The sequence below is a fragment of the Eschrichtius robustus genome, chromosome 14 (assembly GCF_028021215.1).
Source record: "Eschrichtius robustus isolate mEscRob2 chromosome 14, mEscRob2.pri, whole genome shotgun sequence".
NCBI classification, from domain to species: domain Eukaryota; kingdom Metazoa; phylum Chordata; class Mammalia; order Artiodactyla; family Eschrichtiidae; genus Eschrichtius; species Eschrichtius robustus.
Genome location: NC_090837.1, coordinates 67558842 through 67703020, shown reverse-complemented (window position 1 = coordinate 67703020; position 144179 = coordinate 67558842).

Sequence of the window (144179 nt, the reverse complement as noted above, 5' to 3'; positions counted from 1 at the left end):
GACTGTGGTTTGATTCTGAAACCCTGCGGTCTGGGAACATGATTGAGGTTTGGTTCTGGAACCCTGTTCCCTGGGAACATGACTGAGGTTTGAGTCTGGACACCTGTGTCCTGGGACCATGACTGAGGTTTGAATGTGGAACCCTGTGGCCTGGCAACATGACTGAGGCTTGATGGTGGAACGTGTGTCCTGGCAACAGGACTGAGGTTTGATGGTGAAACCCTGTAACCTAGGAACATGACATCGGTTTGGATTCTGCTTCCGAGTTGCCTGGGAACATGAAATCGGTTTGATTCTGGAAACCGGAGGCCTGGGAATATGACTGAGCTTTGATGGTGGTTCCCTATGGCCTTGAAACATTACTGAGGTTTGATTCTGGAACCCTGTGGACTGGGAACATGACTGAAGTTTTATTCTGGAACCCTGTAGCCTGGGAACATACCTGAGGATTGATTCTGGAACCCTGTGACCTGGGAACATGACATCGGTTTTATTCTGGAACCCTGTGGCATGGAAACATGACTGAGGTTTGATTGTGGAAACCTCTGGCCTGGGAACATGACTGTGGTTTGATTCTGAAACCCTGCGGTCTGGGAACATGATTGAGGTTTGGTTCTGGAACCCTGTTCCCTGGGAACATGACTGAGGTTTGATTCTGGACACCTGTGTCCTGGGAACATGACTGAGGTTTGAATGTGGAACTCTGTGTCCTGGGAACATGACTGAGGTTGGATTCTGGAAACATGTGTACTGGGAATATGACTGAGGTTTGATTCTATACACCTATGGCCTGGGAAAATGACTGAGGTTTCATTGTGGAAATATGTGGCCTGGGATTATGAGTGAGGTTTGACGGTGGAACACTCTGGCCTGGCAAAATGACTGAGGCTTGATTCTTGAACCCTGTGGCCTGGGAACTTGACAGAGGTTTGATGGCAGAAACCTGTGGACTGGCAACATGACTGAGGTTTGATGGTGGAACCCTGTGCACTGGGAACATGACTGAGGCCTGATACTGGAACCCCGTGGCCTGGAAACATGATATTGGTTGGATTCTGGAACCCTGTTTCCTGGAACATGACTGAGGTTTGATGGTTGAACCCTGTGTCCTGGCAAGATGACTTAGGTTTGATTGTGGAACACTCTGGCCTGGGAACATGACTGAGGCTTGATGGTGGAACAGTGGCCTGGAAACTGGACTGAGGTTTGATTGTGGAACCCTTTGGCCTGGGAATATGACTGAGGTTTATTTGTGGAACCCTGTGGGCTGGGAATATGAGTGAGGCTTGATTCTGGAACCCTGTGGCCTGGTAACATGCCTGGGGTTTTAGTTTTGAAACTTGTGTCCAGTGAACATGACTGAGGTTTGATTCTGGAACCCTGTGTTCTGGGAACATGACTGAGGTTTGATTCTGGAACCATGTGGCTTGGGAATATGACGGAGGTTTGAATCTGGAAACCATTGGCCTGGGAACTGACTGATGTTAGATTGTGGAATCCAGTGGCCTGGGAACATGACATCGGTTTGGATTCTGGTACCCTGTTGCCTGGGAACATGTAGTCGGTTTGATTCTGGAAACCTGTGGTCTGGGAATATGACTGAGGTTTGATGGTGGTACCCTATGGCCTGGTAACATGACTGAGGTTTGATTCTGGATCCCTGTGGTCTGGGAACATGACTGAGGCGTGATTCTGGAAACCTGTGGCCTGGGAACATGAGAACGGTTTGATTCTGGAATCCTGTGGCCTGGGAACATGGCTGAGGTTTGATGGTGGAAACCTGTGGCCTGGCAACATGACTGAGGTTTGTTTCTGGAATCCTGTTCCCTGGGAACATGACTGAGGTTTGATTCTGGAAATCTGTGGCCTGGGAACTTGACTGAGGTTTGATGGCAGAAACCTGTGGACTGGCAACATGACTGAGGTTTGATTGTGGAACCCTGTGCCCTGGAAATATGACTGAGGCCTGGTACTGGAAAACCATGCCCTGGGATTTTGACATTGTTTTGATTCTGGAACCCTGTGTCCTGGGAACCAGATTGAGGTTTGATGGAGGAACCCTGTTGCCTAGGAACATGACTGAGGTTTGAAGGTGGTACACTGTGGCCTGGCAACATGACTGAGGCTTGATTCTGGAACCCTGTGGCCTGGGAACTTGAATGTGGATTGATCGCAGAAACCTGTGGACTGGCAACATGACTGAGCTTTGATGGTGGAACCCTGTGTACTGGGAACATGACTGAGGCCTGACACTGGAACCCCATGGCCTGGGAACATGACATTGGTTTGATTCTGGAAACCTGCTTCCTGGGAACATGACTGAGGTTTGATGGTTGAACCCTGTGTCCTGGCAACATGACTGAGGTTTAATTGCGGAACCCTCAGGCTTGGGAACATGAGTGAGGCTTGATGGTGGAACCCTGTGGCCTGGCAACAGGACTGAGGTTTGATAGTGGAACCCTGTGCCCAAGAACATGACATCGGTTTGGATTCTGGTTCCCTGTTGCCTGGGAACATGAAATCGGTATGATTCTGGAAACCAGAGGGCTGGGAATATGACTGAGCTTTGATGGTGGTGCCCTATGTCCTTGCAACATGACTGAGGTTTGATTCTGGATCCCTGTGGCCTGGCAACATGACTGAGGCTTCGTTCTGGTCCCCTGTGGACTGGGAACATGACGGAGGTTTTATTCTGGAACCCTGTAGCCTGGGAACATAGCTGAGGATTGATTCTGGAACCCTGTGACCTGGGAACATGACATCGGTTGGATTCTGGAACCCTGTGGCATGGAAACATGACTGAGGTTTGATTGTGGAACCCTCTGGCCTGGGAACATGACTGTGGTTTGATTCTGAAATCCTGTGGACTGGGAACATGACTGAGGTTTGGTTCTGGAACCCTGTTCCCTGGGAACATGACTGAGGTTTGATTCTGGACACCTGTGTCCTGGGAACATGACTGAGGTTTGAATGTGGAACCCTGTGGCCTGGGAATATGACTGAGGTTTAATTGTGGAACCCTGTGGGCTGGGAATATGAGTGAGGCTTGATTTTGGAACCCTGTGGCCTGGTAACATGACTGGGGTTTTATTTTTGAAACCTGTGTCCAGGGAACATGACTGAGGTTTTATTCTGGAACCCTGTGTTCTGGGAACATGACTGAAGTTTGATTCTGGAACCATGTGGCCTGAGAATATGACTGAGGTTTGAATCTGGAAACCATAGGCCTGGGAACATGACTGATGTTTGATAGTGGAATCCAGTGGCCTGGGAACATGACATCGGTTTGGATTCTGGTACCCTGTTGCCTGGGAACATGTAGTCGATTTGATTCTGGAAACCTGTGGTCTGGGAATATGACTGAGGTTTGATGGTGGTACCCTATGGCCTGGTAACATGACTAAGGTTTGATTCCTGATCCCTGTGCCCTGGGAACCTGACTGAGGCTTGGTTCTGGAACCCTGTGGACTGGGAACATGACATCAGTGGATTCTGGAAACCTGTGGCCTGGGAATATGAGAACGGTTTGATTCTGGAAACCTGTGGCCTGGGACCATGGCTGAGGTTTGATGGTGGAATCCTGTGGACTGGCAACATGACTGAGGTTTGATTGTGGAACCCTGTGCCCTGGAAATATGACTGAGTCTTGGTACTGGAAAACCATGCCCTGGGATTTTGACATTGTTTTGATTCTGGAACCCTTTGTCCTGGGAACCAGATTGAGGTTTGATGGAGGAACCCTGTTGCCTAGGAACATGACTGAGGTTTGATGGTGGTACCCTGTGGCCTGGCAACATGACTGAGGCTTGATTCTGGAACCCTGTGGCCTGGGAACTTGAATGTGGATTGATCGCAGAAACCTGTGGACTGGCAACATGACTGAGCTTTGATGGTGGAACCCTGTGTACTGGGAACATGACTGAGGCCTGACACTGGAACCCCATGGCCTGGGAACATGACATTGGTTTGATTCTGGAAACCTGCTTCCTGGGAACATGACTGAGGTTTGATGGTTGAACCCTGTGGCCTGGCAACATGACTGAGGTTTAATTGCGGAACCCTCAGGCTTGGGAACATGAGTGAGGCTTGATGGTGGAACCCTGTGGCCTGGCAACAGGACTGAGGTTTGATAGTGGAACCCTGTGCCCAAGAACATGACATCGGTTTGGATTCTGGTTCCCTGTTGCCTGGGAACATGAAATCGGTATGATTCTGGAAACCGGAGGGCTGGGAATATGACTGAGCTTTGATGGTGGTGCCCTATGGCCTTGCAACATGACTGAGGTTTGATTCTGGATCCCTGTGGCCTGGCAACATGACTGAGGCTTCGTTCTGGTCCCCTGTGGACTGGGAACATGACGGAGGTTTTATTCTGGAACCCTGTAGCCTGGGAACATAGCTGAGGATTGATTCTGGAAAACTGTGACCTGGGAACATGGCATCGGTTGGATTCTGGAACCCTGTGGCATGGAAACATGACTGAGGTTTGATTGTGGAACCCTCTGGCCTGGGAACATGACTGTGGTTTGATTCTGAAATCCTGTGGACTGGGAACATGACTGAGGTTTGGTTCTGGAACCCTGTTCCTTGGGAACATGACTGAGGTTTGAATGTGGAACCCTGTGGCCTGGGAATATGACTGAGGTTTAATTGTGGAACCCTGTGGGCTGGGAATATGAGTGAGGGTTGATTTTGGAACCCTGTGGCCTGGTAACATGACTGGGGTTTTATTTTTGAAACCTGTGTCCAGGGAACATGACTGAGGTTTTATTCTGGAACCCTGTGTTCTGGGAACATGTCTGAAGTTTGATTCTGGAACCATGTGGCCTGGGAATATGACTGAGGTTTGAATCTGGAAACCATTGCCCTGGGAACATGACTGATGTTTGATAGTGGAATACAGTGGCCTGGGAACATGACATCGGTTTGGATTCTGGTACCCTGTTGCCTGGAAACATGTAGTCGATTTGATTCTGGAAACCTGTGGTCTGGGAATATGACTGAGGTTTGATGGTGGTACCCTATGGCCTGGTAACATGACTAAGGTTTGATTCCTGATCCCTGTGCCCTGGGAACCTGACTGAGGCTTGGTTCTGGAACCCTGTGGACTGGGAACATGACATCAGTGGATTCTGGAAACCTGTGGCCTGGGAATATGAGAACGGTTTGATTCTGGAATCCTGTGGCCTGGGAACATGGCTGAGGTTTGATGGTGGAAACCTGTGGCCTGGCAACATGACTGAGGTTTGTTTCTGGAATCCTGTTCCCTGGGAACATGACTGAGGTTTGATTCTGGAAATCTGTGGCCTGGGAACTTGACTGAGGTTTGATGGCAGAAACCTGTGGACTGGCAACATGACTGAGGCTTGATTGTGGAACCCTGTGCCCTGGAAATATGACTGAGTCTTGGTACTGGAAAACCATGCCCTGGGATTTTGACATTGGTTTGATTCTGGATCCCTGTGTCCTGGGAACCAGATTGAGGTTTGATTGAGGAACCCTGTTGCCTGGGAACATGACTGAGGTTTCATGGTGGTACCCTGTGGTCTGGCAACATGACTGAGGCTTGATTCTGGAACCCTGTGGCCTGAGAACTTGAATGTGGTTTGATCGCAGAAACCTGTGGACTGGCAACATGACTGAGCTTTGATGGTGGAACCCTGTGTACTGGGAACATGACTGAGGCCTGATACTGGAACCCCGTGGCCTGGGAACATGACGTTGGTTTGATTCTGGAACCCTGCTTCCTGGGAACATGACTGAGGTTTGATGGTTGAACCCTGTGGCCTGGCAACAAGACTGAGGCTTGATGGTGGAACCCTGTGGCCTGGCAACAGGACTGAGGTTTGATGGTGAAACCCTGTGACCTAGAAACATGACATCGGTTTGGATTCTGCTTCCGAGTTGCCTGGGAACATGAAATCGGTTTGATTCTGGAAACCGGAGGCCTGGGAATATGACTGAGCTTTGATGGTGGTACCCTATGGCCTTGCAACATGACTGAGGTTTGATTCTGGATCCCTGTGGCCTGGGAACATGACTGAGGCTTCGTTCTGGAACCCTGTGGACTGGGAACATGACTGAAGTTTTATTCTGGAACCCTGTAGCCTGTGAACATACCTGAGGATTGATTCTGGAACCCTGTGTCCTGGGAACATGACATCGGTTGGATTCTGGAACCCTGTGGCATGCAAACATGACTGAGGTTTGATTGTGGAACCCTCTGGCCTGGGAACATGACTGTGGTTTGATTCTGAAACCCTGCGGTCTGGGAATATGATTGAGGTTTGGTTCTGGAAACCTGTTCCCTGGGAACATGACTGAGGTTTGATTCTGGACACCTGTGTCCTGGGAACATGACTGAGGTTTGAATGTGGAACCCTGTGGACTGGGAACATGACTGAGGTTGGATTCTGGAAACATGTGTCCTGGGAATATGACTGAGGTTTGATTCTGGACACCTATGGCCTGGGAAAATGACTGAGGTTACATTGTGGAAATATGTGGCCTGGGATTATGAGTGAGGTTTGACGGTGGAACACTCTGGCCTGGCAAAATGACTGAGGCTTGATTCTTGAACCCTGTGGCCTGGGAACTTGACAGAGGTTTGATGGCAGAAACCTGTGGACTGGCAACATGACTGAGGTTTGATGGTGGAACCCTGTGCACTGGGAACATGACTGAGGCCTGATACTGGAAGCCCGTGGCCTGGGAACATGACATTGGTTGGATTCTGGAAACCTGCTTCCTGGGAACATGACTGAGGTTTGATGGTTGAACCCTGTGGCCTGGCAACATGACTGAGGTTTAATTGCGGAACCCTCAGGCTTGGGAACATGAGTGAGGCTTGATGGTGGAACCCTGTGGCCTGGCAACAGGACTGAGGTTTGATAGTGGAACCCTGTGCCCAAGAACATGACATCGGTTTGGATTCTGGTTCCCTGTTGCCTGGGAACATGAAATCGGTATGATTCTGGAAACCGGAGGGCTGGGAATATGACTGAGCTTTGATGGTGGTGCCCTATGGCCTTGCAACATGACTGAGGTTTGATTCTGGATCCGTGTGGCCTGGCAACATGACTGAGGCTTCGTTCTGGTCCCCTGTGGACTGGGAACATGACGGAGGTTTTATTCTGGAACCCTGTAGCCTGGGAACATAGCTGAGAATTGATTCTGGAAAATTGTGACCTGGGAACATGACATCGGTTGGATTCTGGAACCCTGTGGCATGGAAACATGACTGAGGTTTGATTGTGGAACCCTCTGGCCTGGGAACATGACTGTGGTTTGATTCTGAAATCCTGTGGACTGGGAACATGACTGAGGTTTGGTTCTGGAACCCTGTTCCCTGGGAACATGGCTGTGGTTTGATTCTGGAACCCTGTGTTCTGGGAACATGACTGAGGTTTGATTCTGGAACCATGTGGCCTGGGAATATGACTGAGGTTTGAATCTGGAAACCATTGGCCTGGGAACTGACTGATGTTAGATTGTGGAATCCAGTGGCCTGGGAACATGACATCGGTTTGGATTCTGGTACCCTGTTGCCTGGGAACATGTAGTCGGTTTGATTCTGGAAACCTGTGGTCTGGGAATATGACTGAGGTTTGATGGTGGTACCCTATGGCCTGGTAACATGACTGAGGTTTGATTCTGGATCCCTGTGGTCTGGGAACATGACTGAGGCGTGATTCTGGAAACCTGTGGCCTGGGAACATGACATCTCTTTAGATTGTGGAATACTGTGCCCTGGGAACCTGACTGAGGCTTGGTTCTGGAACCCTGTGGACTGGGAACATGACATCAGTGGATTCTGGAAACCTGTGGCCTGGGAACATGAGAACGGTTTGATTCTGGAATCCTGTGGCCTGGGAACATGGCTGAGGTTTGATGGTGGAAACCTGTGGCCTGGCAACATGACTGAGGTTTGTTTCTGGAATCCTGTTCCCTGGGAACATGACTGAGGTTTGATTCTGGAAAAATGTGGCCTGAGAACTTACTGAGGTTTGATGGCAGAAACCTGTGGACTGGCAACATGTCTGAGGTTTGATTGTGGAACCCTGTGCCCTGGAAATATGACTGAGTCTTGGTACTGGAAAACCATGCCCTGGGATTTTGACATTGATTTGATTCTGGAACCCTGTGTCCTGGGAACCAGATTGAGGTTTGATGGAGGAACCCTGTTGCCTAGGAACATGACTGAGGTTTGATGGTGGTACCCTGTGGCCTGGCAACATGACTGAGGCTTGATTCTGGAACCCTGTGGCCTGGGAACTTGAATGTGGATTGATCGCAGAAACCTGTGGACTGGCAACATGACTGAGCTTTGATGGTGGAACCCTGTGTACTGGGAACATGACTGAGGCCTGACACTGGAACCCCATGGCCTGGGAACATGACATTGGTTTGATTCTGGAAACCTGCTTCCTGGGAACATGACTGAGGTTTGATGGTTGAACCCTGTGTCCTGGCAACATGACTGAGGTTTAATTGCGGAACCCTCAGGCTTGGGAACATGAGTGAGGCTTGATGGTGGAACCCTTTGGCCTGGCAACAGGACTGAGGTTTGATAGTGGAACCCTGTGCCCAAGAACATGACATCGGTTTGGATTCTGTTTCCCTGTTGCCTGAGAACATGAAATTGGTATGATTCTGGAAACCTGTGGTCTGGGAATATGACTGAGCTTTGATGGTGGTGCCCTATGGCCTTGCAACATGACTGAGGTTTGATTCTGGATCCCTGTGGCCTGGCAACATGACTGAGGCTTCGTTCTGGTCCCCTGTGGACTGGGAACATGACGGAGGTTTTAGTCTGGAACCCTGTAGCCTGGGAAAATACCTGAGGATTGATTCTGGAAAACTGTGACCTGGGAACATGACATCGGTTGGATTCTGGAACCCTGTGGCATGGAAACATGACTGAGGTTTGATTGTGGAACCCTCTGGCCTGGGAACATGACTGTGGTTTGATTCTGAAATCCTGTGGACTGGGAACATGACTGAGGTTTGGTTCTGGAACCCTGTTCCTTGGGAACATGACTGAGGTTTGATTCTGGACACCTGTGTCCTGGAAACATGACTGAGGTTTGAATGTGGAACCCTGTGGCCTGGGAATATGACTGAGGTTTAATTGTGGAACCCTGTGGGCTGGGAATATGAGTGAGGCTTGATTTTGGAAACCTGTGGCCTGGTAACATGACTGGGGTTTTATTTTTGAAACCTGTGTCCAGGGAACATGACTGAGGTTTTATTCTGGAACCCTGTGTTCTGGGAACATGACTGAAGTTTGATTCTGGAACCATGTGGCCTGGGAATATGACTGAGGTTTGAATCTGGAAACCATTGGCCTGGGAACATGACTGATGTTTGATAGTGGAATCCAGTGGCCTGGGAACATGACATCGGTTTGGATTCTGGTACCCTGTTGCCTGGAAACATGTAGTCGATTTGATTCTGGAAACCTGTGGTCTGGGAATATGACTGAGGTTTGATGGTGGTACCCTATGGCCTGGTAACATGACTAAGTTTTGATTCCTGATCCCTGTGCCCTGGGAACCTGACTGAGGCTTGGTTCTGGAATCCTGTGGCCTGGGACCATGGCTGAGGTTTGATGGTGGAAACCTGTGGCCTGGCAACATGACTGAGGTTTGTTTCTGGAATCCTGTTCCCTGGGAACATGACTGAGGTTTGATTCTGGAAATCTGTGGCCTGGGAACTTGACTGAGGTTTGATGGCAGAAACCTGTGGACTGGCAACATGACTGAGGCTTGATTGTGGAACCCTGTGCCCTGGAAATATGACTGAGTCTTGGTACTGGAAAACCATGCCCTGCGATTTTGACATTGGTTTGATTCTGGATCCCTGTGTCCTGGGAACCAGATTGAGGTTTGATGGAGGAACCCTGTTGCCTGGGAACATGACTGAGGTTTCATGGTGGTACCCTGTGGTCTGGCAACATGACTGAGGCTTGATTCTGGAACCCTGTGGCCTGGGAACTTGAATGTGGTTTGATCGCAGAAACCTGTGGACTGGCAACATGACTGAGCTTTGATGGTGGAACCCTGTGTACTGGGAACATGACTGAGGCCTGATACTGGAACCCCGTGGCCTGGGAACATGACGTTGGTTTGATTCTGGAACCCTGCTTCCTGGGAACATGACTGAGGTTTGATGGTTGAACCCTGTGGCCTGGCAACAAGACTGAGGCTTGATGGTGGAACCCTGTGGCCTGGCAACAGGACTGAGGTTTGATGGTGAAACCCTGTGACCTAGAAACATGACATCGGTTTGGATTCTGCTTCCGAGTTGCCTGGGAACATGAAATCGGTTTGATTCTGGAAACCGGAGGCCTGGGAATATGACTGAGCTTTGATGGTGGTACCCTATGTCCTTGCAACATGACTGAGGTTTGATTCTGGATCCCTGTGGCCTGGGAACATGACTGAGGCTTCGTTCTGGAACCCTGTGGACTGGGAACATGACTGAAGTTTTATTCTGGAACCCTGTAGCCTGTGAACATACCTGAGGATTGATTCTGGAACCCTGTGTCCTGGGAACATGACATCGGTTGGATTCTGGAACCCTGTGGCATGCAAACATGACTGAGGTTTGATTGTGGAACCCTCTGGCCTGGGAACATGACTGTGGTTTGATTCTGAAACCCTGCGGTCTGGGAACATGATTGAGGTTTGGTTCTGGAACCCTGTTCCCTGGGAACATGACTGAGGTTTGATTCTGGACACCTGTGTCCTGGGAACATGACTGAGGTTTGAATGTGGAACCCTGTGGACTGGGAACATGACTGAGGTTGGATTCTGGAAACATGTGTCCTGGGAATATGACTGAGGTTTGATTCTGGACACCTATGGCCTGGGAAAATGACTGAGGTTACATTGTGGAAATATGTGGCCTGGGATTATGAGTGAGGTTTGACGGTGGAACACTCTGGCCTGGCAAAATGACTGAGGCTTGATTCTTGAACCCTGTGGCCTGGGAACTTGACAGAGGTTTGATGGCAGAAACCTGTGGACTGGCAACATGACTGAGGTTTGATGGTGGAACCCTGTGCACTGGGAACATGACTGAGGCCTGATACTGGAAGCCCGTGGCCTGGGAACATGACATTGGTTGGATTCTGGAAACCTGCTTCCTGGGAACATGACTGAGGTTTGATGGTTGAACCCTGTGGCCTGGCAACATGACTGAGGTTTAATTGCGGAACCCTCAGGCTTGGGAACATGAGTGAGGCTTGATGGTGGAACCCTGTGGCCTGGCAACAGGACTGAGGTTTGATAGTGGAACCCTGTGCCCAAGAACATGACATCGGTTTGGATTCTGGTTCCCTGTTGCCTGGGAACATGAAATCGGTATGATTCTGGAAACCGGAGGGCTGGGAATATGACTGAGCTTTGATGGTGGTGCCCTATGGCCTTGCAACATGACTGAGGTTTGATTCTGGATCCCTGTGGCCTGGCAACATGACTGAGGCTTCGTTCTGGTCCCCTGTGGACTGGGAACATGACGGAGGTTTTATTCTGGAACCCTGTAGCCTGGGAACATACCTGAGGATTGATTCTGGAAAACTGTGACCTGGGAACATGACATCGGTTGGATTCTGGAACCCTGTGGCATGGAAACATGACTGAGGTTTGATTGTGGAACCCTCTGGCCTGGGAACATGACTGTGGTTTGATTCTGAAATCCTGTGGACTGGGAACATGACTGAGGTTTGGTTCTGGAACCCTGTTCCCTGGGAACATGACTGAGGTTTGATTCTGGACACCTGTGTCCTGGAAACATGACTGAGGTTTGAATGTGGAACCCTGTGGCCTGGGAATATGACTGAGGTTTAATTGTGGAACCCTGTGGGCTGGGAATATGAGTGAGGCTTGATTTTGGAACCCTGTGGCCTGGTAACATGACTGGGGTTTTATTTTTGAAACCTGTGTCCAGGGAACATGACTGAGGTTTTATTCTGGAACCCTGTGTTCTGGGAACATGACTGAGGTTTGATTCTGGAACCATGTGGCCTGGGAATATGACTGAGGTTTGAATCTGGAAACCATAGGCCTGGGAACATGACTGATGTTTGATAGTGGAATCCAGTGGCCTGGGAACATGACATCGGTTTGGATTCTGGTACCCTGTTGCCTGGGAACATGTAGTCGATTTGATTCTGGAAACCTGTGGTCTGGGAATATGACTGAGGTTTGATGGTGGTACCCTATGGCCTGGTAACATGACTAAGTTTTGATTCCTGATCCCTGTGCCCTGGGAACCTGACTGAGGCTTGGTTCTGGAACCCTGTGGACTGGGAACATGACATCAGTGGATTCTGGAAACCTGTGGCCTGGGAATATGAGAACGGTTTGATTCTGGAATCCTGTGGCCTGGGAACATGGCTGAGGTTTGATGGTGGAAACCTGTGGTCTGGGAATATGACTGAGCTTTGATGGTGGAACCCTGTGCACTGGGAACATGACTGAGGCCTGATACTGGAACCCCGTGGCCTGGAAACATGACATTGGTTGGATTCTGGAACCCTGTTTCCTGGAACATGACTGAGGTTTGATGGTTGAACCCTGTGTCCTGGCAAGATGACTTAGGTTTGATTGTGGAACACTCTGGCCTGGGAACATGACTGAGGCTTGATGGTGGAACCGTGGCCTGGAAACTGGACTGAGGTTTGATTGTGGAACCCTTTGGCCTGGGAATATGACTGAGGTTTATTTGTGGAACCCTGTGGGCTGGGAATATGAGTGAGGCTTGATTCTGGAACCCTGTGGCCTGGTAACATGACTGGGGTTTTATTTTTGAAACTTGTGTCCAGTGAACATGACTGAGGTTTGATTCTGGAACCCTGTGTTCTGGGAACATGACTGAGGTTTGATTCTGGAACCATGTGGCCTGGGAATATGACGGAGGTTTGAATCTGGAAACCATTGGCCTGGGAACTGACTGATGTTAGATTGTGGAATCCAGTGGCCTGGGAACATGACATCGGTTTGGATTCTGGTACCCTGTTGCCTGGGAATATGTAGTCGGTTTGATTCTGGAAACCTGTGGTCTGGGAATATGACTGAGGTTTGATGGTGGTACCCTATGGCCTGGTAACATGACTGAGGTTTGATTCTGGATCCCTGTGGTCTGGGAACATGACTGAGGCGTGATTCTGGAAACTTGTGGCCTGGGAACATGACATCTCTTTAGATTGTGGAATACTGTGCCCTGGGAACCTGACTGAGGCTTGGTTCTGGAACCCTGTGGACTGGGAACATGACATCAGTGGATTCTGGAAACCTGTGGCCTGGGAACATGAGAACGGTTTGATTCTGGAATCCTGTGGCCTGGGAACATGGCTGAGGTTTGATGGTGGAAACCTGTGGCCTGGCAACATGACTGAGGTTTGTTTCTGGAATCCTGTTCCCTGGGAACATGACTGAGGTTTGATTCTGGAAATCTGTGGCCTGGGAACTTGACTGAGGTTTGATGGCAGAAACCTGTGGACTGGCAACATGACTGAGGCTTGATTGTGGAACCCTGTGCCCTGGAAATATGACTGAGTCTTGGTACTGGAAAACCATGCCCTGCGATTTTGACATTGGTTTGATTCTGGATCCCTGTGTCCTGGGAACCAGATTGAGGTTTGATGGAGGAACCCTGTTGCCTGGGAACATGACTGAGGTTTCATGGTGGTACCCTGTGGTCTGGCAACATGACTGAGGCTTGATTCTGGAACCCTGTGGCCTGGGAACTTGAATGTGGTTTGATCGCAGAAACCTGTGGACTGGCAACATGACTGAGCTTTGATGGTGGAACCCTGTGTACTGGGAACATGACTGAGGCCTGATACTGGAACCCCGTGGCCTGGGAACATGACGTTGGTTTGATTCTGGAACCCTGCTTCCTGGGAACATGACTGAGGTTTGATGGTTGAACCCTGTGGCCTGGCAACAAGACTGAGGCTTGATGGTGGAACCCTGTGGCCTGGCAACAGGACTGAGGTTTGATGGTGAAACCCTGTGACCTAGAAACATGACATCGGTTTGGATTCTGCTTCCGAGTTGCCTGGGAACATGAAATCGGTTTGATTCTGGAAACCGGAGGCCTGGGAATATGACTGAGCTTTGATGGTGGTACCCTATGGCCTTGCAACATGACTGAGGTTTGATTCTGGATCCCTGTGGCCTGGGAACATGACTGAGGCTTCGTTCTGGAACCCTGTGGACTGGGAACATGACTGAAGTTTTATTCTGGAACCCTGTAGCCTGTGAACATACCTGAGGATTGATTCTGGAACCCTGTGTCCTGGGAACATGACATCGGTTGGATTCTGGAACCCTGTGGCATGCAAACATGACTGAGGTTTGATTGTGGAACCCTCTGGCCTGGGAACATGACTGTGGTTTGATTCTGAAACCCTGCGGTCTGGGAACATGATTGAGGTTTGGTTCTGGAACCCTGTTCCCTGGGAACATGACTGAGGTTTGATTCTGGACACCTGTGTCCTGGGAACATGACTGAGGTTTGAATGTGGAACCCTGTGGACTGGGAACATGACTGAGGTTGGATTCTGGAAACATGTGTCCTGGGAATATGACTGAGGTTTGATTCTGGACACCTATGGCCTGGGAAAATGACTGAGGTTACATTGTGGAAATATGTGGCCTGGGATTATGAGTGAGGTTTGACGGTGGAACACTCTGGCCTGGCAAAATGACTGAGGCTTGATTCTTGAACCCTGTGGCCTGGGAACTTGACAGAGGTTTGATGGCAGAAACCTGTGGACTGGCAACATGACTGAGGTTTGATGGTGGAACCCTGTGCACTGGGAACATGACTGAGGCCTGATACTGGAAGCCCGTGGCCTGGGAACATGACATTGGTTGGATTCTGGAAACCTGCTTCCTGGGAACATGACTGAGGTTTGATGGTTGAACCCTGTGGCCTGGCAACATGACTGAGGTTTAATTGCGGAACCCTCAGGCTTGGGAACATGAGTGAGGCTTGATGGTGGAACCCTGTGGCCTGGCAACAGGACTGAGGTTTGATAGTGGAACCCTGTGCCCAAGAACATGACATCGGTTTGGATTCTGGTTCCCTGTTGCCTGGGAACATGAAATCGGTATGATTCTGGAAACCGGAGGGCTGGGAATATGACTGAGCTTTGATGGTGGTGCCCTATGGCCTTGCAACATGACTGAGGTTTGATTCTGGATCCGTGTGGCCTGGCAACATGACTGAGGCTTCGTTCTGGTCCCCTGTGGACTGGGAACATGACGGAGGTTTTATTCTGGAACCCTGTAGCCTGGGAACATACCTGAGGATTGATTCTGGAAAACTGTGACCTGGGAACATGACATCGGTTGGATTCTGGAACCCTGTGGCATGGAAACATGACTGAGGTTTGATTGTGGAACCCTCTGGCCTGGGAACATGACTGTGGTTTGATTCTGAAATCCTGTGGACTGGGAACATGACTGAGGTTTGGTTCTGGAACCCTGTTCCCTGGGAACATGACTGAGGTTTGATTCTGGACACCTGTGTCCTGGAAACATGACTGAGGTTTGAATGTGGAACCCTGTGGCCTGGGAATATGACTGAGGTTTAATTGTGGAACCCTGTGGGCTGGGAATATGAGTGAGGCTTGATTTTGGAACCCTGTGGCCTGGTAACATGACTGGGGTTTTATTTTTGAAACCTGTGTCCAGGGAACATGACTGAGGTTTTATTCTGGAACCCTGTGTTCTGGGAACATGACTGAGGTTTGATTCTGGAACCATGTGGCCTGGGAATATGACTGAGGTTTGAATCTGGAAACCATAGGCCTGGGAACATGACTGATGTTTGATAGTGGAATCCAGTGGCCTGGGAACATGACATCGGTTTGGATTCTGGTACCCTGTTGCCTGGGAACATGTAGTCGATTTGATTCTGGAAACCTGTGGTCTGGGAATATGACTGAGGTTTGATGGTGGTACCCTATGGCCTGGTAACATGACTAAGTTTTGATTCCTGATCCCTGTGCCCTGGGAACCTGACTGAGGCTTGGTTCTGGAACCCTGTGGACTGGGAACATGACATCAGTGGATTCTGGAAACCTGTGGCCTGGGAATATGAGAACGGTTTGATTCTGGAATCCTGTGGCCTGGGAACATGGCTGAGGTTTGATGGTGGAAACCTGTGGTCTGGGAATATGACTGAGCTTTGATGGTGGAACCCTGTGCACTGGGAACATGACTGAGGCCTGATACTGGAACCCCGTGGCCTGGAAACATGACATTGGTTGGATTCTGGAACCCTGTTTCCTGGAACATGACTGAGGTTTGATGGTTGAACCCTGTGTCCTGGCAAGATGACTTAGGTTTGATTGTGGAACACTGTGGCCTGGGAACATGACTGAGGCTTGATGGTGGAACCGTGGCCTGGAAACTGGACTGAGGTTTGATTGTGGAACCCTTTGGCCTGGGAATATGACTGAGGTTTATTTGTGGAACCCTGTGGGCTGGGAATATGAGTGAGGCTTGATTCTGGAACCCTGTGGCCTGGTAACATGACTGGGGTTTTATTTTTGAAACTTGTGTCCAGTGAACATGACTGAGGTTTGATTCTGGAACCCTGTGTTCTGGGAACATGACTGAGGTTTGATTCTGGAACCATGTGGCCTGGGAATATGACGGAGGTTTGAATCTGGAAACCATTGGCCTGGGAACTGACTGATGTTAGATTGTGGAATCCAGTGGCCTGGGAACATGACATCGGTTTGGATTCTGGTACCCTGTTGCCTGGGAACATGTAGTCGGTTTGATTCTGGAAACCTGTGGTCTGGGAATATGACTGAGGTTTGATGGTGGTACCCTATGGCCTGGTAACATGACTGAGGTTTGATTCTGGATCCCTGTGGTCTGGGAACATGACTGAGGCGTGATTCTGGAAACTTGTGGCCTGGGAACATGACATCTCTTTAGATTGTGGAATACTGTGCCCTGGGAACCTGACTGAGGCTTGGTTCTGGAACCCTGTGGACTGGGAACATGACATCAGTGGATTCTGGAAACCTGTGGCCTGGGAACATGAGAACGGTTTGATTCTGGAATCCTGTGGCCTGGGAACATGGCTGAGGTTTGATGGTGGAAACCTGTGGCCTGGCAACATGACTGAGGTTTGTTTCTGGAATCCTGTTCCCTGGGAACATGACTGAGGTTTGATTCTGGAAATCTGTGGCCTGGGAACTTGACTGAGGTTTGATGGCAGAAACCTGTGGACTGGCAACATGACTGAGGCTTGATTGTGGAACCCTGTGCCCTGGAAATATGACTGAGTCTTGGTACTGGAAAACCATGCCCTGGGATTTTGACATTGGTTTGATTCTGGATCCCTGTGTCCTGGGAACCAGATTGAGGTTTGATTGAGGAACCCTGTTGCCTGGGAACATGACTGAGGTTTCATGGTGGTACCCTGTGGTCTGGCAACATGACTGAGGCTTGATTCTGGAACCCTGTGGCCTGGGAACTTGAATGTGGTTTGATCGCAGAAACCTGTGGACTGGCAACATGACTGAGCTTTGATGGTGGAACCCTGTGTACTGGGAACATGACTGAGGCCTGATACTGGAACCCCGTGGCCTGGGAACATGACGTTGGTTTGATTCTGGAACCCTGCTTCCTGGGAACATGACTGAGGTTTGATGGTTGAACCCTGTGGCCTGGCAACAAGACTGAGGCTTGATGGTGGAACCCTGTGGCCTGGCAACAGGACTGAGGTTTGATGGTGAAACCCTGTGACCTAGAAACATGACATCGGTTTGGATTCTGCTTCCGAGTTGCCTGGGAACATGAAATCGGTTTGATTCTGGAAACCGGAGGCCTGGGAATATGACTGAGCTTTGATGGTGGTACCCTATGGCCTTGCAACATGACTGAGGTTTGATTCTGGATCCCTGTGGCCTGGGAACATGACTGAGGCTTCGTTCTGGAACCCTGTGGACTGGGAACATGACTGAAGTTTTATTCTGGAACCCTGTAGCCTGTGAACATACCTGAGGATTGATTCTGGAACCCTGTGTCCTGGGAACATGACATCGGTTGGATTCTGGAACCCTGTGGCATGCAAACATGACTGAGGTTTGATTGTGGAACCCTCTGGCCTGGGAACATGACTGTGGTTTGATTCTGAAACCCTGCGGTCTGGGAACATGATTGAGGTTTGGTTCTGGAACCCTGTTCCCTGGGAACATGACTGAGGTTTGATTCTGGACACCTGTGTCCTGGGAACATGACTGAGGTTTGAATGTGGAACCCTGTGGACTGGGAACATGACTGAGGTTGGATTCTGGAAACATGTGTCCTGGGAATATGACTGAGGTTTGATTCTGGACACCTATGGCCTGGGAAAATGACTGAGGTTACATTGTGGAAATATGTGGCCTGGGATTATGAGTGAGGTTTGACGGTGGAACACTCTGGCCTGGCAAAATGACTGAGGCTTGATTCTTGAACCCTGTGGCCTGGGAACTTGACAGAGGTTTGATGGCAGAAACCTGTGGACTGGCAACATGACTGAGGTTTGATGGTGGAACCCTGTGCACTGGGAACATGACTGAGGCCTGATACTGGAAGCCCGTGGCCTGGGAACATGACATTGGTTGGATTCTGGAAACCTGCTTCCTGGGAACATGACTGAGGTTTGATGGTTGAACCCTGTGGCCTGGCAACATGACTGAGGTTTAATTGCGGAACCCTCAGGCTTGGGAACATGAGTGAGGCTTGATGGTGGAACCCTGTGGCCTGGCAACAGGACTGAGGTTTGATAGTGGAACCCTGTGCCCAAGAACATGACATCGGTTTGGATTCTGGTTCCCTGTTGCCTGGGAACATGAAATCGGTATGATTCTGGAAACCGGAGGGCTGGGAATATGACTGAGCTTTGATGGTGGTGCCCTATGGCCTTGCAACATGACTGAGGTTTGATTCTGGATCCGTGTGGCCTGGCAACATGACTGAGGCTTCGTTCTGGTCCCCTGTGGACTGGGAACATGACGGAGGTTTTATTCTGGAACCCTGTAGCCTGGGAACATACCTGAGGATTGATTCTGGAAAACTGTGACCTGGGAACATGACATCGGTTGGATTCTGGAACCCTGTGGCATGGAAACATGACTGAGGTTTGATTGTGGAACCCTCTGGCCTGGGAACATGACTGTGGTTTGATTCTGAAATCCTGTGGACTGGGAACATGACTGAGGTTTGGTTCTGGAACCCTGTTCCCTGGGAACATGACTGAGGTTTGATTCTGGACACCTGTGTCCTGGAAACATGACTGAGGTTTGAATGTGGAACCCTGTGGCCTGGGAATATGACTGAGGTTTAATTGTGGAACCCTGTGGGCTGGGAATATGAGTGAGGCTTCATTTTGGAACCCTGTGGCCTGGTAACATGACTGGGGTTTTATTTTTGAAACCTGTGTCCAGGGAACATGACTGAGGTTTTATTCTGGAACCCTGTGTTCTGGGAACATGACTGAGGTTTGATTCTGGAACCATGTGGCCTGGGAATATGACTGAGGTTTGAATCTGGAAACCATAGGCCTGGGAACATGACTGATGTTTGATAGTGGAATCCAGTGGCCTGGGAACATGACATCGGTTTGGATTCTGGTACCCTGTTGCCTGGGAACATGTAGTCGATTTGATTCTGGAAACCTGTGGTCTGGGAATATGACTGAGGTTTGATGGTGGTACCCTATGGCCTGGTAACATGACTAAGTTTTGATTCCTGATCCCTGTGCCCTGGGAACCTGACTGAGGCTTGGTTCTGGAACCCTGTGGACTGGGAACATGACATCAGTGGATTCTGGAAACCTGTGGCCTGGGAATATGAGAACGGTTTGATTCTGGAATCCTGTGGCCTGGGAACATGGCTGAGGTTTGATGGTGGAAACCTGTGGTCTGGGAATATGACTGAGCTTTGATGGTGGAACCCTGTGCACTGGGAACATGACTGAGGCCTGATACTGGAACCCCGTGGCCTGGAAACATGGCATTGGTTGGATTCTGGAACCCTGTTTCCTGGAACATGACTGAGGTTTGATGGTTGAACCCTGTGTCCTGGCAAGATGACTTAGGTTTGATTGTGGAACACTCTGGCCTGGGAACATGACTGAGGCTTGATGGTGGAACCGTGGCCTGGAAACTGGACTGAGGTTTGATTGTGGAACCCTTTGGCCTGGGAATATGACTGAGGTTTATTTGTGGAACCCTGTGGGCTGGGAATATGAGTGAGGCTTGATTCTGGAACCCTGTGGCCTGGTAACATGACTGGGGTTTTATTTTTGAAACTTGTGTCCAGTGAACATGACTGAGGTTTGATTCTGGAACCCTGTGTTCTGGGAACATGACTGAGGTTTGATTCTGGAACCATGTGGCCTGGGAATATGACGGAGGTTTGAATCTGGAAACCATTGGCCTGGAAACTGACTGATGTTAGATTGTGGAATCCAGTGGCCTGGGAACATGACATCGGTTTGGATTCTGGTACCCTGTTGCCTGGGAACATGTAGTCGGTTTGATTCTGGAAACCTGTGGTCTGGGAATATGACTGAGGTTTGATGGTGGTACCCTATGGCCTGGTAACATGACTGAGGTTTGATTCTGGATCCCTGTGGTCTGGGAAAATGACTGAGGCGTGATTCTGGAAACTTGTGGCCTGGGAACATGACATCTCTTTAGATTGTGGAATACTGTGCCCTGGGAACCTGACTGAGGCTTGGTTCTGGAACCCTGTGGACTGGGAACATGACATCAGTGGATTCTGGAAACCTGTGGCCTGGGAACATGAGAACGGTTTGATTCTGGAATCCTGTGGCCTGGGAACATGGCTGAGGTTTGATGGTGGAAACCTGTGGCCTGGCAACATGACTGAGGTTTGTTTCTGGAATCCTGTTCCCTGGGAACATGACTGAGGTTTGATTCTGGAAATCTGTGGCCTGGGAACTTGACTGAGGTTTGATGGCAGAAACCTGTGGACTGGCAACATGACTGAGGCTTGATTGTGGAACCCTGTGCCCTGGAAATATGACTGAGTCTTGGTACTGGAAAACCATGCCCTGGGATTTTGACATTGGTTTGATTCTGGATCCCTGTGTCCTGGGAACCAGATTGAGGTTTGATTGAGGAACCCTGTTGCCTGGGAACATGACTGAGGTTTAATGGTGGTACCCTGTGGTCTGGCAACATGACTGAGGCTTGATTCTGGAACCCTGTGGCCTGGGAACTTGAATGTGGTTTGATCGCAGAAACCTGTGGACTGGCAACATGACTGAGCTTTGATGGTGGAACCCTGTGTACTGGGAACATGACTGAGGCCTGATACTGGAACCCCGTGGCCTGGGAACATGACGTTGGTTTGATTCTGGAACCCTGCTTCCTGGGAACATGACTGAGGTTTGATGGTTGAACCCTGTGGCCTGGCAACAAGACTGAGGCTTGATGGTGGAACCCTGTGGCCTGGCAACAGGACTGAGGTTTGATGGTGAAACCCTGTGACCTAGAAACATGACATCGGTTTGGATTCTGCTTCCGAGTTGCCTGGGAACATGAAATCGGTTTGATTCTGGAAACCGGAGGCCTGGGAATATGACTGAGCTTTGATGGTGGTACCCTATGGCCTTGCAACATGACTGAGGTTTGATTCTGGATCCCTGTGGCCTGGGAACATGACTGAGGCTTCGTTCTGGAACCCTGTGGACTGGGAACATGACTGAAGTTTTATTCTGGAACCCTGTAGCCTGTGAACATACCTGAGGATTGATTCTGGAACCCTGTGTCCTGGGAACATGACATCGGTTGGATTCTGGAACCCTGTGGCATGCAAACATGACTGAGGTTTGATTGTGGAACCCTCTGGCCTGGGAACATGACTGTGGTTTGATTCTGAAACCCTGCGGTCTGGGAACATGATTGAGGTTTGGTTCTGGAACCCTGTTCCCTGGGAACATGACTGAGGTTTGATTCTGGACACCTGTGTCCTGGGAACATGACTGAGGTTTGAATGTGGAACCCTGTGGACTGGGAACATGACTGAGGTTGGATTCTGGAAACATGTGTCCTGGGAATATGACTGAGGTTTGATTCTGGACACCTATGGCCTGGGAAAATGACTGAGGTTACATTGTGGAAATATGTGGCCTGGGATTATGAGTGAGGTTTGACGGTGGAACACTCTGGCCTGGCAAAATGACTGAGGCTTGATTCTTGAACCCTGTGGCCTGGGAACTTGACAGAGGTTTGATGGCAGAAACCTGTGGACTGGCAACATGACTGAGGTTTGATGGTGGAACCCTGTGCACTGGGAACATGACTGAGGCCTGATACTGGAAGCCCGTGGCCTGGGAACATGACATTGGTTGGATTCTGGAAACCTGCTTCCTGGGAACATGACTGAGGTTTGATGGTTGAACCCTGTGGCCTGGCAACATGACTGAGGTTTAATTGCGGAACCCTCAGGCTTGGGAACATGAGTGAGGCTTGATGGTGGAACCCTGTGGCCTGGCAACAGGACTGAGGTTTGATAGTGGAACCCTGTGCCCAAGAACATGACATCGGTTTGGATTCTGGTTCCCTGTTGCCTGGGAACATGAAATCGGTATGATTCTGGAAACCGGAGGGCTGGGAATATGACTGAGCTTTGATGGTGGTGCCCTATGGCCTTGCAACATGACTGAGGTTTGATTCTGGATCCGTGTGGCCTGGCAACATGACTGAGGCTTCGTTCTGGTCCCCTGTGGACTGGGAACATGACGGAGGTTTTATTCTGGAACCCTGTAGCCTGGGAACATACCTGAGGATTGATTCTGGAAAACTGTGACCTGGGAACATGACATCGGTTGGATTCTGGAACCCTGTGGCATGGAAACATGACTGAGGTTTGATTGTGGAACCCTCTGGCCTGGGAACATGACTGTGGTTTGATTCTGAAATCCTGTGGACTGGGAACATGACTGAGGTTTGGTTCTGGAACCCTGTTCCCTGGGAACATGACTGAGGTTTGATTCTGGACACCTGTGTCCTGGAAACATGACTGAGGTTTGAATGTGGAACCCTGTGGCCTGGGAATATGACTGAGGTTTAATTGTGGAACCCTGTGGGCTGGGAATATGAGTGAGGCTTGATTTTGGAACCCTGTGGCCTGGTAACATGACTGGGGTTTTATTTTTGAAACCTGTGTCCAGGGAACATGACTGAGGTTTTATTCTGGAACCCTGTGTTCTGGGAACATGACTGAGGTTTGATTCTGGAACCATGTGGCCTGGGAATATGACTGAGGTTTGAATCTGGAAACCATAGGCCTGGGAACATGACTGATGTTTGATAGTGGAATCCAGTGGCCTGGGAACATGACATCGGTTTGGATTCTGGTACCCTGTTGCCTGGGAACATGTAGTCGGTTTGATTCTGGAAACCTGTGGTCTGGGAATATGACTGAGGTTTGATGGTGGTACCCTATGGCCTGGTAACATGACTGAGGTTTGATTCTGGATCCCTGTGGTCTGGGAACATGACTGAGGCGTGATTCTGGAAACTTGTGGCCTGGGAACATGACATCTCTTTAGATTGTGGAATACTGTGCCCTGGGAACCTGACTGAGGCTTGGTTCTGGAACCCTGTGGACTGGGAACATGACATCAGTGGATTCTGGAAACCTGTGGCCTGGGAACATGAGAACGGTTTGATTCTGGAATCCTGTGGCCTGGGAACATGGCTGAGGTTTGATGGTGGAAACCTGTGGCCTGGCAACATGACTGAGGTTTGTTTCTGGAATCCTGTTCCCTGGGAACATGACTGAGGTTTGATTCTGGAAATCTGTGGCCTGGGAACTTGACTGAGGTTTGATGGCAGAAACCTGTGGACTGGCAACATGACTGAGGCTTGATTGTGGAACCCTGTGCCCTGGAAATATGACTGAGTCTTGGTACTGGAAAACCATGCCCTGGGATTTTGACATTGGTTTGATTCTGGATCCCTGTGTCCTGGGAACCAGATTGAGGTTTGATTGAGGAACCCTGTTGCCTGGGAACATGACTGAGGTTTAATGGTGGTACCCTGTGGTCTGGCAACATGACTGAGGCTTGATTCTGGAACCCTGTGGCCTGGGAACTTGAATGTGGTTTGATCGCAGAAACCTGTGGACTGGCAACATGACTGAGCTTTGATGGTGGAACCCTGTGTACTGGGAACATGACTGAGGCCTGATACTGGAACCCCGTGGCCTGGGAACATGACGTTGGTTTGATTCTGGAACCCTGCTTCCTGGGAACATGACTGAGGTTTGATGGTTGAACCCTGTGGCCTGGCAACAAGACTGAGGCTTGATGGTGGAACCCTGTGGCCTGGCAACAGGACTGAGGTTTGATGGTGAAACCCTGTGACCTAGAAACATGACATCGGTTTGGATTCTGCTTCCGAGTTGCCTGGGAACATGAAATCGGTTTGATTCTGGAAACCGGAGGCCTGGGAATATGACTGAGCTTTGATGGTGGTACCCTATGGCCTTGCAACATGACTGAGGTTTGATTCTGGATCCCTGTGGCCTGGGAACATGACTGAGGCTTCGTTCTGGAACCCTGTGGACTGGGAACATGACTGAAGTTTTATTCTGGAACCCTGTAGCCTGTGAACATACCTGAGGATTGATTCTGGAACCCTGTGTCCTGGGAACATGACATCGGTTGGATTCTGGAACCCTGTGGCATGCAAACATGACTGAGGTTTGATTGTGGAACCCTCTGGCCTGGGAACATGACTGTGGTTTGATTCTGAAACCCTGCGGTCTGGGAACATGATTGAGGTTTGGTTCTGGAACCCTGTTCCCTGGGAACATGACTGAGGTTTGATTCTGGACACCTGTGTCCTGGGAACATGACTGAGGTTTGAATGTGGAACCCTGTGGACTGGGAACATGACTGAGGTTGGATTCTGGAAACATGTGTCCTGGGAATATGACTGAGGTTTGATTCTGGACACCTATGGCCTGGGAAAATGACTGAGGTTACATTGTGGAAATATGTGGCCTGGGATTATGAGTGAGGTTTGACGGTGGAACACTCTGGCCTGGCAAAATGACTGAGGCTTGATTCTTGAACCCTGTGGCCTGGGAACTTGACAGAGGTTTGATGGCAGAAACCTGTGGACTGGCAACATGACTGAGGTTTGATGGTGGAACCCTGTGCACTGGGAACATGACTGAGGCCTGATACTGGAAGCCCGTGGCCTGGGAACATGACATTGGTTGGATTCTGGAAACCTGCTTCCTGGGAACATGACTGAGGTTTGATGGTTGAACCCTGTGGCCTGGCAACATGACTGAGGTTTAATTGCGGAACCCTCAGGCTTGGGAACATGAGTGAGGCTTGATGGTGGAACCCTGTGGCCTGGCAACAGGACTGAGGTTTGATAGTGGAACCCTGTGCCCAAGAACATGACATCGGTTTGGATTCTGGTTCCCTGTTGCCTGGGAACATGAAATCGGTATGATTCTGGAAACCGGAGGGCTGGGAATATGACTGAGCTTTGATGGTGGTGCCCTATGGCCTTGCAACATGACTGAGGTTTGATTCTGGATCCGTGTGGCCTGGCAACATGACTGAGGCTTCGTTCTGGTCCCCTGTGGACTGGGAACATGACGGAGGTTTTATTCTGGAACCCTGTAGCCTGGGAACATACCTGAGGATTGATTCTGGAAAACTGTGACCTGGGAACATGACATCGGTTGGATTCTGGAACCCTGTGGCATGGAAACATGACTGAGGTTTGATTGTGGAACCCTCTGGCCTGGGAACATGACTGTGGTTTGATTCTGAAATCCTGTGGACTGGGAACATGACTGAGGTTTGGTTCTGGAACCCTGTTCCCTGGGAACATGACTGAGGTTTGATTCTGGACACCTGTGTCCTGGAAACATGACTGAGGTTTGAATGTGGAACCCTGTGGCCTGGGAATATGACTGAGGTTTAATTGTGGAACCCTGTGGGCTGGGAATATGAGTGAGGCTTGATTTTGGAACCCTGTGGCCTGGTAACATGACTGGGGTTTTATTTTTGAAACCTGTGTCCAGGGAACATGACTGAGGTTTTATTCTGGAACCCTGTGTTCTGGGAACATGACTGAGGTTTGATTCTGGAACCATGTGGCCTGGGAATATGACTGAGGTTTGAATCTGGAAACCATAGGCCTGGGAACATGACTGATGTTTGATAGTGGAATCCAGTGGCCTGGGAACATGACATCGGTTTGGATTCTGGTACCCTGTTGCCTGGGAACATGTAGTCGATTTGATTCTGGAAACCTGTGGTCTGGGAATATGACTGAGGTTTGATGGTGGTACCCTATGGCCTGGTAACATGACTAAGTTTTGATTCCTGATCCCTGTGCCCTGGGAACCTGACTGAGGCTTGGTTCTGGAACCCTGTGGACTGGGAACATGACATCAGTGGATTCTGGAAACCTGTGGCCTGGGAATATGAGAACGGTTTGATTCTGGAATCCTGTGGCCTGGGAACATGGCTGAGGTTTGATGGTGGAAACCTGTGGTCTGGGAATATGACTGAGCTTTGATGGTGGAACCCTGTGCACTGGGAACATGACTGAGGCCTGATACTGGAACCCCGTGGCCTGGAAACATGACATTGGTTGGATTCTGGAACCCTGTTTCCTGGAACATGACTGAGGTTTGATGGTTGAACCCTGTGTCCTGGCAAGATGACTTAGGTTTGATTGTGGAACACTGTGGCCTGGGAACATGACTGAGGCTTGATGGTGGAACCGTGGCCTGGAAACTGGACTGAGGTTTGATTGTGGAACCCTTTGGCCTGGGAATATGACTGAGGTTTATTTGTGGAACCCTGTGGGCTGGGAATATGAGTGAGGCTTGATTCTGGAACCCTGTGGCCTGGTAACATGACTGGGGTTTTATTTTTGAAACTTGTGTCCAGTGAACATAACTGAGGTTTGATTCTGGAACCCTGTGTTCTGGGAACATGACTGAGGTTTGATTCTGGAACCATGTGGCCTGGGAATATGACGGAGGTTTGAATCTGGAAACCATTGGCCTGGGAACTGACTGATGTTAGATTGTGGAATCCAGTGGCCTGGGAACATGACATCGGTTTGGATTCTGGTACCCTGTTGCCTGGGAACATGTAGTCGGTTTGATTCTGGAAACCTGTGGTCTGGGAATATGACTGAGGTTTGATGGTGGTACCCTATGGCCTGGTAACATGACTGAGGTTTGATTCTGGATCCCTGTGGTCTGGGAACATGACTGAGGCGTGATTCTGGAAACTTGTGGCCTGGGAACATGACATCTCTTTAGATTGTGGAATACTGTGCCCTGGGAACCTGACTGAGGCTTGGTTCTGGAACCCTGTGGACTGGGAACATGACATCAGTGGATTCTGGAAACCTGTGGCCTGGGAACATGAGAACGGTTTGATTCTGGAATCCTGTGGCCTGGGAACATGGCTGAGGTTTGATGGTGGAAACCTGTGGCCTGGCAACATGACTGAGGTTTGTTTCTGGAATCCTGTTCCCTGGGAACATGACTGAGGTTTGATTCTGGAAATCTGTGGCCTGGGAACTTGACTGAGGTTTGATGGCAGAAACCTGTGGACTGGCAACATGACTGAGGCTTGATTGTGGAACCCTGTGCCCTGGAAATATGACTGAGTCTTGGTACTGGAAAACCATGCCCTGCGATTTTGACATTGGTTTGATTCTGGATCCCTGTGTCCTGGGAACCAGATTGAGGTTTGATTGAGGAACCCTGTTGCCTGGGAACATGACTGAGGTTTCATGGTGGTACCCTGTGGTCTGGCAACATGACTGAGGCTTGATTCTGGAACCCTGTGGCCTGGGAACTTGAATGTGGTTTGATCGCAGAAACCTGTGGACTGGCAACATGACTGAGCTTTGATGGTGGAACCCTGTGTACTGGGAACATGACTGAGGCCTGATACTGGAACCCCGTGGCCTGGGAACATGACGTTGGTTTGATTCTGGAACCCTGCTTCCTGGGAACATGACTGAGGTTTGATGGTTGAACCCTGTGGCCTGGCAACAAGACTGAGGCTTGATGGTGGAACCCTGTGGCCTGGCAACAGGACTGAGGTTTGATGGTGAAACCCTGTGACCTAGAAACATGACATCGGTTTGGATTCTGCTTCCGAGTTGCCTGGGAACATGAAATCGGTTTGATTCTGGAAACCGGAGGCCTGGGAATATGACTGAGCTTTGATGGTGGTACCCTATGGCCTTGCAACATGACTGAGGTTTGATTCTGGATCCCTGTGGCCTGGGAACATGACTGAGGCTTCGTTCTGGAACCCTGTGGACTGGGAACATGACTGAAGTTTTATTCTGGAACCCTGTAGCCTGTGAACATACCTGAGGATTGATTCTGGAACCCTGTGTCCTGGGAACATGACATCGGTTGGATTCTGGAACCCTGTGGCATGCAAACATGACTGAGGTTTGATTGTGGAACCCTCTGGCCTGGGAACATGACTGTGGTTTGATTCTGAAACCCTGCGGTCTGGGAACATGATTGAGGTTTGGTTCTGGAACCCTGTTCCCTGGGAACATGACTGAGGTTTGATTCTGGACACCTGTGTCCTGGGAACATGACTGAGGTTTGAATGTGGAACCCTGTGGACTGGGAACATGACTGAGGTTGGATTCTGGAAACATGTGTCCTGGGAATATGACTGAGGTTTGATTCTGGACACCTATGGCCTGGGAAAATGACTGAGGTTACATTGTGGAAATATGTGGCCTGGGATTATGAGTGAGGTTTGACGGTGGAACACTCTGGCCTGGCAAAATGACTGAGGCTTGATTCTTGAACCCTGTGGCCTGGGAACTTGACAGAGGTTTGATGGCAGAAACCTGTGGACTGGCAACATGACTGAGGTTTGATGGTGGAACCCTGTGCACTGGGAACATGACTGAGGCCTGATACTGGAAGCCCGTGGCCTGGGAACATGACATTGGTTGGATTCTGGAAACCTGCTTCCTGGGAACATGACTGAGGTTTGATGGTTGAACCCTGTGGCCTGGCAACATGACTGAGGTTTAATTGCGGAACCCTCAGGCTTGGGAACATGAGTGAGGCTTGATGGTGGAACCCTGTGGCCTGGCAACAGGACTGAGGTTTGATAGTGGAACCCTGTGCCCAAGAACATGACATCGGTTTGGATTCTGGTTCCCTGTTGCCTGGGAACATGAAATCGGTATGATTCTGGAAACCAGAGGGCTGGGAATATGACTGAGCTTTGATGGTGGTGCCCTATGGCCTTGCAACATGACTGAGGTTTGATTCTGGATCCGTGTGGCCTGGCAACATGACTGAGGCTTCGTTCTGGTCCCCTGTGGACTGGGAACATGACGGAGGTTTTATTCTGGAACCCTGTAGCCTGGGAACATACCTGAGGATTGATTCTGGAAAACTGTGACCTGGGAACATGACATCGGTTGGATTCTGGAACCCTGTGGCATGGAAACATGACTGAGGTTTGATTGTGGAACCCTCTGGCCTGGGAACATGACTGTGGTTTGATTCTGAAATCCTGTGGACTGGGAACATGACTGAGGTTTGGTTCTGGAACCCTGTTCCCTGGGAACATGACTGAGGTTTGATTCTGGACACCTGTGTCCTGGAAACATGACTGAGGTTTGAATGTGGAACCCTGTGGCCTGGGAATATGACTGAGGTTTAATTGTGGAACCCTGTGGGCTGGGAATATGAGTGAGGCTTGATTTTGGAACCCTGTGGGCTGGTAACATGACTGGGGTTTTATTTTTGAAACCTGTGTCCAGGGAACATGACTGAGGTTTTATTCTGGAACCCTGTGTTCTGGGAACATGACTGAGGTTTGATTCTGGAACCATGTGGCCTGGGAATATGACTGAGGTTTGAATCTGGAAACCATAGGCCTGGGAACATGACTGATGTTTGATAGTGGAATCCAGTGGCCTGGGAACATGACATCGGTTTGGATTCTGGTACCCTGTTGCCTGGGAACATGTAGTCGATTTGATTCTGGAAACCTGTGGTCTGGGAATATGACTGAGGTTTGATGGTGGTACCCTATGGCCTGGTAACATGACTAAGGTTTGATTCCTGATCCCTGTGCCCTGGGAACCTGACTGAGGCTTGGTTCTGGAACCCTGTGGACTGGGAACATGACATCTGTGGATTCTGGAAACCTGTGGCCTGGGAATATGAGAACGGTTTGATTCTGGAATCCTGTGGCCTGGGAACATGGCTGAGGTTTGATGGTGGAAACCTGTGGTCTGGGAATATGACTGAGCTTTGATGGTGGAACCCTGTGCACTGGGAACATGACTGAGGCCTGATACTGGAACCCCGTGGCCTGGAAACATGACATTGGTTGGATTCTGGAACCCTGTTTCCTGGAACATGACTGAGGTTTGATGGTTGAACCCTGTGTCCTGGCAAGATGACTTAGGTTTGATTGTGGAACACTCTGGCCTGGGAACATGACTGAGGCTTGATGGTGGAACCGTGGCCTGGAAACTGGACTGAGGTTTGATTGTGGAACCCTTTGGCCTGGGAATATGACTGAGGTTTATTTGTGGAACCCTGTGGGCTGGGAATATGAGTGAGGCTTGATTCTGGAACCCTGTGGCCTGGTAACATGACTGGGGTTTTATTTTTGAAACTTGTGTCCAGTGAACATGACTGAGGTTTGATTCTGGAACCCTGTGTTCTGGGAACATGACTGAGGTTTGATTCTGGAACCATGTGGCCTGGGAATATGACGGAGGTTTGAATCTGGAAACCATTGGCCTGGGAACTGACTGATGTTAGATTGTGGAATCCAGTGGCCTGGGAACATGACATCGGTTTGGATTCTGGTACCCTGTTGCCTGGGAACATGTAGTCGGTTTGATTCTGGAAACCTGTGGTCTGGGAATATGACTGAGGTTTGATGGTGGTACCCTATGGCCTGGTAACATGACTGAGGTTTGATTCTGGATCCCTGTGGTCTGGGAAAATGACTGAGGCGTGATTCTGGAAACTTGTGGCCTGGGAACATGACATCTCTTTAGATTGTGGAATACTGTGCCCTGGGAACCTGACTGAGGCTTGGTTCTGGAACCCTGTGGACTGGGAACATGACATCAGTGGATTCTGGAAACCTGTGGCCTGGGAACATGAGAACGGTTTGATTCTGGAATCCTGTGGCCTGGGAACATGGCTGAGGTTTGATGGTGGAAACCTGTGGCCTGGCAACATGACTGAGGTTTGTTTCTGGAATCCTGTTCACTGGGAACATGACTGAGGTTTGATTCTGGAAATCTGTGGCCTGGGAACTTGACTGAGGTTTGATGGCAGAAACCTGTGGACTGGCAACATGACTGAGGCTTGATTGTGGAACCCTGTGCCCTGGAAATATGACTGAGTCTTGGTACTGGAAAACCATGCCCTGGGATTTTGACATTGGTTTGATTCTGGATCCCTGTGTCCTGGGAACCAGATTGAGGTTTGATTGAGGAACCCTGTTGCCTGGGAACATGACTGAGGTTTAATGGTGGTACCCTGTGGTCTGGCAACATGACTGAGGCTTGATTCTGGAACCCTGTGGCCTGGGAACTTGAATGTGGTTTGATCGCAGAAACCTGTGGACTGGCAACATGACTGAGCTTTGATGGTGGAACCCTGTGTACTAGGAACATGACTGAGGCCTGATACTGGAACCCCGTGGCCTGGGAACATGACGTTGGTTTGATTCTGGAACCCTGCTTCCTGGGAACATGACTGAGGTTTGATGGTTGAACCCTGTGGCCTGGCAACAAGACTGAGGCTTGATGGTGGAACCCTGTGGCCTGGCAACAGGACTGAGGTTTGATGGTGAAACCCTGTGACCTAGAAACATGACATCGGTTTGGATTCTGCTTCCGAGTTGCCTGGGAACATGAAATCGGTTTGATTCTGGAAACCGGAGGCCTGGGAATATGACTGAGCTTTGATGGTGGTACCCTATGGCCTTGCAACATGACTGAGGTTTGATTCTGGATCCCTGTGGCCTGGGAACATGACTGAGGCTTCGTTCTGGAACCCTGTGGACTGGGAACATGACTGAAGTTTTATTCTGGAACCCTGTAGCCTGTGAACATACCTGAGGATTGATTCTGGAACCCTGTGTCCTGGGAACATGACATCGGTTGGATTCTGGAACCCTGTGGCATGCAAACATGACTGAGGTTTGATTGTGGAACCCTCTGGCCTGGGAACATGACTGTGGTTTGATTCTGAAACCCTGCGGTCTGGGAACATGATTGAGGTTTGGTTCTGGAACCCTGTTCCCTGGGAACATGACTGAGGTTTGATTCTGGACACCTGTGTCCTGGGAACATGACTGAGGTTTGAATGTGGAACCCTGTGGACTGGGAACATGACTGAGGTTGGATTCTGGAAACATGTGTCCTGGGAATATGACTGAGGTTTGATTCTGGACACCTATGGCCTGGGAAAATGACTGAGGTTACATTGTGGAAATATGTGGCCTGGGATTATGAGTGAGGTTTGACGGTGGAACACTCTGGCCTGGCAAAATGACTGAGGCTTGATTCTTGAACCCTGTGGCCTGGGAACTTGACAGAGGTTTGATGGCAGAAACCTGTGGACTGGCAACATGACTGAGGTTTGATGGTGGAACCCTGTGCACTGGGAACATGACTGAGGCCTGATACTGGAACCCCGTGGCCTGGGAACATGACATTGGTTGGATTCTGGAAACCTGCTTCCTGGGAACATGACTGAGGTTTGATGGTTGAACCCTGTGGCCTGGCAACATGACTGAGGTTTAATTGCGGAACCCTCAGGCTTGGGAACATGAGTGAGGCTTGATGGTGGAACCCTGTGGCCTGGCAACAGGACTGAGGTTTGATAGTGGAACCCTGTGCCCAAGAACATGACATCGGTTTGGATTCTGGTTCCCTGTTGCCTGGGAACATGAAATCGGTATGATTCTGGAAACCGGAGGGCTGGGAATATGACTGAGCTTTGATGGTGGTGCCCTATGGCCTTGCAACATGACTGAGGTTTGATTCTGGATCCGTGTGGCCTGGCAACATGACTGAGGCTTCGTTCTGGTCCCCTGTGGACTGGGAACATGACGGAGGTTTTATTCTGGAACCCTGTAGCCTGGGAACATACCTGAGGATTGATTCTGGAAAACTGTGACCTGGGAACATGACATCGGTTGGATTCTGGAACCCTGTGGCATGGAAACATGACTGAGGTTTGATTGTGGAACCCTCTGGCCTGGGAACATGACTGTGGTTTGATTCTGAAATCCTGTGGACTGGGAACATGACTGAGGTTTGGTTCTGGAACCCTGTTCCCTGGGAACATGACTGAGGTTTGATTCTGGACACCTGTGTCCTGGAAACATGACTGAGGTTTGAATGTGGAACCCTGTGGCCTGGGAATATGACTGAGGTTTAATTGTGGAACCCTGTGGGCTGGGAATATGAGTGAGGCTTGATTTTGGAACCCTGTGGCCTGGTAACATGACTGGGGTTTTATTTTTGAAACCTGTGTCCAGGGAACATGACTGAGGTTTTATTCTGGAACCCTGTGTTCTGGGAACATGACTGAGGTTTGATTCTGGAACCATGTGGCCTGGGAATATGACTGAGGTTTGAATCTGGAAACCATAGGCCTGGGAACATGACTGATGTTTGATAGTGGAATCCAGTGGCCTGGGAACATGACATCGGTTTGGATTCTGGTACCCTGTTGCCTGGGAACATGTAGTCGATTTGATTCTGGAAACCTGTGGTCTGGGAATATGACTGAGGTTTGATGGTGGTACCCTATGGCCTGGTAACATGACTAAGTTTTGATTCCTGATCCCTGTGCCCTGGGAACCTGACTGAGGCTTGGTTCTGGAACCCTGTGGACTGGGAACATGACATCAGTGGATTCTGGAAACCTGTGGCGTGGGAATATGAGAACGGTTTGATTCTGGAATCCTGTGGCCTGGGAACATGGCTGAGGTTTGATGGTGGAAACCTGTGGTCTGGGAATATGACTGAGCTTTGATGGTGGAACCCTGTGCACTGGGAACATGACTGAGGCCTGATACTGGAACCCCGTGGCCTGGAAACATGACATTGGTTGGATTCTGGAACCCTGTTTCCTGGAACATGACTGAGGTTTGATGGTTGAACCCTGTGTCCTGGCAAGATGACTTAGGTTTGATTGTGGAACACTCTGGCCTGGGAACATGACTGAGGCTTGATGGTGGAACCGTGGCCTGGAAACTGGACTGAGGTTTGATTGTGGAACCCTTTGGCCTGGGAATATGACTGAGGTTTATTTGTGGAACCCTGTGGGCTGGGAATATGAGTGAGGCTTGATTCTGGAACCCTGTGGCCTGGTAACATGACTGGGGTTTTATTTTTGAAACTTGTGTCCAGTGAACATGACTGAGGTTTGATTCTGGAACCCTGTGTTCTGGGAACATGACTGAGGTTTGATTCTGGAACCATGTGGCCTGGGAATATGACGGAGGTTTGAATCTGGAAACCATTGGCCTGGGAACTGACTGATGTTAGATTGTGGAATCCAGTGGCCTGGGAACATGACATCGGTTTGGATTCTGGTACCCTGTTGCCTGGGAACATGTAGTCGGTTTGATTCTGGAAACCTGTGGTCTGGGAATATGACTGAGGTTTGATGGTGGTACCCTATGGCCTGGTAACATGACTGAGGTTTGATTCTGGATCCCTGTGGTCTGGGAACATGACTGAGGCGTGATTCTGGAAACTTGTGGCCTGGGAACATGACATCTCTTTAGATTGTGGAATACTGTGCCCTGGGAACCTGACTGAGGCTTGGTTCTGGAACCCTGTGGACTGGGAACATGACATCAGTGGATTCTGGAAACCTGTGGCCTGGGAACATGAGAACGGTTTGATTCTGGAATCCTGTGGCCTGGGAACATGGCTGAGGTTTGATGGTGGAAACCTGTGGCCTGGCAACATGACTGAGGTTTGTTTCTGGAATCCTGTTCCCTGGGAACATGACTGAGGTTTGATTCTGGAAATCTGTGGCCTGGGAACTTGACTGAGGTTTGATGGCAGAAACCTGTGGACTGGCAACATGACTGAGGCTTGATGGTTGAACCCTGTGCCCTGGAAATATGACTGAGTCTTGGTACTGGAAAACCATGCCCTGGGATTTTGACATTGGTTTGATTCTGGATCCCTGTGTCCTGGGAACCAGATTGAGGTTTGATTGAGGAACCCTGTTGCCTGGGAACATGACTGAGGTTTCATGGTGGTACCCTGTGGTCTGGCAACATGACTGAGGCTTGATTCTGGAACCCTGTGGCCTGGGAACTTGAATGTGGTTTGATCGCAGAAACCTGTGGACTGGCAACATGACTGAGCTTTGATGGTGGAACCCTGTGTACTGGGAACATGACTGAGGCCTGATACTGGAACCCCGTGGCCTGGGAACATGACGTTGGTTTGATTCTGGAACCCTGCTTCCTGGGAACATGACTGAGGTTTGATGGTTGAACCCTGTGGCCTGGCAACAAGACTGAGGCTTGATGGTGGAACCCTGTGGCCTGGCAACAGGACTGAGGTTTGATGGTGAAACCCTGTGACCTAGAAACATGACATCGGTTTGGATTCTGCTTCCGAGTTGCCTGGGAACATGAAATCGGTTTGATTCTGGAAACCGGAGGCCTGGGAATATGACTGAGCTTTGATGGTGGTACCCTATGGCCTTGCAACATGACTGAGGTTTGATTCTGGATCCCTGTGGCCTGGGAACATGACTGAGGCTTCGTTCTGGAACCCTGTGGACTGGGAACATGACTGAAGTTTTATTCTGGAACCCTGTAGCCTGTGAACATACCTGAGGATTGATTCTGGAACCCTGTGTCCTGGGAACATGACATCGGTTGGATTCTGGAACCCTGTGGCATGCAAACATGACTGAGGTTTGATTGTGGAACCCTCTGGCCTGGGAACATGACTGTGGTTTGATTCTGAAACCCTGCGGTCTGGGAACATGATTGAGGTTTGGTTCTGGAACCCTGTTCCCTGGGAACATGACTGAGGTTTGATTCTGGACACCTGTGTCCTGGGAACATGACTGAGGTTTGAATGTGGAACCCTGTGGACTGGGAACATGACTGAGGTTGGATTCTGGAAACATGTGTCCTGGGAATATGACTGAGGTTTGATTCTGGACACCTATGGCCTGGGAAAATGACTGAGGTTACATTGTGGAAATATGTGGCCTGGGATTATGAGTGAGGTTTGACGGTGGAACACTCTGGCCTGGCAAAATGACTGAGGCTTGATTCTTGAACCCTGTGGCCTGGGAACTTGACAGAGGTTTGATGGCAGAAACCTGTGGACTGGCAACATGACTGAGGTTTGATGGTGGAACCCTGTGCACTGGGAACATGACTGAGGCCTGATACTGGAAGCCCGTGGCCTGGGAACATGACATTGGTTGGATTCTGGAAACCTGCTTCCTGGGAACATGACTGAGGTTTGATGGTTGAACCCTGTGGCCTGGCAACATGACTGAGGTTTAATTGCGGAACCCTCAGGCTTGGGAACATGAGTGAGGCTTGATGGTGGAACCCTGTGGCCTGGCAACAGGACTGAGGTTTGATAGTGGAACCCTGTGCCCAAGAACATGACATCGGTTTGGATTCTGGTTCCCTGTTGCCTGGGAACATGAAATCGGTATGATTCTGGAAACCAGAGGGCTGGGAATATGACTGAGCTTTGATGGTGGTGCCCTATGGCCTTGCAACATGACTGAGGTTTGATTCTGGATCCGTGTGGCCTGGCAACATGACTGAGGCTTCGTTCTGGTCCCCTGTGGACTGGGAACATGACGGAGGTTTTATTCTGGAACCCTGTAGCCTGGGAACATACCTGAGGATTGATTCTGGAAAACTGTGACCTGGGAACATGACATCGGTTGGATTCTGGAACCCTGTGGCATGGAAACATGACTGAGGTTTGACTGTGGAACCCTCTGGCCTGGGAACATGACTGTGGTTTGATTCTGAAATCCTGTGGACTGGAAACATGACTGAGGTTTGGTTCTGGAACCCTGTTCCCTGGGAACATGACTGAGGTTTGATTCTGGACACCTGTGTCCTGGAAACATGACTGAGGTTTGAATGTGGAACCCTGTGGCCTGGGAATATGACTGAGGTTTAATTGTGGAACCCTGTGGGCTGGGAATATGAGTGAGGCTTGATTTTGGAACCCTGTGGCCTGGTAACATGACTGGGGTTTTATTTTTGAAACCTGTGTCCAGGGAACATGACTGAGGTTTTATTCTGGAACCCTGTGTTCTGGGAACATGACTGAGGTTTGATTCTGGAACCATGTGGCCTGGGAATATGACTGAGGTTTGAATCTGGAAACCATAGGCCTGGGAACATGACTGATGTTTGATAGTGGAATCCAGTGGCCTGGGAACATGACATCGGTTTGGATTCTGGTACCCTGTTGCCTGGGAACATGTAGTCGATTTGATTCTGGAAACCTGTGGTCTGGGAATATGACTGAGGTTTGATGGTGGTACCCTATGGCCTGGTAACATGACTAAGTTTTGATTCCTGATCCCTGTGCCCTGGGAACCTGACTGAGGCTTGGTTCTGGAACCCTGTGGACTGGGAACATGACATCAGTGGATTCTGGAAACCTGTGGCGTGGGAATATGAGAACGGTTTGATTCTGGAATCCTGTGGCCTGGGAACATGGCTGAGGTTTGATGGTGGAAACCTGTGGTCTGGGAATATGACTGAGCTTTGATGGTGGAACCCTGTGCACTGGGAACATGACTGAGGCCTGATACTGGAACCCCGTGGCCTGGAAACATGACATTGGTTGGATTCTGGAACCCTGTTTCCTGGAACATGACTGAGGTTTGATGGTTGAACCCTGTGTCCTGGCAAGATGACTTAGGTTTGATTGTGGAACACTCTGGCCTGGGAACATGACTGAGGCTTGATGGTGGAACCGTGGCCTGGAAACTGGACTGAGGTTTGATTGTGGAACCCTTTGGCCTGGGAATATGACTGAGGTTTATTTGTGGAACCCTGTGGGCTGGGAATATGAGTGAGGCTTGATTCTGGAACCCTGTGGCCTGGTAACATGACTGGGGTTTTATTTTTGAAACTTGTGTCCAGTGAACATGACTGAGGTTTGATTCTGGAACCCTGTGTTCTGGGAACATGACTGAGGTTTGATTCTGGAACCATGTGGCCTGGGAATATGACGGAGGTTTGAATCTGGAAACCATTGGCCTGGGAACTGACTGATGTTAGATTGTGGAATCCAGTGGCCTGGGAACATGACATCGGTTTGGATTCTGGTACCCTGTTGCCTGGGAACATGTAGTCGGTTTGATTCTGGAAACCTGTGGTCTGGGAATATGACTGAGGTTTGATGGTGGTACCCTATGGCCTGGTAACATGACTGAGGTTTGATTCTGGATCCCTGTGGTCTGGGAACATGACTGAGGCGTGATTCTGGAAACTTGTGGCCTGGGAACATGACATCTCTTTAGATTGTGGAATACTGTGCCCTGGGAACCTGACTGAGGCTTGGTTCTGGAACCCTGTGGACTGGGAACATGACATCAGTGGATTCTGGAAACCTGTGGCCTGGGAACATGAGAACGGTTTGATTCTGGAATCCTGTGGCCTGGGAACATGGCTGAGGTTTGATGGTGGAAACCTGTGGCCTGGCAACATGACTGAGGTTTGTTTCTGGAATCCTGTTCCCTGGGAACATGACTGAGGTTTGATTCTGGAAATCTGTGGCCTGGGAACTTGACTGAGGTTTGATGGCAGAAACCTGTGGACTGGCAACATGACTGAGGCTTGATTGTGGAACCCTGTGCCCTGGAAATATGACTGAGTCTTGGTACTGGAAAACCATGCCCTGGGATTTTGACATTGGTTTGATTCTGGATCCCTGTGTCCTGGGAACCAGATTGAGGTTTGATTGAGGAACCCTGTTGCCTGGGAACATGACTGAGGTTTCATGGTGGTACCCTGTGGTCTGGCAACATGACTGAGGCTTGATTCTGGAACCCTGTGGCCTGGGAACTTGAATGTGGTTTGATCGCAGAAACCTGTGGACTGGCAACATGACTGAGCTTTGATGGTGGAACCCTGTGTACTGGGAACATGACTGAGGCCTGATACTGGAACCCCGTGGCCTGGGAACATGACGTTGGTTTGATTCTGGAACCCTGCTTCCTGGGAACATGACTGAGGTTTGATGGTTGAACCCTGTGGCCTGGCAACAAGACTGAGGCTTGATGGTGGAACCCTGTGGCCTGGCAACAGGACTGAGGTTTGATGGTGAAACCCTGTGACCTAGAAACATGACATCGGTTTGGATTCTGCTTCCGAGTTGCCTGGGAACATGAAATCGGTTTGATTCTGGAAACTGGAGGCCTGGGAATATGACTGAGCTTTGATGGTGGTACCCTATGGCCTTGCAACATGACTGAGGTTTGATTCTGGATCCCTGTGGCCTGGGAACATGACTGAGGCTTCGTTCTGGAACCCTGTGGACTGGGAACATGACTGAAGTTTTATTCTGGAACCCTGTAGCCTGTGAACATACCTGAGGATTGATTCTGGAACCCTGTGTCCTGGGAACATGACATCCGTTGGATTCTGGAACCCTGTGGCATGCAAACATGACTGAGGTTTGATTGTGGAACCCTCTGGCCTGGGAACATGACTGTGGTTTGATTCTGAAACCCTGCGGTCTGGGAACATGATTGAGGTTTGGTTCTGGAACCCTGTTCCCTGGGAACATGACTGAGGTTTGATTCTGGACACCTGTGTCCTGGGAACATGACTGAGGTTTGAATGTGGAACCCTGTGGACTGGGAACATGACTGAGGTTGGATTCTGGAAACATGTGTCCTGGGAATATGACTGAGGTTTGATTCTGGACACCTATGGCCTGGGAAAATGACTGAGGTTACATTGTGGAAATATGTGGCCTGGGATTATGAGTGAGGTTTGACGGTGGAACACTCTGGCCTGGCAAAATGACTGAGGCTTGATTCTTGAACCCTGTGGCCTGGGAACTTGACAGAGGTTTGATGGCAGAAACCTGTGGACTGGCAACATGACTGAGGTTTGATGGTGGAACCCTGTGCACTGGGAACATGACTGAGGCCTGATACTGGAACCCCGTGGCCTGGGAACATGACATTGGTTGGATTCTGGAAACCTGCTTCCTGGGAACATGACTGAGGTTTGATGGTTGAACCCTGTGGCCTGGCAACATGACTGAGGTTTAATTGCGGAACCCTCAGGCTTGGGAACATGAGTGAGGCTTGATGGTGGAACCCTGTGGCCTGGCAACAGGACTGAGGTTTGATAGTGGAACCCTGTGCCCAAGAACATGACATCGGTTTGGATTCTGGTTCCCTGTTGCCTGGGAACATGAAATCGGTATGATTCTGGAAACCGGAGGGCTGGGAATATGACTGAGCTTTGATGGTGGTGCCCTATGGCCTTGCAACATGACTGAGGTTTGATTCTGGATCCGTGTGGCCTGGCAACATGACTGAGGCTTCGTTCTGGTCCCCTGTGGACTGGGAACATGACGGAGGTTTTATTCTGGAACCCTGTAGCCTGGGAACATACCTGAGGATTGATTCTGGAAAACTGTGACCTGGGAACATGACATCGGTTGGATTCTGGAACCCTGTGGCATGGAAACATGACTGAGGTTTGATTGTGGAACCCTCTGGCCTGGGAACATGACTGTGGTTTGATTCTGAAATCCTGTGGACTGGGAACATGACTGAGGTTTGGTTCTGGAACCCTGTTCCCTGGGAACATGACTGAGGTTTGATTCTGGACACCTGTGTCCTGGAAACATGACTGAGGTTTGAATGTGGAACCCTGTGGCCTGGGAATATGACTGAGGTTTAATTGTGGAACCCTGTGGGCTGGGAATATGAGTGAGGCTTGATTTTGGAACCCTGTGGGCTGGTAACATGACTGGGGTTTTATTTTTGAAACCTGTGTCCAGGGAACATGACTGAGGTTTTATTCTGGAACCCTGTGTTCTGGGAACATGACTGAGGTTTGATTCTGGAACCATGTGGCCTGGGAATAAGACTGAGGTTTGAATCTGGAAACCATAGGCCTGGGAACATGACTGATGTTTGATAGTGGAATCCAGTGGCCTGGGAACATGACATCGGTTTGGATTCTGGTACCCTGTTGCCTGGGAACATGTAGTCGATTTGATTCTGGAAACCTGTGGTCTGGGAATATGACTGAGGTTTGATGGTGGTACCCTATGGCCTGGTAACATGACTAAGGTTTGATTCCTGATCCCTGTGCCCTGGGAACCTGACTGAGGCTTGGTTCTGGAACCCTGTGGACTGGGAACATGACATCAGTGGATTCTGGAAACCTGTGGCCTGGGAATATGAGAACGGTTTGATTCTGGAATCCTGTGGCCTGGGAACATGGCTGAGGTTTGATGGTGGAAACCTGTGGCCTGGCAACATGACTGAGGTTTGTTTCTGGAATCCTGTTCCCTGGGAACATGACTGAGGTTTGATTCTGGAAATCTGTGGCCTGGGAACTTGACTGAGGTTTGATGGCAGAAACCTGTGGACTGGCAACATGACTGAGGCTTGATTGTGGAAGCCTGTGCCCTGGAAATATGACTGAGTCTTGGTACTGGAAAACCATGCCCTGGGATTTTGACATTGGTTTGATTCTGGATCCCTGTGTCCTGGGAACCAGATTGAGGTTTGATTGAGGAACCCTGTTGCCTGGGAACATGACTGAGGTTTCATGGTGGTACCCTGTGGCCTGGCAACATGACTGAGGCTTGATTCTGGAACCCTGTGGCCTGGGAACTTGAATGTGGATTGATCGCAGAAACCTGTGGACTGGCAACATGACTGAGCTTTGATGGTGGAACCCTGTGTACTGGGAACATGACTGAGGCCTGACACTGGAACCCCATGGCCTGGGAACATGACATTGGTTTGATTCTGGAAACCTGCTTCCTGGGAACATGACTGAGGTTTGATGGTTGAACCCTGTGGCCTGGCAACATGACTGAGGTTTAATTGCGGAACCCTCAGGCTTGGGAACATGAGTGAGGCTTGATGGTGGAACCCTGTGGCCTGGCAACAGGACTGAGGTTTGATAGTGGAACCCTGTGCCCAAGAACATGACATCGGTTTGGATTCTGTTTCCCTGTTGCCTGGGAACATGAAATCGGTATGATTCTGGAAACCGGAGGGCTGGGAATATGACTGAGCTTTGATGGTGGTGCCCTATGGCCTTGCAACATGACTGAGGTTTGATTCTGGATCCCTGTGGCCTGGCAACATGACTGAGGCTTCGTTCTGGTCCCCTGTGGACTGGGAACATGACGGAGGTTTTAGTCTGGAACCCTGTAGCCTGGGAACATAGCTGAGGATTGATTCTGGAAAACTGTGACCTGGGAACATGACATCGGTTGGATTCTGGAACCCTGTGGCATGGAAACATGACTGAGGTTTGGTTGTGGAACCCTCTGGCATGGGAACATGACTGTGGTTTGATTCTGAAATCCTGTGGACTGGGAACATGACTGAGGTTTGGTTCTGGAACCCTGTTCCTTGGGAACATGACTGAGGTTTGATTCTGGACACCTGTGTCCTGGAAACATGACTGAGGTTTGAATGTGGAACCCTGTGGCCTGGGAATATGACTGAGGTTTAATTGTGGAACCCTGTGGGCTGGGAATATGAGTGAGGCTTGATTTTGGAACCCTGTGGCCTGGTAACATGACTGGGGTTTTATTTTTGAAACCTGTGTCCAGGGAACATGACTGAGGTTTTATTCTGGAATCCTGTGTTCTGGGAACATGACTGAAGTTTGATTCTGGAACCATGTGGCCTGGGAATATGACTGAGGTTTGAATCTGGAAACCATTGGCCTGGGAACATGACTGATGTTTGATAGTGGAATCCAGTGGCCTGGGAACATGACATCGGTTTGGATTCTGGTACCCTGTTGCCTGGAAACATGTAGTCGATTTAATTCTGGAAACCTGTGGTCTGGGAATATGACTGAGGTTTGATGGTGGTACCCTATGGCCTTGTAACATGACTAAGGTTTGATTCCTGATCCCTGTGCCCTGGGAACCTGACTGAGGCTTGGTTCTGGAACCCTGTGGACTGGGAACATGACATCAGTGGATTCTGGAAACCTGTGGCCTGGGAATATGAGAACGGTTTGATTCTGGAATCCTGTGGCCTGGGACCATGGCTGAGGTTTGATGGTGGAAACCTGTGGCCTGGCAACATGACTGAGGTTTGTTTCTGGAATCCTGTTCCCTGGGAACATGACTGAGGTTTGATTCTGGAAATCTGTGGCCTGGGAACTTGACTGAGGTTTGATGGCAGAAACCTGTGGACTGGCAACATGACTGAGGCTTGATTGTGGAAGCCTGTGCCCTGGAAATATGACTGAGTCTTGGTACTGGAAAACCATGCCCTGGGATTTTGACATTGGTTTGATTCTGGATCCCTGTGTCCTGGGAACCAGATTGAGGTTTGATGGAGGAACCCTGTTGCCTGGGAACATGACTGAGGTTTCATGGTGGTACCCTGTGGTCTGGCAACATGACTGAGGCTTGATTCTGGAACCCTGTGGCCTGGGAACTTGAATGTGGTTTGATCGCAGAAACCTGTGGACTGGCAACATGACTGAGCTTTGATGGTGGAACCCTGTGTACTGGGAACATGACTGAGGCCTGATACTGGAACCCCGTGGCCTGGGAACATGACGTTGGTTTGATTCTGGAACCCTGCTTCCTGGGAACATGACTGAGGTTTGATGGTTGAACCCTGTGGCCTGGCAACAAGACTGAGGCTTGATGGTGGAACCCTGTGGCCTGGCAACAGGACTGAGGTTTGATGGTGAAACCCTGTGACCTAGGAACATGACATCGGTTTGGATTCTGCTTCCGAGTTGCCTGGGAACATGAAATCGGTTTGATTCTGGAAACCGGAGGCCTGGGAATATGACTGAGCTTTGATGGTGGTACCCTATGGCCTTGCAACATGACTGAGGTTTGATTCTGGATCCCTGTGGCCTGGGAACATGACTGAGGCTTCGTTCTGGAACCCTGTGGACTGGGAACATGACTGAAGTTTTATTCTGGAACCCTGTAGCCTGGGAACATACCTGAGGATTGATTCTGGAACCCTGTGTCCTGGGAACATGACATCGGTTGGATTCTGGAACCCTGTGGCATGCAAACATGACTGAGGTTTGATTGTGGAACCCTCTGGCCTGGGAACATGACTGTGGTTTGATTTTGAAACCCTGCGGTCTGGGAACATGATTGAGGTTTGGTTCTGGAACCCTGTTCCCTGGGAACATGACTGAGGTTTGAGTCTGGACAACTGTGTCCTGGGACCATGACTGAGGTTTGAATGTGGAACCCTGTGGCCTGGCAACATGACTGAGGCTTGATGGTGGAACCCTGTGTCCTGGCAACAGGACTGAGGTTTGATGGTGAAACCCTGTGACCTAGGAACATGACATCGGTTTGGATTCTGCTTCCGAGTTGCCTGGGAACATGAAATCGGTTTGATTCTGGAAACCGGAGGCCTGGGAATATGACTGAGCTTTGATGGTGGTTCCCTATGGCCTTGAAACATGACTGAGGTTTGATACTGGAACCCTGTGGACTGGGAACATGACTGAAGTTTTATTCTGGAACCCTGTAGCCTGGGAACATACCTGAGGATTGATTCTGGAACCCTGTGACCTGGGAACATGACATCGGTTGGATTCTGGAACCCTGTGGCATGCAAACATGACTGAGGTTTGATGGTTGAACCCTGTGGCCTGGCAACATGACTGAGGTTTAATTGCGGAACCCTCAGGCTTGGGAACATGAGTGAGGCTTGATGGTGGAACCCTGTGGCCTGGCAACAGGACTGAGGTTTGATAGTGGAACCCTGTGCCCAAGAACATGACATCGGTTTGGATTCTGGTTCCCTGTTGCCTGGGAACATGAAATCGGTATGATTCTGGAAACCGGAGGGCTGGGAATATGACTGAGCTTTGATGGTGGTGCCCTATGGCCTTGCAACATGACTGAGGTTTGATTCTGGATCCCTGTGGCCTGGCAACATGACTGAGGCTTCGTTCTGGTCCCCTGTGGACTGGGAACATGACGGAGGTTTTATTCTGGAACCCTGTAGCCTGGGAACATAGCTGAGGATTGATTCTGGAAAACTGTGACCTGGGAACATGACATCGGTTGGATTCTGGAACCCTGTGGCATGGAAACATGACTGAGGTTTGATTGTGGAACCCTCTGGCCTGGGAACATGACTGTGGTTTGATTCTGGAACCCTGTGTTCTGGGAACATGACTGAGGATTGATTCTGGAACCATGTGGCCTGGGAATATGACTGAGGTTTGAATCTGGAAACCATTGGCCTGGGAACTGACTGATGTTAGATTGTGGAATCCAGTGGCCTGGGAACATGACATCGGTTTGGATTCTGGTACCCTGTGGCCTGGGAACATGTAGTCGGTTTGATTCTGGAAACCTGTGGTCTGGGAATATGACTGAGGTTTGATGGTGGTACCCTATGGCCTGGTAACATGACTGAGGTTTGATTCTGGATCCCTGTCGTCTGGGAACAAGACTGAGGCGTGATTCTGGAAACCTGTGGCCTGGGAACATGAGAACGGTTTGATTCTGGAATCCTGTGGCCTGGGAACATGGCTGAGGTTTGATGGTGGAAACCTGTGGCCTGGCAACATGACTGAGGTTTGTTTCTGGAATCCTGTTCCCTGGGAACATGACTGAGGTTTGATTCTGGAAATCTGTGGCCTGGGAACTTGACTGAGGTTTGATGGCAGAAACCTGTGGACTGGCAACATGACTGAGGTTTGATTGTGGAACCCTGTGCCCTGGAAATATGACTGAGGCCTGGTACTGGAAAACCATGCCCTGGGATTTTGACATTGTTTTGATTCTGGAACCCTGTGTCCTGGGAACCAGATTGAGGTTTGATGGAGGAACCCTGTTGCCTAGGAACATGACTGAGGTTTGAAGGTGGTACCCTGTGGCCTGGCAACATGACTGAGGCTTGATTCTGGAACCCTGTGGCCTGGGAACTTGAATGTGGATTGATCGCAGAAACCTGTGGACTGGCAACATGACTGAGCTTTGATGGTGGAACCCTGTGTACTGGGAGCATGACTGAGGCCTGACACTGGAACCCCATGGCCTGGGAACATGACATTGGTTTGATTCTGGAAACCTGCTTCCTGGGAACATGACTGAGGTTTGATGGTTGAACCCTGTGGCCTGGCAACATGACTGAGGTTTAATTGCGGAACCCTCAGGCTTGGGAACATGAGTGAGGCTTGATGGTGGAACCCTGTGGCCTGGCAACAGGACTGAGGTTTGATAGTGGAACCCTGTGCCCAAGAACATGACATCGGTTTGGATTCTGGTTCCCTGTTGCCTGGGAACATGAAATCGGTATGATTCTGGAAACCGGAGGGCTGGGAATATGACTGAGCTTTGATGGTGGTGCCCTATGGCCTTGCAACATGACTGAGGTTTGATTCTGGATCCCTGTGGACTGGCAACATGACTGAGGCTTCGTTCTGGTCCCCTGTGGACTGGGAACATGACGGAGGTTTTATTCTGGAACCCTGTAGCCTGGGAACATAGCTGAGGATTGATTCTGGAAAACTGTGACCTGGGAACATGACATCGGTTGGATTCTGGAACCCTGTGGCATGGAAACATGACTGAGGTTTGATTGTGGAACCCTCTGGCCTGGGAACATGACTGTGGTTTGATTCTGAAATCCTGTGGACTGGGAACATGACTGAGGTTTGGTTCTGGAACCCTGTTCCTTGGGAACATGACTGAGGTTTGATTCTGGACACCTGTGTCCTGGAAACATGACTGAGGTTTGAATGTGGAACCCTGTGGCCTGGGAATATGACTGAGGTTTAATTGTGGAACCCTGTGGGCTGGGAATATGAGTGAGGCTTGATTTTGGAACCCTGTGGCCTGGTAACATGACTGGGGTTTTATTTTTGAAACCTGTGTCCAGGGAACATGACTGAGGTTTTATTCTGGAACCCTGTGTTCTGGGAACATGACTGAAGTTTGATTCTGGAACCATGTGGCCTGGGAATATGACTGAGGTTTGAATCTGGAAACCATTGGCCTGGGAACATGACTGATGTTTGATAGTGGAATACAGTGGCCTGGGAACATGACATCGGTTTGGATTCTGGTACCCTGTTGCCTGGAAACATGTAGTCGATTTGATTCTGGAAACCTGTGGTCTGGGAATATGACTGAGGTTTGATGGTGGTACCCTATGGCCTGGTAACATGACTAAGGTTTGATTCCTGATCCCTGTGCCCTGGGAACCTGACTGAGGCTTGGTTCTGGAACCCTGTGGACTGGGAACATGACATCAGTGGATTCTGGAAACCTGTGGCCTGGGAATATGAGAACGGTTTGATTCTGGAATCCTGTGGCCTGGGAACATGGCTGAGGTTTGATGGTGGAAACCTGTGGCCTGGCAACATGACTGAGGTTTGTTTCTGGAATCCTGTTCCCTGGGAACATGACTGAGGTTTGATTCTGGAAATCTGTGGCCTGGGAACTTGACTGAGGTTTGATGGCAGAAACCTGTGGACTGGCAACATGACTGAGGCTTGATTGTGGAAGCCTGTGCCCTGGAAATATGACTGAGTCTTGGTACTGGAAAACCATGCCCTGGGATTTTGATATTGGTTTGATTCTGGATCCCTGTGTCCTGGGAACCAGATTGAGGTTTGATGGAGGAACCCTGTTGCCTGGGAACATGACTGAGGTTTCATGGTGGTACCCTGTGGTCTGGCAACATGACTGAGGCTTGATTCTGGAACCCTGTGGCCTGGGAACTTGAATGTGGTTTGATCGCAGAAACCTGTGGACTGGCAACATGACTGAGCTTTGATGGTGGAACCCTGTGTACTGGGAACATGACTGAGGCCTGATACTGGAACCCCGTGGCCTGGGAACCTGACGTTGGTTTGATTCTGGAACCCTGCTTCCTGGGAACATGACTGAGGTTTGATGGTTGAACCCTGTGGCCTGGCAACAAGACTGAGGCTTGATGGTGGAACCCTGTGGCCTGGCAACAGGACTGAGGTTTGATGGTGAAACCCTTTGACCTAGAAACATGACATCGGTTTGGATTCTGCTTCCGAGTTGCCTGGGAACATGAAATCGGTTTGATTCTGGAAACCGGAGGCCTGGGAATATGACTGAGCTTTGATGGTGGTACCCTATGGCCTTGCAACATGACTGAGGTTTGATTCTGGATCCCTGTGGCCTGGGAACATGACTGAGGCTTCGTTCTGGAACCCTGTGGACTGGGAACATGACTGAAGTTTTATTCTGGAACCCTGTAGCCTGTGAACATACCTGAGGATTGATTCTGGAACCCTGTGTCCTGGGAACATGACATCGGTTGGATTCTGGAACCCTGTGGCATGCAAACATGACTGAGGTTTGATTGTGGAACCCTCTGGCCTGGGAACATGACTGTGGTTTGATTCTGAAACCCTGCGGTCTGGGAACATGATTGAGGTTTGGTTCTGGAACCCTGTTCCCTGGGAACATGACTGAGGTTTGATTCTGGACACCTGTGTCCTGGGAACATGACTGAGGTTTGAATGTGGAACCCTGTGGACTGGGAACATGACTGAGGTTGGATTCTGGAAACATGTGTCCTGGGAATATGACTGAGGTTTGATTCTGGACACCTATGGCCTGGGAAAATGACTGAGGTTACATTGTGGAAATATGTGGCCTGGGATTATGAGTGAGGTTTGACGGTGGAACACTCTGGCCTGGCAAAATGACTGAGGCTTGATTCTTGAACCCTGTGGCCTGGGAACTTGACAGAGGTTTGATGGCAGAAACCTGTGGACTGGCAACATGACTGAGGTTTGATGGTGGAACCCTGTGCACTGGGAACATGACTGAGGCCTGATACTGGAAGCCCGTGGCCTGGGAACATGACATTGGTTGGATTCTGGAAACCTGCTTCCTGGGAACATGACTGAGGTTTGATGGTTGAACCCTGTGGCCTGGCAACATGACTGAGGTTTAATTGCGGAACCCTCAGGCTTGGGAACATGAGTGAGGCTTGATGGTGGAACCCTGTGGCCTGGCAACAGGACTGAGGTTTGATAGTGGAACCCTGTGCCCAAGAACATGACATCGGTTTGGATTCTGGTTCCCTGTTGCCTGGGAACATGAAATCGGTATGATTCTGGAAACCGGAGGGCTGGGAATATGACTGAGCTTTGATGGTGGTGCCCTATGGCCTTGCAACATGACTGAGGTTTGATTCTGGATCCCTGTGGCCTGGCAACATGACTGAGGCTTCGTTCTGGTCCCCTGTGGACTGGGAACATGACGGAGGTTTTAGTCTGGAACCCTGTAGCCTGGGAACATAGCTGAGGATTGATTCTGGAAAACTGTGACCTGGGAACATGACATCGGTTGGATTCTGGAACCCTGTGGCATGGAAACATGACTGAGGTTTGATTGTGGAACCCTCTGGCCTGGGAACATGACTGTGGTTTGATTCTGGAACCCTGTGTTCTGGGAACATGACTGAGGTTTGATTCTGGAACCATGTGGCCTGGGAATATGACTGAGGTTTGAATCTGGAAACCATTGGCCTGGGAACTGACTGATGTTAGATTGTGGAATCCAGTGGCCTGGGAACATGACATCGGTTTGGATTCTGCTACCCTGTTGCCTGGGAACATGTAGTCGGTTTGATTCTGGAAACCTGTGGTCTGGGAATATGACTGAGGTTTGATGGTGGTACCCTATGGCCTGGTAACATGACTGAGGTTTGATTCTGGATCCCTGTGGTCTGGGAACATGACTGAGGCGTGATTCTGGAAACCTGTGGCCTGGGAACATGACATCTCTTTAGATTGTGGAATACTGTGCCCTGGGAACCTGACTGAGGCTTGGTTCTGGCACCCTGTGGACTGGGAACATGACATCAGTGGATTCTGGAAACCTGTGGCCTGGGAACATGAGAACGGTTTGATTCTGGAATCCTGTGGCCTGGGAACATGGCTGAGGTTTGATGGTGGAAACCTGTGGCCTGGCAACATGACTGAGGTTTGTTTCTGGAATCCTGTTCCCTGGGAACATGACTGAGGTTTGATTCTGGAAATCTGTGGCCTGGGAACTTACTGAGGTTTGATGGCAGAAACCTGTGGACTGGCAACATGACTGAGGTTTGATTGTGGAACCCTGTGCCCTGGAAATATGACTGAGTCTTGGTACTGGAAAACCATGCCCTGGGATTTTGACATTGTTTTGATTCTGGAACCCTGTGTCCTGGGAACCAGATTGAGGTTTGATGGAGGAACCCTGTTGCCTAGGAACATGACTGAGGTTTGATGGTGGTACCCTGTGGCCTGGCAACATGACTGAGGCTTGATTCTGGAACCCTGTGGCCTGGGAACTTGAATGTGGATTGATCGCAGAAACCTGTGGACTGGCAACATGACTGAGCTTTGATGGTGGAACCCTGTGTACTGGGAACATGACTGAGGCCTGACACTGGAACCCCATGGCCTGGGAACATGACATTGGTTTGATTCTGGAAACCTGCTTCCTGGGAACATGACTGAGGTTTGATGGTTGAACCCTGTGGCCTGGCAACATGACTGAGGTTTAATTGCGGAACCCTCAGGCTTGGGAACATGAGTGAGGCTTGATGGTGGAACCCTGTGGCCTGGCAACAGGACTGAGGTTTGATAGTGGAACCCTGTGCCCAAGAACATGACATCGGTTTGGATTCTGTTTCCCTGTTGCCTGGGAACATGAAATCGGTATGATTCTGGAAACCGGAGGGCTGGGAATATGACTGAGCTTTGATGGTGGTGCCCTATGGCCTTGCAACATGACTGAGGTTTGATTCTGGATCCCTGTGGCCTGGCAACATGACTGAGGCTTCGTTCTGGTCCCCTGTGGACTGGGAACATGACGGAGGTTTTAGTCTGGAACCCTGTAGCCTGGGAACATAGCTGAGGATTGATTCTGGAAAACTGTGACCTGGGAACATGACATCGGTTGGATTCTGGAACCCTGTGGCATGGAAACATGACTGAGGTTTGGTTGTGGAACCCTCTGGCCTGGGAACATGACTGTGGTTTGATTCTGAAATCCTGTGGACTGGGAACATGACTGAGGTTTGGTTCTGGAACCCTGTTCCTTGGGAACATGACTGAGGTTTGATTCTGGACACCTGTGTCCTGGAAACATGACTGAGGTTTGAATGTGGAACCCTGTGGCCTGGGAATATGACTGAGGTTTAATTGTGGAACCCTGTGGGCTGGGAATATGAGTGAGGCTTGATTTTGGAACCCTGTGGCCTGGTAACATGACTGGGGTTTTATTTTTGAAACCTGTGTCCAGGGAACATGACTGAGGTTTTATTCTGGAACCCTGTGTTCTGGGAACATGACTGAAGTTTGATTCTGGAACCATGTGGCCTGGGAATATGACTGAGGTTTGAATCTGGAAACCATTGGCCTGGGAACATGACTGATGTTTGATAGTGGAATCCAGTGGCCTGGGAACATGACATCGGTTTGGATTCTGGTACCCTGTTGCCTGGAAACATGTAGTCGATTTAATTCTGGAAACCTGTGGTCTGGGAATATGACTGAGGTTTGATGGTGGTACCCTATGGCCTGGTAACATGACTAAGGTTTGATTCCTGATCCCTGTGCCCTGGGAACCTGACTGAGGCTTGGTTCTGGAACCCTGTGGACTGGGAACATGACATCAGTGGATTCTGGAAACCTGTGGCCTGGGAATATGAGAACGGTTTGATTCTGGAATCCTGTGGCCTGGGACCATGGCTGAGGTTTGATGGTGGAAACCTGTGGCCTGGCAACATGACTGAGGTTTGTTTCTGGAATCCTGTTCCCTGGGAACATGACTGAGGTTTGATTCTGGAAATCTGTGGCCTGGGAACTTGACTGAGGTTTGATGGCAGAAACCTGTGGACTGGCAACATGACTGAGGCTTGATTGTGGAAGCCTGTGCCCTGGAAATATGACTGAGTCTTGGTACTGGAAAACCATGCCCTGGGATTTTGACATTGGTTTGATTCTGGATCCCTGTGTCCTGGGAACCAGATTGAGGTTTGATGGAGGAACCCTGTTGCCTGGGAACATGACTGAGGTTTCATGGTGGTACCCTGTGGTCTGGCAACATGACTGAGGCTTGATTCTGGAACCCTGTGGCCTGGGAACTTGAATGTGGTTTGATCGCAGAATCCTGTGGACTGGCAACATGACTGAGCTTTGATGGTGGAACCCTGTGTACTGGGAACATGACTGAGGCCTGATACTGGAACCCCGTGGCCTGGGAACATGACGTTGGTTTGATTCTGGAACCCTGCTTCCTGGGAACATGACTGAGGTTTGATGGTTGAACCCTGTGGCCTGGCAACAAGACTGAGGCTTGATGGTGGAACCCTGTGGCCTGGCAACAGGACTGAGGTTTGATGGTGAAACCCTGTGACCTAGGAACATGACATCGGTTTGGATTCTGCTTCCGAGTTGCCTGGGAACATGAAATCGGTTTGATTCTGGAAACCGGAGGCCTGGGAATATGACTGAGCTTTGATGGTGGTTCCCTATGGCCTTGAAACATGACTGAGGTTTGATACTGGAACCCTGTGGACTGGGAACATGACTGAAGTTTTATTCTGGAACCCTGTAGCCTGGGAACATACCTGAGGATTGATTCTGGAACCCTGTGACCTGGGAACATGACATCGGTTGGATTCTGGAACCCTGTGGCATGCAAACATGACTGAGGTTTGATGGTTGAACCCTGTGGCCTGGCAACATGACTGAGGTTTAATTGCGGAACCCTCAGGCTTGGGAACATGAGTGAGGCTTGATGGTGGAACCCTGTGGCCTGGCAACAGGACTGAGGTTTGATAGTGGAACCCTGTGCCCAAGAACATGACATCGGTTTGGATTCTGGTTCCCTGTTGCCTGGGAACATGAAATCGGTATGATTCTGGAAACCGGAGGGCTGGGAATATGACTGAGCTTTGATGGTGGTGCCCTATGGCCTTGCAACATGACTGAGGTTTGATTCTGGATCCCTGTGGCCTGGCAACATGACTGAGGCTTCGTTCTGGTCCCCTGTGGACTGGGAACATGACGGAGGTTTTATTCTGGAACCCTGTAGCCTGGGAACATAGCTGAGGATTGATTCTGGAAAACTGTGACCTGGGAACATGACATCGGTTGGATTCTGGAACCCTGTGGCATGGAAACATGACTGAGGTTTGATTGTGGAACCCTCTGGCCTGGGAACATGACTGTGGTTTGATTCTGGAACCCTGTGTTCTGGGAACATGACTGAGGATTGATTCTGGAACCATGTGGCCTGGGAATATGACTGAGGTTTGAATCTGGAAACCATTGGCCTGGGAACTGACTGATGTTAGATTGTGGAATCCAGTGGCCTGGGAACATGACATCGGTTTGGATTCTGGTACCCTGTTGCCTGGGAACATGTAGTCGGTTTGATTCTGGAAACCTGTGGTCTGGGAATATGACTGAGGTTTGATGGTGGTACCCTATGGCCTGGTAACATGACTGAGGTTTGATTCTGGATCCCTGTGGTCTGGGAACAAGACTGAGGCGTGATTCTGGAAACCTGTGGCCTGGGAACATGAGAACGGTTTGATTCTGGAATCCTGTGGCCTGGGAACATGGCTGAGGTTTGATGGTGGAAACCTGTGGCCTGGCAACATGACTGAGGTTTGTTTCTGGAATCCTGTTCCCTGGGAACATGACTGAGGTTTGATTCTGGAAATCTGTGGCCTGGGAACTTGACTGAGGTTTGATGGCAGAAACCTGTGGACTGGCAACATGACTGAGGTTTGATTGTGGAACCCTGTGCCCTGGAAATATGACTGAGGCCTGGTACTGGAAAACCATGCCCTGGGATTTTGACATTGTTTTGATTCTGGAACCCTGTGTCCTGGGAACCAGATTGAGGTTTGATGGAGGAACCCTGTTGCCTAGGAACATGACTGAGGTTTGAAGGTGGTACCCTGTGGCCTGGCAACATGACTGAGGCTTGATTCTGGAACCCTGTGGCCTGGGAACTTGAATGTGGATTGATCGCAGAAACCTGTGGACTGGCAACATGACTGAGCTTTGATGGTGGAACCCTGTGTACTGGGAGCATGACTGAGGCCTGACACTGGAACCCCATGGCCTGGGAACATGACATTGGTTTGATTCTGGAAACCTGCTTCCTGGGAACATGACTGAGGTTTGATGGTTGAACCCTGTGGCCTGGCAACATGACTGAGGTTTAATTGCGGAACCCTCAGGCTTGGGAACATGAGTGAGGCTTGATGGTGGAACCCTGTGGCCTGGCAACAGGACTGAGGTTTGATAGTGGAACCCTGTGCCCAAGAACATGACATCGGTTTGGATTCTGGTTCCCTGTTGCCTGGGAACATGTAATCGGTATGATTCTGGAAACCGGAGGGCTGGGAATATGACTGAGCTTTGATGGTGGTGCCCTATGGCCTTGCAACATGACTGAGGTTTGATTCTGGATCCCTGTGGCCTGGCAACATGACTGAGGCTTCGTTCTGGTCCCCTGTGGACTGGGAACATGACGGAGGTTTTATTCTGGAACCCAGTAGCCTGGGAACATACCTGAGGATTGATTCTGGAAAACTGTGACCTGGGAACATGACATCGGTTGGATTCTGGAACCCTGTGGCATGGAAACATGACTGAGGTTTGATTGTGGAACCCTCTGGCCTGGGAACATGACTGTGGTTTGATTCTGAAATCCTGTGGACTGGGAACATGACTGAGGTTTGGTTCTGGAACCCTGTTCCTTGGGAACATGACTGAGGTTTGATTCTGGACACCTGTGTCCTGGAAACATGACTGAGGTTTGAATGTGGAACACTGTGGCCTGGGAATATGACTGAGGTTTAATTGTGGAACCCTGTGGGCTGGGAATATGAGTGAGGCTTGATTTTGGAACCCTGTGGCCTGGTAACATGACTGGGGTTTTATTTTTGAAACCTGTGTCCAGGGAACATGACTGAGGTTTTATTCTGGAACCCTGTGTTCTGGGAACATGACTGAAGTTTGATTCTGGAACCATGTGGCCTGGGAATATGACTGAGGTTTGAATCTGGAAACCATTGGCCTGGGAACATGACTGATGTTTGATAGTGGAATCCAGTGGCCTGGGAACATGACATCGGTTTGGATTCTGGTACCCTGTTGCCTGGAAACATGTAGTCGATTTGATTCTGGAAACCTGTGGTCTGGGAATATGACTGAGGTTTGATGGTGGTACCCTATGGCCTGGTAACATGACTAAGGTTTGATTCCTGATCCCTGTGCCCTGGGAACCTGACTGAGGCTTGGTCCTGGAACCCTGTGGACTGGGAACATGACATCAGTGGATTCTGGAAACCTGTGGCCTGGGAATATGAGAACGGTTTGATTCTGGAATCCTGTGGCCTGGGAACATGGCTGAGGTTTGATGGTGGAAACCTGTGGCCTGGCAACATGACTGAGGTTTGTTTCTGGAATCCTGTTCCCTGGGAACATGACTGAGGTTTGATTCTGGAAATCTGTGGCCTGGGAACTTGACTGAGGTTTGATGGCAGAAACCTGTGGACTGGCAACATGACTGAGGCTTGATTGTGGAAGCCTGTGCCCTGGAAATATGACTGAGTCTTGGTACTGGAAAACCATGCCCTGGGATTTTGACATTGGTTTGATTCTGGATCCCTGTGTCCTGGGAACCAGATTGAGGTTTGATTGAGGAACCCTGTTGCCTGGGAACATGACTGAGGTTTCATGGTGGTACCCTGTGGTCTGGCAACATGACTGAGGCTTGATTCTGGAACCCTGTGGCCTGGGAACTTGAATGTGGTTTGATCGCAGAAACCTGTGGACTGGCAACATGACTGAGCTTTGATGGTGGAACCCTGTGTACTGGGAACATGACTGAGGCCTGATACTGGAACCCCGTGGCCTGGGAACCTGACGTTGGTTTGATTCTGGAACCCTGCTTCCTGGGAACATGACTGAGGTTTGATGGTTGAACCCTGTGGCCTGGCAACAAGACTGAGGCTTGATGGTGGAACCCTGTGGCCTGGCAACAGGACTGAGGTTTGATGGTGAAACCCTGTGACCTAGAAACATGACATCGGTTTGGATTCTGCTTCCGAGTTGCCTGGGAACATGAAATCGGTTTGATTCTGGAAACCGGAGGCCTGGGAATATGACTGAGCTTTGATGGTGGTACCCTATGGCCTTGCAACATGACTGAGGTTTGATTCTGGATCCCTGTGGCCTGGGAACATGACTGAGGCTTCGTTCTGGAACCCTGTGGACTGGGAACATGACTGAAGTTTTATTCTGGAACCCTGTAGCCTGTGAACATACCTGAGGATTGATTCTGGAACCCTGTGTCCTGGGAACATGACATCGGTTGGATTCTGGAACCCTGTGGCATGCAAACATGACTGAGGTTTGATTGTGGAACCCTCTGGCCTGGGAACATGACTGTGGTTTGATTCTGAAACCCTGCGGTCTGGGAACATGATTGAGGTTTGGTTCTGGAACCCTGTTCCCTGGGAACATGACTGAGGTTTGATTCTGGACACCTGTGTCCTGGGAACATGACTGAGGTTTGAATGTGGAACCCTGTGGACTGGGAACATGACTGAGGTTGGATTCTGGAAACATGTGTCCTGGGAATATGACTGAGGTTTGATTCTGGACACCTATGGCCTGGGAAAATGACTGAGGTTACATTGTGGAAATATGTGGCCTGGGATTATGAGTGAGGTTTGACGGTGGAACACTCTGGCCTGGCAAAATGACTGAGGATTGATTCTTGAACCCTGTGGCCTGGGAACTTGACAGAGGTTTGATGGCAGAAACCTGTGGACTGGCAACATGACTGAGGTTTGATGGTGGAACCCTGTGCACTGGGAACATGACTGAGGCCTGATACTGGAAGCCCGTGGCCTGGGAACATGACATTGGTTGGATTCTGGAAACCTGCTTCCTGGGAACATGACTGAGGTTTGATGGTTGAACCCTGTGGCCTGGCAACATGACTGAGGTTTAATTGCGGAACCCTCAGGCTTGGGAACATGAGTGAGGCTTGATGGTGGAACCCTGTGGCCTGGCAACAGGACTGAGGTTTGATAGTGGAACCCTGTGCCCAAGAACATGACATCGGTTTGGATTCTGGTTCCCTGTTGCCTGGGAACATGAAATCGGTATGATTCTGGAAACCGGAGGGCTGGGAATATGACTGAGCTTTGATGGTGGTGCCCTATGGCCTTGCAACATGACTGAGGTTTGATTCTGGATCCCTGTGGCCTGGCAACATGACTGAGGCTTCGTTCTGGTCCCCTGTGGACTGGGAACATGACGGAGGTTTTAGTCTGGAACCCTGTAGCCTGGGAACATAGCTGAGGATTGATTCTGGAAAACTGTGACCTGGGAACATGACATCGGTTGGATTCTGGAACCCTGTGGCATGGAAACATGACTGAGGTTTGATTGTGGAACCCTCTGGCCTGGGAACATGACTGTGGTTTGATTCTGGAACCCTGTGTTCTGGGAACATGACTGAGGTTTGATTCTGGAACCATGTGGCCTGGGAATATGACTGAGGTTTGAATCTGGAAACCATTGGCCTGGGAACTGACTGATGTTAGATTGTGGAATCCAGTGGCCTGGGAACATGACATCGGTTTGGATTCTGCTACCCTGTTGCCTGGGAACATGTAGTCGGTTTGATTCTGGAAACCTGTGGTCTGGGAATATGACTGAGGTTTGATGGTGGTACCCTATGGCCTGGTAACATGACTGAGGTTTGATTCTGGATCCCTGTGGTCTGGGAACATGACTGAGGCGTGATTCTGGAAACCTGTGGCCTGGGAACATGACATCTCTTTAGATTGTGGAATACTGTGCCCTGGGAACCTGACTGAGGCTTGGTTCTGGCACCCTGTGGACTGGGAACATGACATCAGTGGATTCTGGAAACCTGTGGCCTGGGAACATGAGAACGGTTTGATTCTGGAATCCTGTGGCCTGGGACCATGGCTGAGGTTTGATGGTGGAAACCTGTGGCCTGGCAACATGACTGAGGTTTGTTTCTGGAATCCTGTTCCCTGGGAACATGACTGAGGTTTGATTCTGGAAATCTGTGGCCTGGGAACTTACTGAGGTTTGATGGCAGAAACCTGTGGACTGGCAACATGACTGAGGTTTGATTGTGGAACCCTGTGCCCTGGAAATATGACTGAGTCTTGGTACTGGAAAACCATGCCCTGGGATTTTGACATTGTTTTGATTCTGGAACCCTGTGTCCTGGGAACCAGATTGAGGTTTGATGGAGGAACCCTGTTGCCTAGGAACATGACTGAGGTTTGATGGTGGTACCCTGTGGCCTGGCAACATGACTGAGGCTTGATTCTGGAACCCTGTGGCCTGGGAACTTGAATGTGGATTGATCGCAGAAACCTGTGGACTGGCAACATGACTGAGCTTTGATGGTGGAACCCTGTGTACTGGGAACATGACTGAGGCCTGACACTGGAACCCCATGGCCTGGGAACATGACATTGGTTTGATTCTGGAAACCTGCTTCCTGGGAACATGACTGAGGTTTGATGGTTGAACCCTGTGGCCTGGCAACATGACTGAGGTTTAATTGCGGAACCCTCAGGCTTGGGAACATGAGTGAGGCTTGATGGTGGAACCCTGTGGCCTGGCAACAGGACTGAGGTTTGATAGTGGAACCCTGTGCCCAAGAACATGACATCGGTTTGGATTCTGTTTCCCTGTTGCCTGGGAACATGAAATCGGTATGATTCTGGAAACCGGAGGGCTGGGAATATGACTGAGCTTTGATGGTGGTGCCCTATGGCCTTGCAACATGACTGAGGTTTGATTCTGGATCCCTGTGGCCTGGCAACATGACTGAGGCTTCGTTCTGGTCCCCTGTGGACTGGGAACATGACGGAGGTTTTAGTCTGGAACCCTGTAGCCTGGGAACATAGCTGAGGATTGATTCTGGAAAACTGTGACCTGGGAACATGACATCGGTTGGATTCTGGAACCCTGTGGCATGGAAACATGACTGAGGTTTGGTTGTGGAACCCTCTGGCCTGGGAACATGACTGTGGTTTGATTCTGAAATCCTGTGGACTGGGAACATGACTGAGGTTTGGTTCTGGAACCCTGTTCCTTGGGAACATGACTGAGGTTTGATTCTGGACACCTGTGTCCTGGAAACATGACTGAGGTTTGAATGTGGAACCCTGTGGCCTGGGAATATGACTGAGGTTTAATTGTGGAACCCTGTGGGCTGGGAATATGAGTGAGGCTTGATTTTGGAACCCTGTGGCCTGGTAACATGACTGGGGTTTTATTTTTGAAACCTGTGTCCAGGGAACATGACTGAGGTTTTATTCTGGAATCCTGTGTTCTGGGAACATGACTGAAGTTTGATTCTGGAACCATGTGGCCTGGGAATATGACTGAGGTTTGAATCTGGAAACCATTGGCCTGGGAACATGACTGATGTTTGATAGTGGAATCCAGTGGCCTGGGAACATGACATCGGTTTGGATTCTGGTACCCTGTTGCCTGGAAACATGTAGTCGATTTAATTCTGGAAACCTGTGGTCTGGGAATATGACTGAGGTTTGATGGTGGTACCCTATGGCCTGGTAACATGACTAAGGTTTGATTCCTGATCCCTGTGCCCTGGGAACCTGACTGAGGCTTGGTTCTGGAACCCTGTGGACTGGGAACATGACATCAGTGGATTCTGGAAACCTGTGGCCTGGGAATATGAGAACGGTTTGATTCTGGAATCCTGTGGCCTGGCACCATGGCTGAGGTTTGATGGTGGAAACCTGTGGCCTGGCAACATGACTGAGGTTTGTTTCTGGAATCCTGTTCCCTGGGAACATGACTGAGGTTTGATTCTGGAAATCTGTGGCCTGGGAACTTGACTGAGGTTTGATGGCAGAAACCTGTGGACTGGCAACATGACTGAGGCTTGATTGTGGAAGCCTGTGCCCTGGAAATATGACTGAGTCTTGGTACTGGAAAACCATGCCCTGGGATTTTGACATTGGTTTGATTCTGGATCCCTGTGTCCTGGGAACCAGATTGAGGTTTGATGGAGGAACCCTGTTGCCTGGGAACATGACTGAGGTTTCATGGTGGTACCCTGTGGTCTGGCAACATGACTGAGGCTTGATTCTGGAACCCTGTGGCCTGGGAACTTGAATGTGGTTTGATCGCAGAAACCTGTGGACTGGCAACATGACTGAGCTTTGATGGTGGAACCCTGTGTACTGGGAACATGACTGAGGCCTGATACTGGAACCCCGTGGCCTGGGAACATGACGTTGGTTTGATTCTGGAACCCTGCTTCCTGGGAACATGACTGAGGTTTGATGGTTGAACCCTGTGGCCTGGCAACAAGACTGAGGCTTGATGGTGGAACCCTGTGGCCTGGCAACAGGACTGAGGTTTGATGGTGAAACCCTGTGACCTAGGAACATGACATCGGTTTGGATTCTGCTTCCGAGTTGCCTGGGAACATGAAATCGGTTTGATTCTGGAAACCGGAGGCCTGGGAATATGACTGAGCTTTGATGGTGGTACCCTATGGCCTTGCAACATGACTGAGGTTTGATTCTGGATCCCTGTGGCCTGGGAACATGACTGAGGCTTCGTTCTGGAACCCTGTGGACTGGGAACATGACTGAAGTTTTATTCTGGAACCCTGTAGCCTGGGAACATACCTGAGGATTGATTCTGGAACCCTGTGTCCTGGGAACATGACATCGGTTGGATTCTGGAACCCTGTGGCATGCAAACATGACTGAGGTTTGATTGTGGAACCCTCTGGCCTGGGAACATGACTGTGGTTTGATTTTGAAACCCTGCGGTCTGGGAACATGATTGAGGTTTGGTTCTGGAACCCTGTTCCCTGGGAACATGACTGAGGTTTGAGTCTGGACAACTGTGTCCTGGGACCATGACTGAGGTTTGAATGTGGAACCCTGTGGCCTGGCAACATGACTGAGGCTTGATGGTGGAACCCTGTGTCCTGGCAACAGGACTGAGGTTTGATGGTGAAACCCTGTGACCTAGGAACATGACATCGGTTTGGATTCTGCTTCCGAGTTGCCTGGGAACATGAAATCGGTTTGATTCTGGAAACCGGAGGCCTGGGAATATGACTGAGCTTTGATGGTGGTTCCCTATGGCCTTGAAACATGACTGAGGTTTGATACTGGAACCCTGTGGACTGGGAACATGACTGAAGTTTTATTCTGGAACCCTGTAGCCTGGGAACATACCTGAGGATTGATTCTGGAACCCTGTGACCTGGGAACATGACATCGGTTGGATTCTGGAACCCTGTGGCATGCAAACATGACTGAGGTTTGATGGTTGAACCCTGTGGCCTGGCAACATGACTGAGGTTTAATTGCGGAACCCTCAGGCTTGGGAACATGAGTGAGGCTTGATGGTGGAACCCTGTGGCCTGGCAACAGGACTGAGGTTTGATAGTGGAACCCTGTGCCCAAGAACATGACATCGGTTTGGATTCTGGTTCCCTGTTGCCTGGGAACATGAAATCGGTATGATTCTGGAAACCGGAGGGCTGGGAATATGACTGAGCTTTGATGGTGGTGCCCTATGGCCTTGCAACATGACTGAGGTTTGATTCTGGATCCCTGTGGCCTGGCAAAATGACTGAGGCTTCGTTCTGGTCCCCTGTGGACTGGGAACATGACGGAGGTTTTATTCTGGAACCCTGTAGCCTGGGAACATAGCTGAGGATTGATTCTGGAAAACTGTGACCTGGGAACATGACATCGGTTGGATTCTGGAACCCTGTGGCATGGAAACATGACTGAGGTTTGATTGTGGAACCCTCTGGCCTGGGAACATGACTGTGGTTTGATTCTGGAACCCTGTGTTCTGGGAACATGACTGAGGATTGATTCTGGAACCATGTGGCCTGGGAATATGACTGAGGTTTGAATCTGGAAACCATTGGCCTGGGAACTGACTGATGTTAGATTGTGGAATCCAGTGGCCTGGGAACATGACATCGGTTTGGATTCTGGTACCCTGTTGCCTGGGAACATGTAGTCGGTTTGATTCTGGAAACCTGTGGTCTGGGAATATGACTGAGGTTTGATGGTGGTACCCTATGGCCTGGTAACATGACTGAGGTTTGATTCTGGATCCCTGTGGTCTGGGAGCAAGACTGAGGCGTGATTCTGGAAACCTGTGGCCTGGGAACATGAGAACGGTTTGATTCTGGAATCCTGTGGCCTGGGAACATGGCTGAGGTTTGATGGTGGAAACCTGTGGCCTGGCAACATGACTGAGGTTTGTTTCTGGAATCCTGTTCCCTGGGAACATGACTGAGGTTTGATTCTGGAAATCTGTGGCCTGGGAACTTGACTGAGGTTTGATGGCAGAAACCTGTGGACTGGCAACATGACTGAGGTTTGATTGTGGAACCCTGTGCCCTGGAAATATGACTGAGGCCTGGTACTGGAAAACCATGCCCTGGGATTTTGACATTGTTTTGATTCTGGAACCCTGTGTCCTGGGAACCAGATTGAGGTTTGATGGAGGAACCCTGTTGCCTAGGAACATGACTGAGGTTTGAAGGTGGTACCCTGTGGCCTGGCAACATGACTGAGGCTTGATTCTGGAACCCTGTGGCCTGGGAACTTGAATGTGGATTGATCGCAGAAACCTGTGGACTGGCAACATGACTGAGCTTTGATGGTGGAACCCTGTGTACTGGGAGCATGACTGAGGCCTGACACTGGAACCCCATGGCCTGGGAACATGACATTGGTTTGATTCTGGAAACCTGCTTCCTGGGAACATGACTGAGGTTTGATGGTTGAACCCTGTGGCCTGGCAACATGACAGAGGTTTAATTGCGGAACCCTCAGGCTTGGGAACATGAGTGAGGCTTGATGGTGGAACCCTGTGGCCTGGCAACAGGACTGAGGTTTGATAGTGGAACCCTGTGCCCAAGAACATGACATCGGTTTGGATTCTGGTTCCCTGTTGCCTGGGAACATGAAATCGGTATGATTCTGGAAACCGGAGGGCTGGGAATATGACTGAGCTTTGATGGTGGTGCCCTATGGCCTTGCAACATGACTGAGGTTTGATTCTGGATCCCTGTGGCCTGGCAACATGACTGAGGCTTCGTTCTGGTCCCCTGTGGACTGGGAACATGACGGAGGTTTTATTCTGGAACCCTGTAGCCTGGGAACATAGCTGAGGATTGATTCTGGAAAACTGTGACCTGGGAACATGACATCGGTTGGATTCTGGAACCCTGTGGCATGGAAACATGACTGAGGTTTGATTGTGGAACCCTCTGGCCTGGGAACATGACTGTGGTTTGATTCTGAAATCCTGTGGACTGGGAACATGACTGAGGTTTGGTTCTGGAACCCTGTTCCTTGGGAACATGACTGAGGTTTGATTCTGGACACCTGTGTCCTGGAAACATGACTGAGGTTTGAATGTGGAACGCTGTGGCCTGGGAATATGACTGAGGTTTAATTGTGGAACCCTGTGGGCTGGGAATATGAGTGAGGCTTGATTTTGGAACCCTGTGGCCTGGTAACATGACTGGGGTTTTATTTTTGAAACCTGTGTCCAGGGAACATGACTGAGGTTTTATTCTGGAACCCTGTGTTCTGGGAACATGACTGAAGTTTGATTCTGGAACCATGTGGCCTGGGAATATGACTGAGGTTTGAATCTGGAAACCATTGGCCTGGGAACATGACTGATGTTTGATAGTGGAATACAGTGGCCTGGGAACATGACATCGGTTTGGATTCTGGTACCCTGTTGCCTGGAAACATGTAGTCGATTTGATTCTGGAAACCTGTGGTCTGGGAATATGACTGAGGTTTGATGGTGGTACCCTATGGCCTGGTAACATGACTAAGGTTTGATTCCTGATCCCTGTGCCCTGGGAACCTGACTGAGGCTTGGTTCTGGAACCCTGTGGACTGGGAACATGACATCAGTGGATTCTGGAAACCTGTGGCCTGGGAATATGAGAACGGTTTGATTCTGGAATCCTGTGGCCTGGGAACATGGCTGAGGTTTGATGGTGGAAACCTGTGGCCTGGCAACATGACTGAGGTTTGTTTCTGGAATCCTGTTCCCTGGGAACATGACTGAGGTTTGATTCTGGAAATCTGTGGCCTGGGAACTTGACTGAGGTTTGATGGCAGAAACCTGTGGACTGGCAACATGACTGAGGCTTGATTGTGGAAGCCTGTGCCCTGGAAATATGACTGAGTCTTGGTACTGGAAAACCATGCCCTGGGATTTTGACATTGGTTTGATTCTGGATCCCTGTGTCCTGGGAACCAGATTGAGGTTTGATTGAGGAACCCTGTTGCCTGGGAACATGACTGAGGTTTCATGGTGGTACCCTGTGGTCTGGCAACATGACTGAGGCTTGATTCTGGAACCCTGTGGCCTGGGAACTTGAATGTGGTTTGATCGCAGAAACCTGTGGACTGGCAACATGACTGAGCTTTGATGGTGGAACCCTGTGTACTGGGAACATGACTGAGGCCTGATACTGGAACCCCGTGGCCTGGGAACCTGACGTTGGTTTGATTCTGGAACCCTGCTTCCTGGGAACATGACTGAGGTTTGATGGTTGAACCCTGTGGCCTGGCAACAAGACTGAGGCTTGATGGTGGAACCCTGTGGCCTGGCAACAGGACTGAGGTTTGATGGTGAAACCCTTTGACCTAGAAACATGACATCGGTTTGGATTCTGCTTCCGAGTTGCCTGGGAACATGAAATCGGTTTGATTCTGGAAACCGGAGGCCTGGGAATATGACTGAGCTTTGATGGTGGTACCCTATGGCCTTGCAACATGACTGAGGTTTGATTCTGGATCCCTGTGGCCTGGGAACATGACTGAGGCTTCGTTCTGGAACCCTGTGGACTGGGAACATGACTGAAGTTTTATTCTGGAACCCTGTAGCCTGTGAACATACCTGAGGATTGATTCTGGAACCCTGTGTCCTGGGAACATGACATCGGTTGGATTCTGGAACCCTGTGGCATGCAAACATGACTGAGGTTTGATTGTGGAACCCTCTGGCCTGGGAACATGACTGTGGTTTGATTCTGAAACCCTGCGGTCTGGGAACATGATTGAGGTTTGGTTCTGGAACCCTGTTCCCTGGGAACATGACTGAGGTTTGATTCTGGACACCTGTGTCCTGGGAACATGACTGAGGTTTGAATGTGGAACCCTGTGGACTGGGAACATGACTGAGGTTGGATTCTGGAAACATGTGTCCTGGGAATATGACTGAGGTTTGATTCTGGACACCTATGGCCTGGGAAAATGACTGAGGTTACATTGTGGAAATATGTGGCCTGGGATTATGAGTGAGGTTTGACGGTGGAACACTCTGGCCTGGCAAAATGACTGAGGCTTGATTCTTGAACCCTGTGGCCTGGGAACTTGACAGAGGTTTGATGGCAGAAACCTGTGGACTGGCAACATGACTGAGGTTTGATGGTGGAACCCTGTGCACTGGGAACATGACTGAGGCCTGATACTGGAAGCCCGTGGCCTGGGAACATGACATTGGTTGGATTCTGGAAACCTGCTTCCTGGGAACATGACTGAGGTTTGATGGTTGAACCCTGTGGCCTGGCAACATGACTGAGGTTTAATTGCGGAACCCTCAGGCTTGGGAACATGAGTGAGGCTTGATGGTGGAACCCTGTGGCCTGGCAACAGGACTGAGGTTTGATAGTGGAACCCTGTGCCCAAGAACATGACATCGGTTTGGATTCTGGTTCCCTGTTGCCTGGGAACATGAAATCGGTATGATTCTGGAAACCGGAGGGCTGGGAATATGACTGAGCTTTGATGGTGGTGCCCTATGGCCTTGCAACATGACTGAGGTTTGATTCTGGATCCCTGTGGCCTGGCAACATGACTGAGGCTTCGTTCTGGTCCCCTGTGGACTGGGAACATGACGGAGGTTTTAGTCTGGAACCCTGTAGCCTGGGAACATAGCTGAGGATTGATTCTGGAAAACTGTGACCTGGGAACATGACATCGGTTGGATTCTGGAACCCTGTGGCATGGAAACATGACTGAGGTTTGATTGTGGAACCCCCTGGCCTGGGAACATGACTGTGGTTTGATTCTGAAACCCTGTGTTCTGGGAACATGACTGAGGTTTGATTCTGGAACCATGTGGCCTGGGAATATGACTGAGGTTTGAATCTGGAAACCATTGGCCTGGGAACTGACTGATGTTAGATTGTGGAATCCAGTGGCCTGGGAACATGACATCGGTTTGGATTCTGCTACCCTGTTGCCTGGGAACATGTAGTCGGTTTGATTCTGGAAACCTGTGGTCTGGGAATATGACTGAGGTTTGATGGTGGTACCCTATGGCCTGGTAACATGACTGAGGTTTGATTCTGGATCCCTGTGGTCTGGGAACATGACTGAGGCGTGATTCTGGAAACCTGTGGCCTGGGAACATGACATCTCTTTAGATTGTGGAATACTGTGCCCTGGGAACCTGACTGAGGCTTGGTTCTGGCACCCTGTGGACTGGGAACATGACATCAGTGGATTCTGGAAACCTGTGGCCTGGGAACATGAGAACGGTTTGATTCTGGAATCCTGTGGCCTGGGAACATGGCTGAGGTTTGATGGTGGAAACCTGTGGCCTGGCAACATGACTGAGGTTTGTTTCTGGAATCCTGTTCCCTGGGAACATGACTGAGGTTTGATTCTGGAAATCTGTGGCCTGGGAACTTACTGAGGTTTGATGGCAGAAACCTGTGGACTGGCAACATGACTGAGGTTTGATTGTGGAACCCTGTGCCCTGGAAATATGACTGAGTCTTGGTACTGGAAAACCATGCCCTGGGATTTTGACATTGTTTTGATTCTGGAACCCTGTGTCCTGGGAACCAGATTGAGGTTTGATGGAGGAACCCTGTTGCCTAGGAACATGACTGAGGTTTGATGGTGGTACCCTGTGGCCTGGCAACATGACTGAGGCTTGATTCTGGAACCCTGTGGCCTGGGAACTTGAATGTGGATTGATCGCAGAAACCTGTGGACTGGCAACATGACTGAGCTTTGATGGTGGAACCCTGTGTACTGGGAACATGACTGAGGCCTGACACTGGAACCCCATGGCCTGGGAACATGACATTGGTTTGATTCTGGAAACCTGCTTCCTGGGAACATGACTGAGGTTTGATGGTTGAACCCTGTGGCCTGGCAACATGACTGAGGTTTAATTGCGGAACCCTCAGGCTTGGGAACATGAGTGAGGCTTGATGGTGGAACCCTGTGGCCTGGCAACAGGACTGAGGTTTGATAGTGGAACCCTGTGCCCAAGAACATGACATCGGTTTGGATTCTGTTTCCCTGTTGCCTGGGAACATGAAATCGGTATGATTCTGGAAACCGGAGGGCTGGGAATATGACTGAGCTTTGATGGTGGTGCCCTATGGCCTTGCAACATGACTGAGGTTTGATTCTGGATCCCTGTGGCCTGGCAACATGACTGAGGCTTCGTTCTGGTCCCCTGTGGACTGGGAACATGACGGAGGTTTTAGTCTGGAACCCTGTAGCCTGGGAACATAGCTGAGGATTGATTCTGGAAAACTGTGACCTGGGAACATGACATCGGTTGGATTCTGGAACCCTGTGGCATGGAAACATGACTGAGGTTTGGTTGTGGAACCCTCTGGCCTGGGAACATGACTGTGGTTTGATTCTGAAATCCTGTGGACTGGGAACATGACTGAGGTTTGGTTCTGGAACCCTGTTCCTTGGGAACATGACTGAGGTTTGATTCTGGACACCTGTGTCCTGGAAACATGACTGAGGTTTGAATGTGGAACCCTGTGGCCTGGGAATATGACTGAGGTTTAATTGTGGAACCCTGTGGGCTGGGAATATGAGTGAGGCTTGATTTTGGAACCCTGTGGCCTGGTAACATGACTGGGGTTTTATTTTTGAAACCTGTGTCCAGGGAACATGACTGAGGTTTTATTCTGGAACCCTGTGTTCTGGGAACATGACTGAAGTTTGATTCTGGAACCATGTGGCCTGGGAATATGACTGAGGTTTGAATCTGGAAACCATTGGCCTGGGAACATGACTGATGTTTGATAGTGGAATCCAGTGGCCTGGGAACATGACATCGGTTTGGATTCTGGTACCCTGTTGCCTGGAAACATGTAGTCGATTTAATTCTGGAAACCTGTGGTCTGGGAATATGACTGAGGTTTGATGGTGGTACCCTATGGCCTGGTAACATGACTAAGGTTTGATTCCTGATCCCTGTGCCCTGGGAACCTGACTGAGGCTTGGTTCTGGAACCCTGTGGACTGGGAACATGACATCAGTGGATTCTGGAAACCTGTGGCCTGGGAATATGAGAACGGTTTGATTCTGGAATCCTGTGGCCTGGGACCATGGCTGAGGTTTGATGGTGGAAACCTGTGGCCTGGCAACATGACTGAGGTTTGTTTCTGGAATCCTGTTCCCTGGGAACATGACTGAGGTTTGATTCTGGAAATCTGTGGCCTGGGAACTTGACTGAGGTTTGATGGCAGAAACCTGTGGACTGGCAACATGACTGAGGCTTGATTGTGGAAGCCTGTGCCCTGGAAATATGACTGAGTCTTGGTACTGGAAAACCATGCCCTGGGATTTTGACATTGGTTTGATTCTGGATCCCTGTGTCCTGGGAACCAGATTGAGGTTTGATGGAGGAACCCTGTTGCCTGGGAACATGACTGAGGTTTCATGGTGGTACCCTGTGGTCTGGCAACATGACTGAGGCTTGATTCTGGAACCCTGTGGCCTGGGAACTTGAATGTGGTTTGATCGCAGAATCCTGTGGACTGGCAACATGACTGAGCTTTGATGGTGGAACCCTGTGTACTGGGAACATGACTGAGGCCTGATACTGGAACCCCGTGGCCTGGGAACATGACGTTGGTTTGATTCTGGAACCCTGCTTCCTGGGAACATGACTGAGGTTTGATGGTTGAACCCTGTGGCCTGGCAACAAGACTGAGGCTTGATGGTGGAACCCTGTGGCCTGGCAACAGGACTGAGGTTTGATGGTGAAACCCTGTGACCTAGGAACATGACATCGGTTTGGATTCTGCTTCCGAGTTGCCTGGGAACATGAAATCGGTTTGATTCTGGAAACCGGAGGCCTGGGAATATGACTGAGCTTTGATGGTGGTTCCCTATGGCCTTGAAACATGACTGAGGTTTGATACTGGAACCCTGTGGACTGGGAACATGACTGAAGTTTTATTCTGGAACCCTGTAGCCTGGGAACATACCTGAGGATTGATTCTGGAACCCTGTGACCTGGGAACATGACATCGGTTGGATTCTGGAACCCTGTGGCATGCAAACATGACTGAGGTTTGATGGTTGAACCCTGTGGCCTGGCAACATGACTGAGGTTTAATTGCGGAACCCTCAGGCTTGGGAACATGAGTGAGGCTTGATGGTGGAACCCTGTGGCCTGGCAACAGGACTGAGGTTTGATAGTGGAACCCTGTGCCCAAGAACATGACATCGGTTTGGATTCTGGTTCCCTGTTGCCTGGGAACATGAAATCGGTATGATTCTGGAAACCGGAGGGCTGGGAATATGACTGAGCTTTGATGGTGGTGCCCTATGGCCTTGCAACATGACTGAGGTTTGATTCTGGATCCCTGTGGCCTGGCAACATGACTGAGGCTTCGTTCTGGTCCCCTGTGGACTGGGAACATGACGGAGGTTTTATTCTGGAACCCTGTAGCCTGGGAACATAGCTGAGGATTGATTCTGGAAAACTGTGACCTGGGAACATGACATCGGTTGGATTCTGGAACCCTGTGGCATGGAAACATGACTGAGGTTTGATTGTGGAACCCTCTGGCCTGGGAACATGACTGTGGTTTGATTCTGGAACCCTGTGTTCTGGGAACATGACTGAGGATTGATTCTGGAACCATGTGGCCTGGGAATATGACTGAGGTTTGAATCTGGAAACCATTGGCCTGGGAACTGACTGATGTTAGATTGTGGAATCCAGTGGCCTGGGAACATGACATCGGTTTGGATTCTGGTACCCTGTTGCCTGGGAACATGTAGTCGGTTTGATTCTGGAAACCTGTGGTCTGGGAATATGACTGAGGTTTGATGGTGGTACCCTATGGCCTGGTAACATGACTGAGGTTTGATTCTGGATCCCTGTGGTCTGGGAACAAGACTGAGGCGTGATTCTGGAAACCTGTGGCCTGGGAACATGAGAACGGTTTGATTCTGGAATCCTGTGGCCTGGGAACATGGCTGAGGTTTGATGGTGGAAACCTGTGGCCTGGCAACATGACTGAGGTTTGTTTCTGGAATCCTGTTCCCTGGGAACATGACTGAGGTTTGATTCTGGAAATCTGTGGCCTGGGAACTTGACTGAGGTTTGATGGCAGAAACCTGTGGACTGGCAACATGACTGAGGTTTGATTGTGGAACCCTGTGCCCTGGAAATATGACTGAGGCCTGGTACTGGAAAACCATGCCCTGGGATTTTGACATTGTTTTGATTCTGGAACCCTGTGTCCTGGGAACCAGATTGAGGTTTGATGGAGGAACCCTGTTGCCTAGGAACATGACTGAGGTTTGAAGGTGGTACCCTGTGGCCTGGCAACATGACTGAGGCTTGATTCTGGAACCCTGTGGCCTGGGAACTTGAATGTGGATTGATCGCAGAAACCTGTGGACTGGCAACATGACTGAGCTTTGATGGTGGAACCCTGTGTACTGGGAGCATGACTGAGGCCTGACACTGGAACCCCATGGCCTGGGAACATGACATTGGTTTGATTCTGGAAACCTGCTTCCTGGGAACATGACTGAGGTTTGATGGTTGAACCCTGTGGCCTGGCAACATGACTGAGGTTTAATTGCGGAACCCTCAGGCTTGGGAACATGAGTGAGGCTTGATGGTGGAACCCTGTGGCCTGGCAACAGGACTGAGGTTTGATAGTGGAACCCTGTGCCCAAGAACATGACATCGGTTTGGATTCTGGTTCCCTGTTGCCTGGGAACATGAAATCGGTATGATTCTGGAAACCGGAGGGCTGGGAATATGACTGAGCTTTGATGGTGGTGCCCTATGGCCTTGCAACATGACTGAGGTTTGATTCTGGATCCCTGTGGCCTGGCAACATGACTGAGGCTTCGTTCTGGTCCCCTGTGGACTGGGAACATGACGGAGGTTTTATTCTGGAACCCAGTAGCCTGGGAACATACCTGAGGATTGATTCTGGAAAACTGTGACCTGGGAACATGACATCGGTTGGATTCTGGAACCCTGTGGCATGGAAACATGACTGAGGTTTGATTGTGGAACCCTCTGGCCTGGGAACATGACTGTGGTTTGATTCTGAAATCCTGTGGACTGGGAACATGACTGAGGTTTGGTTCTGGAAACCTGTTCCTTGGGAACATGACTGAGGTTTGATTCTGGACACCTGTGTCCTGGAAACATGACTGAGGTTTGAATGTGGAACCCTGTGGCCTGGGAATATGACTGAGGTTTAATTGTGGAACCCTGTGGGCTGGGAATATGAGTGAGGCTTGATTTTGGAACCCTGTGGCCTGGTAACATGACTGGGGTTTTATTTTTGAAACCTGTGTCCAGGGAACATGACTGAGGTTTTATTCTGGAACCCTGTGTTCTGGGAACATGACTGAAGTTTGATTCTGGAACCATGTGGCCTGGGAATATGACTGAGGTTTGAATCTGGAAACCATTGGCCTGGGAACATGACTGATGTTTGATAGTGGAATCCAGTGGCCTGGGAACATGACATCGGTTTGGATTCTGGTACCCTGTTGCCTGGAAACATGTAGTCGATTTGATTCTGGAAACCTGTGGTCTGGGAATATGACTGAGGTTTGATGGTGGTACCCTATGGCCTGGTAACATGACTAAGGTTTGATTCCTGATCCCTGTGCCCTGGGAACCTGACTGAGGCTTGGTTCTGGAACCCTGTGGACTGGGAACATGACATCAGTGGATTCTGGAAACCTGTGGCCTGGGAATATGAGAACGGTTTGATTCTGGAATCCTGTGGCCTGGGACCATGGCTGAGGTTTGATGGTGGAAACCTGTGGCCTGGCAACATGACTGAGGTTTGTTTCTGGAATCCTGTTCCCTGGGAACATGACTGAGGTTTGATTCTGGAAATCTGTGGCCTGGGAACTTGACTGAGGTTTGATGGCAGAAACCTGTGGACTGGCAACATGACTGAGGCTTGATTGTGGAAGCCTGTGCCCTGGAAATATGACTGAGTCTTGGTACTGGAAAACCATGCCCTGGGATTTTGACATTGGTTTGATTCTGGATCCCTGTGTCCTGGGAACCAGATTGAGGTTTGATTGAGGAACCCTGTTGCCTGGGAACATGACTGAGGTTTCATGGTGGTACCCTGTGGTCTGGCAACATGACTGAGGCTTGATTCTGGAACCCTGTGGCCTGGGAACTTGAATGTGGTTTGATCGCAGAAACCTGTGGACTGGCAACATGACTGAGCTTTGATGGTGGAACCCTGTGTACTGGGAACATGACTGAGGCCTGATACTGGAACCCCGTGGCCTGGGAACCTGACGTTGGTTTGATTCTGGAACCCTGCTTCCTGGGAACATGACTGAGGTTTGATGGTTGAACCCTGTGGCCTGGCAACAAGACTGAGGCTTGATGGTGGAACCCTGTGGCCTGGCAACAGGACTGAGGTTTGATGGTGAAACCCTGTGACCTAGAAACATGACATCGGTTTGGATTCTGCTTCCGAGTTGCCTGGGAACATGAAATCGGTTTGATTCTGGAAACCGGAGGCCTGGGAATATGACTGAGCTTTGATGGTGGTACCCTATGGCCTTGCAACATGACTGAGGTTTGATTCTGGATCCCTGTGGCCTGGGAACATGACTGAGGCTTCGTTCTGGAACCCTGTGGACTGGGAACATGACTGAAGTTTTATTCTGGAACCCTGTAGCCTGTGAACATACCTGAGGATTGATTCTGGAACCCTGTGTCCTGGGAACATGACATCGGTTGGATTCTGGAACCCTGTGGCATGCAAACATGACTGAGGTTTGATTGTGGAACCCTCTGGCCTGGGAACATGACTGTGGTTTGATTCTGAAACCCTGCGGTCTGGGAACATGATTGAGGTTTGGTTCTGGAACCCTGTTCCCTGGGAACATGACTGAGGTTTGATTCTGGACACCTGTGTCCTGGGAACATGACTGAGGTTTGAATGTGGAACCCTGTGGACTGGGAACATGACTGAGGTTGGATTCTGGAAACATGTGTCCTGGGAATATGACTGAGGTTTGATTCTGGACACCTATGGCCTGGGAAAATGACTGAGGTTACATTGTGGAAATATGTGGCCTGGGATTATGAGTGAGGTTTGACGGTGGAACACTCTGGCCTGGCAAAATGACTGAGGATTGATTCTTGAACCCTGTGGCCTGGGAACTTGACAGAGGTTTGATGGCAGAAACCTGTGGACTGGCAACATGACTGAGGTTTGATGGTGGAACCCTGTGCACTGGGAACATGACTGAGGCCTGATACTGGAAGCCCGTGGCCTGGGAACATGACATTGGTTGGATTCTGGAAACCTGCTTCCTGGGAACATGACTGAGGTTTGATGGTTGAACCCTGTGGCCTGGCAACATGACTGAGGTTTAATTGCGGAACCCTCAGGCTTGGGAACATGAGTGAGGCTTGATGGTGGAACCCTGTGGCCTGGCAACAGGACTGAGGTTTGATAGTGGAACCCTGTGCCCAAGAACATGACATCGGTTTGGATTCTGGTTCCCTGTTGCCTGGGAACATGAAATCGGTATGATTCTGGAAACCGGAGGGCTGGGAATATGACTGAGCTTTGATGGTGGTGCCCTATGGCCTTGCAACATGACTGAGGTTTGATTCTGGATCCCTGTGGCCTGGCAACATGACTGAGGCTTCGTTCTGGTCCCCTGTGGACTGGGAACATGACGGAGGTTTTAGTCTGGAACCCTGTAGCCTGGGAACATAGCTGAGGATTGATTCTGGAAAACTGTGACCTGGGAACATGACATCGGTTGGATTCTGGAACCCTGTGGCATGGAAACATGACTGAGGTTTGATTGTGGAACCCTCTGGCCTGGGAACATGACTGTGGTTTGATTCTGGAACCCTGTGTTCTGGGAACATGACTGAGGTTTGATTCTGGAACCATGTGGCCTGGGAATATGACTGAGGTTTGAATCTGGAAACCATTGGCCTGGGAACTGACTGATGTTAGATTGTGGAATCCAGTGGCCTGGGAACATGACATCGGTTTGGATTCTGCTACCCTGTTGCCTGGGAACATGTAGTCGGTTTGATTCTGGAAACCTGTGGTCTGGGAATATGACTGAGGTTTGATGGTGGTACCCTATGGCCTGGTAACATGACTGAGGTTTGATTCTGGATCCCTGTGGTCTGGGAACATGACTGAGGCGTGATTCTGGAAACCTGTGGCCTGGGAACATGACATCTCTTTAGATTGTGGAATACTGTGCCCTGGGAACCTGACTGAGGCTTGGTTCTGGCACCCTGTGGACTGGGAACATGACATCAGTGGATTCTGGAAACCTGTGGCCTGGGAACATGAGAACGGTTTGATTCTGGAATCCTGTGGCCTGGGAACATGGCTGAGGTTTGATGGTGGAAACCTGTGGCCTGGCAACATGACTGAGGTTTGTTTCTGGAATCCTGTTCCCTGGGAACATGACTGAGGTTTGATTCTGGAAATCTGTGGCCTGGGAACTTGACTGAGGTTTGATGGCAGAAACCTGTGGACTGGCAACATGACTGAGGTTTGATTGTGGAACCCTGTGCCCTGGAAATATGACTGAGGCCTGGTACTGGAAAACCATGCCCTGGGATTTTGACATTGTTTTGATTCTGGAACCCTGTGTCCTGGGAACCAGATTGAGGTTTGATGGAGGAACCCTGTTGCCTAGGAACATGACTGAGGTTTGAAGGTGGTACCCTGTGGCCTGGCAACATGACTGAGGCTTGATTCTGGAACCCTGTGGCCTGGGAACTTGAATGTGGATTGATCGCAGAAACCTGTGGACTGGCAACATGACTGAGCTTTGATGGTGGAACCCTGTGTACTGGGAGCATGACTGAGGCCTGACACTGGAACCCCATGGCCTGGGAACATGACATTGGTTTGATTCTGGAAACCTGCTTCCTGGGAACATGACTGAGGTTTGATGGTTGAACCCTGTGGCCTGGCAACATGACTGAGGTTTAATTGCGGAACCCTCAGGCTTGGGAACATGAGTGAGGCTTGATGGTGGAACCCTGTGGCCTGGCAACAGGACTGAGGTTTGATAGTGGAACCCTGTGCCCAAGAACATGACATCGGTTTGGATTCTGGTTCCCTGTTGCCTGGGAACATGAAATCGGTATGATTCTGGAAACCGGAGGGCTGGGAATATGACTGAGCTTTGATGGTGGTGCCCTATGGCCTTGCAACATGACTGAGGTTTGATTCTGGATCCCTGTGGCCTGGCAACATGACTGAGGCTTCGTTCTGGTCCCCTGTGGACTGGGAACATGACGGAGGTTTTATTCTGGAACCCAGTAGCCTGGGAACATACCTGACGATTGATTCTGGAAAACTGTGACCTGGGAACATGACATCGGTTGGATTCTGGAACCCTGTGGCATGGAAACATGACTGAGGTTTGATTGTGGAACCCTCTGGCCTGGGAACATGACTGTGGTTTGATTCTGAAATCCTGTGGACTGGGAACATGACTGAGGTTTGGTTCTGGAAACCTGTTCCTTGGGAACATGACTGAGGTTTGATTCTGGACACCTGTGTCCTGGAAACATGACTGAGGTTTGAATGTGGAACCCTGTGGCCTGGGAATATGACTGAGGTTTAATTGTGGAACCCTGTGGGCTGGGAATATGAGTGAGGCTTGATTTTGGAACCCTGTGGCCTGGTAACATGACTGGGGTTTTATTTTTGAAACCTGTGTCCAGGGAACATGACTGAGGTTTTATTCTGGAACCCTGTGTTCTGGGAACATGACTGAAGTTTGATTCTGGAACCATGTGGCCTGGGAATATGACTGAGGTTTGAATCTGGAAACCATTGGCCTGGGAACATGACTGATGTTTGATAGTGGAATCCAGTGGCCTGGGAACATGACATCGGTTTGGATTCTGGTACCCTGTTGCCTGGAAACATGTAGTCGATTTGATTCTGGAAACCTGTGGTCTGGGAATATGACTGAGGTTTGATGGTGGTACCCTATGGCCTGGTAACATGACTAAGGTTTGATTCCTGATCCCTGTGCCCTGGGAACCTGACTGAGGCTTGGTTCTGGAACCCTGTGGACTGGGAACATGACATCAGTGGATTCTGGAAACCTGTGGCCTGGGAATATGAGAACGGTTTGATTCTGGAATCCTGTGGCCTGGGAACATGGCTGAGGTTTGATGGTGGAAACCTGTGGCCTGGCAACATGACTGAGGTTTGTTTCTGGAATCCTGTTCCCTGGGAACATGACTGAGGTTTGATTCTGGAAATCTGTGGCCTGGGAACTTGACTGAGGTTTGATGGCAGAAACCTGTGGACTGGCAACATGACTGAGGCTTGATTGTGGAAGCCTGTGCCCTGGAAATATGACTGAGTCTTGGTACTGGAAAACCATGCCCTGGGATTTTGACATTGGTTTGATTCTGGATCCCTGTGTCCTGGGAACCAGATTGAGGTTTGATTGAGGAACCCTGTTGCCTGGGAACATGACTGAGGTTTCATGGTGGTACCCTGTGGTCTGGCAACATGACTGAGGCTTGATTCTGGAACCCTGTGGCCTGGGAACTTGAATGTGGTTTGATCGCAGAAACCTGTGGACTGGCAACATGACTGAGCTTTGATGGTGGAACCCTGTGTACTGGGAACATGACTGAGGCCTGATACTGGAACCCCGTGGCCTGGGAACCTGACGTTGGTTTGATTCTGGAACCCTGCTTCCTGGGAACATGACTGAGGTTTGATGGTTGAACCCTGTGGCCTGGCAACAAGACTGAGGCTTGATGGTGGAACCCTGTGGCCTGGCAACAGGACTGAGGTTTGATGGTGAAACCCTGTGACCTAGAAACATGACATCGGTTTGGATTCTGCTTCCGAGTTGCCTGGGAACATGAAATCGGTTTGATTCTGGAAACCGGAGGCCTGGGAATATGACTGAGCTTTGATGGTGGTACCCTATGGCCTTGCAACATGACTGAGGTTTGATTCTGGATCCCTGTGGCCTGGGAACATGACTGAGGCTTCGTTCTGGAACCCTGTGGACTGGGAACATGACTGAAGTTTTATTCTGGAACCCTGTAGCCTGTGAACATACCTGAGGATTGATTCTGGAACCCTGTGTCCTGGGAACATGACATCGGTTGGATTCTGGAACCCTGTGGCATGCAAACATGACTGAGGTTTGATTGTGGAACCCTCTGGCCTGGGAACATGACTGTGGTTTGATTCTGAAACCCTGCGGTCTGGGAACATGATTGAGGTTTGGTTCTGGAACCCTGTTCCCTGGGAACATGACTGAGGTTTGATTCTGGACACCTGTGTCCTGGGAACATGACTGAGGTTTGAATGTGGAACCCTGTGGACTGGGAACATGACTGAGGTTGGATTCTGGAAACATGTGTCCTGGGAATATGACTGAGGTTTGATTCTGGACACCTATGGCCTGGGAAAATGACTGAGGTTACATTGTGGAAATATGTGGCCTGGGATTATGAGTGAGGTTTGACGGTGGAACACTCTGGCCTGGCAAAATGACTGAGGATTGATTCTTGAACCCTGTGGCCTGGGAACTTGACAGAGGTTTGATGGCAGAAACCTGTGGACTGGCAACATGACTGAGGTTTGATGGTGGAACCCTGTGCACTGGGAACATGACTGAGGCCTGATACTGGAAGCCCGTGGCCTGGGAACATGACATTGGTTGGATTCTGGAAACCTGCTTCCTGGGAACATGACTGAGGTTTGATGGTTGAACCCTGTGGCCTGGCAACATGACTGAGGTTTAATTGCGGAACCCTCAGGCTTGGGAACATGAGTGAGGCTTGATGGTGGAACCCTGTGGCCTGGCAACAGGACTGAGGTTTGATAGTGGAACCCTGTGCCCAAGAACATGACATCGGTTTGGATTCTGGTTCCCTGTTGCCTGGGAACATGAAATCGGTATGATTCTGGAAACCGGAGGGCTGGGAATATGACTGAGCTTTGATGGTGGTGCCCTATGGCCTTGCAACATGACTGAGGTTTGATTCTGGATCCCTGTGGCCTGGCAACATGACTGAGGCTTCGTTCTGGTCCCCTGTGGACTGGGAACATGACGGAGGTTTTAGTCTGGAACCCTGTAGCCTGGGAACATAGCTGAGGATTGATTCTGGAAAACTGTGACCTGGGAACATGACATCGGTTGGATTCTGGAACCCTGTGGCATGGAAACATGACTGAGGTTTGATTGTGGAACCCTCTGGCCTGGGAACATGACTGTGGTTTGATTCTGGAACCCTGTGTTCTGGGAACATGACTGAGGTTTGATTCTGGAACCATGTGGCCTGGGAATATGACTGAGGTTTGAATCTGGAAACCATTGGCCTGGGAACTGACTGATGTTAGATTGTGGAATCCAGTGGCCTGGGAACATGACATCGGTTTGGATTCTGCTACCCTGTTGCCTGGGAACATGTAGTCGGTTTGATTCTGGAAACCTGTGGTCTGGGAATATGACTGAGGTTTGATGGTGGTACCCTATGGCCTGGTAACATGACTGAGGTTTGATTCTGGATCCCTGTGGTCTGGGAACATGACTGAGGCGTGATTCTGGAAACCTGTGGCCTGGGAACATGACATCTCTTTAGATTGTGGAATACTGTGCCCTGGGAACCTGACTGAGGCTTGGTTCTGGCACCCTGTGGACTGGGAACATGACATCAGTGGATTCTGGAAACCTGTGGCCTGGGAACATGAGAACGGTTTGATTCTGGAATCCTGTGGCCTGGGACCATGGCTGAGGTTTGATGGTGGAAACCTGTGGCCTGGCAACATGACTGAGGTTTGTTTCTGGAATCCTGTTCCCTGGGAACATGACTGAGGTTTGATTCTGGAAATCTGTGGCCTGGGAACTTACTGAGGTTTGATGGCAGAAACCTGTGGACTGGCAACATGACTGAGGTTTGATTGTGGAACCCTGTGCCCTGGAAATATGACTGAGTCTTGGTACTGGAAAACCATGCCCTGGGATTTTGACATTGTTTTGATTCTGGAACCCTGTGTCCTGGGAACCAGATTGAGGTTTGATGGAGGAACCCTGTTGCCTAGGAACATGACTGAGGTTTGATGGTGGTACCCTGTGGCCTGGCAACATGACTGAGGCTTGATTCTGGAACCCTGTGGCCTGGGAACTTGAATGTGGATTGATCGCAGAAACCTGTGGACTGGCAACATGACTGAGCTTTGATGGTGGAACCCTGTGTACTGGGAACATGACTGAGGCCTGACACTGGAACCCCATGGCCTGGGAACATGACATTGGTTTGATTCTGGAAACCTGCTTCCTGGGAACATGACTGAGGTTTGATGGTTGAACCCTGTGGCCTGGCAACATGACTGAGGTTTAATTGCGGAACCCTCAGGCTTGGGAACATGAGTGAGGCTTGATGGTGGAACCCTGTGGCCTGGCAACAGGACTGAGGTTTGATAGTGGAACCCTGTGCCCAAGAACATGACATCGGTTTGGATTCTGTTTCCCTGTTGCCTGGGAACATGAAATCGGTATGATTCTGGAAAGCGGAGGGCTGGGAATATGACTGAGCTTTGATGGTGGTGCCCTATGGCCTTGCAACATGACTGAGGTTTGATTCTGGATCCCTGTGGCCTGGCAACATGACTGAGGCTTCGTTCTGGTCCCCTGTGGACTGGGAACATGACGGAGGTTTTAGTCTGGAACCCTGTAGCCTGGGAACATAGCTGAGGATTGATTCTGGAAAACTGTGACCTGGGAACATGACATCGGTTGGATTCTGGAACCCTGTGGCATGGAAACATGACTGAGGTTTGGTTGTGGAACCCTCTGGCCTGGGAACATGACTGTGGTTTGATTCTGAAATCCTGTGGACTGGGAACATGACTGAGGTTTGGTTCTGGAACCCTGTTCCTTGGGAACATGACTGAGGTTTGATTCTGGACACCTGTGTCCTGGAAACATGACTGAGGTTTGAATGTGGAACCCTGTGGCCTGGGAATATGACTGAGGTTTAATTGTGGAACCCTGTGGGCTGGGAATATGAGTGAGGCTTGATTTTGGAACCCTGTGGCCTGGTAACATGACTGGGGTTTTATTTTTGAAACCTGTGTCCAGGGAACATGACTGAGGTTTTATTCTGGAACCCTGTGTTCTGGGAACATGACTGAAGTTTGATTCTGGAACCATGTGGCCTGGGAATATGACTGAGGTTTGAATCTGGAAACCATTGGCCTGGGAACATGACTGATGTTTGATAGTGGAATCCAGTGGCCTGGGAACATGACATCGGTTTGGATTCTGGTACCCTGTTGCCTGGAAACATGTAGTCGATTTGATTCTGGAAACCTGTGGTCTGGGAATATGACTGAGGTTTGATGGTGGTACCCTATGGCCTGGTAACATGACTAAGGTTTGATTCCTGATCCCTGTGCCCTGGGAACCTGACTGAGGCTTGGTTCTGGAACCCTGTGGACTGGGAACATGACATCAGTGGATTCTGGAAACCTGTGGCCTGGGAATATGAGAACGGTTTGATTCTGGAATCCTGTGGCCTGGGAACATGGCTGAGGTTTGATGGTGGAAACCTGTGGCCTGGCAACATGACTGAGGTTTGTTTCTGGAATCCTGTTCCCTGGGAACATGACTGAGGTTTGATTCTGGAAATCTGTGGCCTGGGAACTTGACTGAGGTTTGATGGCAGAAACCTGTGGACTGGCAACATGACTGAGGCTTGATTGTGGAAGCCTGTGCCCTGGAAATATGACTGAGTCTTGGTACTGGAAAACCATGCCCTGGGATTTTGACATTGGTTTGATTCTGGATCCCTGTGTCCTGGGAACCAGATTGAGGTTTGATTGAGGAACCCTGTTGCCTGGGAACATGACTGAGGTTTCATGGTGGTACCCTGTGGTCTGGCAACATGACTGAGGCTTGATTCTGGAACCCTGTGGCCTGGGAACTTGAATGTGGTTTGATCGCAGAAACCTGTGGACTGGCAACATGACTGAGCTTTGATGGTGGAACCCTGTGTACTGGGAACATGACTGAGGCCTGATACTGGAACCCCGTGGCCTGGGAACCTGACGTTGGTTTGATTCTGGAACCCTGCTTCCTGGGAACATGACTGAGGTTTGATGGTTGAACCCTGTGGCCTGGCAACAAGACTGAGGCTTGATGGTGGAACCCTGTGGCCTGGCAACAGGACTGAGGTTTGATGGTGAAACCCTGTGACCTAGAAACATGACATCGGTTTGGATTCTGCTTCCGAGTTGCCTGGGAACATGAAATCGGTTTGATTCTGGAAACCGGAGGCCTGGGAATATGACTGAGCTTTGATGGTGGTACCCTATGGCCTTGCAACATGACTGAGGTTTGATTCTGGATCCCTGTGGCCTGGGAACATGACTGAGGCTTCGTTCTGGAACCCTGTGGACTGGGAACATGACTGAAGTTTTATTCTGGAACCCTGTAGCCTGTGAACATACCTGAGGATTGATTCTGGAACCCTGTGTCCTGGGAACATGACATCGGTTGGATTCTGGAACCCTGTGGCATGCAAACATGACTGAGGTTTGATTGTGGAACCCTCTGGCCTGGGAACATGACTGTGGTTTGATTCTGAAACCCTGCGGTCTGGGAACATGATTGAGGTTTGGTTCTGGAACCCTGTTCCCTGGGAACATGACTGAGGTTTGATTCTGGACACCTGTGTCCTGGGAACATGACTGAGGTTTGAATGTGGAACCCTGTGGACTGGGAACATGACTGAGGTTGGATTCTGGAAACATGTGTCCTGGGAATATGACTGAGGTTTGATTCTGGACACCTATGGCCTGGGAAAATGACTGAGGTTACATTGTGGAAATATGTGGCCTGGGATTATGAGTGAGGTTTGACGGTGGAACACTCTGGCCTGGCAAAATGACTGAGGATTGATTCTTGAACCCTGTGGCCTGGGAACTTGACAGAGGTTTGATGGCAGAAACCTGTGGACTGGCAACATGACTGAGGTTTGATGGTGGAACCCTGTGCACTGGGAACATGACTGAGGCCTGATACTGGAAGCCCGTGGCCTGGGAACATGACATTGGTTGGATTCTGGAAACCTGCTTCCTGGGAACATGACTGAGGTTTGATGGTTGAACCCTGTGGCCTGGCAACATGACTGAGGTTTAATTGCGGAACCCTCAGGCTTGGGAACATGAGTGAGGCTTGATGGTGGAACCCTGTGGCCTGGCAACAGGACTGAGGTTTGATAGTGGAACCCTGTGCCCAAGAACATGACATCGGTTTGGATTCTGGTTCCCTGTTGCCTGGGAACATGAAATCGGTATGATTCTGGAAACCGGAGGGCTGGGAATATGACTGAGCTTTGATGGTGGTGCCCTATGGCCTTGCAACATGACTGAGGTTTGATTCTGGATCCCTGTGGCCTGGCAACATGACTGAGGCTTCGTTCTGGTCCCCTGTGGACTGGGAACATGACGGAGGTTTTAGTCTGGAACCCTGTAGCCTGGGAACATAGCTGAGGATTGATTCTGGAAAACTGTGACCTGGGAACATGACATCGGTTGGATTCTGGAACCCTGTGGCATGGAAACATGACTGAGGTTTGATTGTGGAACCCTCTGGCCTGGGAACATGACTGTGGTTTGATTCTGGAACCCTGTGTTCTGGGAACATGACTGAGGTTTGATTCTGGAACCATGTGGCCTGGGAATATGACTGAGGTTTGAATCTGGAAACCATTGGCCTGGGAACTGACTGATGTTAGATTGTGGAATCCAGTGGCCTGGGAACATGACATCGGTTTGGATTCTGCTACCCTGTTGCCTGGGAACATGTAGTCGGTTTGATTCTGGAAACCTGTGGTCTGGGAATATGACTGAGGTTTGATGGTGGTACCCTATGGCCTGGTAACATGACTGAGGTTTGATTCTGGATCCCTGTGGTCTGGGAACATGACTGAGGCGTGATTCTGGAAACCTGTGGCCTGGGAACATGACATCTCTTTAGATTGTGGAATACTGTGCCCTGGGAACCTGACTGAGGCTTGGTTCTGGCACCCTGTGGACTGGGAACATGACATCAGTGGATTCTGGAAACCTGTGGCCTGGGAACATGAGAACGGTTTGATTCTGGAATCCTGTGGCCTGGGACCATGGCTGAGGTTTGATGGTGGAAACCTGTGGCCTGGCAACATGACTGAGGTTTGTTTCTGGAATCCTGTTCCCTGGGAACATGACTGAGGTTTGATTCTGGAAATCTGTGGCCTGGGAACTTACTGAGGTTTGATGGCAGAAACCTGTGGACTGGCAACATGACTGAGGTTTGATTGTGGAACCCTGTGCCCTGGAAATATGACTGAGTCTTGGTACTGGAAAACCATGCCCTGGGATTTTGACATTGTTTTGATTCTGGAACCCTGTGTCCTGGGAACCAGATTGAGGTTTGATGGAGGAACCCTGTTGCCTAGGAACATGACTGAGGTTTGATGGTGGTACCCTGTGGCCTGGCAACATGACTGAGGCTTGATTCTGGAACCCTGTGGCCTGGGAACTTGAATGTGGATTGATCGCAGAAACCTGTGGACTGGCAACATGACTGAGCTTTGATGGTGGAACCCTGTGTACTGGGAACATGACTGAGGCCTGACACTGGAACCCCATGGCCTGGGAACATGACATTGGTTTGATTCTGGAAACCTGCTTCCTGGGAACATGACTGAGGTTTGATGGTTGAACCCTGTGGCCTGGCAACATGACTGAGGTTTAATTGCGGAACCCTCAGGCTTGGGAACATGAGTGAGGCTTGATGGTGGAACCCTGTGGCCTGGCAACAGGACTGAGGTTTGATAGTGGAACCCTGTGCCCAAGAACATGACATCGGTTTGGATTCTGTTTCCCTGTTGCCTGGGAACATGAAATCGGTATGATTCTGGAAACCGGAGGGCTGGGAATATGACTGAGCTTTGATGGTGGTGCCCTATGGCCTTGCAACATGACTGAGGTTTGATTCTGGATCCCTGTGGCCTGGCAACATGACTGAGGCTTCGTTCTGGTCCCCTGTGGACTGGGAACATGACGGAGGTTTTAGTCTGGAACCCTGTAGCCTGGGAACATAGCTGAGGATTGATTCTGGAAAACTGTGACCTGGGAACATGACATCGGTTGGATTCTGGAACCCTGTGGCATGGAAACATGACTGAGGTTTGGTTGTGGAACCCTCTGGCCTGGGAACATGACTGTGGTTTGATTCTGAAATCCTGTGGACTGGGAACATGACTGAGGTTTGGTTCTGGAACCCTGTTCCTTGGGAACATGACTGAGGTTTGATTCTGGACACCTGTGTCCTGGAAACATGACTGAGGTTTGAATGTGGAACCCTGTGGCCTGGGAATATGACTGAGGTTTAATTGTGGAACCCTGTGGGCTGGGAATATGAGTGAGGCTTGATTTTGGAACCCTGTGGCCTGGTAACATGACTGGGGTTTTATTTTTGAAACCTGTGTCCAGGGAACATGACTGAGGTTTTATTCTGGAATCCTGTGTTCTGGGAACATGACTGAAGTTTGATTCTGGAACCATGTGGCCTGGGAATATGACTGAGGTTTGAATCTGGAAACCATTGGCCTGGGAACATGACTGATGTTTGATAGTGGAATCCAGTGGCCTGGGAACATGACATCGGTTTGGATTCTGGTACCCTGTTGCCTGGAAACATGTAGTCGATTTAATTCTGGAAACCTGTGGTCTGGGAATATGACTGAGGTTTGATGGTGGTACCCTATGGCCTGGTAACATGACTAAGGTTTGATTCCTGATCCCTGTGCCCTGGGAACCTGACTGAGGCTTGGTTCTGGAACCCTGTGGACTGGGAACATGACATCAGTGGATTCTGGAAACCTGTGGCCTGGGAATATGAGAACGGTTTGATTCTGGAATCCTGTGGCCTGGCACCATGGCTGAGGTTTGATGGTGGAAACCTGTGGCCTGGCAACATGACTGAGGTTTGTTTCTGGAATCCTGTTCCCTGGGAACATGACTGAGGTTTGATTCTGGAAATCTGTGGCCTGGGAACTTGACTGAGGTTTGATGGCAGAAACCTGTGGACTGGCAACATGACTGAGGCTTGATTGTGGAAGCCTGTGCCCTGGAAATATGACTGAGTCTTGGTACTGGAAAACCATGCCCTGGGATTTTGACATTGGTTTGATTCTGGATCCCTGTGTCCTGGGAACCAGATTGAGGTTTGATGGAGGAACCCTGTTGCCTGGGAACATGACTGAGGTTTCATGGTGGTACCCTGTGGTCTGGCAACATGACTGAGGCTTGATTCTGGAACCCTGTGGCCTGGGAACTTGAATGTGGTTTGATCGCAGAAACCTGTGGACTGGCAACATGACTGAGCTTTGATGGTGGAACCCTGTGTACTGGGAACATGACTGAGGCCTGATACTGGAACCCCGTGGCCTGGGAACATGACGTTGGTTTGATTCTGGAACCCTGCTTCCTGGGAACATGACTGAGGTTTGATGGTTGAACCCTGTGGCCTGGCAACAAGACTGAGGCTTGATGGTGGAACCCTGTGGCCTGGCAACAGGACTGAGGTTTGATGGTGAAACCCTGTGACCTAGGAACATGACATCGGTTTGGATTCTGCTTCCGAGTTGCCTGGGAACATGAAATCGGTTTGATTCTGGAAACCGGAGGCCTGGGAATATGACTGAGCTTTGATGGTGGTACCCTATGGCCTTGCAACATGACTGAGGTTTGATTCTGGATCCCTGTGGCCTGGGAACATGACTGAGGCTTCGTTCTGGAACCCTGTGGACTGGGAACATGACTGAAGTTTTATTCTGGAACCCTGTAGCCTGGGAACATACCTGAGGATTGATTCTGGAACCCTGTGTCCTGGGAACATGACATCGGTTGGATTCTGGAACCCTGTGGCATGCAAACATGACTGAGGTTTGATTGTGGAACCCTCTGGCCTGGGAACATGACTGTGGTTTGATTTTGAAACCCTGCGGTCTGGGAACATGATTGAGGTTTGGTTCTGGAACCCTGTTCCCTGGGAACATGACTGAGGTTTGAGTCTGGACAACTGTGTCCTGGGACCATGACTGAGGTTTGAATGTGGAACCCTGTGGCCTGGCAACATGACTGAGGCTTGATGGTGGAACCCTGTGTCCTGGCAACAGGACTGAGGTTTGATGGTGAAACCCTGTGACCTAGGAACATGACATCGGTTTGGATTCTGCTTCCGAGTTGCCTGGGAACATGAAATCGGTTTGATTCTGGAAACCGGAGGCCTGGGAATATGACTGAGCTTTGATGGTGGTTCCCTATGGCCTTGAAACATGACTGAGGTTTGATACTGGAACCCTGTGGACTGGGAACATGACTGAAGTTTTATTCTGGAACCCTGTAGCCTGGGAACATACCTGAGGATTGATTCTGGAACCCTGTGACCTGGGAACATGACATCGGTTGGATTCTGGAACCCTGTGGCATGCAAACATGACTGAGGTTTGATGGTTGAACCCTGTGGCCTGGCAACATGACTGAGGTTTAATTGCGGAACCCTCAGGCTTGGGAACATGAGTGAGGCTTGATGGTGGAACCCTGTGGCCTGGCAACAGGACTGAGGTTTGATAGTGGAACCCTGTGCCCAAGAACATGACATCGGTTTGGATTCTGGTTCCCTGTTGCCTGGGAACATGAAATCGGTATGATTCTGGAAACCGGAGGGCTGGGAATATGACTGAGCTTTGATGGTGGTGCCCTATGGCCTTGCAACATGACTGAGGTTTGATTCTGGATCCCTGTGGCCTGGCAACATGACTGAGGCTTCGTTCTGGTCCCCTGTGGACTGGGAACATGACGGAGGTTTTAGTCTGGAACCCTGTAGCCTGGGAACATAGCTGAGGATTGATTCTGGAAAACTGTGACCTGGGAACATGACATCGGTTGGATTCTGGAACCCTGTGGCATGGAAACATGACTGAGGTTTGATTGTGGAACCCTCTGGCCTGGGAACATGACTGTGGTTTGATTCTGGAACCCTGTGTTCTGGGAACATGACTGAGGATTGATTCTGGAACCATGTGGCCTGGGAATATGACTGAGGTTTGAATCTGGAAACCATTGGCCTGGGAACTGACTGATGTTAGATTGTGGAATCCAGTGGCCTGGGAACATGACATCGGTTTGGATTCTGGTACCCTGTTGCCTGGGAACATGTAGTCGGTTTGATTCTGGAAACCTGTGGTCTGGGAATATGACTGAGGTTTGATGGTGGTACCCTATGGCCTGGTAACATGACTGAGGTTTGATTCTGGATCCCTGTGGTCTGGGAACAAGACTGAGGCGTGATTCTGGAAACCTGTGGCCTGGGAACATGAGAACGGTTTGATTCTGGAATCCTGTGGCCTGGGAACATGGCTGAGGTTTGATGGTGGAAACCTGTGGCCTGGCAACATGACTGAGGTTTGTTTCTGGAATCCTGTTCCCTGGGAACATGACTGAGGTTTGATTCTGGAAATCTGTGGCCTGGGAACTTGACTGAGGTTTGATGGCAGAAACCTGTGGACTGGCAACATGACTGAGGTTTGATTGTGGAACCCTGTGCCCTGGAAATATGACTGAGGCCTGGTACTGGAAAACCATGCCCTGGGATTTTGACATTGTTTTGATTCTGGAACCCTGTGTCCTGGGAACCAGATTGAGGTTTGATGGAGGAACCCTGTTGCCTAGGAACATGACTGAGGTTTGAAGGTGGTACCCTGTGGCCTGGCAACATGACTGAGGCTTGATTCTGGAACCCTGTGGCCTGGGAACTTGAATGTGGATTGATCGCAGAAACCTGTGGACTGGCAACATGACTGAGCTTTGATGGTGGAACCCTGTGTACTGGGAGCATGACTGAGGCCTGACACTGGAACCCCATGGCCTGGGAACATGACATTGGTTTGATTCTGGAAACCTGCTTCCTGGGAACATGACTGAGGTTTGATGGTTGAACCCTGTGGCCTGGCAACATGACTGAGGTTTAATTGCGGAACCCTCAGGCTTGGGAACATGAGTGAGGCTTGATGGTGGAACCCTGTGGCCTGGCAACAGGACTGAGGTTTGATAGTGGAACCCTGTGCCCAAGAACATGACATCGGTTTGGATTCTGGTTCCCTGTTGCCTGGGAACATGAAATCGGTATGATTCTGGAAACCGGAGGGCTGGGAATATGACTGAGCTTTGATGGTGGTGCCCTATGGCCTTGCAACATGACTGAGGTTTGATTCTGGATCCCTGTGGCCTGGCAACATGACTGAGGCTTCGTTCTGGTCCCCTGTGGACTGGGAACATGACGGAGGTTTTATTCTGGAACCCTGTAGCCTGGGAACATAGCTGAGGATTGATTCTGGAAAACTGTGACCTGGGAACATGACATCGGTTGGATTCTGGAACCCTGTGGCATGGAAACATGACTGAGGTTTGATTGTGGAACCCTCTGGCCTGGGAACATGACTGTGGTTTGATTCTGAAATCCTGTGGACTGGGAACATGACTGAGGTTTGGTTCTGGAACCCTGTTCCTTGGGAACATGACTGAGGTTTGATTCTGGACACCTGTGTCCTGGAAACATGACTGAGGTTTGAATGTGGAACCCTGTGGCCTGGGAATATGACTGAGGTTTAATTGTGGAACCCTGTGGGCTGGGAATATGAGTGAGGCTTGATTTTGGAACCCTGTGGCCTGGTAACATGACTGGGGTTTTATTTTTGAAACCTGTGTCCAGGGAACATGACTGAGGTTTTATTCTGGAACCCTGTGTTCTGGGAACATGACTGAAGTTTGATTCTGGAACCATGTGGCCTGGGAATATGACTGAGGTTTGAATCTGGAAACCATTGGCCTGGGAACATGACTGATGTTTGATAGTGGAATACAGTGGCCTGGGAACATGACATCGGTTTGGATTCTGGTACCCTGTTGCCTGGAAACATGTAGTCGATTTGATTCTGGAAACCTGTGGTCTGGGAATATGACTGAGGTTTGATGGTGGTACCCTATGGCCTGGTAACATGACTAAGGTTTGATTCCTGATCCCTGTGCCCTGGGAACCTGACTGAGGCTTGGTTCTGGAACCCTGTGGACTGGGAACATGACATCAGTGGATTCTGGAAACCTGTGGCCTGGGAATATGAGAACGGTTTGATTCTGGAATCCTGTGGCCTGGGAACATGGCTGAGGTTTGATGGTGGAAACCTGTGGCCTGGCAACATGACTGAGGTTTGTTTCTGGAATCCTGTTCCCTGGGAACATGACTGAGGTTTGATTCTGGAAATCTGTGGCCTGGGAACTTGACTGAGGTTTGATGGCAGAAACCTGTGGACTGGCAACATGACTGAGGCTTGATTGTGGAAGCCTGTGCCCTGGAAATATGACTGAGTCTTGGTACTGGAAAACCATGCCCTGGGATTTTGACATTGGTTTGATTCTGGATCCCTGTGTCCTGGGAACCAGATTGAGGTTTGATGGAGGAACCCTGTTGCCTGGGAACATGACTGAGGTTTCATGGTGGTACCCTGTGGTCTGGCAACATGACTGAGGCTTGATTCTGGAACCCTGTGGCCTGGGAACTTGAATGTGGTTTGATCGCAGAAACCTGTGGACTGGCAACATGACTGAGCTTTGATGGTGGAACCCTGTGTACTGGGAACATGACTGAGGCCTGATACTGGAACCCCGTGGCCTGGGAACCTGACGTTGGTTTGATTCTGGAACCCTGCTTCCTGGGAACATGACTGAGGTTTGATGGTTGAACCCTGTGGCCTGGCAACAAGACTGAGGCTTGATGGTGGAACCCTGTGGCCTGGCAACAGGACTGAGGTTTGATGGTGAAACCCTTTGACCTAGAAACACGACATCGGTTTGGATTCTGCTTCCGAGTTGCCTGGGAACATGAAATCGGTTTGATTCTGGAAACCGGAGGCCTGGGAATATGACTGAGCTTTGATGGTGGTACCCTATGGCCTTGCAACATGACTGAGGTTTGATTCTGGATCCCTGTGGCCTGGGAACATGACTGAGGCTTCGTTCTGGAACCCTGTGGACTGGGAACATGACTGAAGTTTTATTCTGGAACCCTGTAGCCTGTGAACATACCTGAGGATTGATTCTGGAACCCTGTGTCCTGGGAACATGACATCGGTTGGATTCTGGAACCCTGTGGCATGCAAACATGACTGAGGTTTGATTGTGGAACCCTCTGGCCTGGGAACATGACTGTGGTTTGATTCTGAAACCCTGCGGTCTGGGAACATGATTGAGGTTTGGTTCTGGAACCCTGTTCCCTGGGAACATGACTGAGGTTTGATTCTGGACACCTGTGTCCTGGGAACATGACTGAGGTTTGAATGTGGAACCCTGTGGACTGGGAACATGACTGAGGTTGGATTCTGGAAACATGTGTCCTGGGAATATGACTGAGGTTTGATTCTGGACACCTATGGCCTGGGAAAATGACTGAGGTTACATTGTGGAAATATGTGGCCTGGGATTATGAGTGAGGTTTGACGGTGGAACACTCTGGCCTGGCAAAATGACTGAGGCTTGATTCTTGAACCCTGTGGCCTGGGAACTTGACAGAGGTTTGATGGCAGAAACCTGTGGACTGGCAACATGACTGAGGTTTGATGGTGGAACCCTGTGCACTGGGAACATGACTGAGGCCTGATACTGGAAGCCCGTGGCCTGGGAACATGACATTGGTTGGATTCTGGAAACCTGCTTCCTGGGAACATGACTGAGGTTTGATGGTTGAACCCTGTGGCCTGGCAACATGACTGAGGTTTAATTGCGGAACCCTCAGGCTTGGGAACATGAGTGAGGCTTGATGGTGGAACCCTGTGGCCTGGCAACAGGACTGAGGTTTGATAGTGGAACCCTGTGCCCAAGAACATGACATCGGTTTGGATTCTGGTTCCCTGTTGCCTGGGAACATGAAATCGGTATGATTCTGGAAACCGGAGGGCTGGGAATATGACTGAGCTTTGATGGTGGTGCCCTATGGCCTTGCAACATGACTGAGGTTTGATTCTGGATCCCTGTGGCCTGGCAACATGACTGAGGCTTCGTTCTGGTCCCCTGTGGACTGGGAACATGACGGAGGTTTTAGTCTGGAACCCTGTAGCCTGGGAACATAGCTGAGGATTGATTCTGGAAAACTGTGACCTGGGAACATGACATCGGTTGGATTCTGGAACCCTGTGGCATGGAAACATGACTGAGGTTTGATTGTGGAACCCTCTGGCCTGGGAACATGACTGTGGTTTGATTCTGGAACCCTGTGTTCTGGGAACATGACTGAGGTTTGATTCTGGAACCATGTGGCCTGGGAATATGACTGAGGTTTGAATCTGGAAACCATTGGCCTGGGAACTGACTGATGTTAGATTGTGGAATCCAGTGGCCTGGGAACATGACATCGGTTTGGATTCTGGTACCCTGTTGCCTAGGAACATGTAGTCGGTTTGATTCTGGAAACCTGTGGTCTGGGAATATGACTGAGGTTTGATGGTGGTACCCTATGGCCTGGTAACATGACTGAGGTTTGATTCTGGATCCCTGTGGTCTGGGAACATGACTGAGGCGTGATTCTGGAAACCTGTGGCCTGGGAACATGACATCTCTTTAGATTGTGGAATACTGTGCCCTGGGAACCTGACTGAGGCTTGGTTCTGGCACCCTGTGGACTGGGAACATGACATCAGTGGATTCTGGAAACCTGTGGCCTGGGAACATGAGAACGGTTTGATTCTGGAATCCTGTGGCCTGGGAACATGGCTGAGGTTTGATGGTGGAAACCTGTGGCCTGGCAACATGACTGAGGTTTGTTTCTGGAATCCTGTTCCCTGGGAACATGACTGAGGTTTGATTCTGGAAATCTGTGGCCTGGGAACTTACTGAGGTTTGATGGCAGAAACCTGTGGACTGGCAACATGACTGAGGTTTGATTGTGGAACCCTGTGCCCTGGAAATATGACTGAGTCTTGGTACTGGAAAACCATGCCCTGGGATTTTGACATTGTTTTGATTCTGGAACCCTGTGTCCTGGGAACCAGATTGAGGTTTGATGGAGGAACCCTGTTGCCTAGGAACATGACTGAGGTTTGATGGTGGTACCCTGTGGCCTGGCAACATGACTGAGGCTTGATTCTGGAACCCTGTGGCCTGGGAACTTGAATGTGGATTGATCGCAGAAACCTGTGGACTGGCAACATGACTGAGCTTTGATGGTGGAACCCTGTGTACTGGGAACATGACTGAGGCCTGACACTGGAACCCCATGGCCTGGGAACATGACATTGGTTTGATTCTGGAAACCTGCTTCCTGGGAACATGACTGAGGTTTGATGGTTGAACCCTGTGGCCTGGCAACATGACTGAGGTTTAATTGCGGAACCCTCAGGCTTGGGAACATGAGTGAGGCTTGATGGTGGAACCCTGTGGCCTGGCAACAGGACTGAGGTTTGATAGTGGAACCCTGTGCCCAAGAACATGACATCGGTTTGGATTCTGTTTCCCTGTTGCCTGGGAACATGAAATCGGTATGATTCTGGAAACCGGAGGGCTGGGAATATGACTGAGCTTTGATGGTGGTGCCCTATGGCCTTGCAACATGACTGAGGTTTGATTCTGGATCCCTGTGGCCTGGCAACATGACTGAGGCTTCGTTCTGGTCCCCTGTGGACTGGGAACATGACGGAGGTTTTAGTCTGGAACCCTGTAGCCTGGGAACATAGCTGAGGATTGATTCTGGAAAACTGTGACCTGGGAACATGACATCGGTTGGATTCTGGAACCCTGTGGCATGGAAACATGACTGAGGTTTGGTTGTGGAACCCTCTGGCCTGGGAACATGACTGTGGTTTGATTCTGAAATCCTGTGGACTGGGAACATGACTGAGGTTTGGTTCTGGAACCCTGTTCCTTGGGAACATGACTGAGGTTTGATTCTGGACACCTGTGTCCTGGAAACATGACTGAGGTTTGAATGTGGAACCCTGTGGCCTGGGAATATGACTGAGGTTTAATTGTGGAACCCTGTGGGCTGGGAATATGAGTGAGGCTTGATTTTGGAACCCTGTGGCCTGGTAACATGACTGGGGTTTTATTTTTGAAACCTGTGTCCAGGGAACATGACTGAGGTTTTATTCTGGAATCCTGTGTTCTGGGAACATGACTGAAGTTTGATTCTGGAACCATGTGGCCTGGGAATATGACTGAGGTTTGAATCTGGAAACCATTGGCCTGGGAACATGACTGATGTTTGATAGTGGAATCCAGTGGCCTGGGAACATGACATCGGTTTGGATTCTGGTACCCTGTTGCCTGGAAACATGTAGTCGATTTAATTCTGGAAACCTGTGGTCTGGGAATATGACTGAGGTTTGATGGTGGTACCCTATGGCCTGGTAACATGACTAAGGTTTGATTCCTGATCCCTGTGCCCTGGGAACCTGACTGAGGCTTGGTTCTGGAACCCTGTGGACTGGGAACATGACATCAGTGGATTCTGGAAACCTGTGGCCTGGGAATATGAGAACGGTTTGATTCTGGAATCCTGTGGCCTGGGACCATGGCTGAGGTTTGATGGTGGAAACCTGTGGCCTGGCAACATGACTGAGGTTTGTTTCTGGAATCCTGTTCCCTGGGAACATGACTGAGGTTTGATTCTGGAAATCTGTGGCCTGGGAACTTGACTGAGGTTTGATGGCAGAAACCTGTGGACTGGCAACATGACTGAGGCTTGATTGTGGAAGCCTGTGCCCTGGAAATATGACTGAGTCTTGGTACTGGAAAACCATGCCCTGGGATTTTGACATTGGTTTGATTCTGGATCCCTGTGTCCTGGGAACCAGATTGAGGTTTGATGGAGGAACCCTGTTGCCTGGGAACATGACTGAGGTTTCATGGTGGTACCTGTGGTCTGGCAACATGACTGAGGCTTGATTCTGGAACCCTGTGGCCTGGGAACTTGAATGTGGTTTGATCGCAGAATCCTGTGGACTGGCAACATGACTGAGCTTTGATGGTGGAACCCTGTGTACTGGGAACATGACTGAGGCCTGATACTGGAACCCCGTGGCCTGGGAACATGACGTTGGTTTGATTCTGGAACCCTGCTTCCTGGGAACATGACTGAGGTTTGATGGTTGAACCCTGTGGCCTGGCAACAAGACTGAGGCTTGATGGTGGAACCCTGTGGCCTGGCAACAGGACTGAGGTTTGATGGTGAAACCCTGTGACCTAGGAACATGACATCGGTTTGGATTCTGCTTCCGAGTTGCCTGGGAACATGAAATCGGTTTGATTCTGGAAACCGGAGGCCTGGGAATATGACTGAGCTTTGATGGTGGTACCCTATGGCCTTGCAACATGACTGAGGTTTGATTCTGGATCCCTGTGGCCTGGGAACATGACTGAGGCTTCGTTCTGGAACCCTGTGGACTGGGAACATGACTGAAGTTTTATTCTGGAACCCTGTAGCCTGGGAACATACCTGAGGATTGATTCTGGAACCCTGTGTCCTGGGAACATGACATCGGTTGGATTCTGGAACCCTGTGGCATGCAAACATGACTGAGGTTTGATTGTGGAACCCTCTGGCCTGGGAACATGACTGTGGTTTGATTTTGAAACCCTGCGGTCTGGGAACATGATTGAGGTTTGGTTCTGGAACCCTGTTCCCTGGGAACATGACTGAGGTTTGAGTCTGGACAACTGTGTCCTGGGACCATGACTGAGGTTTGAATGTGGAACCCTGTGGCCTGGCAACATGACTGAGGCTTGATGGTGGAACCCTGTGTCCTGGCAACAGGACTGAGGTTTGATGGTGAAACCCTGTGACCTAGGAACATGACATCGGTTTGGATTCTGCTTCCGAGTTGCCTGGGAACATGAAATCGGTTTGATTCTGGAAACCGGAGGCCTGGGAATATGACTGAGCTTTGATGGTGGTTCCCTATGGCCTTGAAACATGACTGAGGTTTGATACTGGAACCCTGTGGACTGGGAACATGACTGAAGTTTTATTCTGGAACCCTGTAGCCTGGGAACATACCTGAGGATTGATTCTGGAACCCTGTGACCTGGGAACATGACATCGGTTGGATTCTGGAACCCTGTGGCATGCAAACATGACTGAGGTTTGATGGTTGAACCCTGTGGCCTGGCAACATGACTGAGGTTTAATTGCGGAACCCTCAGGCTTGGGAACATGAGTGAGGCTTGATGGTGGAACCCTGTGGCCTGGCAACAGGACTGAGGTTTGATAGTGGAACCCTGTGCCCAAGAACATGACATCGGTTTGGATTCTGGTTCCCTGTTGCCTGGGAACATGAAATCGGTATGATTCTGGAAACCGGAGGGCTGGGAATATGACTGAGCTTTGATGGTGGTGCCCTATGGCCTTGCAACATGACTGAGGTTTGATTCTGGATCCCTGTGGCCTGGCAACATGACTGAGGCTTCGTTCTGGTCCCCTGTGGACTGGGAACATGACGGAGGTTTTATTCTGGAACCCTGTAGCCTGGGAACATAGCTGAGGATTGATTCTGGAAAACTGTGACCTGGGAACATGACATCGGTTGGATTCTGGAACCCTGTGGCATGGAAACATGACTGAGGTTTGATTGTGGAACCCTCTGGCCTGGGAACATGACTGTGGTTTGATTCTGAAATCCTGTGGACTGGGAACATGACTGAGGTTTGGTTCTGGAACCCTGTTCCTTGGGAACATGACTGAGGTTTGATTCTGGACACCTGTGTCCTGGAAACATGACTGAGGTTTGAATGTGGAACCCTGTGGCCTGGGAATATGACTGAGGTTTAATTGTGGAACCCTGTGGGCTGGGAATATGAGTGAGGCTTGATTTTGGAACCCTGTGGCCTGGTAACATGACTGGGGTTTTATTTTTGAAACCTGTGTCCAGGGAACATGACTGAGGTTTTATTCTGGAACCCTGTGTTCTGGGAACATGACTGAAGTTTGATTCTGGAACCATGTGGCCTGGGAATATGACTGAGGTTTGAATCTGGAAACCATTGGCCTGGGAACATGACTGATGTTTGATAGTGGAATACAGTGGCCTGGGAACATGACATCGGTTTGGATTCTGGTACCCTGTTGCCTGGAAACATGTAGTCGATTTGATTCTGGAAACCTGTGGTCTGGGAATATGACTGAGGTTTGATGGTGGTACCCTATGGCCTGGTAACATGACTAAGGTTTGATTCCTGATCCCTGTGCCCTGGGAACCTGACTGAGGCTTGGTTCTGGAACCCTGTGGACTGGGAACATGACATCAGTGGATTCTGGAAACCTGTGGCCTGGGAATATGAGAACGGTTTGATTCTGGAATCCTGTGGCCTGGGAACATGGCTGAGGTTTGATGGTGGAAACCTGTGGCCTGGCAACATGACTGAGGTTTGTTTCTGGAATCCTGTTCCCTGGGAACATGACTGAGGTTTGATTCTGGAAATCTGTGGCCTGGGAACTTGACTGAGGTTTGATGGCAGAAACCTGTGGACTGGCAACATGACTGAGGCTTGATTGTGGAAGCCTGTGCCCTGGAAATATGACTGAGTCTTGGTACTGGAAAACCATGCCCTGGGATTTTGACATTGGTTTGATTCTGGATCCCTGTGTCCTGGGAACCAGATTGAGGTTTGATGGAGGAACCCTGTTGCCTGGGAACATGACTGAGGTTTCATGGTGGTACCCTGTGGTCTGGCAACATGACTGAGGCTTGATTCTGGAACCCTGTGGCCTGGGAACTTGAATGTGGTTTGATCGCAGAAACCTGTGGACTGGCAACATGACTGAGCTTTGATGGTGGAACCCTGTGTACTGGGAACATGACTGAGGCCTGATACTGGAACCCCGTGGCCTGGGAACCTGACGTTGGTTTGATTCTGGAACCCTGCTTCCTGGGAACATGACTGAGGTTTGATGGTTGAACCCTGTGGCCTGGCAACAAGACTGAGGCTTGATGGTGGAACCCTGTGGCCTGGCAACAGGACTGAGGTTTGATGGTGAAACCCTTTGACCTAGAAACATGACATCGGTTTGGATTCTGCTTCCGAGTTGCCTGGGAACATGAAATCGGTTTGATTCTGGAAACCGGAGGCCTGGGAATATGACTGAGCTTTGATGGTGGTACCCTATGGCCTTGCAACATGACTGAGGTTTGATTCTGGATCCCTGTGGCCTGGGAACATGACTGAGGCTTCGTTCTGGAACCCTGTGGACTGGGAACATGACTGAAGTTTTATTCTGGAACCCTGTAGCCTGTGAACATACCTGAGGATTGATTCTGGAACCCTGTGTCCTGGGAACATGACATCGGTTGGATTCTGGAACCCTGTGGCATGCAAACATGACTGAGGTTTGATTGTGGAACCCTCTGGCCTGGGAACATGACTGTGGTTTGATTCTGAAACCCTGCGGTCTGGGAACATGATTGAGGTTTGGTTCTGGAACCCTGTTCCCTGGGAACATGACTGAGGTTTGATTCTGGACACCTGTGTCCTGGGAACATGACTGAGGTTTGAATGTGGAACCCTGTGGACTGGGAACATGACTGAGGTTGGATTCTGGAAACATGTGTCCTGGGAATATGACTGAGGTTTGATTCTGGACACCTATGGCCTGGGAAAATGACTGAGGTTACATTGTGGAAATATGTGGCCTGGGATTATGAGTGAGGTTTGACGGTGGAACACTCTGGCCTGGCAAAATGACTGAGGCTTGATTCTTGAACCCTGTGGCCTGGGAACTTGACAGAGGTTTGATGGCAGAAACCTGTGGACTGGCAACATGACTGAGGTTTGATGGTGGAACCCTGTGCACTGGGAACATGACTGAGGCCTGATACTGGAAGCCCGTGGCCTGGGAACATGACATTGGTTGGATTCTGGAAACCTGCTTCCTGGGAACATGACTGAGGTTTGATGGTTGAACCCTGTGGCCTGGCAACATGACTGAGGTTTAATTGCGGAACCCTCAGGCTTGGGAACATGAGTGAGGCTTGATGGTGGAACCCTGTGGCCTGGCAACAGGACTGAGGTTTGATAGTGGAACCCTGTGCCCAAGAACATGACATCGGTTTGGATTCTGGTTCCCTGTTGCCTGGGAACATGAAATCGGTATGATTCTGGAAACCGGAGGGCTGGGAATATGACTGAGCTTTGATGGTGGTGCCCTATGGCCTTGCAACATGACTGAGGTTTGATTCTGGATCCCTGTGGCCTGGCAACATGACTGAGGCTTCGTTCTGGTCCCCTGTGGACTGGGAACATGACGGAGGTTTTAGTCTGGAACCCTGTAGCCTGGGAACATAGCTGAGGATTGATTCTGGAAAACTGTGACCTGGGAACATGACATCGGTTGGATTCTGGAACCCTGTGGCATGGAAACATGACTGAGGTTTGATTGTGGAACCCTCTGGCCTGGGAACATGACTGTGGTTTGATTCTGGAACCCTGTGTTCTGGGAACATTACTGAGGTTTGATTCTGGAACCATGTGGCCTGGGAATATGACTGAGGTTTGAATCTGGAAACCATTGGCCTGGGAACTGACTGATGTTAGATTGTGGAATCCAGTGGCCTGGGAACATGACATCGGTTTGGATTCTGGTACCCTGTTGCCTAGGAACATGTAGTCGGTTTGATTCTGGAAACCTGTGGTCTGGGAATATGACTGAGGTTTGATGGTGGTACCCTATGGCCTGGTAACATGACTGAGGTTTGATTCTGGATCCCTGTGGTCTGGGAACATGACTGAGGCGTGATTCTGGAAACCTGTGGCCTGGGAACATGACATCTCTTTAGATTGTGGAATACTGTGCCCTGGGAACCTGACTGAGGCTTGGTTCTGGCACCCTGTGGACTGGGAACATGACATCAGTGGATTCTGGAAACCTGTGGCCTGGGAACATGAGAACGGTTTGATTCTGGAATCCTGTGGCCTGGGAACATGGCTGAGGTTTGATGGTGGAAACCTGTGGCCTGGCAACATGACTGAGGTTTGTTTCTGGAATCCTGTTCCCTGGGAACATGACTGAGGTTTGATTCTGGAAATCTGTGGCCTGGGAACTTACTGAGGTTTGATGGCAGAAACCTGTGGACTGGCAACATGACTGAGGTTTGATTGTGGAACCCTGTGCCCTGGAAATATGACTGAGTCTTGGTACTGGAAAACCATGCCCTGGGATTTTGACATTGTTTTGATTCTGGAACCCTGTGTCCTGGGAACCAGATTGAGGTTTGATGGAGGAACCCTGTTGCCTAGGAACATGACTGAGGTTTGATGGTGGTACCCTGTGGCCTGGCAACATGACTGAGGCTTGATTCTGGAACCCTGTGGCCTGGGAACTTGAATGTGGATTGATCGCAGAAACCTGTGGACTGGCAACATGACTGAGCTTTGATGGTGGAACCCTGTGTACTGGGAACATGACTGAGGCCTGACACTGGAACCCCATGGCCTGGGAACATGACATTGGTTTGATTCTGGAAACCTGCTTCCTGGGAACATGACTGAGGTTTGATGGTTGAACCCTGTGGCCTGGCAACATGACTGAGGTTTAATTGCGGAACCCTCAGGCTTGGGAACATGAGTGAGGCTTGATGGTGGAACCCTGTGGCCTGGCAACAGGACTGAGGTTTGATAGTGGAACCCTGTGCCCAAGAACATGACATCGGTTTGGATTCTGTTTCCCTGTTGCCTGGGAACATGAAATCGGTATGATTCTGGAAACCGGAGGGCTGGGAATATGACTGAGCTTTGATGGTGGTGCCCTATGGCCTTGCAACATGACTGAGGTTTGATTCTGGATCCCTGTGGCCTGGCAACATGACTGAGGCTTCGTTCTGGTCCCCTGTGGACTGGGAACATGACGGAGGTTTTAGTCTGGAACCCTGTAGCCTGGGAACATAGCTGAGGATTGATTCTGGAAAACTGTGACCTGGGAACATGACATCGGTTGGATTCTGGAACCCTGTGGCATGGAAACATGACTGAGGTTTGGTTGTGGAACCCTCTGGCCTGGGAACATGACTGTGGTTTGATTCTGAAATCCTGTGGACTGGGAACATGACTGAGGTTTGGTTCTGGAACCCTGTTCCTTGGGAACATGACTGAGGTTTGATTCTGGACACCTGTGTCCTGGAAACATGACTGAGGTTTGAATGTGGAACCCTGTGGCCTGGGAATATGACTGAGGTTTAATTGTGGAACCCTGTGGGCTGGGAATATGAGTGAGGCTTGATTTTGGAACCCTGTGGCCTGGTAACATGACTGGGGTTTTATTTTTGAAACCTGTGTCCAGGGAACATGACTGAGGTTTTATTCTGGAATCCTGTGTTCTGGGAACATGACTGAAGTTTGATTCTGGAACCATGTGGCCTGGGAATATGACTGAGGTTTGAATCTGGAAACCATTGGCCTGGGAACATGACTGATGTTTGATAGTGGAATCCAGTGGCCTGGGAACATGACATCGGTTTGGATTCTGGTACCCTGTTGCCTGGAAACATGTAGTCGATTTAATTCTGGAAACCTGTGGTCTGGGAATATGACTGAGGTTTGATGGTGGTACCCTATGGCCTGGTAACATGACTAAGGTTTGATTCCTGATCCCTGTGCCCTGGGAACCTGACTGAGGCTTGGTTCTGGAACCCTGTGGACTGGGAACATGACATCAGTGGATTCTGGAAACCTGTGGCCTGGGAATATGAGAACGGTTTGATTCTGGAATCCTGTGGCCTGGGACCATGGCTGAGGTTTGATGGTGGAAACCTGTGGCCTGGCAACATGACTGAGGTTTGTTTCTGGAATCCTGTTCCCTGGGAACATGACTGAGGTTTGATTCTGGAAATCTGTGGCCTGGGAACTTGACTGAGGTTTGATGGCAGAAACCTGTGGACTGGCAACATGACTGAGGCTTGATTGTGGAAGCCTGTGCCCTGGAAATATGACTGAGTCTTGGTACTGGAAAACCATGCCCTGGGATTTTGACATTGGTTTGATTCTGGATCCCTGTGTCCTGGGAACCAGATTGAGGTTTGATGGAGGAACCCTGTTGCCTGGGAACATGACTGAGGTTTCATGGTGGTACCTGTGGTCTGGCAACATGACTGAGGCTTGATTCTGGAACCCTGTGGCCTGGGAACTTGAATGTGGTTTGATCGCAGAATCCTGTGGACTGGCAACATGACTGAGCTTTGATGGTGGAACCCTGTGTACTGGGAACATGACTGAGGCCTGATACTGGAACCCCGTGGCCTGGGAACATGACGTTGGTTTGATTCTGGAACCCTGCTTCCTGGGAACATGACTGAGGTTTGATGGTTGAACCCTGTGGCCTGGCAACAAGACTGAGGCTTGATGGTGGAACCCTGTGGCCTGGCAACAGGACTGAGGTTTGATGGTGAAACCCTGTGACCTAGGAACATGACATCGGTTTGGATTCTGCTTCCGAGTTGCCTGGGAACATGAAATCGGTTTGATTCTGGAAACCGGAGGCCTGGGAATATGACTGAGCTTTGATGGTGGTACCCTATGGCCTTGCAACATGACTGAGGTTTGATTCTGGATCCCTGTGGCCTGGGAACATGACTGAGGCTTCGTTCTGGAACCCTGTGGACTGGGAACATGACTGAAGTTTTATTCTGGAACCCTGTAGCCTGGGAACATACCTGAGGATTGATTCTGGAACCCTGTGTCCTGGGAACATGACATCGGTTGGATTCTGGAACCCTGTGGCATGCAAACATGACTGAGGTTTGATTGTGGAACCCTCTGGCCTGGGAACATGACTGTGGTTTGATTTTGAAACCCTGCGGTCTGGGAACATGATTGAGGTTTGGTTCTGGAACCCTGTTCCCTGGGAACATGACTGAGGTTTGAGTCTGGACAACTGTGTCCTGGGACCATGACTGAGGTTTGAATGTGGAACCCTGTGGCCTGGCAACATGACTGAGGCTTGATGGTGGAACCCTGTGTCCTGGCAACAGGACTGAGGTTTGATGGTGAAACCCTGTGACCTAGGAACATGACATCGGTTTGGATTCTGCTTCCGAGTTGCCTGGGAACATGAAATCGGTTTGATTCTGGAAACCGGAGGCCTGGGAATATGACTGAGCTTTGATGGTGGTTCCCTATGGCCTTGAAACATGACTGAGGTTTGATACTGGAACCCTGTGGACTGGGAACATGACTGAAGTTTTATTCTGGAACCCTGTAGCCTGGGAACATACCTGAGGATTGATTCTGGAACCCTGTGACCTGGGAACATGACATCGGTTGGATTCTGGAACCCTGTGGCATGCAAACATGACTGAGGTTTGATGGTTGAACCCTGTGGCCTGGCAACATGACTGAGGTTTAATTGCGGAACCCTCAGGCTTGGGAACATGAGTGAGGCTTGATGGTGGAACCCTGTGGCCTGGCAACAGGACTGAGGTTTGATAGTGGAACCCTGTGCCCAAGAACATGACATCGGTTTGGATTCTGGTTCCCTGTTGCCTGGGAACATGAAATCGGTATGATTCTGGAAACCGGAGGGCTGGGAATATGACTGAGCTTTGATGGTGGTGCCCTATGGCCTTGCAACATGACTGAGGTTTGATTCTGGATCCCTGTGGCCTGGCAACATGACTGAGGCTTCGTTCTGGTCCCCTGTGGACTGGGAACATGACGGAGGTTTTATTCTGGAACCCTGTAGCCTGGGAACATAGCTGAGGATTGATTCTGGAAAACTGTGACCTGGGAACATGACATCGGTTGGATTCTGGAACCCTGTGGCATGGAAACATGACTGAGGTTTGATTGTGGAACCCTCTGGCCTGGGAACATGACTGTGGTTTGATTCTGAAATCCTGTGGACTGGGAACATGACTGAGGTTTGGTTCTGGAAACATGTGTCCTGGGAATATGACTGAGGTTTGATTCTGGACACCTATGGCCTGGGAAAATGACTGAGGTTACATTGTGGAAATATGTGGCCTGGGATTATGAGTGAGGTTTGACGGTGGAACACTCTGGCCTGGCAAAATGACTGAGGCTTGATTCTTGAACCCTGTGGCCTGGGAACTTGACAGAGGTTTGATGGCAGAAACATGTGGACTGGCAACATGACTGAGGTTTGATGGTGGAACCCTGTGCACTGGGAACATGACTGAGGCCTGATACTGGAAGCCCGTGGCCTGGGAACATGACATTGGTTGGATTCTGGAAACCTGCTTCCTGGGAACATGACTGAGGTTTGATGGTTGAACCCTGTGGCCTGGCAACATGACTGAGGTTTAATTGCGGAACCCTCAGGCTTGGGAACATGAGTGAGGCTTGATGGTGGAACCCTGTGGCCTGGCAACAGGACTGAGGTTTGATAGTGGAACCCTGTGCCCAAGAACATGACATCGGTTTGGATTCTGGTTCCCTGTTGCCTGGGAACATGAAATCGGTATGATTCTGGAAACCGGAGGGCTGGGAATATGACTGAGCTTTGATGGTGGTGCCCTATGGCCTTGCAACATGACTGAGGTTTGATTCTGGATCCCTGTGGCCTGGCAACATGACTGAGGCTTCGTTCTGGTCCCCTGTGGACTGGGAACATGACGGAGGTTTTAGTCTGGAACCCTGTAGCCTGGGAACATAGCTGAGGATTGATTCTGGAAAACTGTGACCTGGGAACATGACATCGGTTGGATTCTGGAACCCTGTGGCATGGAAACATGACTGAGGTTTGATTGTGGAACCCTCTGGCCTGGGAACATGACTGTGGTTTGATTCTGAAACCCTGTGTTCTGGGAACATGACTGAGGTTTGATTCTGGAACCATGTGGCCTGGGAATATGACTGAGGTTTGAATCTGGAAACCATTGGCCTGGGAACTGACTGATGTTAGATTGTGGAATCCAGTGGCCTGGGAACATGACATCGGTTTGGATTCTGCTACCCTGTTGCCTGGGAACATGTAGTCGGTTTGATTCTGGAAACCTGTGGTCTGGGAATATGACTGAGGTTTGATGGTGGTACCCTATGGCCTGGTAACATGACTGAGGTTTGATTCTGGATCCCTGTGGTCTGGGAACATGACTGAGGCGTGATTCTGGAAACCTGTGGCCTGGGAACATGACATCTCTTTAGATTGTGGAATACTGTGCCCTGGGAACCTGACTGAGGCTTGGTTCTGGCACCCTGTGGACTGGGAACATGACATCAGTGGATTCTGGAAACCTGTGGCCTGGGAACATGAGAACGGTTTGATTCTGGAATCCTGTGGCCTGGGAACATGGCTGAGGTTTGATGGTGGAAACCTGTGGCCTGGCAACATGACTGAGGTTTGTTTCTGGAATCCTGTTCCCTGGGAACATGACTGAGGTTTGATTCTGGAAATCTGTGGCCTGGGAACTTACTGAGGTTTGATGGCAGAAACCTGTGGACTGGCAACATGACTGAGGTTTGATTGTGGAACCCTGTGCCCTGGAAATATGACTGAGTCTTGGTACTGGAAAACCATGCCCTGGGATTTTGACATTGTTTTGATTCTGGAACCCTGTGTCCTGGGAACCAGATTGAGGTTTGATGGAGGAACCCTGTTGCCTAGGAACATGACTGAGGTTTGATGGTGGTACCCTGTGGCCTGGCAACATGACTGAGGCTTGATTCTGGAACCCTGTGGCCTGGGAACTTGAATGTGGATTGATCGCAGAAACCTGTGGACTGGCAACATGACTGAGCTTTGATGGTGGAACCCTGTGTACTGGGAACATGACTGAGGCCTGACACTGGAACCCCATGGCCTGGGAACATGACATTGGTTTGATTCTGGAAACCTGCTTCCTGGGAACATGACTGAGGTTTGATGGTTGAACCCTGTGGCCTGGCAACATGACTGAGGTTTAATTGCGGAACCCTCAGGCTTGGGAACATGAGTGAGGCTTGATGGTGGAACCCTGTGGCCTGGCAACAGGACTGAGGTTTGATAGTGGAACCCTGTGCCCAAGAACATGACATCGGTTTGGATTCTGTTTCCCTGTTGCCTGGGAACATGAAATCGGTATGATTCTGGAAACCGGAGGGCTGGGAATATGACTGAGCTTTGATGGTGGTGCCCTATGGCCTTGCAACATGACTGAGGTTTGATTCTGGATCCCTGTGGCCTGGCAACATGACTGAGGCTTCGTTCTGGTCCCCTGTGGACTGGGAACATGACGGAGGTTTTAGTCTGGAACCCTGTAGCCTGGGAACATAGCTGAGGATTGATTCTGGAAAACTGTGACCTGGGAACATGACATCGGTTGGATTCTGGAACCCTGTGGCATGGAAACATGACTGAGGTTTGGTTGTGGAACCCTCTGGCCTGGGAACATGACTGTGGTTTGATTCTGAAATCCTGTGGACTGGGAACATGACTGAGGTTTGGTTCTGGAACCCTGTTCCTTGGGAACATGACTGAGGTTTGATTCTGGACACCTGTGTCCTGGAAACATGACTGAGGTTTGAATGTGGAACCCTGTGGCCTGGGAATATGACTGAGGTTTAATTGTGGAACCCTGTGGGCTGGGAATATGAGTGAGGCTTGATTTTGGAACCCTGTGGCCTGGTAACATGACTGGGGTTTTATTTTTGAAACCTGTGTCCAGGGAACATGACTGAGGTTTTATTCTGGAATCCTGTGTTCTGGGAACATGACTGAAGTTTGATTCTGGAACCATGTGGCCTGGGAATATGACTGAGGTTTGAATCTGGAAACCATTGGCCTGGGAACATGACTGATGTTTGATAGTGGAATCCAGTGGCCTGGGAACATGACATCGGTTTGGATTCTGGTACCCTGTTGCCTGGAAACATGTAGTCGATTTAATTCTGGAAACCTGTGGTCTGGGAATATGACTGAGGTTTGATGGTGGTACCCTATGGCCTGGTAACATGACTAAGGTTTGATTCCTGATCCCTGTGCCCTGGGAACCTGACTGAGGCTTGGTTCTGGAACCCTGTGGACTGGGAACATGACATCAGTGGATTCTGGAAACCTGTGGCCTGGGAATATGAGAACGGTTTGATTCTGGAATCCTGTGGCCTGGGACCATGGCTGAGGTTTGATGGTGGAAACCTGTGGCCTGGCAACATGACTGAGGTTTGTTTCTGGAATCCTGTTCCCTGGGAACATGACTGAGGTTTGATTCTGGAAATCTGTGGCCTGGGAACTTGACTGAGGTTTGATGGCAGAAACCTGTGGACTGGCAACATGACTGAGGCTTGATTGTGGAAGCCTGTGCCCTGGAAATATGACTGAGTCTTGGTACTGGAAAACCATGCCCTGGGATTTTGACATTGGTTTGATTCTGGATCCCTGTGTCCTGGGAACCAGATTGAGGTTTGATGGAGGAACCCTGTTGCCTGGGAACATGACTGAGGTTTCATGGTGGTACCTGTGGTCTGGCAACATGACTGAGGCTTGATTCTGGAACCCTGTGGCCTGGGAACTTGAATGTGGTTTGATCGCAGAATCCTGTGGACTGGCAACATGACTGAGCTTTGATGGTGGAACCCTGTGTACTGGGAACATGACTGAGGCCTGATACTGGAACCCCGTGGCCTGGGAACATGACGTTGGTTTGATTCTGGAACCCTGCTTCCTGGGAACATGACTGAGGTTTGATGGTTGAACCCTGTGGCCTGGCAACAAGACTGAGGCTTGATGGTGGAACCCTGTGGCCTGGCAACAGGACTGAGGTTTGATGGTGAAACCCTGTGACCTAGGAACATGACATCGGTTTGGATTCTGCTTCCGAGTTGCCTGGGAACATGAAATCGGTTTGATTCTGGAAACCGGAGGCCTGGGAATATGACTGAGCTTTGATGGTGGTACCCTATGGCCTTGCAACATGACTGAGGTTTGATTCTGGATCCCTGTGGCCTGGGAACATGACTGAGGCTTCGTTCTGGAACCCTGTGGACTGGGAACATGACTGAAGTTTTATTCTGGAACCCTGTAGCCTGGGAACATACCTGAGGATTGATTCTGGAACCCTGTGTCCTGGGAACATGACATCGGTTGGATTCTGGAACCCTGTGGCATGCAAACATGACTGAGGTTTGATTGTGGAACCCTCTGGCCTGGGAACATGACTGTGGTTTGATTTTGAAACCCTGCGGTCTGGGAACATGATTGAGGTTTGGTTCTGGAACCCTGTTCCCTGGGAACATGACTGAGGTTTGAGTCTGGACAACTGTGTCCTGGGACCATGACTGAGGTTTGAATGTGGAACCCTGTGGCCTGGCAACATGACTGAGGCTTGATGGTGGAACCCTGTGTCCTGGCAACAGGACTGAGGTTTGATGGTGAAACCCTGTGACCTAGGAACATGACATCGGTTTGGATTCTGCTTCCGAGTTGCCTGGGAACATGAAATCGGTTTGATTCTGGAAACCGGAGGCCTGGGAATATGACTGAGCTTTGATGGTGGTTCCCTATGGCCTTGAAACATGACTGAGGTTTGATACTGGAACCCTGTGGACTGGGAACATGACTGAAGTTTTATTCTGGAACCCTGTAGCCTGGGAACATACCTGAGGATTGATTCTGGAACCCTGTGACCTGGGAACATGACATCGGTTGGATTCTGGAACCCTGTGGCATGCAAACATGACTGAGGTTTGATGGTTGAACCCTGTGGCCTGGCAACATGACTGAGGTTTAATTGCGGAACCCTCAGGCTTGGGAACATGAGTGAGGCTTGATGGTGGAACCCTGTGGCCTGGCAACAGGACTGAGGTTTGATAGTGGAACCCTGTGCCCAAGAACATGACATCGGTTTGGATTCTGGTTCCCTGTTGCCTGGGAACATGAAATCGGTATGATTCTGGAAACCGGAGGGCTGGGAATATGACTGAGCTTTGATGGTGGTGCCCTATGGCCTTGCAACATGACTGAGGTTTGATTCTGGATCCCTGTGGCCTGGCAACATGACTGAGGCTTCGTTCTGGTCCCCTGTGGACTGGGAACATGACGGAGGTTTTATTCTGGAACCCTGTAGCCTGGGAACATAGCTGAGGATTGATTCTGGAAAACTGTGACCTGGGAACATGACATCGGTTGGATTCTGGAACCCTGTGGCATGGAAACATGACTGAGGTTTGATTGTGGAACCCTCTGGCCTGGGAACATGACTGTGGTTTGATTCTGAAATCCTGTGGACTGGGAACATGACTGAGGTTTGGTTCTGGAAACATGTGTCCTGGGAATATGACTGAGGTTTGATTCTGGACACCTATGGCCTGGGAAAATGACTGAGGTTACATTGTGGAAATATGTGGCCTGGGATTATGAGTGAGGTTTGACGGTGGAACACTCTGGCCTGGCAAAATGACTGAGGCTTGATTCTTGAACCCTGTGGCCTGGGAACTTGACAGAGGTTTGATGGCAGAAACATGTGGACTGGCAACATGACTGAGGTTTGATGGTGGAACCCTGTGCACTGGGAACATGACTGAGGCCTGATACTGGAAGCCCGTGGCCTGGGAACATGACATTGGTTGGATTCTGGAAACCTGCTTCCTGGGAACATGACTGAGGTTTGATGGTTGAACCCTGTGGCCTGGCAACATGACTGAGGTTTAATTGCGGAACCCTCAGGCTTGGGAACATGAGTGAGGCTTGATGGTGGAACCCTGTGGCCTGGCAACAGGACTGAGGTTTGATAGTGGAACCCTGTGCCCAAGAACATGACATCGGTTTGGATTCTGGTTCCCTGTTGCCTGGGAACATGAAATCGGTATGATTCTGGAAACCGGAGGGCTGGGAATATGACTGAGCTTTGATGGTGGTGCCCTATGGCCTTGCAACATGACTGAGGTTTGATTCTGGATCCCTGTGGCCTGGCAACATGACTGAGGCTTCGTTCTGGTCCCCTGTGGACTGGGAACATGACGGAGGTTTTAGTCTGGAACCCTGTAGCCTGGGAACATAGCTGAGGATTGATTCTGGAAAACTGTGACCTGGGAACATGACATCGGTTGGATTCTGGAACCCTGTGGCATGGAAACATGACTGAGGTTTGATTGTGGAACCCTCTGGCCTGGGAACATGACTGTGGTTTGATTCTGAAACCCTGTGTTCTGGGAACATGACTGAGGTTTGATTCTGGAACCATGTGGCCTGGGAATATGACTGAGGTTTGAATCTGGAAACCATTGGCCTGGGAACTGACTGATGTTAGATTGTGGAATCCAGTGGCCTGGGAACATGACATCGGTTTGGATTCTGCTACCCTGTTGCCTGGGAACATGTAGTCGGTTTGATTCTGGAAACCTGTGGTCTGGGAATATGACTGAGGTTTGATGGTGGTACCCTATGGCCTGGTAACATGACTGAGGTTTGATTCTGGATCCCTGTGGTCTGGGAACATGACTGAGGCGTGATTCTGGAAACCTGTGGCCTGGGAACATGACATCTCTTTAGATTGTGGAATACTGTGCCCTGGGAACCTGACTGAGGCTTGGTTCTGGCACCCTGTGGACTGGGAACATGACATCAGTGGATTCTGGAAACCTGTGGCCTGGGAACATGAGAACGGTTTGATTCTGGAATCCTGTGGCCTGGGAACATGGCTGAGGTTTGATGGTGGAAACCTGTGGCCTGGCAACATGACTGAGGTTTGTTTCTGGAATCCTGTTCCCTGGGAACATGACTGAGGTTTGATTCTGGAAATCTGTGGCCTGGGAACTTACTGAGGTTTGATGGCAGAAACCTGTGGACTGGCAACATGACTGAGGTTTGATTGTGGAACCCTGTGCCCTGGAAATATGACTGAGTCTTGGTACTGGAAAACCATGCCCTGGGATTTTGACATTGTTTTGATTCTGGAACCCTGTGTCCTGGGAACCAGATTGAGGTTTGATGGAGGAACCCTGTTGCCTAGGAACATGACTGAGGTTTGATGGTGGTACCCTGTGGCCTGGCAACATGACTGAGGCTTGATTCTGGAACCCTGTGGCCTGGGAACTTGAATGTGGATTGATCGCAGAAACCTGTGGACTGGCAACATGACTGAGCTTTGATGGTGGAACCCTGTGTACTGGGAACATGACTGAGGCCTGACACTGGAACCCCATGGCCTGGGAACATGACATTGGTTTGATTCTGGAAACCTGCTTCCTGGGAACATGACTGAGGTTTGATGGTTGAACCCTGTGGCCTGGCAACATGACTGAGGTTTAATTGCGGAACCCTCAGGCTTGGGAACATGAGTGAGGCTTGATGGTGGAACCCTGTGGCCTGGCAACAGGACTGAGGTTTGATAGTGGAACCCTGTGCCCAAGAACATGACATCGGTTTGGATTCTGTTTCCCTGTTGCCTGGGAACATGAAATCGGTTTGATTCTGGAAACCGGAGGCCTGGGAATATGACTGAGCTTTGATGGTGGTACCCTATGGCCTTGCAACATGACTGAGGTTTGATTCTGGATCCCTGTGGCCTGGGAACATGACTGAGGCTTCGTTCTGGAACCCTGTGGACTGGGAACATGACTGAAGTTTTATTCTGGAACCCTGTAGCCTGTGAACATACCTGAGGATTGATTCTGGAACCCTGTGTCCTGGGAACATGACATCGGTTGGATTCTGGAACCCTGTGGCATGCAAACATGACTGAGGTTTGATTGTGGAACCCTCTGGCCTGGGAACATGACTGTGGTTTGATTCTGAAACCCTGCGGTCTGGGAACATGATTGAGGTTTGGTTCTGGAACCCTGTTCCCTGGGAACATGACTGAGGTTTGATTCTGGACACCTGTGTCCTGGGAACATGACTGAGGTTTGAATGTGGAACCCTGTGGACTGGGAACATGACTGAGGTTGGATTCTGGAAACATGTGTCCTGGGAATATGACTGAGGTTTGATTCTGGACACCTATGGCCTGGGAAAATGACTGAGGTTACATTGTGGAAATATGTGGCCTGGGATTATGAGTGAGGTTTGACGGTGGAACACTCTGGCCTGGCAAAATGACTGAGGCTTGATTCTTGAACCCTGTGGCCTGGGAACTTGACAGAGGTTTGATGGCAGAAACCTGTGGACTGGCAACATGACTGAGGTTTGATGGTGGAACCCTGTGCACTGGGAACATGACTGAGGCCTGATACTGGAAGCCCGTGGCCTGGGAACATGACATTGGTTGGATTCTGGAAACCTGCTTCCTGGGAACATGACTGAGGTTTGATGGTTGAACCCTGTGGCCTGGCAACATGACTGAGGTTTAATTGCGGAACCCTCAGGCTTGGGAACATGAGTGAGGCTTGATGGTGGAACCCTGTGGCCTGGCAACAGGACTGAGGTTTGATAGTGGAACCCTGTGCCCAAGAACATGACATCGGTTTGGATTCTGGTTCCCTGTTGCCTGGGAACATGAAATCGGTATGATTCTGGAAACCGGAGGGCTGGGAATATGACTGAGCTTTGATGGTGGTGCCCTATGGCCTTGCAACATGACTGAGGTTTGATTCTGGATCCCTGTGGCCTGGCAACATGACTGAGGCTTCGTTCTGGTCCCCTGTGGACTGGGAACATGACGGAGGTTTTAGTCTGGAACCCTGTAGCCTGGGAACATAGCTGAGGATTGATTCTGGAAAACTGTGACCTGGGAACATGACATCGGTTGGATTCTGGAACCCTGTGGCATGGAAACATGACTGAGGTTTGATTGTGGAACCCCCTGGCCTGGGAACATGACTGTGGTTTGATTCTGAAACCCTGTGTTCTGGGAACATGACTGAGGTTTGATTCTGGAACCATGTGGCCTGGGAATATGACTGAGGTTTGAATCTGGAAACCATTGGCCTGGGAACTGACTGATGTTAGATTGTGGAATCCAGTGGCCTGGGAACATGACATCGGTTTGGATTCTGCTACCCTGTTGCCTGGGAACATGTAGTCTGTTTGATTCTGGAAACCTGTGGTCTGGGAATATGACTGAGGTTTGATGGTGGTACCCTATGGCCTGGTAACATGACTGAGGTTTGATTCTGGATCCCTGTGGTCTGGGAACATGACTGAGGCGTGATTCTGGAAACCTGTGGCCTGGGAACATGACATCTCTTTAGATTGTGGAATACTGTGCCCTGGGAACATGACTGAGGCTTGGTTCTGGCACCCTGTGGACTGGGAACATGACATCAGTGGATTCTGGAAACCTGTGGCCTGGGAACATGAGAACGGTTTGATTCTGGAATCCTGTGGCCTGGGAACATGGCTGAGGTTTGATGGTGGAAACCTGTGGCCTGGCAACATGACTGAGGTTTGTTTCTGGAATCCTGTTCCCTGGGAACATGACTGAGGTTTGATTCTGGAAATCTGTGGCCTGGGAACTTACTGAGGTTTGATGGCAGAAACCTGTGGACTGGCAACATGACTGAGGTTTGATTGTGGAACCCTGTGCCCTGGAAATATGACTGAGTCTTGGTACTGGAAAACCATGCCCTGGGATTTTGACATTGTTTTGATTCTGGAACCCTGTGTCCTGGGAACCAGATTGAGGTTTGATGGAGGAACCCTGTTGCCTAGGAACATGACTGAGGTTTGATGGTGGTACCCTGTGGCCTGGCAACATGACTGAGGCTTGATTCTGGAACCCTGTGGCCTGGGAACTTGAATGTGGATTGATCGCAGAAACCTGTGGACTGGCAACATGACTGAGCTTTGATGGTGGAACCCTGTGTACTGGGAACATGACTGAGGCCTGACACTGGAACCCCATGGCCTGGGAACATGACATTGGTTTGATTCTGGAAACCTGCTTCCTGGGAACATGACTGAGGTTTGATGGTTGAACCCTGTGGCCTGGCAACATGACTGAGGTTTAATTGCGGAACCCTCAGGCTTGGGAACATGAGTGAGGCTTGATGGTGGAACCCTGTGGCCTGGCAACAGGACTGAGGTTTGATAGTGGAACCCTGTGCCCAAGAACATGACATCGGTTTGGATTCTGTTTCCCTGTTGCCTGGGAACATGAAATCGGTATGATTCTGGAAACCGGAGGGCTGGGAATATGACTGAGTTTTGATGGTGGTGCCCTATGGCCTTGCAACATGACTGAGGTTTGATTCTGGATCCCTGTGGCCTGGCAACATGACTGAGGCTTCGTTCTGGTCCCCTGTGGACTGGGAACATGACGGAGGTTTTAGTCTGGAACCCTGTAGCCTGGGAACATAGCTGAGGATTGATTCTGGAAAACTGTGACCTGGGAACATGACATCGGTTGGATTCTGGAACCCTGTGGCATGGAAACATGACTGAGGTTTGGTTGTGGAACCCTCTGGCCTGGGAACATGACTGTGGTTTGATTCTGAAATCCTGTGGACTGGGAACATGACTGAGGTTTGGTTCTGGAACCCTGTTCCTTGGGAACATGACTGAGGTTTGATTCTGGACACCTGTGTCCTGGAAACATGACTGAGGTTTGAATGTGGAACGCTGTGGCCTGGGAATATGACTGAGGTTTAATTGTGGAACCCTGTGGGCTGGGAATATGAGTGAGGCTTGATTTTGGAACCCTGTGGCCTGGTAACATGACTGGGGTTTTATTTTTGAAACCTGTGTCCAGGGAACATGACTGAGGTTTTATTCTGGAATCCTGTGTTCTGGGAACATGACTGAAGTTTGATTCTGGAACCATGTGGCCTGGGAATATGACTGAGGTTTGAATCTGGAAACCATTGGCCTGGGAACATGACTGATGTTTGATAGTGGAATCCAGTGGCCTGGGAACATGACATCGGTTTGGATTCTGGTACCCTGTTGCCTGGAAACATGTAGTCGATTTAATTCTGGAAACCTGTGGTCTGGGAATATGACTGAGGTTTGATGGTGGTACCCTATGGCCTGGTAACATGACTAAGGTTTGATTCCTGATCCCTGTGCCCTGGGAACCTGACTGAGGCTTGGTTCTGGAACCCTGTGGACTGGGAACATGACATCAGTGGATTCTGGAAACCTGTGGCCTGGGAATATGAGAACGGTTTGATTCTGGAATCCTGTGGCCTGGGACCATGGCTGAGGTTTGATGGTGGAAACCTGTGGCCTGGCAACATGACTGAGGTTTGTTTCTGGAATCCTGTTCCCTGGGAACATGACTGAGGTTTGATTCTGGAAATCTGTGGCCTGGGAACTTGACTGAGGTTTGATGGCAGAAACCTGTGGACTGGCAACATGACTGAGGCTTGATTGTGGAAGCCTGTGCCCTGGAAATATGACTGAGTCTTGGTACTGGAAAACCATGCCCTGGGATTTTGACATTGGTTTGATTCTGGATCCCTGTGTCCTGGGAACCAGATTGAGGTTTGATGGAGGAACCCTGTTGCCTGGGAACATGACTGAGGTTTCATGGTGGTACCCTGTGGTCTGGCAACATGACTGAGGCTTGATTCTGGAACCCTGTGGCCTGGGAACTTGAATGTGGTTTGATCGCAGAATCCTGTGGACTGGCAACATGACTGAGCTTTGATGGTGGAACCCTGTGTACTGGGAACATGACTGAGGCCTGATACTGGAACCCCGTGGCCTGGGAACATGACGTTGGTTTGATTCTGGAACCCTGCTTCCTGGGAACATGACTGAGGTTTGATGGTTGAACCCTGTGGCCTGGCAACAAGACTGAGGATTGATGGTGGAACCCTGTGGCCTGGCAACAGGACTGAGGTTTGATGGTGAAACCCTGTGACCTAGGAACATGACATCGGTTTGGATTCTGCTTCCGAGTTGCCTGGGAACATGAAATCGGTTTGATTCTGGAAACCGGAGGCCTGGGAATATGACTGAGCTTTGATGGTGGTACCCTATGGCCTTGAAACATGACTGAGGTTTGATTCTGGATCCCTGTGGCCTGGGAACATGACTGAGGCTTCGTTCTGGAACACTGTGGACTGGGAACATGACTGAAGTTTTATTCTGGAACCCTGTAGCCTGGGAACATACCTGAGGATTGATTCTGGAACCCTGTGTCCTGGGAACATGACATCGGTTGGATTCTGGAACCCTGTGGCATGCAAACATGACTGAGGTTTGATTGTGGAACCCTCTGGCCTGGGAACATGACTGTGGTTTGATTCTGAAACCCTGCGGTCTGGGAACATGATTGAGGTTTGGTTCTGGAACCCTGTTCCCTGGGAACATGACTGAGGTTTGAGTCTGGACAACTGTGTCCTGGGACCATGACTGAGGTTTGAATGTGGAACCCTGTGGCCTGGCAACATGACTGAGGCTTGATGGTGGAACCCTGTGTCCTGGCAACAGGACTGAGGTTTGATGGTGAAACCCTGTGACCTAGGAACATGACATCGGTTTGGATTCTGCTTCCGAGTTGCCTGGGAACATGAAATCGGTTTGATTCTGGAAACCGGAGGCCTGGGAATATGACTGAGCTTTGATGGTGGTTCCCTATGGCCTTGAAACATGACTGAGGTTTGATACTGGAACCCTGTGGACTGGGAACATGACTGAAGTTTTATTCTGGAACCCTGTAGCCTGGGAACATACCTGAGGATTGATTCTGGAACCCTGTGTCCTGGGAACATGACATCGGTTGGATTCTGGAACCCTGTGGCATGCAAACATGACTGAGGTTTGATGGTTGAACCCTGTGGCCTGGCAACATGACTGAGGTTTAATTGCGGAACCCTCAGGCTTGGGAACATGAGTGAGGCTTGATGGTGGAACCCTGTGGCCTGGCAACAGGACTGAGGTTTGATAGTGGAACCCTGTGCCCAAGAACATGACATCGGTTTGGATTCTGGTTCCCTGTTGCCTGGGAACATGAAATCGGTATGATTCTGGAAACCGGAGGGCTGGGAATATGACTGAGCTTTGATGGTGGTGCCCTATGGCCTTGCAACATGACTGAGGTTTGATTCTGGATCCCTGTGGCCTGGCAACATGACTGAGGCTTCGTTCTGGTCCCCTGTGGACTGGGAACATGACGGAGGTTTTATTCTGGAACCCTGTAGCCTGGGAACATAGCTGAGGATTGATTCTGGAAAACTGTGACCTGGGAACATGACATCGGTTGGATTCTGGAACCCTGTGGCATGGAAACATGACTGAGGTTTGATTGTGGAACCCTCTGGCCTGGGAACATGACTGTGGTTTGATTCTGGAACCCTGTGTTCTGGGAACATGACTGAGGTTTGATTCTGGAACCATGTGGCCTGGGAATATGACTGAGGTTTGAATCTGGAAACCATTGGCCTGGGAACTGACTGATGTTAGATTGTGGAATCCAGTGGCCTGGGAACATGACATCGGTTTGGATTCTGGTACCCTGTTGCCTGGGAACATGTAGTCGGTTTGATTCTGGAAACCTGTGGTCTGGGAATATGACTGAGGTTTGATGGTGGTACCCTATGGCCTGGTAACATGACTGAGGTTTGATTCTGGATCCCTGTGGTCTGGGAACATGACTGAGGCGTGATTCTGGAAACCTGTGGCCTGGGAACATGACATCTCTTTAGATTGTGGAATACTGTGCCCTGGGAACCTGACTGAGGCTTGGTTCTGGAACCCTGTGGACTGGGAACATGACATCAGTGGATTCTGGAAACCTGTGGCCTGGGAACATGAGAACGGTTTGATTCTGGAATCCTGTGGCCTGGGACCATGGCTGAGGTTTGATGGTGGAAACCTGTGGCCTGGCAACATGACTGAGGTTTGTTTCTGGAATCCTGTTCCCTGGGAACATGACTGAGGTTTGATTCTGGAAATCTGTGGCCTGGGAACTTGACTGAGGTTTGATGGCAGAAACCTGTGGACTGGCAACATGACTGAGGTTTGATTGTGGAACCCTGTGCCCTGGAAATATGACTGAGTCTTGGTACTGGAAAACCATGCCCTGGGATTTTGACATTGTTTTGATTCTGGAACCCTGTGTCCTGGGAACCAGATTGAGGTTTGATGGAGGAACCCTGTTGCCTAGGAACATGACTGAGGTTTGATGGTGGTACCCTGTGGCCTGGCAACATGACTGAGGCTTGATTCTGGATCCCTGTGGCCTGGGAACTTGAATGTGGATTGATCGCAGAAACCTGTGGACTGGCAACATGACTGAGCTTTGATGGTGGAACCCTGTGTACTGGGAACATGACTGAGGCCTGACACTGGAACCCCATGGCCTGGGAACATGACATTGGTTTGATTCTGGAAACCTGCTTCCTGGGAACATGACTGAGGTTTGATGGTTGAACCCTGTGGCCTGGCAACATGACTGAGGTTTAATTGCGGAACCCTCAGGCTTGGGAACATGAGTGAGGCTTGATGGTGGAACCCTGTGGCCTGGCAACAGGACTGAGGTTTGATGGTGGAACCCTGTGGCCAAGAACATGACATCGGTTTGGATTCTGTTTCCCTGTTGCCTGGGAACATGAAATCGGTATGATTCTGGAAACCGGAGGGCTGGGAATATGACTGAGCTTTGATGGTGGTGCCCTATGGCCTTGCAACATGACTGAGGTTTGATTCTGGATCCCTGTGGCCTGGCAACATGACTGAGGCTTCGTTCTGGTCCCCTGTGGACTGGGAACATGACGGAGGTTTTAGTCTGGAACCCTGTAGCCTGGGAACATAGCTGAGGATTGATTCTGGAAAACTGTGACCTGGGAACATGACATCGGTTGGATTCTGGAACCCTGTGGCATGGAAACATGACTGAGGTTTGGTTGTGGAACCCTCTGGCCTGGGAACATGACTGTGGTTTGATTCTGAAATCCTGTGGACTGGGAACATGACTGAGGTTTGGTTCTGGAACCCTGTTCCTTGGGAACATGACTGAGGTTTGATTCTGGACACCTGTGTCCTGGAAACATGACTGAGGTTTGAATGTGGAACCCTGTGGCCTGGGAATATGACTGAGGTTTAATTGTGGAACCCTGTGGGCTGGGAATATGAGTGAGGCTTGATTTTGGAACCCTGTGGCCTGGTAACATGACTGGGGTTTTATTTTTGAAACCTGTGTCCAGGGAACATGACTGAGGTTTTATTCTGGAATCCTGTGTTCTGGGAACATGACTGAACTTTGATTCTGGAACCATGTGGCCTGGGAATATGACTGAGGTTTGAATCTGGAAACCATTGGCCTGGGAACATGACTGATGTTTGATAGTGGAATCCAGTGGCCTGGGAACATGACATCGGTTTGGATTCTGGTACCCTGTTGCCTGGAAACATGTAGTCGATTTAATTCTGGAAACCTGTGGTCTGGGAATATGACTGAGGTTTGATGGTGGTACCCTATGGCCTGGTAACATGACTAAGGTTTGATTCCTGATCCCTGTGCCCTGGGAACCTGACTGAGGCTTGGTTCTGGAACCCTGTGGACTGGGAACATGACATCAGTGGATTCTGGAAACCTGTGGCCTGGGAATATGAGAACGGTTTGATTCTGGAATCCTGTGGCCTGGGACCATGGCTGAGGTTTGATGGTGGAAACCTGTGGCCTGGCAACATGACTGAGGTTTGTTTCTGGAATCCTGTTCCCTGGGAACATGACTGAGGTTTGATTCTGGAAATCTGTGGCCTGGGAACTTGACTGAGGTTTGATGGCAGAAACCTGTGGACTGGCAACATGACTGAGGCTTGATTGTGGAAGCCTGTGCCCTGGAAATATGACTGAGTCTTGGTACTGGAAAACCATGCCCTGGGATTTTGACATTGGTTTGATTCTGGATCCCTGTGTCCTGGGAACCAGATTGAGGTTTGATGGAGGAACCCTGTTGCCTGGGAACATGACTGAGGTTTCATGGTGGTACCCTGTGGTCTGGCAACATGACTGAGGCTTGATTCTGGAACCCTGTGGCCTGGGAACTTGAATGTGGTTTGATCGCAGAAACCTGTGGACTGGCAACATGACTGAGCTTTGATGGTGGAACCCTGTGTACTGGGAACATGACTGAGGCCTGATACTGGAACCCCGTGGCCTGGGAACATGACGTTGGTTTGATTCTGGAACCCTGCTTCCTGGGAACATGACTGAGGTTTGATGGTTGAACCCTGTGGCCTGGCAAAAAGACTGAGGCTTGATGGTGGAACCCTGTGGCCTGGCAACAGGACTGAGGTTTGATGGTGAAACCCTGTGACCTAGGAACATGACATCGGTTTGGATTCTGCTTCCGAGTTGCCTGGGAACATGAAATCGGTTTGATTCTGGAAACCGGAGGCCTGGGAATATGACTGAGCTTTGATGGTGGTACCCTATGGCCTTGCAACATGACTGAGGTTTGATTCTGGATCCCTGTGGCCTGGGAACATGACTGAGGCTTCGTTCTGGAACCCTGTGGACTGGGAACATGACTGAAGTTTTATTCTGGAACCCTGTAGCCTGGGAACATACCTGTGGATTGATTCTGGAACCCTGTGTCCTGGGAACATGACATCGGTTGGATTCTGGAACCCTGTGGCATGCAAACATGACTGAGGTTTGATTGTGGAACCCTCTGGCCTGGGAACATGACTGTGGTTTGATTTTGAAACCCTGCGGTCTGGGAACATGATTGAGGTTTGGTTCTGGAACCCTGTTCCCTGGGAACATGACTGAGGTTTGAGTCTGGACAACTGTGTCCTGGGACCATGACTGAGGTTTGAATGTGGAACCCTGTGGCCTGGCAACATGACTGAGGCTTGATGGTGGAACCCTGTGTCCTGGCAACAGGACTGAGGTTTGATGGTGAAACCCTGTGACCTAGGAACATGACATCGGTTTGGATTCTGCTTCCGAGTTGCCTGGGAACATGAAATCGGTTTGATTCTGGAAACCGGAGGCCTGGGAATATGACTGAGCTTTGATGGTGGTTCCCTATGGCCTTGAAACATGACTGAGGTTTGATACTGGAACCCTGTGGACTGGGAACATGACTGAAGTTTTATTCTGGAACCCTGTAGCCTGGGAACATACCTGAGGATTGATTCTGGAACCCTGTGACCTGGGAACATGACATCGGTTGGATTCTGGAACCCTGTGGCATGCAAACATGACTGAGGTTTGATGGTTGAACCCTGTGGCCTGGCAACATGACTGAGGTTTAATTGCGGAACCCTCAGGCTTGGGAACATGAGTGAGGCTTGATGGTGGAACCCTGTGGCCTGGCAACAGGACTGAGGTTTGATAGTGGAACCCTGTGCCCAAGAACATGACATCGGTTTGGATTCTGGTTCCCTGTTGCCTGGGAACATGAAATCGGTATGATTCTGGAAACCGGAGGGCTGGGAATATGACTGAGCTTTGATGGTGGTGCCTTATGGCCTTGCAACATGACTGAGGTTTGATTCTGGATCCGTGTGGCCTGGCAACATGACTGAGGCTTCGTTCTGGTCCCCTGTGGACTGGGAACATGACGGAGGTTTTATTCTGGAACCCTGTAGCCTGGGAACATAGCTGAGGATTGATTCTGGAAAACTGTGACCTGGGAACATGACATCGGTTGGATTCTGGAACCCTGTTGCATGGAAACATGACTGAGGTTTGATTGTGGAACCCTCTGGCCTGGGAACATGACTGTGGTTTGATTCTGGAACCCTGTGTTCTGGGAACATGACTGAGGTTTGATTCTGGAACCATGTGGCCTGGGAATATGACTGAGGTTTGAATCTGGAAACCATTGGCCTGGGAACTGACTGATGTTAGATTGTGGAATCCAGTGGCCTGGGAACATGACATCGGTTTGGATTCTGGTACCCTGTTGCCTGGGAACATGTAGTCGGTTTGATTCTGGAAACCTGTGGTCTGGGAATATGACTGAGGTTTGATGGTGGTACCCTATGGCCTGGTAACATGACTGAGGTTTGATTCTGGATCCCTGTGGTCTGGGAACATGACTGAGGCGTGATTCTGGAAACCTGTGGCCTGGGAACATGACATCTCTTTAGATTGTGGAATACTGTGCCCTGGGAACCTGACTGAGGCTTGGTTCTGGCACCCTGTGGACTGGGAACATGACATCAGTGGATTCTGGAAACCTGTGGCCTGGGAACATGAGAATGGTTTGATTCTGGAATCCTGTGGCCTGGGACCATGGCTGAGGTTTGATGGTGGAAACCTGTGGCCTGGCAACATGACTGAGGTTTGTTTCTGGAATCCTGTTCCCTGGGAACATGACTGAGGTTTGATTCTGGAAATCTGTGGCCTGGGAACTTGACTGAGGTTTGATGGCAGAAACCTGTGGACTGGCAACATGACTGAGGTTTGATTGTGGAACCCTGTGCCCTGGAAATATGACTGAGTCTTGGTACTGGAAAACCATGCCCTGGGATTTTGACATTGTTTTGATTCTGGAACCCTGTGTCCTGGGAACCAGATTGAGGTTTGATGGAGGAACCCTGTTGCCTAGGAACATGACTGAGGTTTGATGGTGGTACCCTGTGGCCTGGCAACATGACTGAGGCTTGATTCTGGATCCCTGTGGCCTGGGAACTTGAATGTGGATTGATCGCAGAAACCTGTGGACTGGCAACATGACTGAGCTTTGATGGTGGAACCCTGTGTACTGGGAACATGACTGAGGCCTGACACTGGAACCCCATGGCCTGGGAACATGACATTGGTTTGATTCTGGAAACCTGCTTCCTGGGAACATGACTGAGGTTTGATGGTTGAACCCTGTGGCCTGGCAACATGACTGAGGTTTAATTGCGGAACCCTCAGGCTTGGGAACATGAGTGAGGCTTGATGGTGGAACCCTGTGGCCTGGCAACAGGACTGAGGTTTGATAGTGGAACCCTGTGCCCAAGAACATGACATCGGTTTGGATTCTGGTTCCCTGTTGCCTGGGAACATGAAATCGGTATGATTCTGGAAACCGGAGGGCTGGGAATATGACTGAGCTTTGATGGTGGTGCCCTATGGCCTTGCAACATGACTGAGGTTTGATTCTGGATCCCTGTGGCCTGGCAACATGACTGAGGCTTCGTTCTGGTCCCCTGTGGACTGGGAACATGACGGAGGTTTTATTCTGGAACCCTGTAGCCTGGGAACATAGCTGAGGATTGATTCTGGAAAACTGTGACCTGGGAACATGACATCGGTTGGATTCTGGAACCCTGTGGCATGGAAACATTACTGAGGTTTGATTGTGGAACCCTCTGGCCTGGGAACATGACTGTGGTTTGATTCTGAAATCCTGTGGACTGGGAACATGACTGAGGTTTGGTTCTGGAACCCTGTTCCTTGGGAACATGACTGAGGTTTGATTCTGGACACCTGTGTCCTGGAAACATGACTGAGGTTTGAATGTGGAACCCTGTGGCCTGGGAATATGACTGAGGTTTAATTGTGGAACCCTGTGGGCTGGGAATATGAGTGAGGCTTGATTTTGGAACCCTGTGGCCTGGTAACATGACTGGGGTTTTATTTTTGAAACCTGTGTCCAGGGAACATGACTGAGGTTTTATTCTGGAACCCTGTGTTCTGGGAACATGACTGAAGTTTGATTCTGGAACCATGTGGCCTGGGAATATGACTGAGGTTTGAATCTGGAGACCATTGGCCTGGGAACATGACTGATGTTTGATAGTGGAATACAGTGGCCTGGGAACATGACATCGGTTTGGATTCTGGTACCCTGTTGCCTGGAAACATGTAGTCGATTTGATTCTGGAAACCTGTGGTCTGGGAATATGACTGAGGTTTGATGGTGGTACCCTATGGCCTGGTAACATGACTAAGGTTTGATTCCTGATCCCTGTGCCCTGGGAACCTGACTGAGGCTTGGTTCTGGAACCCTGTGGACTGGGAACATGACATCAGTGGATTCTGGAAACCTGTGGCCTGGGAATATGAGAACGGTTTGATTCTGGAATCCTGTGGCCTGGGACCATGGCTGAGGTTTGATGGTGGAAACCTGTGGCCTGGCAACATGACTGAGGTTTGTTTCTGGAATCCTGTTCCCTGGGAACATGACTGAGGTTTGATTCTGGAAATCTGTGGCCTGGGAACTTGACTGAGGTTTGATGGCAGAAACCTGTGGACTGGCAACATGACTGAGGTTTGATTGTGGAAGCCTGTGCCCTGGAAATATGACTGAGTCTTGGTACTGGAAAACCATGCCCTGGGATTTTGACATTGGTTTGATTCTGGATCCCTGTGTCCTGGGAACTAGATTGAGGTTTGATTGAGGAACCCTGTTGCCTGGGAACATGACTGAGGTTTCATGGTGGTACCCTGTGGTCTGGCAACATGACTGAGGCTTGATTCTGGAACCCTGTGGCCTGGGAACTTGAATGTGGTTTGATCGCAGAAACCTGTGGACTGGCAACATGACTGAGCTTTGATGGTGGAACCCTGTGTACTGGGAACATGACTGAGGCCTGATACTGGAACCCCGTGGCCTGGGAACCTGACGTTGGTTTGATTCTGGAACCCTGCTTCCTGGGAACATGACTGAGGTTTGATGGTTGAACCCTGTGGCCTGGCAACAAGACTGAGGCTTGATGGTGGAACCCTGTGGCCTGGCAACAGGACTGAGGTTTGATGGTGAAACCCTGTGACCTAGAAACATGACATCGGTTTGGATTCTGCTTCCGAGTTGCCTGGGAACATGAAATCGGTTTGATTCTGGAAACCGGAGGCCTGGGAATATGACTGAGCTTTGATGGTGGTACCCTATGGCCTTGCAACATGACTGAGGTTTGATTCTGGATCCCTGTGGCCTGGGAACATGACTGAGGCTTCGTTCTGGAACCCTGTGGACTGGGAACATGACTGAAGTTTTATTCTGGAACCCTGTAGCCTGTGAACATACCTGAGGATTGATTCTGGAACCCTGTGTCCTGGGAACATGACATCGGTTGGATTCTGGAACCCTGTGGCATGCAAACATGACTGAGGTTTGATTGTGGAACCCTCTGGCCTGGGAACATGACTGTGGTTTGATTCTGAAACCCTGCGGTCTGGGAACATGATTGAGGTTTGGTTCTGGAACCCTGTTCCCTGGGAACATGACTGAGGTTTGATTCTGGACACCTGTGTCCTGGGAACATGACTGAGGTTTGAATGTGGAACCCTGTGGACTGGGAACATGACTGAGGTTGGATTCTGGAAACATGTGTCCTGGGAATATGACTGAGGTTTGATTCTGGACACCTATGGCCTGGGAAAATGACTGAGGTTACATTGTGGAAATATGTGGCCTGGGATTATGGGTGAGGTTTGACGGTGGAACCCTCTGGCCTGGCAAAATGACTGAGGCTTGATTCTTGAACCCTGTGGCCTGGGAACTTGACAGAGGTTTGATGGCAGAAACCTGTGGACTGGCAACATGACTGAGGTTTGATGGTGGAACCCTGTGCACTGGGAACATGACTGAGGCCTGATACTGGAAGCCCGTGGCCTGGGAACATGACATTGGTTTGATTCTGGAAACCTGCTTCCTGGGAACATGACTGAGGTTTGATGGTTGAACCCTGTGGCCTGGCAACATGACTGAGGTTTAATTGCGGAACCCTCAGGCTTGGGAACATGAGTGAGGCTTGATGGTGGAACCCTGTGGCCTGGCAACAGGACTGAGGTTTGATAGTGGAACCCTGTGCCCAAGAACATGACATCGGTTTGGATTCTGGTTCCCTGTTGCCTGGGAACATGAAATCGGTATGATTCTGGAAACCGGAGGGCTGGGAATATGACTGAGCTTTGATGGTGGTGCCCTATGGCCTTGCAACATGACTGAGGTTTGATTCTGGATCCCTGTGGCCTGGCAACATGACTGAGGCTTCGTTCTGGTCCCCTGTGGACTGGGAACATGACGGAGGTTTTAGTCTGGAACCCTGTAGCCTGGGAACATAGCTGAGGATTGATTCTGGAAAACTGTGACCTGGGAACATGACATCGGTTGGATTCTGGAACCCTGTGGCATGGAAACATGACTGAGGTTTGATTGTGGAACCCTCTGGCCTGGGAACATGACTGTGGTTTGATTCTGGAACCCTGTGTTCTGGGAACATGACTGAGGTTTGATTCTGGAACCATGTGGCCTGGGAATATGACTGAGGTTTGAATCTGGAAACCATTGGCCTGGGAACTGACTGATGTTAGATTGTGGAATCCAGTGGCCTGGGAACATGACATCGGTTTGGATTCTGGTACCCTGTTGCCTGGGAACATGTAGTCGGTTTGATTCTGGAAACCTGTGGTCTGGGAATATGACTGAGGTTTGATGGTGGTACCCTTTGGCCTGGTAACATGACTGAGGTTTGATTCTGGATCCCTGTGGTCTGGGAACATGACTGAGGCGTGATTCTGGAAACCTGTGGCCTGGGAACATGACATCTCTTTAGATTGTGGAATACTGTGCCCTGGGAACCTGACTGAGGCTTGGTTCTGGAACCCTGTGGACTGGGAACATGACATCAGTGGATTCTGGAAACCTGTGGCCTGGGAACATGAGAACGGTTTGATTCTGGAATCCTGTGGCCTGGGAACATGGCTGAGGTTTGATGGTGGAAACCTGTGGCCTGGCAACATGACTGAGGTTTGTTTCTGGAATCCTGTTCCCTGGGAACATGACTGAGGTTTGATTCTGGAAATCTGTGGCCTGGGAACTTACTGAGGTTTGATGGCAGAAACCTGTGGACTGGCAACATGACTGAGGTTTGATTGTGGAACCCTGTGCCCTGGAAATATGACTGAGTCTTGGTACTGGAAAACCATGCCCTGGGATTTTGACATTGTTTTGATTCTGGAACCCTGTGTCCTGGGAACCAGATTGAGGTTTGATGGAGGAACCCTGTTGCCTAGGAACATGACTGAGGTTTGATGGTGGTACCCTGTGGCCTGGCAACATGACTGAGGCTTGATTCTGGAACCCTGTGGCCTGGGAACTTGAATGTGGATTGATCGCAGAAACCTGTGGACTGGCAACATGACTGAGCTTTGATGGTGGAACCCTGTGTACTGGGAACATGACTGAGGCCTGACACTGGAACCCCATGGCCTGGGAACATGACATTGGTTTGATTCTGGAAACCTGCTTCCTGGGAACATGACTGAGGTTGGATGGTTGAACCCTGTGGCCTGGCAACATGACTGAGGTTTAATTGCGGAACCCTCAGGCTTGGGAACATGAGTGAGGCTTGATGGTGGAACCCTGTGGCCTGGCAACAGGACTGAGGTTTGATAGTGGAACCCTGTGCCCAAGAACATGACATCGGTTTGGATTCTGGTTCCCTGTTGCCTGGGAACATGAAATCGGTATGATTCTGGAAACCGGAGGGCTGGGAATATGACTGAGCTTTGATGGTGGTGCCCTATGGCCTTGCAACATGACTGAGGTTTGATTCTGGATCCCTGTGGCCTGGCAACATGACTGAGGCTTCGTTCTGGTCCCCTGTGGACTGGGAACATGACGGAGGTTTTAGTCTGGAACCCTGTAGCCTGGGAACATAGCTGAGGATTGATTCTGGAAAACTGTGACCTGGGAACATGACATCGGTTGGATTCTGGAACCCTGTGGCATGGAAACATGACTGAGGTTTGGTTGTGGAACCCTCTGGCCTGGGAACATGACTGTGGTTTGATTCTGAAATCCTGTGGACTGGGAACATGACTGAGGTTTGGTTCTGGAACCCTGTTCCTTGGGAACATGACTGAGGTTTGATTCTGGACACCTGTGTCCTGGAAACATGACTGAGGTTTGAATGTGGAACCCTGTGGCCTGGGAATATGACTGAGGTTTAATTGTGGAACCCTGTGGGCTGGGAATATGAGTGAGGCTTGATTTTGGAACCCTGTGGCCTGGTAACATGACTGGGGTTTTATTTTTGAAACCTGTGTCCAGGGAACATGACTGAGGTTTTATTCTGGAATCCTGTGTTCTGGGAACATGACTGAAGTTTGATTCTGGAACCATGTGGCCTGGGAATATGACTGAGGTTTGAATCTGGAAACCATTGGCCTGGGAACATGACTGATGTTTGATAGTGGAATCCAGTGGCCTGGGAACATGACATCGGTTTGGATTCTGGTACCCTGTTGCCTGGAAACATGTAGTCGATTTAATTCTGGAAACCTGTGGTCTGGGAATATGACTGAGGTTTGATGGTGGTACCCTATGGCCTGGTAACATGACTAAGGTTTGATTCCTGATCCCTGTGCCCTGGGAACCTGACTGAGGCTTGGTTCTGGAACCCTGTGGACTGGGAACATGACATCAGTGGATTCTGGAAACCTGTGGCCTGGGAATATGAGAACGGTTTGATTCTGGAATCCTGTGGCCTGGGACCATGGCTGAGGTTTGATGGTGGAAACCTGTGGCCTGGCAACATGACTGAGGTTTGTTTCTGGAATCCTGTTCCCTGGGAACATGACTGAGGTTTGATTCTGGAAATCTGTGGCCTGGGAACTTGACTGAGGTTTGATGGCAGAAACCTGTGGACTGGCAACATGACTGAGGCTTGATTGTGGAAGCCTGTGCCCTGGAAATATGACTGAGTCTTGGTACTGGAAAACCATGCCCTGGGATTTTGACATTGGTTTGATTCTGGATCCCTGTGTCCTGGGAACCAGATTGAGGTTTGATGGAGGAACCCTGTTGCCTGGGAACATGACTGAGGTTTCATGGTGGTACCCTGTGGTCTGGCAACATGACTGAGGCTTGATTCTGGAACCCTGTGGCCTGGGAACTTGAATGTGGTTTGATCGCAGAAACCTGTGGACTGGCAACATGACTGAGCTTTGATGGTGGAACCCTGTGTACTGGGAACATGACTGAGGCCTGATACTGGAACCCCGTGGCCTGGGAACATGACGTTGGTTTGATTCTGGAACCCTGCTTCCTGGGAACATGACTGAGGTTTGATGGTTGAACCCTGTGGCCTGGCAACAAGACTGAGGCTTGATGGTGGAACCCTGTGGCCTGGCAACAGGACTGAGGTTTGATGGTGAAACCCTGTGACCTAGGAACATGACATCGGTTTGGATTCTGCTTCCGAGTTGCCTGGGAACATGAAATCGGTTTGATTCTGGAAACCGGAGGCCTGGGAATATGACTGAGCTTTGATGGTGGTACCCTATGGCCTTGCAACATGACTGAGGTTTGATTCTGGATCCCTGTGGCCTGGGAACATGACTGAGGCTTCGTTCTGGAACCCTGTGGACTGGGAACATGACTGAAGTTTTATTCTGGAACCCTGTAGCCTGGGAACATACCTGAGGATTGATTCTGGAACCCTGTGTCCTGGGAACATGACATCGGTTGGATTCTGGAACCCTGTGGCATGCAAACATGACTGAGGTTTGATTGTGGAACCCTCTGGCCTGGGAACATGACTGTGGTTTGATTCTGAAACCCTGCGGTCTGGGAACATGATTGAGGTTTGGTTCTGGAACCCTGTTCCCTGGGAACATGACTGAGGTTTGAGTCTGGACAACTGTGTCCTGGGACCATGACTGAGGTTTGAATGTGGAACCCTGTGGCCTGGCAACATGACTGAGGCTTGATGGTGGAACCCTGTGTCCTGGCAACAGGACTGAGGTTTGATGGTGAAACCCTGTGACCTAGGAACATGACATCGGTTTGGATTCTGCTTCCGAGTTGCCTGGGAACATGAAATCGGTTTGACTCTGGAAACCGGAGGCCTGGGAATATGACTGAGCTTTGATGGTGGTTCCCTATGGCCTTGAAACATGACTGAGGTTTGATACTGGAACCCTGTGAACTGGGAACATGACTGAAGTTTTATTCTGGAACCCTGTAGCCTGGGAACATACCTGAGGATTGATTCTGGAACCCTGTGACCTGGGAACATGACATCGGTTGGATTCTGGAACCCTGTGGCATGCAAACATGACTGAGGTTTGATGGTTGAACCCTGTGGCCTGGCAACATGACTGAGGTTTAATTGCGGAACCCTCAGGCTTGGGAACATGAGTGAGGCTTGATGGTGGAACCCTGTGGCCTGGCAACAGGACTGAGGTTTGATAGTGGAACCCTGTGCCCAAGAACATGACATCGGTTTGGATTCTGGTTCCCTGTTGCCTGGGAACATGAAATCGGTATGATTCTGGAAACCGGAGGGCTGGGAATATGACTGAGCTTTGATGGTGGTGCCCTATGGCCTTGCAACATGACTGAGGTTTGATTCTGGATCCCTGTGGCCTGGCAACATGACTGAGGCTTCGTTCTGGTCCCCTGTGGACTGGGAACATGACGGAGGTTTTATTCTGGAACCCTGTAGCCTGGGAACATAGCTGAGGATTGATTCTGGAAAACTGTGACCTGGGAACATGACATCGGTTGGATTCTGGAACCCTGTGGCATGGAAACATGACTGAGGTTTGATTGTGGAACCCTCTGGCCTGGGAACATGACTGTGGTTTGATTCTGGAACCCTGTGTTCTGGGAACATGACTGAGGTTTGATTCTGGAACCATGTGGCCTGGGAATATGACTGAGGTTTGAATCTGGAAACCATTGGCCTGGGAACTGACTGATGTTAGATTGTGGAATCCAGTGGCCTGGGAACATGACATCGGTTTGGATTCTGGTACCCTGTTGCCTGGGAACATGTAGTCGGTTTGATTCTGGAAACCTGTGGTCTGGGAATATGACTGAGGTTTGATGGTGGTACCCTATGGCCTGGTAACATGACTGAGGTTTGATTCTGGATCCCTGTGGTCTGGGAAAATGACTGAGGCGTGATTCTGGAAACCTGTGGCCTGGGAACATGACATCTCTTTAGATTGTGGAATACTGTGCCCTGGGAACCTGACTGAGGCTTGGTTCTGGCACCCTGTGGACTGGGAACATGACATCAGTGGATTCTGGAAACCTGTGGCCTGGGAACATGAGAATGGTTTGATTCTGGAATCCTGTGGCCTGGGACCATGGCTGAGGTTTGATGGTGGAAACCTGTGGCCTGGCAACATGACTGAGGTTTGTTTCTGGAATCCTGTTCCCTGGGAACATGACTGAGGTTTGATTCTGGAAATCTGTGGCCTGGGAACTTGACTGAGGTTTGATGGCAGAAACCTGTGGACTGGCAACATGACTGAGGTTTGATTGTGGAACCCTGTGCCCTGGAAATATGACTGAGTCTTGGTACTGGAAAACCATGCCCTGGGATTTTGACATTGTTTTGATTCTGGAACCCTGTGTCCTGGGAACCAGATTGAGGTTTGATGGAGGAACCCTGTTGCCTAGGAACATGACTGAGGTTTGATGGTGGTACCCTGTGGCCTGGCAACATGACTGAGGCTTGATTCTGGATCCCTGTGGCCTGGGAACTTGAATGTGGATTGATCGCAGAAACCTGTGGACTGGCAACATGACTGAGCTTTGATGGTGGAACCCTGTGTACTGGGAACATGACTGAGGCCTGACACTGGAACCCCATGGCCTGGGAACATGACATTGGTTTGATTCTGGAAACCTGCTTCCTGGGAACATGACTGAGGTTTGATGGTTGAACCCTGTGGCCTGGCAACATGACTGAGGTTTAATTGCGGAACCCTCAGGCTTGGGAACATGAGTGAGGCTTGATGGTGGAACCCTGTGGCCTGGCAACAGGACTGAGGTTTGATAGTGGAACCCTGTGCCCAAGAACATGACATCGGTTTGGATTCTGGTTCCCTGTTGCCTGGGAACATGAAATCGGTATGATTCTGGAAACCGGAGGGCTGGGAATATGACTGAGCTTTGATGGTGGTGCCCTATGGCCTTGCAACATGACTGAGGTTTGATTCTGGATCCCTGTGGCCTGGCAACATGACTGAGGCTTCGTTCTGGTCCCCTGTGGACTGGGAACATGACGGAGGTTTTATTCTGGAACCCTGTAGCCTGGGAACATAGCTGAGGATTGATTCTGGAAAACTGTGACCTGGGAACATGACATCGGTTGGATTCTGGAACCCTGTGGCATGGAAACATGACTGAGGTTTGATTGTGGAACCCTCTGGCCTGGGAACATGACTGTGGTTTGATTCTGAAATCCTGTGGACTGGGAACATGACTGAGGTTTGGTTCTGGAACCCTGTTCCTTGGGAACATGACTGAGGTTTGATTCTGGACACCTGTGTCCTGGAAACATGACTGAGGTTTGAATGTGGAACCCTGTGGCCTGGGAATATGACTGAGGTTTAATTGTGGAACCCTGTGGGCTGGGAATATGAGTGAGGCTTGATTTTGGAACCCTGTGGCCTGGTAACATGACTGGGGTTTTATTTTTGAAACCTGTGTCCAGGGAACATGACTGAGGTTTTATTCTGGAATCCTGTGTTCTGGGAACATGACTGAAGTTTGATTCTGGAACCATGTGGCCTGGGAATATGACTGAGGTTTGAATCTGGAAACCATTGGCCTGGGAACTGACTGATGTTAGATTGTGGAATCCAGTGGCCTGGGAACATGACATCGGTTTGGATTCTGGTACCCTGTTGCCTGGGAACATGTAGTCGGTTTGATTCTGGAAACCTGTGGTCTGGGAATATGACTGAGGTTTGATGGTGGTACCCTTTGGCCTGGTAACATGACTGAGGTTTGATTCTGGATCCCTGTGGTCTGGGAACATGACTGAGGCGTGATTCTGGAAACCTGTGGCCTGGGAACATGACATCTCTTTAGATTGTGGAATACTGTGCCCTGGGAACCTGACTGAGGCTTGGTTCTGGAACCCTGTGGACTGGGAACATGACATCAGTGGATTCTGGAAACCTGTGGCCTGGGAACATGAGAACGGTTTGATTCTGGAATCCTGTGGCCTGGGAACATGGCTGAGGTTTGATGGTGGAAACCTGTGGCCTGGCAACATGACTGAGGTTTGTTTCTGGAATCCTGTTCCCTGGGAACATGACTGAGGTTTGATTCTGGAAATCTGTGGCCTGGGAACTTACTGAGGTTTGATGGCAGAAACCTGTGGACTGGCAACATGACTGAGGTTTGATTGTGGAACCCTGTGCCCTGGAAATATGACTGAGTCTTGGTACTGGAAAACCATGCCCTGGGATTTTGACATTGTTTTGATTCTGGAACCCTGTGTCCTGGGAACCAGATTGAGGTTTGATGGAGGAACCCTGTTGCCTAGGAACATGACTGAGGTTTGATGGTGGTACCCTGTGGCCTGGCAACATGACTGAGGCTTGATTCTGGAACCCTGTGGCCTGGGAACTTGAATGTGGATTGATCGCAGAAACCTGTGGACTGGCAACATGACTGAGCTTTGATGGTGGAACCCTGTGTACTGGGAACATGACTGAGGCCTGACACTGGAACCCCATGGCCTGGGAACATGACATTGGTTTGATTCTGGAAACCTGCTTCCTGGGAACATGACTGAGGTTTGATGGTTGAACCCTGTGGCCTGGCAACATGACTGAGGTTTAATTGCGGAACCCTCAGGCTTGGGAACATGAGTGAGGCTTGATGGTGGAACCCTGTGGCCTGGCAACAGGACTGAGGTTTGATAGTGGAACCCTGTGCCCAAGAACATGACATCGGTTTGGATTCTGGTTCCCTGTTGCCTGGGAACATGAAATCGGTATGATTCTGGAAACCGGAGGGCTGGGAATATGACTGAGCTTTGATGGTGGTGCCCTATGGCCTTGCAACATGACTGAGGTTTGATTCTGGATCCCTGTGGCCTGGCAACATGACTGAGGCTTCGTTCTGGTCCCCTGTGGACTGGGAACATGACGGAGGTTTTAGTCTGGAACCCTGTAGCCTGGGAACATAGCTGAGGATTGATTCTGGAAAACTGTGACCTGGGAACATGACATCGGTTGGATTCTGGAACCCTGTGGCATGGAAACATGACTGAGGTTTGGTTGTGGAACCCTCTGGCCTGGGAACATGACTGTGGTTTGATTCTGAAATCCTGTGGACTGGGAACATGACTGAGGTTTGGTTCTGGAACCCTGTTCCTTGGGAACATGACTGAGGTTTGATTCTGGACACCTGTGTCCTGGAAACATGACTGAGGTTTGAATGTGGAACCCTGTGGCCTGGGAATATGACTGAGGTTTAATTGTGGAACCCTGTGGGCTGGGAATATGAGTGAGGCTTGATTTTGGAACCCTGTGGCCTGGTAACATGACTGGGGTTTTATTTTTGAAACCTGTGTCCAGGGAACATGACTGAGGTTTTATTCTGGAATCCTGTGTTCTGGGAACATGACTGAAGTTTGATTCTGGAACCATGTGGCCTGGGAATATGACTGAGGTTTGAATCTGGAGACCATTGGCCTGGGAACATGACTGATGTTTGATAGTGGAATACAGTGGCCTGGGAACATGACATCGGTTTGGATTCTGGTACCCTGTTGCCTGGAAACATGTAGTCGATTTGATTCTGGAAACCTGTGGTCTGGGAATATGACTGAGGTTTGATGGTGGTACCCTATGGCCTGGTAACATGACTAAGGTTTGATTCCTGATCCCTGTGCCCTGGGAACCTGACTGAGGCTTGGTTCTGGAACCCTGTGGACTGGGAACATGACATCAGTGGATTCTGGAAACCTGTGGCCTGGGAATATGAGAACGGTTTGATTCTGGAATCCTGTGGCCTGGGACCATGGCTGAGGTTTGATGGTGGAAACCTGTGGCCTGGCAACATGACTGAGGTTTGTTTCTGGAATCCTGTTCCCTGGGAACATGACTGAGGTTTGATTCTGGAAATCTGTGGCCTGGGAACTTGACTGAGGTTTGATGGCAGAAACCTGTGGACTGGCAACATGACTGAGGTTTGATTGTGGAAGCCTGTGCCCTGGAAATATGACTGAGTCTTGGTACTGGAAAACCATGCCCTGGGATTTTGACATTGGTTTGATTCTGGATCCCTGTGTCCTGGGAACTAGATTGAGGTTTGATTGAGGAACCCTGTTGCCTGGGAACATGACTGAGGTTTCATGGTGGTACCCTGTGGTCTGGCAACATGACTGAGGCTTGATTCTGGAACCCTGTGGCCTGGGAACTTGAATGTGGTTTGATCGCAGAAACCTGTGGACTGGCAACATGACTGAGCTTTGATGGTGGAACCCTGTGTACTGGGAACATGACTGAGGCCTGATACTGGAACCCCGTGGCCTGGGAACCTGACGTTGGTTTGATTCTGGAACCCTGCTTCCTGGGAACATGACTGAGGTTTGATGGTTGAACCCTGTGGCCTGGCAACAAGACTGAGGCTTGATGGTGGAACCCTGTGGCCTGGCAACAGGACTGAGGTTTGATGGTGAAACCCTGTGACCTAGAAACATGACATCGGTTTGGATTCTGCTTCCGAGTTGCCTGGGAACATGAAATCGGTTTGATTCTGGAAACCGGAGGCCTGGGAATATGACTGAGCTTTGATGGTGGTACCCTATGGCCTTGCAACATGACTGAGGTTTGATTCTGGATCCCTGTGGCCTGGGAACATGACTGAGGCTTCGTTCTGGAACCCTGTGGACTGGGAACATGACTGAAGTTTTATTCTGGAACCCTGTAGCCTGTGAACATACCTGAGGATTGATTCTGGAACCCTGTGTCCTGGGAACATGACATCGGTTGGATTCTGGAACCCTGTGGCATGCAAACATGACTGAGGTTTGATTGTGGAACCCTCTGGCCTGGGAACATGACTGTGGTTTGATTCTGAAACCCTGCGGTCTGGGAACATGATTGAGGTTTGGTTCTGGAACCCTGTTCCCTGGGAACATGACTGAGGTTTGATTCTGGACACCTGTGTCCTGGGAACATGACTGAGGTTTGAATGTGGAACCCTGTGGACTGGGAACATGACTGAGGTTGGATTCTGGAAACATGTGTCCTGGGAATATGACTGAGGTTTGATTCTGGACACCTATGGCCTGGGAAAATGACTGAGGTTACATTGTGGAAATATGTGGCCTGGGATTATGGGTGAGGTTTGACGGTGGAACCCTCTGGCCTGGCAAAATGACTGAGGCTTGATTCTTGAACCCTGTGGCCTGGGAACTTGACAGAGGTTTGATGGCAGAAACCTGTGGACTGGCAACATGACTGAGGTTTGATGGTGGAACCCTGTGCACTGGGAACATGACTGAGGCCTGATACTGGAAGCCCGTGGCCTGGGAACATGACATTGGTTTGATTCTGGAAACCTGCTTCCTGGGAACATGACTGAGGTTTGATGGTTGAACCCTGTGGCCTGGCAACATGACTGAGGTTTAATTGCGGAACCCTCAGGCTTGGGAACATGAGTGAGGCTTGATGGTGGAACCCTGTGGCCTGGCAACAGGACTGAGGTTTGATAGTGGAACCCTGTGCCCAAGAACATGACATCGGTTTGGATTCTGGTTCCCTGTTGCCTGGGAACATGAAATCGGTATGATTCTGGAAACCGGAGGGCTGGGAATATGACTGAGCTTTGATGGTGGTGCCCTATGGCCTTGCAACATGACTGAGGTTTGATTCTGGATCCCTGTGGCCTGGCAACATGACTGAGGCTTCGTTCTGGTCCCCTGTGGACTGGGAACATGACGGAGGTTTTAGTCTGGAACCCTGTAGCCTGGGAACATAGCTGAGGATTGATTCTGGAAAACTGTGACCTGGGAACATGACATCGGTTGGATTCTGGAACCCTGTGGCATGGAAACATGACTGAGGTTTGATTGTGGAACCCTCTGGCCTGGGAACATGACTGTGGTTTGATTCTGGAACCCTGTGTTCTGGGAACATGACTGAGGTTTGATTCTGGAACCATGTGGCCTGGGAATATGACTGAGGTTTGAATCTGGAAACCATTGGCCTGGGAACTGACTGATGTTAGATTGTGGAATCCAGTGGCCTGGGAACATGACATCGGTTTGGATTCTGGTACCCTGTTGCCTGGGAACATGTAGTCGGTTTGATTCTGGAAACCTGTGGTCTGGGAATATGACTGAGGTTTGATGGTGGTACCCTTTGGCCTGGTAACATGACTGAGGTTTGATTCTGGATCCCTGTGGTCTGGGAACATGACTGAGGCGTGATTCTGGAAACCTGTGGCCTGGGAACATGACATCTCTTTAGATTGTGGAATACTGTGCCCTGGGAACCTGACTGAGGCTTGGTTCTGGAACCCTGTGGACTGGGAACATGACATCAGTGGATTCTGGAAACCTGTGGCCTGGGAACATGAGAACGGTTTGATTCTGGAATCCTGTGGCCTGGGAACATGGCTGAGGTTTGATGGTGGAAACCTGTGGCCTGGCAACATGACTGAGGTTTGTTTCTGGAATCCTGTTCCCTGGGAACATGACTGAGGTTTGATTCTGGAAATCTGTGGCCTGGGAACTTACTGAGGTTTGATGGCAGAAACCTGTGGACTGGCAACATGACTGAGGTTTGATTGTGGAACCCTGTGCCCTGGAAATATGACTGAGTCTTGGTACTGGAAAACCATGCCCTGGGATTTTGACATTGTTTTGATTCTGGAACCCTGTGTCCTGGGAACCAGATTGAGGTTTGATGGAGGAACCCTGTTGCCTAGGAACATGACTGAGGTTTGATGGTGGTACCCTGTGGCCTGGCAACATGACTGAGGCTTGATTCTGGAACCCTGTGGCCTGGGAACTTGAATGTGGATTGATCGCAGAAACCTGTGGACTGGCAACATGACTGAGCTTTGATGGTGGAACCCTGTGTACTGGGAACATGACTGAGGCCTGACACTGGAACCCCATGGCCTGGGAACATGACATTGGTTTGATTCTGGAAACCTGCTTCCTGGGAACATGACTGAGGTTGGATGGTTGAACCCTGTGGCCTGGCAACATGACTGAGGTTTAATTGCGGAACCCTCAGGCTTGGGAACATGAGTGAGGCTTGATGGTGGAACCCTGTGGCCTGGCAACAGGACTGAGGTTTGATAGTGGAACCCTGTGCCCAAGAACATGACATCGGTTTGGATTCTGGTTCCCTGTTGCCTGGGAACATGAAATCGGTATGATTCTGGAAACCGGAGGGCTGGGAATATGACTGAGCTTTGATGGTGGTGCCCTATGGCCTTGCAACATGACTGAGGTTTGATTCTGGATCCCTGTGGCCTGGCAACATGACTGAGGCTTCGTTCTGGTCCCCTGTGGACTGGGAACATGACGGAGGTTTTAGTCTGGAACCCTGTAGCCTGGGAACATAGCTGAGGATTGATTCTGGAAAACTGTGACCTGGGAACATGACATCGGTTGGATTCTGGAACCCTGTGGCATGGAAACATGACTGAGGTTTGGTTGTGGAACCCTCTGGCCTGGGAACATGACTGTGGTTTGATTCTGAAATCCTGTGGACTGGGAACATGACTGAGGTTTGGTTCTGGAACCCTGTTCCTTGGGAACATGACTGAGGTTTGATTCTGGACACCTGTGTCCTGGAAACATGACTGAGGTTTGAATGTGGAACCCTGTGGCCTGGGAATATGACTGAGGTTTAATTGTGGAACCCTGTGGGCTGGGAATATGAGTGAGGCTTGATTTTGGAACCCTGTGGCCTGGTAACATGACTGGGGTTTTATTTTTGAAACCTGTGTCCAGGGAACATGACTGAGGTTTTATTCTGGAATCCTGTGTTCTGGGAACATGACTGAAGTTTGATTCTGGAACCATGTGGCCTGGGAATATGACTGAGGTTTGAATCTGGAAACCATTGGCCTGGGAACATGACTGATGTTTGATAGTGGAATCCAGTGGCCTGGGAACATGACATCGGTTTGGATTCTGGTACCCTGTTGCCTGGAAACATGTAGTCGATTTAATTCTGGAAACCTGTGGTCTGGGAATATGACTGAGGTTTGATGGTGGTACCCTATGGCCTGGTAACATGACTAAGGTTTGATTCCTGATCCCTGTGCCCTGGGAACCTGACTGAGGCTTGGTTCTGGAACCCTGTGGACTGGGAACATGACATCAGTGGATTCTGGAAACCTGTGGCCTGGGAATATGAGAACGGTTTGATTCTGGAATCCTGTGGCCTGGGACCATGGCTGAGGTTTGATGGTGGAAACCTGTGGCCTGGCAACATGACTGAGGTTTGTTTCTGGAATCCTGTTCCCTGGGAACATGACTGAGGTTTGATTCTGGAAATCTGTGGCCTGGGAACTTGACTGAGGTTTGATGGCAGAAACCTGTGGACTGGCAACATGACTGAGGCTTGATTGTGGAAGCCTGTGCCCTGGAAATATGACTGAGTCTTGGTACTGGAAAACCATGCCCTGGGATTTTGACATTGGTTTGATTCTGGATCCCTGTGTCCTGGGAACCAGATTGAGGTTTGATGGAGGAACCCTGTTGCCTGGGAACATGACTGAGGTTTCATGGTGGTACCCTGTGGTCTGGCAACATGACTGAGGCTTGATTCTGGAACCCTGTGGCCTGGGAACTTGAATGTGGTTTGATCGCAGAAACCTGTGGACTGGCAACATGACTGAGCTTTGATGGTGGAACCCTGTGTACTGGGAACATGACTGAGGCCTGATACTGGAACCCCGTGGCCTGGGAACATGACGTTGGTTTGATTCTGGAACCCTGCTTCCTGGGAACATGACTGAGGTTTGATGGTTGAACCCTGTGGCCTGGCAACAAGACTGAGGCTTGATGGTGGAACCCTGTGGCCTGGCAACAGGACTGAGGTTTGATGGTGAAACCCTGTGACCTAGGAACATGACATCGGTTTGGATTCTGCTTCCGAGTTGCCTGGGAACATGAAATCGGTTTGATTCTGGAAACCGGAGGCCTGGGAATATGACTGAGCTTTGATGGTGGTACCCTATGGCCTTGCAACATGACTGAGGTTTGATTCTGGATCCCTGTGGCCTGGGAACATGACTGAGGCTTCGTTCTGGAACCCTGTGGACTGGGAACATGACTGAAGTTTTATTCTGGAACCCTGTAGCCTGGGAACATACCTGAGGATTGATTCTGGAACCCTGTGTCCTGGGAACATGACATCGGTTGGATTCTGGAACCCTGTGGCATGCAAACATGACTGAGGTTTGATTGTGGAACCCTCTGGCCTGGGAACATGACTGTGGTTTGATTCTGAAACCCTGCGGTCTGGGAACATGATTGAGGTTTGGTTCTGGAACCCTGTTCCCTGGGAACATGACTGAGGTTTGAGTCTGGACAACTGTGTCCTGGGACCATGACTGAGGTTTGAATGTGGAACCCTGTGGCCTGGCAACATGACTGAGGCTTGATGGTGGAACCCTGTGTCCTGGCAACAGGACTGAGGTTTGATGGTGAAACCCTGTGACCTAGGAACATGACATCGGTTTGGATTCTGCTTCCGAGTTGCCTGGGAACATGAAATCGGTTTGACTCTGGAAACCGGAGGCCTGGGAATATGACTGAGCTTTGATGGTGGTTCCCTATGGCCTTGAAACATGACTGAGGTTTGATACTGGAACCCTGTGAACTGGGAACATGACTGAAGTTTTATTCTGGAACCCTGTAGCCTGGGAACATACCTGAGGATTGATTCTGGAACCCTGTGACCTGGGAACATGACATCGGTTGGATTCTGGAACCCTGTGGCATGCAAACATGACTGAGGTTTGATGGTTGAACCCTGTGGCCTGGCAACATGACTGAGGTTTAATTGCGGAACCCTCAGGCTTGGGAACATGAGTGAGGCTTGATGGTGGAACCCTGTGGCCTGGCAACAGGACTGAGGTTTGATAGTGGAACCCTGTGCCCAAGAACATGACATCGGTTTGGATTCTGGTTCCCTGTTGCCTGGGAACATGAAATCGGTATGATTCTGGAAACCGGAGGGCTGGGAATATGACTGAGCTTTGATGGTGGTGCCCTATGGCCTTGCAACATGACTGAGGTTTGATTCTGGATCCCTGTGGCCTGGCAACATGACTGAGGCTTCGTTCTGGTCCCCTGTGGACTGGGAACATGACGGAGGTTTTATTCTGGAACCCTGTAGCCTGGGAACATAGCTGAGGATTGATTCTGGAAAACTGTGACCTGGGAACATGACATCGGTTGGATTCTGGAACCCTGTGGCATGGAAACATGACTGAGGTTTGATTGTGGAACCCTCTGGCCTGGGAACATGACTGTGGTTTGATTCTGGAACCCTGTGTTCTGGGAACATGACTGAGGTTTGATTCTGGAACCATGTGGCCTGGGAATATGACTGAGGTTTGAATCTGGAAACCATTGGCCTGGGAACTGACTGATGTTAGATTGTGGAATCCAGTGGCCTGGGAACATGACATCGGTTTGGATTCTGGTACCCTGTTGCCTGGGAACATGTAGTCGGTTTGATTCTGGAAACCTGTGGTCTGGGAATATGACTGAGGTTTGATGGTGGTACCCTATGGCCTGGTAACATGACTGAGGTTTGATTCTGGATCCCTGTGGTCTGGGAAAATGACTGAGGCGTGATTCTGGAAACCTGTGGCCTGGGAACATGACATCTCTTTAGATTGTGGAATACTGTGCCCTGGGAACCTGACTGAGGCTTGGTTCTGGCACCCTGTGGACTGGGAACATGACATCAGTGGATTCTGGAAACCTGTGGCCTGGGAACATGAGAATGGTTTGATTCTGGAATCCTGTGGCCTGGGACCATGGCTGAGGTTTGATGGTGGAAACCTGTGGCCTGGCAACATGACTGAGGTTTGTTTCTGGAATCCTGTTCCCTGGGAACATGACTGAGGTTTGATTCTGGAAATCTGTGGCCTGGGAACTTGACTGAGGTTTGATGGCAGAAACCTGTGGACTGGCAACATGACTGAGGTTTGATTGTGGAACCCTGTGCCCTGGAAATATGACTGAGTCTTGGTACTGGAAAACCATGCCCTGGGATTTTGACATTGTTTTGATTCTGGAACCCTGTGTCCTGGGAACCAGATTGAGGTTTGATGGAGGAACCCTGTTGCCTAGGAACATGACTGAGGTTTGATGGTGGTACCCTGTGGCCTGGCAACATGACTGAGGCTTGATTCTGGATCCCTGTGGCCTGGGAACTTGAATGTGGATTGATCGCAGAAACCTGTGGACTGGCAACATGACTGAGCTTTGATGGTGGAACCCTGTGTACTGGGAACATGACTGAGGCCTGACACTGGAACCCCATGGCCTGGGAACATGACATTGGTTTGATTCTGGAAACCTGCTTCCTGGGAACATGACTGAGGTTTGATGGTTGAACCCTGTGGCCTGGCAACATGACTGAGGTTTAATTGCGGAACCCTCAGGCTTGGGAACATGAGTGAGGCTTGATGGTGGAACCCTGTGGCCTGGCAACAGGACTGAGGTTTGATAGTGGAACCCTGTGCCCAAGAACATGACATCGGTTTGGATTCTGGTTCCCTGTTGCCTGGGAACATGAAATCGGTATGATTCTGGAAACCGGAGGGCTGGGAATATGACTGAGCTTTGATGGTGGTGCCCTATGGCCTTGCAACATGACTGAGGTTTGATTCTGGATCCCTGTGGCCTGGCAACATGACTGAGGCTTCGTTCTGGTCCCCTGTGGACTGGGAACATGACGGAGGTTTTATTCTGGAACCCTGTAGCCTGGGAACATAGCTGAGGATTGATTCTGGAAAACTGTGACCTGGGAACATGACATCGGTTGGATTCTGGAACCCTGTGGCATGGAAACATGACTGAGGTTTGATTGTGGAACCCTCTGGCCTGGGAACATGACTGTGGTTTGATTCTGAAATCCTGTGGACTGGGAACATGACTGAGGTTTGGTTCTGGAACCCTGTTCCTTGGGAACATGACTGAGGTTTGATTCTGGACACCTGTGTCCTGGAAACATGACTGAGGTTTGAATGTGGAACCCTGTGGCCTGGGAATATGACTGAGGTTTAATTGTGGAACCCTGTGGGCTGGGAATATGAGTGAGGCTTGATTTTGGAACCCTGTGGCCTGGTAACATGACTGGGGTTTTATTTTTGAAACCTGTGTCCAGGGAACATGACTGAGGTTTTATTCTGGAATCCTGTGTTCTGGGAACATGACTGAAGTTTGATTCTGGAACCATGTGGCCTGGGAATATGACTGAGGTTTGAATCTGGAAACCATTGGCCTGGGAACTGACTGATGTTAGATTGTGGAATCCAGTGGCCTGGGAACATGACATCGGTTTGGATTCTGGTACCCTGTTGCCTGGGAACATGTAGTCGGTTTGATTCTGGAAACCTGTGGTCTGGGAATATGACTGAGGTTTGATGGTGGTACCCTTTGGCCTGGTAACATGACTGAGGTTTGATTCTGGATCCCTGTGGTCTGGGAACATGACTGAGGCGTGATTCTGGAAACCTGTGGCCTGGGAACATGACATCTCTTTAGATTGTGGAATACTGTGCCCTGGGAACCTGACTGAGGCTTGGTTCTGGAACCCTGTGGACTGGGAACATGACATCAGTGGATTCTGGAAACCTGTGGCCTGGGAACATGAGAACGGTTTGATTCTGGAATCCTGTGGCCTGGGAACATGGCTGAGGTTTGATGGTGGAAACCTGTGGCCTGGCAACATGACTGAGGTTTGTTTCTGGAATCCTGTTCCCTGGGAACATGACTGAGGTTTGATTCTGGAAATCTGTGGCCTGGGAACTTACTGAGGTTTGATGGCAGAAACCTGTGGACTGGCAACATGACTGAGGTTTGATTGTGGAACCCTGTGCCCTGGAAATATGACTGAGTCTTGGTACTGGAAAACCATGCCCTGGGATTTTGACATTGTTTTGATTCTGGAACCCTGTGTCCTGGGAACCAGATTGAGGTTTGATGGAGGAACCCTGTTGCCTAGGAACATGACTGAGGTTTGATGGTGGTACCCTGTGGCCTGGCAACATGACTGAGGCTTGATTCTGGAACCCTGTGGCCTGGGAACTTGAATGTGGATTGATCGCAGAAACCTGTGGACTGGCAACATGACTGAGCTTTGATGGTGGAACCCTGTGTACTGGGAACATGACTGAGGCCTGACACTGGAACCCCATGGCCTGGGAACATGACATTGGTTTGATTCTGGAAACCTGCTTCCTGGGAACATGACTGAGGTTTGATGGTTGAACCCTGTGGCCTGGCAACATGACTGAGGTTTAATTGCGGAACCCTCAGGCTTGGGAACATGAGTGAGGCTTGATGGTGGAACCCTGTGGCCTGGCAACAGGACTGAGGTTTGATAGTGGAACCCTGTGCCCAAGAACATGACATCGGTTTGGATTCTGGTTCCCTGTTGCCTGGGAACATGAAATCGGTATGATTCTGGAAACCGGAGGGCTGGGAATATGACTGAGCTTTGATGGTGGTGCCCTATGGCCTTGCAACATGACTGAGGTTTGATTCTGGATCCCTGTGGCCTGGCAACATGACTGAGGCTTCGTTCTGGTCCCCTGTGGACTGGGAACATGACGGAGGTTTTAGTCT